The sequence below is a fragment of the Pelmatolapia mariae genome, linkage group LG6, assembly GCF_036321145.2.
Source record: "Pelmatolapia mariae isolate MD_Pm_ZW linkage group LG6, Pm_UMD_F_2, whole genome shotgun sequence".
In the NCBI taxonomy this organism is placed as follows: Eukaryota; Metazoa; Chordata; class Actinopteri; order Cichliformes; family Cichlidae; genus Pelmatolapia; species Pelmatolapia mariae.
The window spans coordinates 28174802-28318980 of NC_086232.1; the positions used below are offsets into that span (position 1 = coordinate 28174802).

Consider the following 144179-nt stretch of genomic DNA (forward strand, 5'->3'; position numbering starts at 1 on the left):
TCTTGTGTTTCTACATCCCTCTTGCCAAGAGAGGGATCTCCCGCTGAAGGGTCAGGGTTAAGAGTCAGCAGGAGAGGGGAGGCGGGGGATTAGAGGGGAGAATACCTGGCAAGCCTTTTTTCATGATTAGTCTGAAAAAATAGCAATCTGGCCTTCTGCCTACTTGTCTGCCTCCCGGTGAAAGTGAGTACATCCAGGGCCATCATTTTTTGCAATGCCAGCAGTCTACCACCTCACATTTACACACAGCCACTCACTTTCTCTCTTTTTCATCCAAACTCAGACAAACAAAGCTTTGCTGGCAGCCAGCTAAATTTCTGCTTCGATTTGGCTGCGATTTTGGCAGCACTGCTGGTAATCTGTTTGGCTCACTTAGTTAAAGAGGAGCAAAAAGTGAAAGAGCGATGGCTGTCGGGATGAGTAGGCAACACTGATGATGAAGTGGTTTAGAGCGCAGAGTGCCTGTTTCATAATGGTGGTGATTATGCTGAGGTCATTAGAACCTACACATTACATCATGGCTGCCAGCAAGGGGAATCCCCTCTGGTTCACCTTAATGGAGAAAAATGTGTTTTCCCCTCATTGCAAAACCAATCAATTAGTCATTCAGTCAGCCAATCAATCAGTAAATCCATCAGTTAGTCTTGAATGATCCCTTCCTTCCCTAATATGAAACATGCATTATGGATGTTGTGTCTCCTTTGATGTTCTTAGTGGAGAAAAACATCATGTCCTCATTATGGCTCAATCAATTAGTTAGTCAGATAATCATTCAGAGAGCCAATCCATCAATCAGTATTTAAATGTTTCCTATATGAAAGACAGCCTTTGTGTTTACTGTCATTGGGATACAGTACTCATTGTCAGTCTCGGGTTTTGTTACCTCTTTTGTTTGTGTGTGATGGAGGAAGTATTAACATCACCATTGTAATAGTAAAGCTTTGTCATAATCATCACAATCACAATCATGACTTGTAAGAGTCCCACAAAAAGTTTACTGAAAGTGCATTACATTAGTGATTTATTGTTTTTTGGATAAATTACCATTTTAGTCACGACTAATTATGGTGCAGAATGTGAAAACCAAGCTGAAGTGCTAAATTTGTTTCCTGAAATGAACGTGAAAAATGTTTTGTTTTTTTTACGTATTTATCTTTTTTTTCTATGAATGTTTGACATCAGGGGTTTTCCCTGATAGCTGAGAGTTTTCCTGGACAAGGATTCGGGCCAAAATAGTGCATTGTTTGTTTGCAGATTTTGGAACAAAAACTGTCGCTAGCTATGGAGTCAACACAGAAAAAAAAAGGTTGCATAAGAAAATGGCTGTTTTTCCTTTTTCTGTTAATTTTATTTTTGAGTCATTTTCACAAGCATGGGTATTTCCCCAAAGAAGTCACAATTTTTCTACTTAAAAAGGTTTAAAAACATATTAATATTTTAGTTCTGTAATTTGAAACATATAACAAAAAATTGCAATAAAAGTACAAAGGAGGAATATCAGATAATCATAGCCTGCAGAGTAGTCACATGTGGTAAAGATTAGAATTATTTTAACCTATTAGTAATGTTGTTATTTACAACTTCACACAGATTTCTTTGGTCAAAAATTCCTTAAAAATAGCTCACAAGTAATAGCTGGCAAACTTATGCTAGCTACATATTTTATTTGGTCTAAACTTAAAAACATAAAACAAGTAAGAATGAAACAACAGTAACTAAAAACTAAAGAAAATCTAAAATATAATTTGAAATAATGAAGTAAAATGGAACAAGAACCCCAGTTTCCTGGGTGAAAATCCTAAATCCTGAAAATCCATGCATAAGACTATACTGATTACAGTGCAAACCCCTATAGCTGTCCTGGTTAAGCAGGAAACCCCTCTTATCAGGGGCTATTTTCCTTAATGCGTGACATGGATTGGAGAATGCTGATTACAGTAACTTTCACTCTCACAGCTGAAGTTAAGGTTTTAAACAGAGGTGACCATAACATACCAGAAAACTTTATACACGTCACAGTCTAGAGGCCTTCTCAGTCTACATTACTGACAAGTGTTAATCTGTTTTCCATTGTTATCGGGTGAATGCTTGGTTAAAAAAAGAAAAAAAGGGATAATCATGTATTAAAACAGGTATACCTGTATTCTACCGCTCGCCCTGTCAGGTCCCCCTCAGGATAACCTGATAGATTTAACAGGGCTCCCTGACATATTTGACAGGGTCCCTTTCACTCCTTGGTTGCCCTATCCTTGCTCACTCCACTGTCCCCCACTCGCTCCATCCACCGCAGAGCTGGAAAGTAATGGGATCTGTGGGCTAACTGACCCCTATATATGAAAGGCGCTGACATACAAAGCAAAGAGGGAGCGGCCACTTAAAGAGGAAATGGAATGAATAAGGTGGAGGAATAGAATAGGAAGGTGTTAGTGAGGGAGAGCGAGAGAGGAAAGCAGACGAGGACGATAAGAGGAGCATAGAAAGAAAAAAAAAACAAGTGCCCAGCCATGTGTGAAAGACATAATTGAAAATGTCAAAAGAAGTAAGGAATGACAGCAATGAACTGGCTGAGCATGGCAGTGCAGGCTGTCAGTGATCTACTACCTCTATCCTGAATAGATTCTCCCTTTCTCTCCTCTCCTATATATCTCACTGTGGCACGTGCACACACAAGCACAGTTAAATAAAATGCAATATTCTCCTTTACTCATTTGATTTCATCCATCTGCTTTTTGTCTCAGTGTGACTTCACGTGTGTCTGGCTGGTTGTTCCCAGCAGAGCATGTGGGCGTGCAGCCACACACGGCTAGCTAAAGGCTCCTATGTGTGTATGTGAGAATATGCATATAGATGGATTTAAAAGGGAAACGTGAACACGAGATCAGCACTTGACCCTAATGTCAGCTTTACCGCTTATCCTCACTTCTGCCCTTCTCTTCTTCATGAGTCCACCTCCATTCCTCAAACAATCATCTTTTTCATCTTTCAAGATGAAGACCAGATTTGTGTCGCCCACATTTGCCATTGATGATGATATGTATGCACGACTTGTAATTCAGCAAATATGCCCACCCTCAGGTGTGTTTTATCTTATAATAGAGGAGGTTGGGGGGTCTTTGTGGGCTTTAGATGTGTTGTGGGAGACTGTAAAATGCCACTTAAGCAATATCATACAGAAAAGTATAGGTGTGCAGGTATGTGTAAGAAAAAAACCTTCGTCATTTAAAATGCTTGTCACATTTAGGCGTGAGTCTGTAGTTTTATAATGGAATGAAGCAGAAAATATATATTTTTAAATCTATATGAATATTACACCAACAATATTATTTATCAGCTAAATTAAGAGTACTGGCAGCATATAAAGAACATTTCCATTCTTCCTTTTAAAACCGAATTACACCAAAGCTTCATGTGCGAACTGAGCTAGCATTTGGATTAACAGCAGGGGAGCATTTAAGTTCAAGTGTGTCTCCTAAAAATGATAAAAATGCATTTAGAGTAAACAGGAAACATACTCAGCTTGAAATCAGACGTTTTAGCTTTCATCCAAAATCTTTGTGGTTCAATGCCAAAAAACCAGAATGTGGTTATGATCAGGATAGCCAGAGGTCCAATAGCAGTTCAGCCAGATCCTCTCGTACAAAGCAGGAACTATTCATTATATTATTGCCAAAAACGCAAATGGTATGTTTTGTATTTTTTAATACAACAATTTTATTAAGTTGTGCTCAGCCAGCCACAAGACATCCACTGAATATACAAAGAATTACATCTTTTAAAATGCATTAAACACTTTTATTCTATTAAAATGTACATCTGCATATAAATTAAATTCCTGTCTTATTTTGTGTTGCAACTTATTGAACATATGTATAAAGGCCTCTGAGCCGTAATGGTAGCAACAGTCATCCTTCTGCCCTTCCGGTGTAAGCAAAACATAAGTTTGCAAGGTATTTATGAAATGTATTGCCTGTTAGTTCAGTAGGATAAAACAGAATGACTGATAATATGTTATGAGAAGTTTTGAGAAGTTTGTAGAAAGCGCAGCATGACTGATGTTCCTGAAGGACATCGAACACACAGCGAGGTAAAATACAGATATTTGAGGTTTGAACGACAGCCAATCAGTGTCATCTGGATATTCTGGATATTTAAAGCTGCCAATTGCATAGACACTAATGCACCCACATACCATCAGAGAAGCAGACTTTTGAACTGAGAGCTGATAAAAAGCTGGATGACCTATCTCCTCTTTAGTCCAGAAGACGCAATGTCCATGTTTTCCGAAAAAGAACTTCAAATTTTGATTCATTTGACCACAGAACAGGTTTTTACTTTGCTTTACTACATGTTAAATGAGCTTTGGTCAAAAGATAACGGCTTTTCTGGATAATGTACATATATGGCTTCTTCTTTGCGTGGATGGTATCTTGAACTGTGTTCACAGATAACAATTTCTATTAGTGTTTTTGAGCTCATGCAGCGAGCTCCGTGACAGAATCACGTCTGTTTTTAAAGCAGTACCACTCGAAAGACTAAAGATCATTCAATATCGATATTACTTGGTGATACATTTTATATTTGGCCTCAATTTCTCCTGACTCTCAGATTCTTATGATGATGTGAAGATGATTTTACACTGCCGAAATTGTTCCACAATTTGTAGATGCAGTTTTTTGTAGACTGGTGAACCTCTGCCTGGCTTTACTTCTAAGAATCTTGGTCTCTCTAAGATGGAAATTTTATAGCCAATCATGTCACTGACCTGTTGCCAATTAACCTAATTAGCTGCAAAACAGCTGTTTCTTTTTAGTACCACTTTTTTTTAGTGGTAATAGTACCAACAGAGCCTTTTGTTCTCCCTTTCCCAGTTTTTCTGTTTTGATGTGTTGCTGCCATGAAATTAAAAAAATCAACTAACATTTTTCATGAAATGGTAAAATGTCTCACGTTTGTTTTATTGTGATTCAAATATGAGTTTATGAAATTTGGAAATCAGTGAATTCTGTTTTTGTTTACATTTACACAGCATGGCAAATTTGGGGGAAATTGTCATTTAAAACATTCCATAATTATTTAAAACTACCAACAGATTGTAAAGAACCTACAACATCAATGTGCTGTGTTAAGAAGATATCAACTGAAGTTAAACAATTTCTTTCACTGTTAGGCTGCTTTATGTTTTATTTTTGAAGCCACAAATATAGATAGGACTTAAAATACTCTACATTCTTTCATTTTGTTGGTAATGAACACATGCAAATAACTTGAATTTTAGATTTTTCATAACAATTGCGTTATTGCATAAATAGAACAAAACCACGGTGTTATCGAGACAAAAATGCAAAGTTAAAGCACCAAATAATCATAAATAGTCATGAAGAAAGGCGTTGAGAGCACATTCTTATTCACAGTGTTCAAAAATATTTCAGCATGTCCACTGGTAAAATGCTGCCCCCTGGAGGTGTTTGTTTCAGTCAAATTCTGTAGAGGGTAATTACAAAAAGTACCTTTAAAGTTTGTATCTTTGTGAGATCATTTATAGTAAATGCTGACCATAACATTTCTCTGCTGTTATCTTGCTTTACTTAATCTAAAACATTAAGTATTGTAAGGGGAAGGGAACAAAATATGCTGTTACTGACAAATTTCTATATGGTATGTTCTATATGAACATTTTGCAACCTGGCAGGTACTTTCATGTATTGTTAGAAAATGGATTTGCTACCGCAAATGAGCTCTACATCATATCAATGTGCATATTTGATTTGTCAGTTAATTAATACAAGATGAAGAACTGGATTATAGATAAAGACTACAAATATTTAAAAGACCATCCAATCAGACGTCACCATGAATATTCATCCGTATAGGGTTCAAGAACTTCAGTTTCAGGACAGCAACATAAAGATGTGTGGCCATTTAGGGAACGTGCGGTTTCTTCAGTCATCAAAGCAAAAACAAGTCCTGAATTATCACTTCTCATTAATATCTGCACCAATTCCATCTTGAAGGAGCTAATTTTTCCTTGGAAGAAAAAACATTTTCTCAGCACCATTAATTAAAGAGAAAGAGGGGGCTGTACGGTCGTATGGAGATGTGAGGATGTAATTTGCATAGCTTGATGACATGGGTGGAAATCACTATGATACATATAGGCTTTCCGCACAGTCATGAATATTCATTTATTCCGTACGCCACCAACACAGCACATCAAAAATAGATGTGCAGGGTGGAAAATGATCTTATCAGAAAATCCACGGGTGACATACAACGTTCGGCTGCAGTCCTCCACCATGGAGAATCTGCTCAGTGATTTTAAGTTCATTGAGTTCAGAGTGTTGGTGTAAGCCGGTTTACACAGCCATTTGATAACAGAGCTCAACAGAAATGTCATGTAAGTCTTGTGTGAGAGATATCAAGACCCCCTGCTGTAAAACATGAAACTCCAAAAGACTCACTGCAGAGCAGCATACTCTAACTCGCCCATTTAGGGAAGAAGCAAATGCCACTGTGGCTCTGTGAGACAGTAACGGACTATATCCTGCAGCGAAACTGAAGGTGAACAAGGTAGCTCATCCTTGTTTCTTTTTGTTGCCAGTGGGAATCGGTTTTACTTAGGTTGTAATGCCGCCCTCTGAAAAGAGGGAATGAGAAGGAGAATGTTGGAGGGAGGGAGTGAGAGAGGGAGGCAGCAGTCAGGCAGTGAGGGAGCAAGAGAGGGAGGAGGAGAGGAGCCAAAAATGGCTGCAGGGTATGGGGAGTTTATTTAAGACTCAAATTAAACATCCAGAGCAAAGGCGCCAACAAAAATTAAACCTTAATGACAAATTATTACCCCTATATTAGCAACTCACAAAACAAAGTGAGAGGGAGGGTAGTTCAGTGTGCGTGTGTGTGTGTAAGGAGGATATTTACTTGTGGTCTTTTGTGTTGGTGCTCAGATGATGTCAAAGACCGTTATGACCATATGAAAGATGAAAACGTTACAGAAAAAATACAGTTTGTATTATTTTGCTTATGCAGCTTGTCTTAAATGAGTCTCAAAACCAAATGGAGCCAAATGAAAAAACATGAAAATGTCAGTTTAAAACACTGTAGCTGGGATTTGATGCAGAAATATTTAGTTTTAGTTTTCTTTTCATTTCCTTTGTTTCTGTAATCCTACATATATCTCATGCTATAACTGGAACGCACTATTGAGAGTAGTATTATGTATGTATGCAAGGATGTGTGCTGGCATGCGTGTCTGATCGTGTGCCCAGTTGCATCAAGTTCACCAGCATCCAAGCAAACACGCGAGTGCATCGACACAAAACAGAGGAGGGAATGAGCCAGGCAGCGAGGCAACAAGAAAGAGTGCCGACACAGCAAACAATGCTGTGACCAGGGACAGCCGGTAATGGGATAAGTGGCGGGTTGCAAATGTGTCAACTGGAGTGTGAACGCCATGTTAGGTATGCAAATGAGGAGGAAAACCTATTGACTTGGCATGCATGGCCCATCTATTCCGCAGCCGCCAGCCACACTGATACAAGACTTGTCAGAGATGGCCTGTGGTGGTTCCAGCAGTTTACACTATAAATTCGAGTTTATGGGTTATTGATTCCACCCTAGGAAAATCAATTCAATATATCACTTGCTGTAAACTAAATGATAATAAAAATGCCCTTCTTTTCCAATATATACTTTACTGTTCCTCCACCTCCAAAGGGAATTTTTATTAATGCAGGCACCATACAGGGCAAAGATAAACCACAAAGCTTAGGGTGCTCATTAGCCGACTGCATAATACTGCATCTCAGTTCAGATGTGCCTGTATCTCAATAAACTACAACTACTGATGAAAACAAGCATACAAACAAACATGGATGAGTACACAGGGATCTGGCTGCGAGGCTGAAGGGACCAGCATTGCTGCACGGCTTTGCAGACAGTTTTCTATATGTTGTAGCTGTTTATTGTCACCAGGGGGCAGTGTCAAAAATATTTGGAACAACCAGTTTGTGGGAGAAGAGCTAAGTGATAACACACGAAGCGCTGAAGTGAAACAGTAAAAAGTGTGGAGTGCAGCCACTGTCTGTGTCTTTAATGCTGTTTTTCTTGCACTTCTGTCTCTATGTGGTGACTTTACTGTCATCCCCTGACACTTTTGAACCAACCAGCTTTTGACCTTAGCAGCCCCGCTCAAAAGCATGCCGTCTTTGTGGTCTGTTTTTAATTAATTAAGAATCATAATTAATAAAATAAACATCGTGCTGTATACTTAAAACTAACTGACACCATAAACACAACTAGAAAGCACTGAGGATCACGTCCCTATTGACTTATATACAAAGTGACTTTGTTTTGCAGTCAACCGTCGCCTCGCTGATGACCAATAGAAAGAATGAGGTTTTTAGGCACGTCCTCAGTGGCTTCTCTTTTCAAACATGTATCCATCTGTTATAGACAGCGTATGGCACTGACACTGCTTCTACACTATCCTCTGGATATACTGCATAGCATGAATTGTTTTACTTTTATGAAAATCTTTTGAGCACATGCTGCTTTTTACAAACGGACTGGAGAATTTATAAGCAGGTATTTAACATTATCTAATATATGACAAGTTCAAGACCAAGCTAGTCATTCTTTTAGCGTTGGAGGAGTTTAGCAGTGGAGCTTTGGCCCACTTACGTCCAAAAAGATATTCACTCAATATGCTTGAGGGAAACTGCTCCAAAATCAAATTCAGTTGTCAAGTTTCAAAGAAAAATCAGAAGTAAATAACAAAAAAAGCCACAAAAAACATAATTATACTGATATGCCTTTTTCAAAATTCTCTTCTTCTTGTATGTTTTTATGCTCCTGCATGTTTCCTACATGTTCCTGCATGTATTTATTTATCTTGTTGATTTGGTGCCCTTTCAACCAGAAAAAATATTTTTTCCGCTTTGCACATTAAAAGATGAAACGGGGCTCGTGGCAGTAATTGCATGCAGTAACATACAAAAAAAGGACACAATTTATGGTGAATGCAAAGGCAAAAACAAAAACCAAAGTGACCCGCAGCAGAACTGAATAACATGCCAGCATGCCTGGAGTTTCTTTGAAAAGTCAGAAACCCTTAAGGTTCAGAAAGGAGGAAAACCTGATTTCTGTTCCTCTGCATTTTTCTTTGTCCTTCTAGCCCTCCCTTCTCCTCCTTCCCTCCTCCCCCCTTTTTTCTAATTTTCCTGAGGACGGAGGTGCCTGCCTGCCTGGCACATGACATTGATTTCCATCAGTGCTTGGAAATAACCTCAGAGCCGTTGCCAGGGCAACCCGCATCTACCTTTTCGCATTTTTGCATATTGCCACTGAGGGTTTTTTCCTGTTTTTTTTTTTTTTTTTTCACTGTGTCGGCCGCAGCTCGCAGAAAGTGAGGATGACAAATGCTTCCAGGTAGAGAGGCGATGGCACGGGATGGAGAAGCAGTATGGGGAGGGGGGTGTTGGAAGAGAGAAGTAGAGAGAAGCGGGTGGGTGGTGGGTGATATAAGAAGAGGGAGTGCACAGAGATGGATGGCTATGCCAGGCGAGAGCAGCCAGGGCCGTGGATACTCTGGCATGAAATGTGTGTTGGGGGAGAGGGTTATTGATGTCTCCCAGTTGGGGACTTGGGGGGGGGGGGGGGGGGGGGGGGGACAAGAAGGGGAAGACAATAAAACACCAGAGAAATGACACCAATGGACTCCTGCCTCCTAATTAACCACATAAAGGACACGCTCAGATATTCAAAGAGAGAAAGAAGAAAAATGCATGCAGAGGGTTGGAATGAAAAGTGAGAAAAGAAAGGACAAATCAAACGCGTAGTGGGTCACAAAACCAGAAAGATGCTACTTTCTTACTAGCATGAAGCATCTGCCACACCAACATCTGTACGTGGTGCAGGCCAGCACGCCACTGCCACTCACCACGTGTAAGAGACATCACTGTCGTCGCTATGTGTTAATATGCATGTATTGTTGTGTGGCTATCACGAGTGGCTTTCTTGCTTTGGTCATCAGTTCAGTGGAGTAGAGACGGAGGCATCCTTGTTATTGTGAGGGTTTCTTCAAATTTGTATGTGCACGGGAGCATGGGGCGTGTGAATGGATGCGTGGGGTTGGCTATCAAATCACCGAAGTGTGTCATGAGAAATGTTGATGCACACACAGAGAGAAAACGAGAGCGAGGGAGGGCGAGAGAGAGGCCAAGCTACCTACTGAATTCCCTCACCGACGTTTGCCTCCTGATTTCTCTTCCCTGTATCAACACCCCAGTCAAAGCGCAGCCAGGGGGAAAATTAATTTCTTATTACCTGATTATATTATTGGGTTTCGCTTGGAGTGTCTGTTAAATATTCTATATCAGCATTCAGCAAGCTGGGTATAGCATGGTATAGAGGACTGTATTGTAAAGAAGGGCTATGGGCCGAGCGGGGCAGGCCAGCAGCACGAGCCTGAGTTTGGGGCTGTAATCGTCTGAGACATGCCTTCTCGTCCTGGGGAATAAAGACTGGCGGTGGCAATATGCTGGCAGAAAGCAATTTGCTCGAGAGCTATTCCCTCCACCGGACGCACACACCCTTGCATGTGCACACTAAGTGCAAAGCCTAGCCGAGTTTCAGTCAGGTAAAGCACTCACCATCATACACATTTTCTGGCCCTCACTTGTACACATACACACATACAGATACAAATATGCTTTTATTTTATTTTTATTTTTTTCAGTAAAATAAGTTTCATCCATCCAGCCCTCAAATTTGCCTTTACAGAGGATTTAAAACATGACCAGTAACTCGGCGCACTCCGGCACCTCCCCATGTTGCACAAACACTAACTGATAGTGGAATTTAGAGGTCATCACATGGAGAAAATGAAAAATGATACACAGAACACTGCAGTGGCAGCAGCCAACAGTATATAGACTAAAACAGATAGACATTTCGGGTGTAAATCAAGCTCTCATATATCCCGATAAGTCTTGGAGGAGGTACGGTAAACAAAATTGATCATTACAAAATTCATGAGGTCCAGAAATCCTAACTTGGGCCTCTTTCCTCCTGGAGGGCAATGTTATTATTTTTTTCCTCATTCCTCGCAACAAATCTACACACCATGTGGCTCGAAGACTCGAGAAAAGGGCAAATTTGCATACCCTCCATAAGGAAGAAAATCTGATCATATAAATGTAAATAAGGTGAGCTTAACTTATATTTTCCTTGAGAAAAACTGTGAATTGATAACATGAGTGAGCAGCAGGCAGAGAAGGAGCGGTGGATGGAGTGGAGAAGGTTCCAAGGTGCCTGTGGATCAGTATATGTATTAATACTGGGGACCAACAGTAGAGAATTAGTTTGTTTTTGGAGGGGTTTTTGGCCTCAAATGCTACAGCTGTGGACAAACAGCAGGAGGCAATGGTGCAACATCAGGAGCACAACCATGTGCCTTCTGAATGTTTTACTCTGATAGGCAGTTTTTTTTATGTTGCATTATCATTTATTCTTTAATTGGTCGAGTACTTATTCTGAAACATTAAATGTACTGTTACAAATAACACTAAAAACTATATAACCCTACACTGTGCAGCAAATAAATAACTAATATACATCATTGCATTCAAAATGGTTCTTGGCTTGTGTTAAATCACAAAGCTTTGTTTCTTTGCATAACTTCTAATTGAAACTTACAGTGAGGTCAAATATTGTCTATAACCAACTGAGTAAAAAACATCAGTCACTAAAAATGAAAACAATCAATCATAAACTACAATGACTGGCAGATAGATGGTGACAAGGGTGGCTGTAGCAGTTAGCTTTCTGCTAGGCTACAACACAACTAATTTGAGTCACTGAAGTGAACCTTTATAGCCCTCAGAATGGCTCAATGTGGTTTTTAGGGTTTTCCAATAGCTGGTAATACCTAGAACCAGGTATTTTCTTAGCACCTACTTGACCAGGGTTCGCCTCGACGTCCTCCTTTGTTGTAGCGTTTATGTTGCATACAAATGACTAAAGCAGTTAATTTCACAGGCAGTCAAGTAACAACCTCAAACAACCACTCACTAACCACTTTTTGCTAGGGACTGGTGGGGGGTGTGTGTGTCACCAACTCCACCTTCTGGGCAATGGCACACTGCCAAAGTGCCAGCTTTAAAACCGGGCTTCATAAACCAGGATGACATCCTGTTGGTTATATCCATCTTTTATATACAATCTTTGCTTTAAACATCACTAATTCAGTTTTTGTTTAGTTTGGGTTTGGTTTTTTTTGGTGCTGCACAGTGCAACAGCCCCTTACCTACGATGTCTTCTGGGGCAGTATGTTGGCTCCTCCATGTTTTTCTCTCTCTGTCTTTTCCTGTGCATCTACAACTCCAGGTGTCCATGCTGTAAATTGACCTGTTGATGTAGATTACTGTAGCTACTGAAACCAATATGCTTTCAATATACTAGAAAAAGGGAAAACACGGTGGCACAGTGGTTAGCACTGTTACCTTATTAGCAAGGAGGTCCTGGGTTTGAACCTACCAAAGACATGCAGCTAGCGGGATTAGCTTAATTGGTGATTCTAAATTGCCTGTAGATGTAAATGTGAGCATGAATGGTTGTCTGGGTGCGACCTGCCCAGGGTGCAAGCAGCCTCTCGCCCTATGGTAGCTGGCTCCAGCCCCTTTCCCTTACACTAGAAAAGCACTGTAAGTATTCTCTTAACCAAGGCTAAATCACTTCACTGTTTTATCAGCTCACTATATTTATGTACAACTACATATAAATAATTTTTCTTATCTTTTAAAGTTTTGTCTTTCTTGTCCTTAAACTAGATCTAAACAAATAGTTTTTTTTTTTTTTGCTGAGAACCAGACTTCTCCAATGACTTCTCATTGAGATCAACAAATGCATCTGACTGCTTCATTTTAGTTAATATACTGTATTTGGCTGCAAGGCACACATGCTTCAAGACGGAATGTAATTGTGACGGAGAAAAGTTCATGGCTGAGAAGACACAAGACAAGCATTCTATTAGTCTGCTCGGGGACACGCTGCTCTGCCTACAGAGAAAATGAAAGGACAATCTCTCTGGCTGTAGGCGCACCGTGGGCTCAAATCTGATTATTTTCCCCACCTATTGTGACTCAGAATTTGATCTTTTCATTTCTGTCAAACAAACAATCTGATTTTCTTCTTATTTTGACATACAATGAAAACATTAGACGTATGCAACATACTCTAAGAGCAACAGAAGAAGAAGAAAAAAAAACAGGTTTGGGCTTTCATTTTCTCTCTGAGCAGTACGAGCTACAGACCAACACAATGTGATTCATATTATCTTGACCTCGAAGGGGGTTTCATTACAGTGAGACTGCGTGGATGCCAACTCGGTCAATGGTGCATGAAACTGCCTCCTTTTATTGGCATGGCATTCAATCAGTTCCTCTTGGGTATATGTCCTTGGCTTTGCAGTGGGGCCACCTATAATAGCGCTCCATGCACCTGCCGACATCTTACTACCCCTTTTAATGCCTTTCCCCGCAACCGCACTTCCATTCCTGCATAAATATAATCAGCCCTGTCAAGAAAACCAGAACCACATGCTCTCTTCCTCTATTGTTTCTGATGGTTTATGCAGAGCAACCAACGCTTTCTCCTCTCAGTTCCTCCCCATGTCTTTGAATTCAACCAGAGCTGGCTCGATGCCAGCAGATCCACCCCCAGCTTTCCTGCTTGCACTGTTTAACCCTACAGCATGCCCACCTGCCTATACATCACCCCTCTTTCATCTCTTGGACAACTATCACCCTCAACCAGTAATAGCAAAAGGAGAATAATGCAGGGGAAAGATGCCGTTTAGGAATTTATTAATTCAGACTAACAGTAACAAGGATTCAGGTAATTATTCATGCAACTGTAGATTTGTTGCACTCATTGTAAAACCAAACTGAAGAACTATAACTGTAGGTCTAGGTGACTTCTGTCACAGAAACAACGTATTTCTCTGAAAAGCTGAAAATGTTCTGGGGAAGCAACGTTTTGTCTGTTACCCAGTCCACAGGGAACAGTCTATCTGCCACAGAGTGGAGGGATGACCACACGACAAGCCATTTTATTACACAGACACCGGGTTTACTGTTTTCTCGCAGCAGCCTGGCAGCGGTTGGTGGAAATACAACTGACTTGGCATGCCAAAGTACCTTGAAGGCTGGTCTATATTTCATTGTCAATTGCTCTGGTTATCATGCAGTGTGCATTCATTCACATTCTGCATCAGTGTGAGCTTTAAATTATGTGCCAGTCAGTCAGCCCCATTAAACCCCAAAGCAGTCCCTGGGCAGCCCTTTCGTCTCCTCTATTTGTTCCCCACTGCAGCACTAAACAGCAGCTCCCACAACACTGACTCCAGCTAAACAACCTTTGCATCCCTGGAGAGGTATGCTTTTTCTTGTCTTATCTACACTGGTGACTTTAATGAAATATGCAGCTGTCTTTTAATCAAAACACGACCAATTTGCATACGGACCGGGGCGGGACAGTGGACACTCCCCCCTGTCCTGACCACGTCAGAGCTGGCTGCGATCTAAGCAGATGAGCACTCTGATGTCTGAGCAGTATGAAGGAGACAGTGAGGAGGGGTTGGAGGAGGAGGAGGAGCAGGAGACATAGAAGGTGTGGATGGGGGGTGAGGGGAGGGAGAGGTGGAGTAGGAGGGGCGGGAACATGGCTGGAAACAAGCAAAATCTAAATTAAACAAACAGATGGATGTGGCACATTTGCATACATCAACAATAAACAGGGGTACTATGCTTCATGTCCAGCAGGGCTCAAGGGTAAACCGGGCAGAGGATTACAGAGAGCGCTAGTCTGTGTACACGTATTTGTTTTGGTGTAAATAAGTTTGCCGAATCTAAAGGTGCTGATTAGCCCGGGGTGAGGTGGATGCCACGCAAAACAACTGTCAGCATGCACAGCTTTAATAAATGCAAACGAACGGCAAATTAATTACCGGCAAATTACCTTGCATCGATTACTCTGAAGGCGCTGCGGAGCGAAGCAGGGGATGTGGGAGCTGGGCAACGGGTAGCAGCCTTTTGTTTTGGGTGTTTTGCGGCTGAGGACTGAGGAACAGGCAGAAATAAGAGAGTTCTCTCCTGTTGTGTGTGCATGTGTGTGTGTATAAGTAGCTGTGAAGGAGACTGTGGCTGAGGAAAGATGTACTTGTGTGTGTCTGTGTGTGTGTGTGTTTTTGGAACTGAGACAAGCAAGCAAAGTAGCCACTAGTGCCTCACCAGTGCAGACGGGCGTTGGCTCGCTCAATGACAAACTTACCAGGCAGATGGTAAACTGGCTGAGTGGAAGTCTATGTGGTTGGCGTGCTGGTTGTCTGGCTAGACTGGTGGCTCATTGGCTGTCTGGCTGGAAGAACTCTGCCTGGTAACGACGGAGCCAGTGAAGGAACAAGGAAGCCTGTGTTTTTGAACCCTGTTTTTCTTCTCTTTGTTCCTTCTCTAAATCTGGCTTTGACTTTTCTTTGTTATTTAGTATTTGTGTACACACAAAAGTATATCCTGTCACGTGGAAAAGGCAGAATGGTGTTTTATCTTTGTTGTTAAATGAGCAACATGCAAAGTAACCCACCTCTCTGTGTTCCTGCCAATAGGCACTAGTGATGTGCCGCAATAGAGCAGTATGGCTGTGGATGAAGTGCAGTGATATATTAGGTGATATGATCCAGCTGAGACACATTATGTACCTGCTCTTAGAGTTGGTGGGAGTTTCTATATTTCTAAAGCACTGTGATGGAGGGAGAGTCTGGCTGCCATTTGCTTTATCAGAATTAATCAGTTCAGATTTACAGTGAAGCCTTTTATTTATTTTTTCATCCCTCTGAAAGAGCTTTCAATTATTATCCAGCCTCACTGAAAAAAGGCACACATTCATACCTTGTCAAACTCCAGCTGCCCCATCACTGCCGTCAATCCAGCCGACACTTCATCAGTGAGGCACAAGCCCAGCCGGCCACCTGCAGATGGGCCGCTCGCTGTCAGAGAGAAAGCAGGAAAACATATTTCACCATCATTTGCTGTCAAATTTAAACACACATCAGATCTGCTTTGGTTGATCTTATATAGCTTCAAACGATGCCGTGTAGCTAGTGTTGTCGAATGCCTAATTAATTCAGGCCTCCCACAGCTTTACAATGTGACACTACACGTTGGCTCATTGCCTGAACTGAGCATTGATTGTCTGCAAAAACACAATGTAACTCAATATGTGTTGCATCAGCTATCCGCGGAAAATACTCAGAAACATAAAGCACCCCCAGGGGCAGTCTCTGCTGTTCTTGTGACTTATTTGTTAGGAAACAAAGCCTGTGATGAGCGATGGCGGTGATGATGATGATGAGTCAGAAGTCTTTCTGAAGTGCTGAGCAGGACGTTTCCAGCAATCAGTGCCAGCAATGAGCTTTGTTTGTTCAGATGATCAGAAACATCCTGAGCTGCCATTCAGTAAAGACTGTGGTAAGCTCCAGACACCAGATAACAAACGAACAGATGAAGGAATGATGGCAGTCCAGAATCTATACATTTCAGTATAGATCCAGTAAATATGGTTAGTATATTGCAGTTATGGGGTGGCTGTATCTCAGGAGGTAGAGCAGGTCATCTACTGATCGTAAGGTTAGTGGTTCGATCTCTGGCTTTAGTCTACATGTTAAGTACCCTTGGGCTCTCTGATACATTCATCGGAGTGTGAATGGTAGTTAGGAAGCACTTCAAAGCATAGAAATAGTATTTGTGTGATTGGGTGAATGTGGCATGTTGTGTAGAGCACTTTGAATACTCCAGGAGAGTAGAAAAGTGCTATATAAGAATCAGTCCATTTACCAATACTTATTCAAAATCATAATATACATTTCTACTAAGACAGACATCACATTAAATGAGAAATGCAGACCAGCAAGTAAGTGAGCGATAAGGATATCCTCAGCTAAGCATTTTATATAATAGTACAATATAATACAAATAATTAGAGCAAAGTCAGGTTTTATAAATTCCCCACGGATACAGAAACAAAAACAAAACAACCTTGTAAACTGGATGTGTAAAAGTGAGTTCGACTTACCTACCCATTCACTAATCTCTCAGTTTAGTTTTATTCTTTATTTTTACCAAGACCATGCATAAGAAAAGTGACTCTCATAACAACATTTGCTACTACCTAATTTCTATGTGCAGACCCTAGGCAGGCACAGCATTTAACAAAGCTAGGGAGCTGGATAACCCTAGTGCAGCCAGTTAGCATAATTGAAATGGCATAGATAAATATATGTATTTATTTCTGTTTTGTAGAAAGCTTATGTATTTTGGTTCAAATGATCCTTATATCAGTGTATGAAATAGTCTAATCACAAACAGTACAGCAGAAGTCTCTACTTTTATTTATGTCTGTTGCACATACAATGGCACAAATGTATAAATTAGATGGTTGGCAAAACTTAAGATGAAAAGAGAAATAAATAAAAACATACCTGATGCAGAAACTCACTTTTTTCTTTTTTTCAGTAACAAGACTTAAGATGAAATTCCTCCCTCTTCTCCCACATTCTGCCACTCTTCCTCTCAACTACCAAACCAACCAGGCCACAACAGTGTTTCGGTCATTATTAACACCATGTTTTTGTCATCTTACTCATATTTTGAAAAGAAGTTGGCAAAAATTTGGTTTTAATCCGCGTGCACCAAACTGCATTAGTAACATTTCAGTTTCTCTTCTCATTAGTGCCAACAGCTAACCGTGCTAACGTTGGGTTTGCCTGCTAGCGGCACTCCTGCAGTAATGCAGTGGGAGAGGAGGGCAGCTGTCCTCCTGTCTCCAAGGCTGTCATAAAAACATTGCTGGAGAACTGCACCTATCAATAGCCACAAAGGAGAAAAACAGCTGTGTGCAGCAGCAGCACTTTGGTAATGTGTTTGCACTATACAATATAAAATATGTATCATAGACCTCATTGGATATTGATAAGACTCTGTGGATTTCCACCCCCCCAAAAGAGTAGAGACAAGCAATTTTTTTGCTTGTTTATGCTGGTGAATTTGAGATCAAAACACAAAACAGTGATAGAAACCTACTTTGATTTCATAATATTTATTATAGGCACACAGAACATGTAAGATATATCTCATAAAGATATCCCAAAATTGAATGTATATATCCTAAAGTATCATCAGCACAGTGAAATTAAGTTATCCCTTTCCACTACCATATATTGCTCTGTATGTTATGCTTTCATACTGGTTTCTTAATGCTGATGAAGGCCATGTGGTGAAACATATCAGCTTGTTAAAGTGCAGATGCTTCTAGCAAGGCACTTGGCATTGCCAAGTTGTTTATATCTTTGGCTTAGACAGTCTATTTCTGTGACATAAAATAATCAGCTTGGCTTCACAGCAAATCTGCTCTGGTGTCATTAAATGTAAACACTGGGCTTTACACTTGCTTAGTAACTGCTGCCTAGTGATTCTGAAAGTTTAAAGTTTTAGGCAGTCTGTGAAAGGCCACCTATTGCCCACTTTATTGCTCCAATGTACGATTTTCCATTGGAACGGCTAACTGTAGGAGACGAACGGCAGCAGTGATACAGTGCAGATGTCAGTTTATATGCACCAATAAATCGGTCTGCCTCTGCTAGCCAGTGAATCTGGCACTGTCATAGCAGTGTCAGAGATGTCATTATCACTCACCTTCATGGTTCTGGGTGGCTGCCAGGGAAACTGTTTAGACAGAGGTGTCAAAGTTACGCGAGTTTTCAATAGATACTGATCTTTCTGCAAATTTCATTGTCTCTCACCTTCACATTTGTCATTTGTCACCAGAGCGGTGTCGTCCTCGGCAAAGAGGACTTTCAAACTGAGGACTGAATCTAACACAAGAGACGGCTGCAAAAGCCCCAGCAGGAGCTCCAACGTGTGAAAGGATGACAGTGACCTTCGACAAGCAACGGTGTCAACACATTACAATCGACAGAATAGTTGAGAAAGTGTGAAAGGAGGTGTAAATGAAAAGCCCTATTAAACCGGTGCTATGTGGGCATGGTGTGATGCCACTGCAAAGACATATTTCCTCTCAGTTGGATTTGTTTTGTGAATGCGGTGCTTGATGGTCAGTATATTACATGATTGAAGGCTATTAGGAACTGCACTCAGAAAAGGAAATTATTTCTTTTTGTCAGTAATGTACCTCTATCATAACATCACAATGACTGACTCGGCTCAGAAAGCATATGTGCGACCTGGTGTGCTTTATATCCACCAGAAAAAGTTAGTCATTTAGAGATTACTTCATTAACAACACTCAGTGTCATTTCTTCAATTTAAATTGAGTTTTTTTTTTATTTTTTATTCTTGCTTTGCACAGTTTGATAAGTGAAAAACAGTAACAACAGTACAACAAATAATAGTTAATGACTTTGCGATATAGTTAGTGATATATTTAACTCTGACTTCAGAACTGCCTAAAATCCTTGTGGCGCAGGGTCAACAAGGTGCCAGAAATATTCTTCAGAGATTTTGATTCATAGTCACGTGACATCACCTCGTGGTTACTGCAGATTTGGCTGCACATCCATGATATAAATCTCTTGTCCCAACACATCCCAAAGCTGGATTGAGGTCTGGTGACTGTGGAGGCCATTAGAGTACAGTGAACTCATCATCATGTTCAAAACCAGTTTAAGATGGCTTGAGCTTTGTGATATGGTGCTGGAAGCAGCCATCAAAAGATGGATACACTGTGGTTGCAAAGGGATGGTTAGCAACAACACTCAGGCCGTGGCTTTAGACAATGCTCATTTTGCCCTAAAGGTCTAAAGTGTACTAAGAAAATACCCCCCACACCACTACACCACCAAAACCCTGAACCACTGATACAAGATAGGCTGGATTCATGCTTTCATGTTGCTTATGTCAAATTCTGACCCTACCATCAGTGTCTTAGCAGAAATCAAGATTCATGAGACCAGGCAAACTTTTTCCATCTCCTTATGTCCAATTTTGATGAGCCCATGTGAAATGCAGCTTGAGTTTCCAGTTCTTAGCTGACAGAAATATTACCCAGGGTGGTCTGCTACTGAAGCCTATCTGCTTCAAAGGTTTAGAGATGCTCTACTGCTTGCCTTGGTTCTATCAGCTCAAAGTAACCTGGTTGATCTTGAGTTAACAAGGTATTATTGACAGGGATTACAAAGAAAGTGCATATTTCTCCTATACTGGCTTCTCTCGGCTCCCTGTTAAATTCAGAATTGAATTCAAAATCCTTCTGCTCACATATTAGGACTAGACTTATGAGGCCCCATCTTATCCTAAAAATCTCATCGTACCGTATCACCCCAATAGAGCACTTCGCTCTCAGACTGCTGGCTTACTTGTGCTTCCTGGGGTATTTAAAAGTAAAATGAGAAGCAGCTTTCAGGCTCCTCTTCTGTGGAACCAGTTCCCAGTTTGGATTCAGGAGACAGACACCCTCTCTGCTTTTAAGATTAGGCTTAAAACTTTCAATTCTGATAAAGCTTAAAGTTATGGCTCGATCGGATTACCCCGAGTCCTCACTTCATTACACACCATTAGGCCTTGGCTGCTGGGGGCTTCTCATGATGCCTTAAGTGTTTCATCTTCACTCAACGATTGCTTCAGATTGCTGCCCCACCCTGACTCTGGAGGTCTGTTCCTGCCTTCCTAAATGGGAGTTTTTCCTTTCCACTGTCGCCAAGTTCTTGCTCATACGGGCTCACCTGATTGTTGGGATTTCTTTCTATAATTATGAATGGTGATTATGCACCATATAAATAAATAAAACTGAACTGAATTAAACGGCTGTACCCAAAATAAGTTTTGCTCGATTAAAGTTTGACTTTCATTTAACCGAATGGGGAAAAAAAAAATATCTGCCTTCAATAACCAGGTATATGAGGTGTAGTCTTAAATATAAAAAAAGGTGTAAACTGAAATTTGAATTTTTGAAATGATTATCCTTTTAACTCTAGGCAGTAAGTGATGAGATACTAACATGCTGTGAGGAGTGTAAACACTGTGAGGACTGGTCCATTCATTTCATTTTTGAAAATCAAAAGCAAAGCAAAAAATGACCTCTACCCTTCTTCATTTGTACATTTTGGAGAGAAAAAAATAAATCAAGGAACTCAACTATTAAACAATAAAAATATCAATCTTTATTCTTTGAGATAGCATATCAAAGATAAACCTTGATCTATAATACCATGACAAATTACACAAGAACTATACAACGGTAAACAGTGTAACCCAATAACTTTCTCTTGATAAACAATAGTTTTCTTTTTCTTCTCTTTACTCTTAAGTAATGAAAATATCTTTGACTTCAATTATACTGTTGACTCTCTTTTGGAAATTAGAATGGTATATTTAGATGTAGTCCCATGAGCTTTTAAAAATACTTTTTTCCCCCAAAGAATATAATCACGTGATGTATATCATATGATATGACAGGCAACATTTAGAGGTATCATTTCAGGCTTTTAGGTACAAATTGTCCCTTGCAGTTGTGGCAGAACATCTGCCTCTGATGAAATTATGTAAGCTTGCAATGTAAAAGTCACCGTCTTCCCATTATTTGTTGGCGTGACTGATTGTAAATAATAAAATTCAATGTACAAAATGATCAATTCTTGGAAAGTTACTGGTTGCCAGGTGCGGTAAAGTCTCACAAACAGCGTACAAAATACTGCATGATACAAAAAAACCCAAACATATTCTAAATCTAAATTATCATCACTGGTTAAGACCTGCAACAAACCGGAAGCCAACAGCTGGAATCAACGATGAATTAAAGTGATTACATTAAACACACACATAAATACCTATTGATAAAATCAGATCTATACTGTATACTGTATGTGCTTCTCTTTGAAAAGAAAATGGACTTTTATTTGGTCAGAAAAAAAAAGACAAAACGGCTGCATGGGATAACAGTTGCACCCCCATCTTACACAATAAAATTAGAACATTAGCAATTAAAATACAACAGTAAAAGAGCAATGCAAAATGACTGTATTACACAACATTGGCATTATATGGAAAGAGACAATATTGTTTGGCAAAAAAAAGGGGGAGGGTTTTAAAAAACATCCTAAAACACTGGAAAATTACAAGACTCGTTGTTTCCAAAAGCTACTCCACACTGCTACCGCTTGTCTGTTTAATTCTACAATGCGGAGGTGTCAACAATATCTTTACTTTCTCTGTAACACTATAAGCCTAATCTACATATCCCTACTTAACCCTAGCGACTATACAATACTATACACCACAACACAAGTCTTACTGGGTCAGTGGCACTAAGTTAGGTGTAGTTTAGAGCTAATCTACTGTCATCTCATATGCTGTACTGTACTCAGCAATATGACATTTCTCCTCATCCGTGCAGCCTTGGCTCACCAACACTTCTGTCGACCCATAATTTCGATTATCTGTGTGTGTGGATGTCTTCCGTGGATTTCTGTAAACAATCCTGAATGTAGATTGGACTTGACAGTTATTGTGATGGGAAAACAAACTAAAAGAAAGTAAGAAAGAAATAGATCATTGTATGATATTGTGGCCCACAGCGAGGATGTGATTTTGCTTTCAACTGCAATGATGTAAAAATATGAGAAAACAGCTCCATGGATAGAAAAATGTAGGAATTTACTCTCCGCTCTGTATCTTGTAACTTCCTGATAAATTAAAAGATGTAGTTAGGTATTCCTTCGTGGTAATAAAAATGATCTTCACAGCATGAATGCGTGTGTGTTTGTGTACATCTGGGCTTGTTTTTGTAAACAGAATATATGCAAGAGAGTGTATGCTTTGTGCCGAGCTGTGTCCTGATATCATAAATTGGCAATTTGGCTCCACATTAGACCCTCTACATCTCATGGGACAAGGCTTCGTGCTGAGCAGCGACTCCGTTTGGCTGCGGGGTGGCGGGCTGCTCCTCAGGCTGGCCATTGGCCTTTGGCAGAACAGCAGGATGGTCAGGCGGGTTAGAGGTGAAAAGGATGTTGGATTCATTTAACCGGCGAACACGATACGTCTCATAGTGGATGCTGCATGTGATGTCTTTGATGTTCTGCATATGTGTCCTGAAAACAACAAGAAGAGAGTATTACATCTAATGAGAAAGTACCGCAAAGCAAGCTTCACAGGAAATGCCTACAACAGGTATCACTCTATATTTATGGTCATGTGTTGTGGAAACGATCGCATGTATTTGCATACTGTGTGCGAGGAGTCAGTCCTACACTAACAAGCTTAAATGCACAGATTCATTGGAAGAACCTGAGTAGAAATGCCTGCTCTACCACTGTCTTGGGAAGCACTCAAAACATCAAAAGGAATTTCATTGGTATTGATTTCAGTCGGAAATTGAAGCTTTATAGAATCACTCCTGTCTCCAATTCATGCACATCTAAAAGACAGAGTGAGTTCTGATTTAGCAAAATGGTGAACCTATAGCTGGGTTTTTATTCAAATCACACTATACCCCTAAAAAACAAAAACAAAAACATTAAAATAAATGTAGAAGTGTGATGGATGCTCACCTGATTAGGAGATCTCGGAGATAAGCAAACTCACAGTGTGCAATGTTCTCAACTGCAAAGAGAGAAAGAGCAAATCGCTGAGACTAAATTCACAAAACAATCCCAAATCCTTTCCAATCCTGCTTTCTTGCAATTCCTTAAAAAGGTCACAAGATGGCAGTGTTGTTCACAATCCAGTTGAAGGGCGTCCTCTAACATGACATCTACAGCAATTTTCTTAAGCCATGATAACTCCCTCCTCCACTTTCCAGCAATTTAACACATCAGAGCTCTTCACTGTATTGGAGAACTTTAAGTAAGACGTTTTAACAAATTCCCCATGACAAGCTTGTGGTGCCTTTAGTAGGCCTAACATGTTTGAATTATAGATTATGTCTAGTGAAAATGAAGTAAAGGAGGCTACTACTTAAGTAAAGCTTTGAAATCCAGGGCAGGAAATTTAATTCTCTTTGAAAGTGGGAGAGTGGAATAACTGCTGGGCCTGTGAGCGCTGATTAACGGCATCAAGGGAACAAGATACCAACTTGTAACGAGCTGAACTGCTGGCGTCTAGACGCTCTACTCCTCAACTAGCAGTGAGGAGCTGTTATATCAATCGATATGCACGTCTAATATACCCGTTACCAACACAGTCCCTGAAAATAAACAGTATCTTCGGTGCTTGTGATAATATAGAGACTTAGTCCTCCTCTGAGGCCTAATTTATGATGATGGTGCCGGCATGTCCGGGAGCTTTCTCTCCCTTTCTTTTCCCTGTTCCCGCTCTCTTACTACTTGGCTTAACTAGAACTGAGCCACTGTTCTCTTAGCCAGACAAGACTGCATTTGTCCTGAAATTCATGTACTCTATCTCCCTCACCTTGCGGTTCTACAGAATTCATTTGTAAGCTTTCGTATGAGTAGACTGGACATCTTAAAACCTTTCTGTAAAATTGAAAGGTTAAAAGTCCAAAGTACCATGTTTTGAGGAGGAAGAAAAGTCTGTATGCACCTCTGAATATAAAGCAGGTTTATACACTAGAAGTACAAACTCAAACCTGAAAATATTGGGATACCGTGCGACATGTACATTAAAAACAGAATACAATGACTGCAATTTCATAAACCTATATTGTATTTATCATAAAAGATTTAATGTTTAAACTACGAAAATGTACCACTAAGGTCCAAACTCAGGTCAGTTTGAATTTGATGGCAACATGTTTCATAAAAGATGAGGAAGTGCCATGTTTACAACTGTAAACATCTGGGAACTGAGAGGAGCAGCTGCTGGACTTTTGGGGGGAGGAATGTTGTCCCATTTTAGTCTGATAAATGATTATAGCTGCTCAACAGTCTTGGGTTGTCTTTGTCATATTTTTGCTTTATGATGTTCCAAATGTTTTCAGTTGGTGAAAGGTCTGGATTGCAGGCAGGCTAGTTCAGCACCCAGACTCTTATACTACGGAACCAGTGCTTACAATAGATCCAGTATGTGGTTTAGCATTGTCTTGCTGAAATATCCAAGGTCTTCCCTGAAAAAGAGGTCATCTCAATAAAGTGTATGTTGCTCTAGACCCAGTATTTACTTTGCAGGACTGATGATGCCATTTATGATGTGCAAGCTGCCAATTCCACAGCCACTAATGCACCCCAACACCATCAGAGATGCAGGCTTTTGAACTGAGAGCTGATGAACAAGCCAGATGGGCCCTCTCTTTTAGTCTGGAACACATGGTGTTTTCAAAAAATAATTTCAACTTTTGATCCATCTGACCACCGAACGGTTTCCCACTTTGCCTCAGTCCATTTTAAGTGATTTTAAATATTCAAAGTCATTGCAATTATTATTCATTAATAATTTATATCCACTGTTCTGAAATGATTCTACAATGTATAGACAGCTTTTTGCAGGTTGAACCCATCCATCCATTTTTTTTTATACCCAATCATGTTACTGACCCGATGCCAGTTGATCGCAGTTAATCTGAAATGTTCCTCCAGCTGTTTCCTCTTAGTACAACTTACTTTTCCAGCCTTTTGTTGCTCCGTCCATACTTTTTTCTTCAGTTGCTACCATCACATTCAAAATGAGCATCGTCCAGTCTCTCAGTTTAAACATTTGATATGTTTTCTATGTGCTATTGAATAAAATACAGGTTTACAAATCACTGCATTTTGTTTATTTGCATTTGAATCCTTATCTTTGAAATCATTTTTTTTTTTTATCCCAGTGTTTTCTGCTCGAAGCATCACGCCAAGTCTTGCATGCTACTATACTGTTTTAGATACTTGTATGATTGAAATGCTCTTGTTTATGTGAACATTTGCTGTGTTTCAGACACAGTATTTCAAGGTCATATTTCATAGTGAACACTGGGCGTTTCCCCAGCTAGACTGAATCACAAAACAAACATAGTCTGAGTCATTTACATTTATCATTTACATGATATTAAATAGCTTGATGGGGGTTTTGGTGAATGATTTATACATTACAATGCATTTATAGGACAGCAAATGAACTAGATGCTCTGCAAGGACTGTGCTGAAGGGTGTCCTTAGAAGGAGACACTATTAAACAGTGATAGGTCCCTGCTGAGCTATCCTTCAGTTGGCTTTTTGTCTTTTCGCTACGTGTCCAGAGAGATGTCCTCTCTCTTTCTCCGTCTCTACACACACACTCTTGCACAATTGTGAGTAATGCAAGTACAGTTACTTGCTAAGAACCTCTTTGGCACTGTGAGCGTGCAGCACAGGCCAACAAATGTAAACCACATCACAGAAGTTATTGCATGCAAGTGTGTCTGTGAGACAGTGTGCGTGTGTTTTATGTTTCTTCCTGTAATCTCAAAGGACATAGAAAGTGTCTGCAAATCTTTTCCTCCTGTCTCCTACATCTCCCTAGTTACAGACTCAGAGAAACTTATGTAAACAAGCACCTGGTAATCAAACTGCAGATGGTTAAACTAGCTGGCCACGTTTTCAAGCAGCAGTCTCTAACTTTCCACATGCTGAGAGCTCACCAAAATCAGTCTGCTGGTTTTGCTGGTCATTTTGCTACCACAAATACCAGCATGAGCAAGGTGAGACAACTCAACTGTAGTAAGTAACTGTAGCATGCATGCTGCTGTATTATTTATTGGGTGAAGTCAGATGGCTTTGGCACTGTCATCTGGACAGGTGCGACCCAGTCATGAGTACAGGAAATGGGCCGTTTTAACGTTTGACCAGATGAGCAGATGGACATTATAACATTATTAGGCCAAGCCAAGTATTTTTTTAACTGCTTTGCTGGAGCAATTAGTGGCACTGGCAGTGACAGCTACATGTCGACATGGCCGATCCACATTGAGACAGTAAATAAATGATTACATTGTCCTACCTTGTTATTCATTTTCTATTATCTGGCAGGGAAACTAACCAGCTGTGGTGTTTTATTTGCAAGTGTGTATTACAGTTCATGTATATTACCCTCTATGGTGCCCCACTTTGTTTTCCTTCCCAGAATCCTCTTTCCGTTCACCTGGTACTCCTGGTCGCTGCCCACCACAGCAAAAGGGATCATCTCCTGTTGAGTGCACACATGCAAACATGAAGAGAAAACGCTGAAGTGTTTGCACCGATTCATTTTCAGGTCATGTTTGACTTGTTGCAATTCCCCCAGTTATCATGGATTTTCCAAAGAAACACATAAACAAAGAGGAGATCAAAAAGGTTGCATCTAACAAAGGCTTACATTACATCCATACTGTAGCCACAGGATGCTATTCTTTAGGTTTGCTGTTAAAATTTGAAGTGAATGAACACAGCAGGATCAACTTACCCTGATTTTGTCATTGATCATCCTGTCCTCTGCATCCTCATCAAACTCTTTCTGAGGATAAACATCGATCCCATTGGCTCGCAGTTCTTCCCTAATCTATACACAAGTACAGAACGACACACAAAAACAATAAAGTTAAGATGACAAAAAATTTAAAAAAGTCACACCGAAGATGCTTCAGTCTACGCATATAAAAATGTACAAACTGAGAGTAAGACTGTGGCAGTTGTACACAAACTCACTTGACTGTGTCCTGGAGCATTTTGTCAAACCAGTATAACAGAATATAAGCTAGCTGTTGATACCCGTGACAGAAAGGGGCGGGGACACGCTGGTTAACAACTCTTGAGAAGTCTGACATCCAGACAGAGATACAGCTCATAAAATCTCCACCCCTCACTTTCAGCATGCTTTTAAAACGACTAAAACTCGGGCACGGGCGCAGGAAAGTTTCTGAGAGAAATGTCCTTTTAATGAATGACTGTTCACTCCCACAATTACTACTTTGACAATTTCCACTTGGTCCTTGATCAAACATTTTTATTGTGTATCCTTAGAAGCTTTCTCAGGGTTACATTAAAGGATGCAAACCAAGTGAAATTCTACAAAAAAGCCACATCAGCGGTGGTTATGTGAACACACATTCATAGTTGAACACACTGAGACCCAACATTTAATAAAAAACAAAACAAAAAAAATTCAGCTTGTTCTGGTTGCATGTTAAGTTGCTGCGGGGATAATGGGAGGGAAAAAAAACTGGCACGAGAAGCTTTTAGTCAATAATCTTCAGGGTCAAACAGAGCATGTGCAGCCAACCAAAACAATCCAGCTACAAGCCCCGAGGCTTCTACTCTCTGCCAGGGCCTGGCACAGAAACCAGAAAGCAGACTCTGCTTTGTACTTATTGGACCGCGTTACTGGGATAGAGGGGAGACTGGTAGCCAAGACACCCATTGTGCTTCCACCTCTCTAAAATGAATAAAGCTGTTGGGAAGTCTGCATTCTTAAAAGAAGGGATGTGACACAGAGAAAAAGATGGAGGAAGGCAGGTGGCTGTCTGCCTCCTGTGGAGTGAAAATAATCCAGCAGAGAAACGCAGTGAGGAAGAGATTCAGCATCACGTAGGGACTCAACCCAGGTGAAGCAAGAATCTGTTTAGCAGGGAAAGCCATGATAAGAAGGTGAGCGGTGTGAGGCTACACTTGAAGATTGTCAGGTTTACAAGTCTCATGTCTGTCTGCTAAGAAAGTGTTGACTGTAAAACCACATATACCCCCAAATTAAACTCTATGGATGAATGGGTGAAAGCCTGCACAGATTTACAGTGGTTAGCCTGGATGTATTTGCTAAAACTTGCTTAAAAAAACTTCAGTGACAATAAAGATTTCTTGCCATTTGCCAAAAATGAAAAATGTCCATTACATTGCTGAAATAGAGGAAAAGCCAGGAGATCATAAAATTCATCATGCTGTTTAGTTTGGGAACCGTAACTGTATGTATAATATTTTAAAGATATGCTTTTAGTGTTTTAGTATTTAGACATAGCTCTGTGGCGTTAAAAAAATAAAGTATGGGACTTAATGATGAGAAAATAAACTCACGTATCAAAAACGGGCAAATTATCTCAAATTATTTAGAGAAACTGATGAATATTCAGTGTTTACTAAAATGCTAATTTTGAACTCATTTAATTCTAGTCATGTTTTATTGCACAGTGGAGACCTCTTTGAGCTTAGCTGTATTGTATGCTCACCCCATAATTCAGTGGTAGCCAAACGAAGAGCCTGTCTGCTTAACTGGAAAGTGGGCTTAAATCTCTTGGATTGTTGCTTAGATAAACAGTTCTTAAATATCTGTAATTAATAAGAGCTTAAAATGTTCACAGTTCACAGAGACAATAGAGTATTTCCCAGGATGGATGGAGTGTGAGTTTGCACAGATGGCTTCAGTTTGTGGTTAAGCCTGGCAGCTTCTATACACCAGTGATGAATGATTATTACTGGTTACTGAACACACCTGTGTTCATGATGAAACTCTGTCGTCCGATCTACCAACGCACTTCATTTATTTATCTTAAGCACACTCTGAAGCGCTCCTACAGGCAACTGCAGGCCAGGTCTCACACACAGCTAACACGATGCAGTTACCGAAACCCAGCAATGCATGCAAACACACTTCTCTCACCGTCTTTTTAAAGGAGTCCCTCTCCTCCAGGGTGAGCGTGTCAGCCTTGGCAATGACAGGAACGATGTTGACCACCTTACTGAGATGCCTCATAAACTCCACATCCAAAGGCCTAAGACTGGAAGATGAAAAAGACAACAAAATTCAACTTTACTTTAAGTAAAATAATTCATATTTTACACATAAATGCGCAAGGAGGTTCTAAATTAAGACTTCTTACACTATGGAAGGACAAAGCAATTCATACTACAGATAAAAAGACACCAAGATGTAAACCTTGTTTCATTTTTAAATGAATAGTAATAATAATTTATTTAAAAGTGCAGGAACGTCAGTTTAGGTTTTAGAATTTGTATACAGGAATCACCACATACAGGATTAATAAGTTAGGAAGGTACCTTCTAAAATATTCTGAATGTTTGTTAATAATAAGAAATAATCAATAATTTCAGGAGCTTGCGCCTGATGATGTTCTCCAGTGTAAGCACTGAGCAATGCCTAGCTTGCAGTAACTGAGAAGAACTGAGAAAAAAAAAAAAAACAGACCCAAACTGTTTCTTTTCAGTAGTTAACTGCACCAAAAATAGCAAACGTGGTTAATTACATGTACTTCACTGCTCCAAACAGACAACAGGAAGTTATATTTAAGAACTGACATGACTGTAAGGAAAGAGAACAACCACTAGAGAGCAGTCATGGTCCATTGCAGTCTTTCTGTTCTCCCTGAAAACATGTCACTGTAACACACAGAGGGGCTTGCTCATTTTGACAGTTGCTCCCAAAAACAGGTTCACCATTTTCCCCATTTGTCCTTAATATCCTGCTTTCGCCTAACTCAAAGCCAGTTTAGATAAAAGCATTCCTCCTCACTGGCTTTGTGAATCTTTCACATCTTAACAATGTGTTCGATTAAAGTTGTTTACGTTTCTCCTTTAGCAGCCTGTGATCGTGCCTAGCGTAGCAATGATTAGGGCCGTCAGTGTGCACACTGTTGTTCCATGTTGCCTCCAGTTGCTCCTGCACACAGTTTCCCTTCATGCTGTCTGCTCTGCCCTCCAATTAACCTCAGCCAGCCTGGTTCAAAGACCCAGAGGCAGCTGGAGGAAGGAAGGATGCCAGGCAAGTTCTCCAGAGCAACTGACAGACATGTCACCATCAAAATGGGACGAGCTTGTGCTACACAGAGCACGGAGACAGGACAAGAGAAACAGAGCAGTAGAGGTAAAGAGAGAGGAGCGATGCAGAATAAGCGAAGCATCAAATGCTCAGGGGGGAAAATGTCACGTGAAATAAATACGCAGACAGGAAGGATATCCCCCCCCCTCCAAAAAAAGAAAAACTGTGGCTCACGATCCATGTGTGTCAGTGCGTAAATAAACTGGGGCTATATGTACATGTGTGCAGCATCACATGCATGACGGTGCATACATGCACACTTTCAGATGTACACATGCACTCTTACCGCAACATATGCAGCATGGACAGTCTTTATAAATTAAACATGGATGCATGCACAGACGTACAACTGTATGTCTGTGCACGCATGAATAAATCCTTCTGTCTAGCTGGTCGAAGAACATAGCAGTGACGTTTAAATGAACTGAGAATGGTTAGCTCGGTGGTCAAATGAAATGAGGAGAAAACAACCAACCACACTGCGAGCAGCACTCCCCTCCCACCATTTCAGTAACGGGTCAGAAAACCAGTTCTGAGTTGATGAGAGCCAAAGCGGAGTCTTTGTTTTCTCGTGACAACATGTTAAGTGAAGTAACAACAATACTGCCCGGAGTGTAAATAATGTGGCTGATGCTGCCATTATCGGAAATGGCTTCTGATGCCAAGGCTGTGTCTTGCTTCACTGAGCGCTGCTCTTCGATCCGAAACCACAGTAGCAACCGAAATGCACATCTCCAACGATAGAGGCTTACGAGAGCTCAATCTGTCGTCATTTTGCTTCCTGTCATTCTTGGTCACATGGCGCAGGCATCCAGAAGCCTTTGGCATTGTGTCTGGGTAATTGTTAACAGGCCTCATTTAAAAAACCTTCAGCTAACATTACTGTGAGAATTTAAAATGAGAAAATAAGCAAACAGAGTATAATAGGGTAAGAGTTTTGTGATTCTTTCAGGGACTTATGTTCTTATTTTATTTGTGAATCACTTCTACTAAGTTTAAAAAAAAAAAAAAAACAACTGCAAAGATCTGCTGTAGGTTTGTAAGTATCCTTACATGTACGTATGAAACAGGAACTCTTTACACCGTGCCATACCCCAACGGTAGCCCCAGCAGATGTCTCCTTTATTCTTGCATACAACTCTCTGGGTAGCTGTAAGGAAGATCACTTCCTGACAGATGTTTATAACTTTTGATTAAGAAAAAAGGTGTGAATTTTCAAACAGTTTTTGCAAAGTTTTGCAAAGCGGGCACCTCTGCTTATGAGCAGTATCTGACCTGCAGCAATACTATGATTATAAAGATGACGGTGGAGGATTTAAGCACTAAGAGAAGCAATGCACAGTCACAATAGAAGAGGGTGGACTGAACTCTGCAGCTGTAAGCATAATTATCCACAAACACATTCAGGGTATCCACATATGCGCACCCGTGCAAGTTTCAGCATGCCCACTGCCCACTTGAGTCCACTCCCTGCGCCCTGCTTTACATGAACAAGGGTACACACGTACACACACTCGCTGAAGCAACAGCTGTGGTGACATGAGCAGATGATGAGGGGGTCTGTCAAACTGTGGGGCTCACACATGTCATCCCTCGATCCTTGAAAAACATTTAAGTGGACAACTGTTGAGTTATTGGTGCACAGAAATATGCGACTGGGTTGGATCTGTGGTAAGAAGGCCAGTTAATGTGTGTTTATAGTTGGTGTGCATTAAGGCTTTGAGTGTTTTAATTCACATATGTACAATATTTTAAAGCCAAGGTGGCTTTATCAATCACACACACTCAAGAGACAGTATCTTTCTTGCTCCTGAGGTAACACAAGGACACAGCATTAGTTGCTAAATGAGACACCTGCACTGTTTTGGTCCACACTTTGGTATGTTAGAATCATTCACACCATTTTGTTTCTGCTTTAGCCTCCAACCACGTCTTTTGCAAATATGGCGGCTCACTGAAACACGCTCGTCTCTGACCACTGTCACACTGGATTTCATCATCAACTGCTTGATATCACATCTCTCTATTCAGTCACAGATGATAAAGCCGAGAGGTATTTAAGAGAGAGACGGATCAGAATAAAAGGAATACAGTGGAAGCTGCAGAGTTCAGTTCCTTTGTGAAATGTGACCCTTCGAGTGACTGTTATGTGTCTTTGAGGAGAGAACGAGTTCCACATGTGGTCATTAGAGAGTGAGATGAAAAAGACCAGGAAAGAGATGTGGTTAAAGAGCTAGAAAGAGACAATAGGTCGGGGGAGGTCCCCTGAAGACCCTCTGTAGTTGTGGTGAGAAAAAAGGAGTAGGATGTTGAGCTTGTGTCACTTTAATACAGGCTCTTACCAGTGGCCAGTGGGAGGTATGAAGTATATGCAGCAGTGCACCCTGGAGTCTGGGATCCTTTTCTTCCTGTTAATGTTGATTTCCTCTTGCAGGTAGGCTTCATACTGGTCATTGATGAACTTCATGATGGGTTGCCAGCTGTAACAAAGAAAATTAAGGAAAGAAACTATTACCTCAAAACCTCTTGTAAACAGTTATTCAGCTACAATGACTCCTTTTGTTCTGCAACATTAACTTAAAAGCTCCAAAGAAATTTGTAAAGACAAAACTACGGAAATTTGTTTTTCCTTTTCGGTGATACAGCGATATTATAACATGCAGCATTGCCTCCAGGGAGACAAATGTTCCTGTAAAGCTAAAGACACTTTTAAGACATTATAACTTCTAATTAAATCATGCATATTTTATTTACACAAAAACTGAATCACATTTCCTCAACACTTTACTTAACTTATAAAATAATAACATGAAATCCACCGCCTTGATTAAACAAAATAAAATGGAAAAAGTGTTAAAAAATAGAAAGAAATTGAATTTCAGCTTTGAGACAAATTGAATAAGTACAGGAAGTGATTGTAGGCCGGTAGATCAAGTCTGGGCTCACCAGTTTTCATTGTTGATTTGATCCCCAAAGCCAGGAGTGTCAATAACTGTTAGCTTCATCCTAACTCCTTTCTCTTCAACATCTACATAAAGAAAAAGTGATTAGTGTAATTTAGAACACTTTACCTTTGCAAGAAAGATGTACCGTTTATATATTTATAATGACAGATTAGACGGAAAGCCCATATTTCATATTATTAATACGATATGTGCAGCATCAGGTGGTAGGCTACAAAACACGACATACCGTGACTGACGGACTTGATCTCGACTGTCTTGGGGATCCTCTCCTCCACGTTGGGCTGCACAGACTTACGGCTCACCTTGGATTTGAACAGCGTGTTCATCAGAGTAGACTTTCCCAGGCCGCTTTGCCCTGATCCGAAAAACACAGACGAACATGCAACATTTAGTAAAAGTAGGAAAACATCCATCTTAGGCAGTCACAAGGGAAATCCCTCTGAAGACAAAAGCGCAATTCAGCTTCTCTTTTTTAAAACCTCAAAGTGGGGAAAACTACATTTTATAACAGGACCTTACGCTCTTCTGCATGGGTTGTGTAGTGGGTGTGTAGTTGCATTGGGAGCCTCGTTATAGCCCCCAGAAGAGCCACCTTTGGAAGCTAATGGGACCACAGTATTGTACAGACCACACACAGAGATGCAGACATACACAAGATACATCACCCACTAGGGGCTGAATCCTCCTACATTGCGTCTGCAGCATTATATATTTCTACTGAATATGGTCTTAGTGAGATAGGGTGGGTGGAAACTAAGTAGAAAGTGCATATATACTTATTATACAATATTAAGGTGTCATTTTTCTTACTGAATTTAAAAAAAAGGTCCACTGCTGTTGAAACCATGAATAAAAATGCACATTTTAAATTAAATTAAAATATTAGTGCCATTTCCCCTTGCACAGTGCATAGTTATCATACTTGTCAATACATTACATTTAGTATTTATTAATCAGTACAAGAGTTATACTCCGACATCTAATAGCCTCAAAAAATCTGCACCTGCAAGGTATGGTATCCAGACCCGTTCGGCTACGTTTCTTTTTTTGACTTCCAAATGAATTTAAAGTTTAGTCAATCTGCTCATTTCCACTTCTACATTTTTACTCTAAAGACTCTGAGGTAAATTTGCATAATTCACAGTTGCTGTAGCTCCCTTTCCTGTAGCTCAACTTTACTCTGACTGGCCTAAACAAAAGCTGTATGCCTGATGACCTCATTATTTAAAACCATGACATACACGATTGTCAGATATTAAATATGTTGAACTTGTGGACAGAGGATGCCAATATGGCGAGTCTATGAAGTTAAAGGTGACTTTGATTTTACCGTGTAACTTACAGTACAGTATTGTGATGCTATTCATTGCTTGTTTAGTCAATGGAAACATCGTGCTTGTGCAGAAACAACAACGAGCTGGTTTCCTTTGACTGGACAAAAATAATACAAGGTGAAAGTGAAAATCTTGATTTGATACTGGCATCATTCTGAAACATGAGTAAACGGATAAACGGGTCACTGCACGCAGACCAACTCTGTGTGCCATGTCCCATATTTCCTGTCCTAAATGTGGACTCTGTGGGCATCTGATAGGGCATATGGAGAGTCGCCAAGCTGCCAGGCCCTCTGTGACCCCTCTTGGTGGCCTTTACCGCCTCTCTCTCTCACCTTACATAAACACACTGCCTCTTTAGCACACACTTCACATGCAGTCTACCCTGCTGTATGCATTCACCCACAAGCACATGGTCACATTTTCTTTCCTTCTTCTACTGACATACACACTTAGACACATTGGCCAGGACTAGGTAGCTGAGGGGAGAAATTAGGGTCAAATGCATTCTCTGAATACCACAAGACCACAAGGGACAAGACCAACACCAGTTAACCTTTTACATTTCAACTAGCCACTCAAATAGCAAATCTGTTAGCCAGCAGGAACTTTATTAGAATGGGAATAGATTATCTCTTAACGTTAACTAAAAGGAATCTAACAAAGTTCAGGCAAACATAGTCGATCACAACTACAGAAAAAAACAACAACAACAACAACAACAAAAAAACAGTAGTAATCTGAATACACACGGTAGCCAGATTCCTACTGCGTTTCATGGCCTTGAGCAAGAGCTGAAGACAGTCTCACAATTATCACCAAAATGATGCACACCCTGCTGTCAAAACAGTCAGAACCCAACGGCAGGCCAGCACTGATCTGAAAGTAAGAAGTAGATGCCAATCATGTGCTAGGTGTTTGCTAACACATTGCCAGAGGAACTTGATACGTTGCTATAGTGATGTACTTTAAAGCTCCCTTTGGCAATCAGACGCCTCGTGCCGGTTGAAACTTGCCTCTTCTTTTCCTGGTGAGCGTTATTTAACAGCGATAGAATATATCAGTTAATTTCCATTTATCCTTGATGCATTTGGGGCACTGCAAGCAAATACATGTCAATGTTGGGTAGAAATCTGCAGTTTTCCTGCGACAACACAAATGTGTAAGCAGGGATGCAAGTCTCACAGAGATTGAAACACGCTGCTGTTTCACTCGGGAACTTTTTGTGTTTACTCTGAAAATAAACGTTCGGTGAGTCATGTTCCACCATCATGCTCTCAATATAAATCTGACACTCTCACTTCACACTCAATGCAATAAACAGTAACTATGCCATGCTATGATCCAGTTCCATGAAGCTGCACTGACATGCCACCTTACAGCGTGTACTAAACATAGCCCCAAAGGGCCTCAAATCAGATTTTTACAGTTACTTCCAACAGGCCAGTACCAACAAATATAAAAGATAAAATCTCTGATTGTTATGTAGCTTGATAACATTCCTTTCTTTATAAGCAACATTAGCATAGGTTTGTTTCTCTTGTATGCATGCATGCACACAGGTGCAGGATTGGATAGATGTACTGACACTTTGTTGGTGAGGCTTAACTGGAGGTGCGTAGCTGCTTTCTGAGGACGTGAAGTCTCACACGGAGTGTGTGCTTCAGCTTGTCAGAGTAATCGCCATCATTATAGCAATTACTCAGCCTGACAGCCTAAGTTTATCCTCTCAAGTGAGAGTGTTTGTCTGATAAACTGTGGACACTCAAAAAGAGAGCTTGTTGAGGAAGTCGCCACGTTAGCTGACTTTTACCAGAACAAGGGAAGTAGAACCACACTATCAAACACGCACGGTTCGTCATGTCTTTGCTCTTTACGGCAGCCTCGTAATAGATATAAAAAGTGATTTTCTGAATCGACAGCAAGCAAACCAAGCATGTCCTCTTTTAACTGGCGATATGTGTGATCCTGATGTGTGTTGCGTCTCAGTTAAATGCTGACTCATGCGTTACTTGAACCACAACTCTTCTTTCGTTGCTTTGTTCTGCATTTTGAGTTGTTGCTGCACAAACTGAAAAGTTTTAAATGATTCCCATGTGATTCCCCCCCTTTTTTTTCTTTGCTGAAATCGGGACTGGGACAATATCTGTTGCAAACACACCACATTTGGGAGCAATTACAGCTTCAAGCCCTCTTGGACACATCTGTGCTAGTTTAAACTGGTTATATAGTTATATTCAAATCTAACATGAAGGCATAATAAACATTAAAGTGTGAGGTCAGACTAGATGGGAGGAAAACATTTAGAATTAGGCCTTTACATCATTCCACAGATTTGTACGAAAGCGACCACCTTTACTCACTGTAATTATCTTTTTTATATGCCATAATTTAGCATCTTTAGCATCCCCCACTTCTCCATTTAATTTGACAGGACAAGGTTAGAGTCAACAGCACAGGTTTTCACTGGGTAATGTTGTGTGTCTTACTCACCCACAACCATGACATTGAACTCAAAGCCTTGTTTCATGGCCTTCCTCCTCATTTGCTCCAGGATGGCATCGATGCCCACATAGCTGGTGTCGCTGATCGGGGTCTTCTCCCCCTTAGCTTGAGGTTGGGGCTTGGTGGCTTCAGACATGTTGCTATGGCTCAGATTGACCTCTGACCCTAAGGGACACAAAGAGGGGGGGGGAATTAGTGTATTTTGTTGGTGTTTATCCCCAAAGCTTGATATTTGAGCACATTAGTTTATGAAGTTAACATTTAAATTTAGTACATTTGAACAAGCAACATAAATCCAAGTGAAACCTTATTAACTGCAGTGAACACCAAGTTAGGAGTGCAAATCATACGCGATACTCATCTGAGAGGTTGACTTCCTGTGTGAAACAGGATACCAGACTCAAAATTCATAGCACCAACCCCCTTTTACAAGTTACTGTGTAAATGAGACATTATAGAAGAACAAGAAACTTTCCAGAAACTACCTCACGCTAGCAACCCAGTGCACAAAAGCTGTTGACGTTTTTCAGAAAATAATGATGTGGAAGTTGCAGCCACAGTCAAACAATGCAGCTGTGTTTTGCAGTAAAGATAAACTAATAAGGAAGACAAAAGAAACAGACCTCGGTGGAAGAAGCGACCAAATATAAATCACAGCTTACCTCACTTTAAGGCGGATCAATTGAAGGCGAAGGCTGTGTGCCAAGGCACTGCTGCAACAGGCAAAATAAAAAAACAGTTCAACCCTACCAACCGTACTAGTATGCGCTTGCAGCAACAGCAAGACTCACTCATCCTATGGTAGGAGGAGACATCATTTCCTGTACTGTGACAGCTTGTGGTGATGCCTGCGTGAGGTCTGCAGTCAAAGACACTACAAACCACAGACGTGTACCTGAAACTGAATCTGAGACAGCCATCCTGGCTTTATCTTTATATGAGGCACGCTAAAACAACAGCTTGCCCATAAAATGCTTTCTGCAGCATCATGCCTTTTAACACTATAAATATAAATAAAGCAGTTATGACAATGGACTTTCTGATACTGCTCCCTGCTCAGAGTTTCTCTCTTCCTGGGTATGGACAAAAACATTTTAATTGTGAGCGTTTTGTTTTTATACAGATACCATGCTGGTTGTTTACAGGCACAGAAAACAGAGATTTACCCACAGAGGCTAAAAGTCAAAGACTCACAAGATTGTGGGTGTCCACTCTCAAGTGGACACCATTAGTCAGCACAAGCCTGAAAACCACAGACTTTTCTAATTTACAACTCATGCATGCTTCCCTTAGCCAAGATTACAAAAACAGTGCACACATGTTCACTGATACCCAGTTATTTTAATAGATATAAAACAAAAAGTAGGTAAACTACATGCATGACGAGAAGGTATGAAGGTAAATAAGAGTTTTCAAACAGGAATGGCTGCAGTGCTTACAGACTACCTTGACAACTTTCCTTTTTGATAAAGCTTACAGTTAGGCTTGGCCCTTAACCACCATAACCTTAGTTATGCTGCTATAGGCTCGGCTGCTGGGGGACGTCCCATTCTCCACTCACTTTTGTCGACTCCCCGCGCATACATGCGTCACTTATGCATGTCATTAACATCTGTCTACATTGTCCCATAGTTTGTGTTGTTTATTGTTCATGGTCTCTCTGTGTCATCTTTTTTTCTACCTTCTTCCACTTAGCAACCAACTAACCGGTGTAGCAGACGGCTGCCCCTTCCTGAGCCTGCTGCAGGTTTCTTCCTGTTAAAACTGACTTCTTCCACCCCGCCTTCTCCAAGTTCTTGCTCAGTGGGGAGTATTTGGCCATCATTGGTTCTGTCTCAAATATGGGGTCTTCAATTTATATTACAAAGCACCCTGAGAAGCTTGTGTGAGCTTGTGCGATATACATAAACCTGAACTCAATGTCTACTAACATAACATATAATTTCAACCTTCTACACACTTGCACAATACTGAGTACGTCTGAACTCGATGACCGCTTCTTCTCTGAGCGAGACAAAGAGCCACAATTTTGGACCACAAGTAAGGTTATTGCACCTTCAGCAGTCTCTGTGGTATCCATCAGACCTCTGACTTTCAGACTCTGATGGCCAAATGTTTAGTGGACGAACTACCCATGTGGCTTGGCTAAAATTCAACAAATCAATCATCAGCTAATAAGTGATCACTAAACAATTCATTTCTCTTGAGAAATCACTCAAATGAAGTCAAAATGCTATTTCTTTTTCAATTCTATGGGGGGAAAAATCCATCCACCACAACAATTCAGGAGTTTAACCCATGCTGTAATGTAAAACTTCTGGCAATACTGCACAGTGTGATTTCGAGCAGCACAGCTGTCCTCAGGAAACCCAACACATAACTGCTGTCTGTTGGACATGATACAGTAAGGTTTTTGGATTGGTATTTCTTTAGCCTGTGTTTCAGAATATTTGTACAGGTTTACAAATTGTTGTTTGGCTAACTATGCACAATTACATCAAACGTGAATGCAACAGTAGCTTCTTGAATGACAGAATGCAAGATCGCTTTAATGATGATATCCAGAGCATTTGCCAAACTGCCTTCTGGTCACCCTGACCATGCCAGCCCCAGACCACCTACTACGTTATAAGTCTGCTTTCTAATAATGGACAGCCACCAGCTAGGTGGGGCAAACAAGCCAGGGTACTGAAATCCTGTAAAAACAGGCAAATGTGTGATACACGTAGGGAAAAAGGAGAACAAGTATCAATACCAGGAGAGTGCCTGAAAGCTCTCTGCTGTCAAGCATACTGAAACAGCAGGTTTCAGTATGCACTTCTCCTTTTCCAAGGAGAACCAAGAACTTTCATTTTTAATCTCTGAGCTAACCCACAGCTATTTGATTAATATAATTAATCGCTGAGCTATGCATTAACTGACCACTAGCGGGCATCTACTTTACTAAGAATTATTTATGGTCTTCACGTACATAAGAGACAATTCTGCCAAAACCATTTCTTCATCAGATCTTGATTATAATCCTGTAAAGTTCCACAAGAAAAGCACCAATAACGCTTGCTAGTGGCAAAACATATTTATCGCCAAACCTCATTCATAAATGAACAGAAACAAAGGCTGTGACTCAGATCATGATTTGGCTGCCACAGCCGTTGAATAAAGACTGCTTCTAAATGAGAGACTCAGCGGAGTCATGATAATGGAACAACATATCAAACTGTGAGATGCAAGCAATTGATGGGAAAGTGCAGAGGACTACAACGGAGCATCAAGGAGCCTCAGCTGAGCACCTATACTGATAAAGCACACTACATTTATTTTACTTGCCTTGAATCTTCCTTCAAATGAAAACAGGTTTATTAATCTGCAAAAATATTCTGTCTTAAGATCACTTTGAAGAGGACAAAAGAAAAAAAAAAAAACACTAGACAGAGGATGTTTTGCCTCATAATATGAAAAAGCAGCACTTTGGGATTAACTGATTTCAGAGCTTTGTTTAATGAATGGAGAGGAGTTCAAGCCTTTTCACTGCATGAATGGATAGATCCCATCAAAGAGATTACTCCAATCTCTTGTTAGTTATTTTCAAATGAGGGCACTTTATGGGAAGCTGACGTTCATTTGTACTCGTCTCAAGATGCCATCTTGCTGTGTTTGTTCTTGCTCTTTAGAAGTCGACACAGTTTTCCTCACAAACATATTTTATGTTGTCTTAATAGCGAAATGTGTCTTTATTTAATAGGAGTTGCATGCTACAAAAGAATTGCTCTATTAAAACGAGTTTCAGTTGTGCACGTTTTCTAAAAGATTTCCTGTTTGTCACAGAGGGCCTCACAGCAGACAAACCACAGCATTTACATCCGCACTGAAACGGTTTGTACAGCTTAAAGGCATACACCAGCAAACTGTACTCATGAGGATCAATTAATTTGCCACAAGAAATATCACTTAGCACTTGTACAGTATCCTCCATTTCTCTGAATTTAACCTTGTCAAGTCTATGAAAGTAATCCCGAGGTTGTTAGTCACGTCATCGGGGATATTTTAGCCTTACAGAGAGTTCTGTGCATGCAGATACTGCAAAGGATATTTAGGCCTTATCTGCCCCCATTCTGACTTTTCTTTTTTGAACTCTTTCAATCTTATAGAAATGTACCGCTGAATAAATCAACTATTGTTTAATGAACTATTATTTCTTATCATTTTCCACAGCTATCCCATTTGATACCTTATGTAATAGAAATGGACTGACATGTAGATCGTGCTTTTCCAGCCTGAAACGACAAGTCATATTTAACCATACATTCATAAAGTGCTTTGGTCTATAGACTTCTTTTGCCTTAAATCAACAACCAAGTTAGAATCACTGACTGATTTAACGTGCATGTCTATGAGCTGGTGCAGGAAACTGGAGTACATGGAGGAAGCCCATGCAATTACAGAGACAGCTTGCAAACTTTGTACATAAAGGCCCGTACCGATCAGGAGAGTCAAATCTGAAAACCTCTTAGATTTAGGTGACAGTGCTACAGAACATCTCAGTTTAAAAAAGATAATTATCTGCATCTACTATATAAAAAAGCTTTCACAAAGCCTGAAATAAACTGTCTCTGACTTAAATTTATTTCATACAAGAAATATGAACTATTCCGGGAGAACCAAGTTGTTGAATTTCATGCAGTTGCCCTTTGTCACATGTAGCACACGGCTGCTGATAGTTTGCCTTAGCTGGGTGGTTTAGGTGAAGGTGCATTATCAAGGACGCGTGACAACCCCTCGCTCACTGGTAATTAACTGGAAAGTTATCTGCCTATTCTTACATGGCCCCATATGGGCATTACTCAGACTTCGTACCAGTCAGGGGGCAGATTAAAGACATTTTAATTTCCAAACAATCTCCATCAGGTAATGTCCTCAGAGGACTGTGGAGGGAGTGAAAGTGAGGAGAGCTCAACATCCAGGACTTACAGAACAGAAATGATTGCCGTTTATCTTCAACACCAGCAGATTTTTGTAGACAAAAACACAGAACGGCTTTCAGGCAGCAATTCTTATATTGTAAGAGTAGAAAGATAGACCACTTTGAGATTTCAAAACATGCATACTATGTAGAAATACAGCTGACAGATCAAAAAGCGCTATCCCGGACACCAAACCCGCTGTATTGTAATATAACCTTCCTGGAAAACTAACACACAGTATTACTCTTCAGTCAGATATAATATTCTGTTTGGCTGTAACAGAGAATCCCCTTCCCATTCCACATTCACACATAACTCAACACTCCCTCCCAAGCCCTTCATTAAAATCCCATCAGGCATATCATATCCAACTCTACATTTAATATTCACCAAGTGAAACTTGAACATGCCTTCCCAAGAAACAAAGCCTTTATTGTCTTCTCGAAAAGCCTCCTCAAACCAAAGAAATTCAGTTTCCATCGATCCGCGGACGCCACATCACCACTTTTCAGCCCTGCTTTAAATTACATGAAAGTTTTTCTCTGTTATTGTTCGACTACAGCCAAGACCCTGACAATGCTGCAGAGGGAAAAGGAAGCAGGAGGTGAAGGAGAGATAGAAGAAATGAGTAAAATGAATCAGTGCATGTACAGCATGTAATTAGCGCAAATGAGCCAAACTGTTTAAACGCTGTGGTCGATGACTGACACTCCTCATAAGGAAATTGTGCATTTTGAGGATTTTACAGCACCCCCTAAAGACTTACTGTGAGGCTTTTTAGCCTTTATTTTTGAGATGACAGTAGAGTAGAAAATAAGAGTGTGGGTTGGGGAGAGAGCAGCAAATGGTCAAGATGCACTCAAACCTGGGCCCCGGGAACAGCCATATGCTGCTTAACCCAGTATCTGAGGATTTTATAGCTGGCCATAATTTTCTTTTTTTTCTGAATTCAAACAGTTCATCAGATAAATGGTTTAAAGTGCAACTACAAAGCTACAAATGTTTCTAGCCTCATAGAAAGACAGAATTATGAAAAACCTTTTGCTAGTATCCTCTGAAGCAGTCAGAGAGTATTTAACTTTGTTGCACTGAGGCTCATCAGAATGCCAAAATAACCAAGGACATGGTCTGCAAATTACTTGTGGCTAGAAGTCCTACATATATTGCATTGGTTGAATTTTTGTTTACATGCAGCAATGTTAATAAGCAGCATCTCTGTTATAATAAAACACAAACACAAGACTTGGTTTATGTCTTGGACTCACTTGAGTTTTTAAAAATCTACTGAACTTTACATTTTCAGATATTGATTACCTCCCTGAAAGTTAGTTGTTAAAGAGTCAGATTCTTTAATCTAAGTGAAGCGTTTAATGTCTGTTGATGAAAACAAAATTCTCTGGGAGGTCTTGATTAGCTCTCATACTTAAATCACTGATAAGGCCACTTTCATTCAACTAATCTTAATAATGAGGGTAAATGTGCATTACAGTTTGTGATTCTCCTTTTTCTTCGTGTGTTCAAAAGCTGTCCAGTCCCTCCTGAGGGGAGGTGAACCCTGGGTAAAAGGCAGATCAGGTTTGTTGTCGCACTCACACAGCTTTTTAACACCATCTGCTTTCTGAATGCTCTGTTATGTTTTTAAAAGTCATGGTTCCCATGGGTCGAATCCCCTGATCCTTTCCTTTCCCATGTGTGTGTGTTTGTGTTTTTCTGTTGCTGTCCTCTTTTCTTCCTCTCTTCTTAAACCAGAAATGACATTTCCAGAGGTGGCGTCTCACTCTCGAGAGGAAGAGATCGTTAAATTTTATGCCAGCTGCTGTCTAGAGTGCAATAGATAGACCAGAGAGAAGAAGGAAGCCACAAGAGTACACAGTAATAGAAGTGTTACATGAATACAGGGTTAATATATGCACAATTTAGCATCCTCTAATAATTTAATGGAATGTTTCTATGCCAAATATCAGTTAAAGAATTTAAAAAGATTTTCATCTTCAGGCAAAATTGCATTAAGACCCAGTGCTACTCAAAGCTGCTGGGTTTTTTTTTAACCATTTTCACCAATAACTTTAGTTGCATGCAATATCAGACAAAAGTAGCCTACAGAAACTGTGACACAGAGACAAAATAACACAATTAAAAAACAAAACAAAAAGAGCATACAATATTGCATTTACACTTCAAATATATGCCTATATTAGCATCAACTCCTGCTACAAGGGCGTACAACATTGTCTTCAAAGAAATGTGACAAGACTGAATCACCTAAATCACACAAGTGTGAACGTATTCTTGTGAAGGACTCCAGTCATAATGATAACATACGCCAAACACAGGTCTGAAGTTTAAACACACAAAAGCTATAAAGTCGACTAGTCTAAATAACACGACTGCGTATCGTGTGGGAATGCTACAAATTCTTCTTCACAGCACTAGCTCACATTTCCTTTTTCCTTCAAGGTCTACTTCCAAGTGGTGTTTGTATCATCTTATCCATATTGTAAACGCTCAATCCACAAGTCCTTCTTAAATCCTTATGAAAGCCTATGACAGGTTTTGCCTGGTGAAGCTGACTTGTATGTGAAGCGCATGTGCGCTTTTAGCAGCACAGGCCCCTAGCTTAATCCTTCCCTGTGTTCTGTTTGATGGAGATAACATGATGACATGTTTACAGAAGGCAGTGACAGAGCGAGGCTGACAGCTCAAAGTTGGAAGGATAGTGGAGCCTCTCACTGGGCTCTCATGTGTATCCCTGACAGAGGAAATCCCTCAGACACAATCCCCCCCAATCTGTAAGTTCAAACCACAGGAACACAATGATTAAAAGGGGACCTATTATCCTTTGCATTCTTGAATTCCAGTAGACTGGCTTTGCATGATTCTTATTTCAAAATGATCTTTATTTATCTGCTGGGCCTTTTTGCAGCCCCTCAGTTCATACTGTGCCTGAAACAAGCTGTTTTAGCTCTTTTGCCATACTTTCTTCTAATTAACTGAAGGTTTCAAAAGCAAGTCTGAGAGGCTGCTGTATCATGTCTCAGTGGCATAATAATGATCCAGGAGTAGAAAAAACTGTCTGAAACAGAATGTTTCGAGCAATCTGAAGCCTGATGTTTTGGCCAACATGGCTCCCCTGCTCATTGTTAAAGATCACAAAATGATTTAAAAAAGGGAATGTACGGAGATTTGGGGGAAAAAAAAAAACAACCTAACAGATCCACTTTTAAAGGTTCTCCTTTCTCCGTAAAATGGTGTGATTTTGTGAGGTCAGTCAAGGACAGAGCTGACACAAAACTGAAATAAGAACTCGAGAAAAGGTCTGGAGAAAGCTACTGGCCCACTTCATCTTTCAGTCTTGTAACATGACAGCCCACTGAGAATGCAGCCGCTGTCCCGATGTGGAGCAAAAGCAGATGGTGTTGATATGCTTGTCACTCGTAAACGTCTGTTAAGGACCTTTACCAAAATACCTCACAAAGATTGAAAGAGTGAGAGTGGATGACCAGAAAAAGCTGTAAATGGAGGACCCTTTAGGTGAAGGGCGAGTCAAGAAAAGAAAAAAGGAAAAGAAACATGAACCAAATGAAACAATATCAGTGACAAGCTGAAAAACAATATGAGAATACAAAGCCCAGCGCAGCAGGGCAGACACTGTGGTGCTGTGTACCACTGTGAGAGCCCGCTGTTCTGGGCAGCGCTCAGCAGACTGAGAGACCACAGCTGTAACTCAGAAGCCCGGGCGTTTCTGAGAAACATGGAAGGGGAACTAGGAGGGTCTCACCACAGAACCATCCACAGCTGCAATAAGGGAAGTAGGATAGGGCAAAGGACAAACAAAGACCATAAAGGAATAAATCAAGCAACCACTAAGCATCAAGTGGGAAAGGGGCTGGCTTGTTTGCATATATCAATGTGCAGCACTTAATTGGGGGAAATGAGAAGCAACACGCTGTGCACAAATGGCTTCTGCACTTAAAGACAGTTTTGTTGTACCCTTTATTTGTTCAGAAAAACATCCAGCTAATCGGGTCTCTATTAACTGACCTTTTCCAATGCAACTATATAGACAAGCTACAAGTCAAGACTTCAGAGCGATCAAAAGCTAAAAATTGATTCTAATTTAAAGAACCATGAGGTATCTGTGTGCAAGCCAAAGACCAAATTGTATCATTTTCTATTACGAGTTTAGAGTCAAGATGCCACAGCAGAGCATAATATTATAGACTGGTGCAGTTCTGTAGAGCAGACCACCACAAATAATAATCCACTCTCCCCCCTCCACCCACCCAGTGTCGGCAGGCCCCCAAACTGTCACCTCTGACAGGACGTGACATGTCTGACTTCCTCCAGGCACTGATATACGTACAGACAGAAAATGTCAGCTGTGGGCAGATAAACAAGCCATTTTTTAAACAAAATGTGACATTTATGACTCGTGCATTTTACAAAGGGTTATTTCCTACCACCAACTGACAAAGACAAGAATAAATAAAAACTTCACAATGGCGAACAAGAAAGACAAGCAAGCTTTTAACACGTGGGTAAAAGGTGTGCACGCTAATGTGTGAAAACATATTGTCAGCCTGTTTCTTAATAGTAAAACAAGTTCACACTACTCCTCTCCACTCAGCTCTTCTTCCTTCAGGGAAAATTCTTTGGTCAAGAACACCAAAAGTGTGTTGAATGTCAAAAATGACACCAGCAGTGGGTTATGTGTCCACAGGGGTGGATTTATACCTTTAAAGGATCAGGTTTGAAGTCTTTATGTTTTCGCAAAACAACAATAAGTCTCTGAAAATGATCCATCTGCCAAAGCTCACAATAATGCAAGACTTAATTACAGAAGGGGAAGTAACCCCCTGCATTTATTTTGCGCTGCTAGCCCCAAACAATCGTAATGAACTGTTTATCTCTTGTGATTGAATTACTTATTATTATCCAGCTACAGTAATCTGATTAGTAGCATGTAAACAATGGATGACTGACTTTAACCAAAGGATTTTGTAATAATGCTTCATGTAAATCAGATGTGAGGCATTAGGAGTAAGTAATATCAAATGTATTGTGTGATAAGCCGTAGCTCTGACAACAGCCCGACTGCTGTGGGAAAAACACATTTAAATTAATTTCCTAATTCAATAATGTTCTATTGTGGCGCTACAGTGACTTTAGGGTAGCAACACAAAATGCATGCATTTATTCATGCAGACTCAATACGCAAGGATGAATGCATCTCTTTACTTATCAGACATTAAGATGAAATGCAGCTGGTTCGTGTTGGTTAACAAGAACATTTCCAATAACACACAACAAGAGAGCAAATGGAGCGGAAAGATCCATCTGCAGTCTTTTTTGTGTGTGCTACATTAGCTATGAGATGAGTGGGATTCAAGGGCATTGTATCCAACAAAGCAACTGTTCAGCTACTGTACTAAAAAATGGGTAAGAGAAGACCATCTGAGACACCAAAAGTATGAGATATTGTGCGGATTTCAACAGCTATCACAGCTAAAGTGACTAATCACATCCTTGCACAATTTTCTTCCCGCTTGAAGCAACTGACAGGAGTTAGAGGAAGAGATAAGTCCTTCCCTGAGAAAGTCTCAAGGCAAATCTCAAACTCACAACATGACCTGTTTGACTCTTCACCTTTAGCCGAACTTGGCAACAAACTCTCTGGAGAGAAGACACAAGGGATTGGCAAAATTAAATCACATCACAACAGCTTAGGTCCATCGGTGCTTGGCTAATCCACTGCACTGGATCAAACAGAGCCTTGAAACTCTGATGTGAGGAGAGCTGAGGCTAAAAGAAGGGATCCTTACTACAGAGAACCCTGGAGACATGCAACTTAAAGAGGAATACGGGCTACCCTGATTGGTCAATCACTCTGCCTCTTTATGCGAGGCTGACTACCCATGCATGCTTCAGAGTTGAGGACACAATGGGGAGGGAAAGCAAGAAAGAAAGGGAGAGGGTGGGAGGAGGAGGGAAAGTAAGGAGGGGGAAGAGTAGCAATGCTGACCCCCCAAACTCTTCCCGATGGTTGAACAATAGGAAAGAAGAAGAAGAGTGGGAAAGGGAGAAAAATTAAGGTATTCACACTAAATTTGGCTAGCTGTACAGATCTCCTGACAAAAAACCCAAACATCTAATCTACTCCCAGCTTCAAAACTTTACTTTCTGCTGAGCACACATGAAGCACCTAGCAAACTAACTCTGACACCAAACAGCCCCAGAGGACACATTTACCCCCTCCCCACACACCGCCCTTTTGTTTCCCTCTCCCTCCCTCTTACAGCCTGCCCCCTTTTATGCTTTTTCTAAAACCATTCCCCACTGTTACTGCGAAACAGAAAAGTACACGGTAAACATAAAAATCCACAACTCACCCAACCCTTTCCTCTCCTTCTCTCTTTCTTCCTCTCAATCACAGATTCAGCTGTAGAGGCCAGGCTGCCGCTTCTCCTCCCGGCCACGCCCACACGTGGTCATGTGACTGCCATCCCAAGTGGCTAAGAAGGCATTCGGCAGTCACACCCCTCATTCAAAGAAAGTGAATGAAGAATATTGTGGATATAGCGAGCTATCCTAAACCACATTTATTATAGATAAAGTTTTATGTCTTTATGGGAAAGGGAAATTACAAAAGAAGAGTGTGTGTTTGCACAATACAACAGGCAATACCTACTTCCCTGTCCTTATGTGTGCCCATATGCTCTCCACCACCCCCATCTGCTTTGCTTCACAGCAAGAAGTGTAACAGATTATCTGTGTGTGCACACTAACAGCATTTGGTCTTTCCTTCAGTCCTCAACGCATTGCTCCTCTTTCTGAAATAATAGGCAGCACACACACACACCAACATGCATCCTCCTCCCTCCAGCTGTAGCTGACTCATGACCAAAACCATGACTAATTCAGAACATTTCAGAGTTTATAAAAATAAAACTATATAAAGGAATATTTTGTGAAAAATGCTGTAAAAGGATCTACTTGTTTTATACACCATTCCCTTTTCAGCTTCGGTTTTCCTTTAAAAACTGGAAACAAGGAAATAAGCTCATAGTTTGTAAGAACGCCCCCACCCCCAGTAAAGCTTACCAAACAATTAGTGAGTGTTGTTTTGGAGGGTTATGTGTTGACCAGGTATAGTGGCTTCCTGTGGTCCAAGGCGGTTAACATAAAGACTCAAGGAATGATTAACTTTGGTTGTTTCCTTCTCTTTTCAGTTGCTATGCTTAGCCAGCTGGGCTTTAGCTTTGCCTCAATGGGCTTTAGGTACACTCTTAATTGGTAGACGTAAGAGAAGTCTTTGCAGCTATAACCTGCAACCAAAAACTCAATACGGTTATTTCCAGTGATGCCAAACTACTTGATTTTCCAACAGAAAACGTATGTCCTGGATGTTCCCCCGTTACACATGCTGTTTTTATTTTGCTGTGGTAACCCAGCACCGCTCAGTGTATGAAATAGTCGTGTAAGAACTAGACTGTACTTGTGTGAAGCTGCACTGAAGTAAGCATTGGCTGCGAAACAGCAGAAAGTATTTCCAAATCCCAAATGTTCCTTGGAAATCTGTAGGCCTTGTGCTCCTGCTTCCTGTGTCCCTCCTCTCCCACAACACAGAGGTTCACATTGATCAAATCCATCCCTCCGACTGAGAAATACTAATAGTGCAGTCAGCGTGCGAGGAGCTGTTGTCTGAGAACAGATTTTTATGAATAAAGACAAAGAAAGATTTCTGCTACAAAGTGGATTTCATCTTAACTTACTGGAAGAAGAGCGTGATTAATTTGTTCCTTTGTTGACTTGGCTCTGCTTTTTTTTTTCCATCAGCATGCAGGCTGAAGGTCTGACAGAGGTTTTCATAACATTCAGCAGAAATACTTCCTTCCTGTCAAAAATGGAGCTGAATCTGACTCTTGGCAGTGGTTTTGTTGTGAATATGAAACCAAAGCAAACGTGTAATATGGGGTGTTGTGGGTATCAGGTACCCAAACATATTCACTGCTGTTATCAGTTTGCATATACAAGCTACGAGTTTTTAAGATACACATATTAAGAAATCTCAAACATAGAAACAGCAAATTGATTTAATACTGAGCAACTGCTCAGAAAGTTTACATTCACTTCCTTCACTCGGACCATGATAAAAGATTAGCTTTACCACAAGACCGGATCAACCATGTTATCTGATGTCTGTATCTAGAACACCAGCATAACTTTGAGACATCATTTATGGTTAATTCTCCTGTGATCTATATGACTAAAGCATCTAACAACTTTTAGCTATATGCAGCAGTTCCAAGGTTCAGTTTAGGCTATGTCCTGGGCTTTTATCACAGCTGTCATCAGATTCAATTATGAATATAAATCTAATGAACTTTTGCTACCAAAGGGAAAAAAAACCCCAAAATGATAAATGTTTTCACTGTCCCCCATGCCTTTTTGGGTGACACGCTTTTTGACAAATTTCTGTTTTATCAAAGAAGATATTTTCCCTTCAGTTGTCACCAGACAATAAACAATGTTGTCAGTATGAACCTTGCGACACACCAGTGTCTGAAGTTCCCATTTCCTCTTGGAGGAAACAAACATCAAAGGAGAGGTCTGATGGTTTATTAGTGCTGCAAAGAGCCTAAAAGACAAATTTCAGAAAAAGCAGGCGGGGGTGCAATATGTGTGTTTGTGCATTACAGATACATTTCTTTATTTATCAGTGTATATTTAGAGTGTAGTATGCATCCCATGTTAAAATGCTATGACTCATATCTGCACAACAAACAAGTGATTCAGACGACCAAAATATCCCATGGAAACAATCACCTCTACTTCAGTTACACAGTGCTATCTGTGGCCTGATCCACGTGTCACTGCTTCACTGTAAATCTAAATAAATAAATCTAAGGAGTTTCCTCTTTCACTTTAATTTCAGCTCAAATACATCAAGCCATTAAAACCTGTGGTAACCTAATGCTAGTATGTAGGGATGGCTGAGGGGAATACGAGCTTCGCCTTAAGGCCAAAGCTGATTTCTGAAGGCCACCCAATCAGGGCAGAGCACATATTGAGCTGATTAAAAGAGTCGCTTCCATGACTCAGCGGACTCAGTGACACATCCTCCCCAGGAGAGGTTGGGGAGCCGAGGAGAGAGAGAGAGAGCAGAAAGCAAAGGGAAGGAAGCCCGGGAGGGAAAGAGGAGGCAGAGAAGAGAGATAGCAGCAGGAGAAGTAGCGGGTGGGGGTGGTTGGGAAAGTAAGGAACAAGACAGAGAAGGGGAAAGAAGAAGAACATCTGTCTTGGCCTAGATATCTATGGGGAAGATAGCTGGGTCTGCTGGAGACTTCCTGTTGTGTTTTTTGCTGTGGTTGCTCTGCTCTCCTGTGGTGCAAATGGAGACAGCATGTGTGATGAGCGAGGACACTCAAAAGTGTTCTCGCAAGACTCAACTTCTGGTTAAAATCGCCGAACATACATTAACAGTTCTGCTGGATTAATCTGCAAATATATCTCCAGCTACTTCACATGTTGACAGTAAAATATTTCACTGCTCCAGGTTTTTTTCTTCAGCCTGCAGCTTGGACAATTTATCTCAAGGCTACTATGATGTATGCTCATGCTTGTATTTTATTAGCTTTTTACTGTACCAAACTAGAAAAGAATGTGCTTCGTTCTTTCTTTCTTTCTTTTTGTTTTTAACAATGATGAACCATTGAAGATAAAGTGATTTGTGGTCTGAGCAGTTGTTTAAAGAGATGTGTCTGCTTGTGGTTTACTGTTTCTCTTAAAAAGCCACTAAAGCATTCCCAGCTGGACTGCTTAATACAGAGACGAGTTAAAAAGACAAAGAGAAGTAGAAGCCTCTTCCACTTTCAATTACCATATTTAAAAAAAAAATCCCACTCATTCTTCTATAAAGATGTTTCCTTTAAAATGTAACCACATCACCATTCTGGTAAGAACAACATGTTTTTCCAATTCATAGGAATGAAACCAATATTGTAAGAGGAAGTGCAGAATGGTGTCTCATAAGACATTAAAACACTGATGTTTGCAAAAATGTGAATTGAAAAAATGTTTAAAAAAACTCTTTTCCTGCACCAATTTCCCTGCATCCCCATCTGAGGAGGATTCATTGTTCATCCTTTTCCGTGATTGGCCTTAATGGAAACCAGGCAGTTATTCTGCCTCTGTAAGGAGATAGTCCAAAACAGCCAAGCTCTCCCGCAGATACAAAAAAGACAATGACTGAACAGATACTCACACAGGGGTTCTGTCTTGTGGTTGTTGTACATCTCACTGCAAGTAGAAGTCATATCTCCTCAAAGCACTTTTCCTTCTGCACCTCTTTCTTACTTCCACAAGTAAAAGACCAGGAGTTAACCAAACTAGCAGCCTCTTCTAGTCCATACAAGCCAGTGTGTGATCTCTCACAATGTCCTCTAGTCTTCCCTGCTGACCACTAAACAGAAAAACTACAGAGAACTGGCCTTCTGGGGAATCCCTAGCCCCCTGCTAGGTCTGCGGGGGCCAGGATTGGGGATGACTCAATTCTAAAAATGAAAACAGGACGGAAGGAGCTCTGTGATTAAACTGTTTGTGCGGTCACGGCATGTCTTCAAGAAACATCTAACTATGTTATGATGCTAATTAAATCTAAACAGAAACCTGGGATGTGCACAGACATGGAAGCAGATAGAGGCGGAAAATGAAGTTCAGCTTCTGACATTATAAATATCCTTCTTCTGTAACTGGTGTCAGCATTCGTTTGTCGACAGGACAAAAATACCACATAAGGCTTCCACTGAACATTGAACCTCAGTTTGATGGTGCATGAGAGACAAATGAATCTGAGGAAACTTGTCATTTCTCTGTGCAGTTGCGTTTTCCACCCTCATCTGCCCGCTCTTCCACTGAGTGATGCTGATGACTACAGTTGGCTGTGTACCATTACCAAATCCTTCACACCATCGAGGCTGGACGTGAAAGTTCACCCAAAGTTCCTTCAAGCTCAATTGGTACATTTCTTTTCTCAACAGATGACGGGGTTCTTCAAACAAGGTAATTGCACTGAAAACCACAAAGCTGCAGGCATATTATCTAAATCCCTAAACTATCATTGTAAATCCCATTTATAGCAAAAGATCCAGATCACTGCTTTTAGAGTCTGTGCTGATTATTGGAAAGTAAAGACTTGAGCATCAGTAATGATGCTTGCCCTTTCTGAACTGAGAACCAATCAGTCAGCAGCGCAGCATGTCTGAATCAGGCTTACAAAGCTAATCTAACACATTAATCAGCAGGGTGAAAAGGTAAGAGTGCAAAAGAGGCGATGAAGATTATTAATATAAAAAGTTATACAGCGCTTCAGTTTTTTTTCTAAACTTCATTCTCTGTTATGAAATGTCATTTACTGACACTGAAATTTTATACTTTTAAATTTCACATGTGCAGAGTCTGCACAGTTCAGCATCGCCTACAAGCCCACAGACACAACAACTAATGGGCCTGTAATATCACAACTTATACTTATTTATGGAGAAATTATGAAATTATATTGATAAACAGTAAATCGTGGTGCACAGAGGTAGCGAGGAAACACTTATTATTTTTTCTTTCTTTTAGTACCAAGTGCTTTGCAATGCAAGATCACATTTTTATAACTGTGCTGTCTTTAAGTAATTTAAGATAATCACCTGTTGTTGGTGCACAATGAGGGACAAGACTGCACAATCTCATCTTTATTTTTGGGTTCTTTTCCATGCACATTCACTTCAGACATACTAACAGACCAGTCCCTCCGCTTTACTCGTTTCAGCAGATGGTAAGTCTGGGATGCAAAAGGCCATCTGTCTGTCCATGCACAAAACAGCCCCCTATCAGCCAACAAGTGGATAAAACATCATTAGTAGAAAATGTGGAGACAAACACATGAACTTTTTTTCTGCACTGAAACGACTCTAAACAATCAATATCTGAAATGTATTTTACCCCGACTCACACAGATCCATGAAACACGGCTTGAGTGAGCAAGAGGTGTTAACCAAACGAGCTCACGAGATTTAAAAGTGGAAAAAAACTGTTTTTGTCAACTTTAGAATTGGAGTTAAATACGTGTAATGCTGCTTACTATCATGATTATGCAATTCATCATCATTCTGGTCACTTTTTAGGTTTGTTTGTAAATGTTTTTGATATGATGATAATGGATTTAATGCTCAGTTTCACCATCTGAAGATATCTGAAGATCAGCTCTTTAAATTTATCAAAGTTTTACTGAAAAAACAAAACAATGGCTGATAATAGCATGTCATATTCCATTTTAACCTCCTCTTTAATTTCATGACCAAGATAAGAGGTATGATTTTCCCATCAGCTTTTCCTAGACAAATGAATCACTAGCCCCATATCTAGATAAATAACAAGGAAGAATCATACGCCCGAAGGCCAGATAAATGAAGATAATGTCAACAGACTAAATGCTATCTTGCCTTCCTTCATTAGGCTCTGATGGCCCATATCCTACTATCTGTCTTTTTCTCTTACGGCAAGGTCGCTGCTTCTTTGTGATGTGTGTGCGTGTGTGAAAGTCTAAAGCTGAGCTGTTAATGTTTTGCCAAAAGTTAATTTCCTAGTCAGATGAGTTTAATATATGCAAAATAGTATATGCTTGGGTATACATATGCTTTAAAATATAAGTGAAGGAGAGCTATGTGAACATGTTCGGGTTCACAGCATGCAGGGGTAACTGAATGGAGAAGGGGGTGTTTACAGCAGTTTGGGGATTTGGCATAATGACTTAACAGGACAGAGGTCTTTCTGCAGTGGTGGGAAACTTCTTTAACCCTTGACTTCCCCCAGATGCTCAGTGTAAACTTTAACTTCCGAAAGCCTTTTCTGGGTGAGAGGGGAACTGTGTGTGTCTGTGTCTCTGTGTGTGTGCGTGTGTATGTGTGACTATTTATCTGGGGCAGAAGGGCTGTCCCATTCCCATTATTCAGCTCCACCTTCCAGTGTAAGATGTTCATTGCAAATAAGGAAAACATTTCATGTCAAGTCTTTTTAGTGTCTGCGCACTTCAAAGAACTGCAAAGCAGTTTATTGAAAAAATGTCTATCCTACTGATATATTGGTGTATTAAAAACATTCATAACATATGAATGGAAAAACCTGACATCTCTTTTCTGCACCAGCGTGGTTCAAATTTCTGACCCCGGAGCTTTTTTCTTCATTAAGCTCCAGCCATGAGAGAAAGCGCAGTTGTATGATAACATTTTTCATTTGAAAATTAAACTGTCTGAAAAAGCATGAAACACAGCTTTATTTTACCTGCCACCCAGACTCAAGATTTACTAATCACACACTGCCTCCTGGTGGCTTGTTAGGGAAGCACAGCGACAGTGAAAGTCATACACAAGATAATAGGAACTGACGCTTGTCACTGCTGTCACTGCAGGCCATTTTTGAACTGAAAAAATAGATGTAAACTCGAGGCTCGCTGACTTCACATGAGCAAAAGTGCTCATTAATTTGCAGCACAGCCAAAGACACAGACATGAAGAGTCTCCCCTTCAGCGTAAGAGCGTCATTTTAAGCCACAAATTTCTCATCATCATGATCAAGGATCTTGAATTATTTGGCAAAATTGTACTTCTATCTAAAAAAATATTATTATAATCAAACAGAAGAGAGGATTTTCAAACAATTCAAACAAAATGATTCTCGGCATTAATGAAAGAACAACCAAACTTAAGTAGGATTTTATTCCCAGTAAGGAACAGCTCCTCCTCACATGCGCATAGGTGAACCCTCCCCCCCCCCCGCTCTCATTTTTTTCCTTGGCAATTAGCCGAAGGGTCACACTGAGTGATGGTCTGGGATCAGTCCAGAGTAATTACACTGGGAGAGGATTGACCCCGCATGTGCCTCTGCCGGAGGGTGCCTGTTTGCATGTGTGTGTGTCGATGAGAGACAACAAAAACACGCATACACACAAAAAGAGAGATTAAGAAAGCATGCTTGTTTGTGTGTGCATGTGTGTGTGCGTGTGTGGCCTTTTTTGACCTATGGACAAGCAGAGACAAATCGCCCTCCACCCTCTGTGGACGCCTCCTCCTCACTTTTAGAAGGTCAGTCCAAACTAAAGACAAATGGCCTCACTTGGTCTTTCTTTCACAGTGACTACATTTTAATTATGAAGAGAAATGTCAATAATAATAGGAATCTATTAAGGCAATAGGCAGGCATATCTCAGCACAGCAATAAAGCATTCTGTCCAGCCGAAATGAGGATATCTCTTTTGTTCCGTACCATCACAACAGGAAGACAGGACACAATGGCACTACATGAAGCGACTCCTCAGTAACACCCATTAAATACACATTTACTTTCAAAGCCATAGCCTTGGTTTCCTTTCCAATTGTATTTTTAGTGTGTTACAGTAAAAAAAAAAAAAAAAAAACAGGTGATGAAAAGACACTTTCTGATGTTCTGAATGTCCTCTTCACCCTTATCACAACAAAATACTAAAGAAGTGAGCAAATGAGGTTACTGGATGTGACCCTTCCCCAATGATAACCTATACCAGTCCCATCATCCCACAGATAAAGACACTATTTATGGTCAGCCACTCTAATGAGTTACTATAAAAGTCCATGTTTGATCTTAAAATGAAAGCTTCGCCGGCAAGAAGAAATTGTATTAAAGTTGAAAAATGTGTCAGAAAAAAGTGCTAAAAAAATTCTGACTACAGGTGGTTCAAGCATTTCTGTCCAGAGATATTACGGCTCCTTCTGCAATGAACTGATGAATAGCAGGCCTGACTGTCAAGATAACGAGTGGACCAGATACCCATCAGAATGCCTCTGGCCTGAAGTGAAGCTTTGTTGTTACATTTCTTAGATGTGCTGGATCAGTTTAAAGCTGTTACTTAAAAAAATCTGCTTCTTTCTGCTTCAAGTACTTAAGATTGCCATATATCACAGCTGAATCAAGCACAATATTGAGGTCTTTTAATATTTCACCACATTATACAAGATAGACATGTCTCTCCCAGTTCAGCTCAACCCCTTGGTTATTATCAGCAAAATTTTGACTAGAATTCTGTAATGAAACAGTTTTTTAACAATAAACTTTTTATGGAACCTAACAGACTAAAAGGGTGAATAAACTGAAGACAGTGGCTTACAGATAAATATAAGAAAACTCCAACAAGTGTTAATGTCAAGTCCAAATGTGCATTTGAGTCTTTGTGCATCTGTTGGGAGTAGAACAGCCGTCCACGTCCCTAGCTAAAACACCATAATGAACTTAGTATGTACAGTTGCCTGAGATGACATCTGTTGCTATGATTTGGTGCAGTATAATAAAATTTGACAGAATTGTGCGACCTCTGTTGACTTAACCCTCCTCAGATGACGTATGTGCTATTCATTGATCTACCAGTGATTGTAGGTCACACAGCAGTGGATGTGCGTGCACATTTCTTTTCATGCTGACCTTTTACCTAAACATCCTGGCGTATTTCATTCCCCTTAATGCTCACATCAAAGTGGATGTTGTCGAGGAAGCTGACTAACTTAGATCACATGACCCCTGTGAGAGGAAGTGCTCTGCTGTGAGGTCAGCTGCAGGGGAAACAATCACACTGAGAGAACACGGAAGGAAGCAAGCACAGCGTACACTATGTGTGTGTGTGTGTGTGTGTGTGTGCGCACGTGCGTGTGTGCATATGCACTCATATGATGTGTAATGTCATTTTTCTGGAAAAACTGAATAAGCCGGAAATCAGGGCATTTAACAAAGTCAACCAAAACACTTTAAAAAAGTCATATGGAAAAAATAATCAAATCATAATCATTAATTGTAGTGTTGCAAATAACTTTCCCTGTTATCTATGAGGCAGATACACTTCAGAAATTTCAAATCTGTGACAGTAGTGCATTTATAAGCGTAACTTTGCAGATGTGTTTTTGCCACAGTTCTCTTTTGCGTTTCTGCAGAAGAGGGCGGGCCCATTCACAGCCATAGGGCCCTCCAGGCAGGTCACCCCTCATTTAGACCCCTATTTGGGCCCCTCCCTGTGGACAAATAAGTGGCTACAACTCACATAATCTCGAAGAGAACCGTTTAAAACTCTCAGCACACCGTCAAGAGATTTATAGTAACATGCAATAAAAAAAGACTATAAGTACAACGTGACATACTTACAGCACAGGCACATGGGCGCACTGGGACACTTTTGAACAACAAAAAATCTGCCAAATGATAAAGTGCAGTTTTTCATGGTAAAACTAGTGTAATATTTCAAACCAGGTAAATATAAAATTAAATGTCTAAAATCAGCAGGAAAACACACACATTATGTTTCATCAAGTGATAATTGCAAAATACTTGGCAATGTTGATAAACGCAATAAGCTGATATATCCAGTACAGCATAGTTTTGCATTTTTATACTAGCTTTGGAATGATGCAAGCTAATAGCCATTTAATTGGCATTCGTGGCTAAAGGTACAGCCAAAAACTTAACAAATAAAGCAGATGGCTGTAGAGTCTGTGGCCATAATCCAGTTTTTCTATAATAACAATTTAATAAATGACACTGTGAAAACAGTGTGACGTGACAGTAGTTACTCCCAGTGATTAAAATACTTAATCATCACCTGAATCTGCGAGAGAGATTTATAGTAAATTTGCAAATTAATGCTAATGATGATCTTTGAAAGCCATTTGCAAATTAATTTGCAGAACCAAATAATCTACACTCCAAGGAAATAAAAAGAAAATGTCACGTTTAAGTTTTATACCAAAAACTCCACAAAGCTACCCATTCATACATTCCTTATCCATATTTGTATCCATCACTGAACAGGTTGCCGGGCTCTCCCAGTGTTAATACAGAGAAACAGACCTTCACACTAATGCCCAATTTAGTATCATCAGTTACTCATAGGTACAGAAGAAAAGGTTTATTCTTTATGTTTACTTCTGCCACTTATGCTGAAAGAGCTCAAAGGTATTCAGTCAGTATTCAGTATTCAATTCAGTCAAATCATAACAACAGTTGCCTCAAAACACTTTATATAGTAAGGAAATGAACCTACAATAATACAAAGAAAAAAAGAGGAAAACCCCAAGAATCATATGACCTCCTATGAGCAAGCGCTTTGGTGACAGTGGGAAGGAAAAACTCCCTTTTAACAGGAAGAAACTTCTAGCAGAACCAGGCTTAAGGAGGGATGGAGAGGAGGAAGACAGGACAAAGACATGCTGTGGAAGAGAAGCAGAGAGATGTACAAACACATAGGGAGTGAAAGGGTGACTGAAGAAGAAACACTCAATGCATCATGGGAAACCCCCAGCAGCCTACGCCTATTGCAGCATAACTAAGGAAGGATTCAGGGTCACATGATCCAACGCTGACTATATGCTTTATTAAAAAGGAAAGTTTTAAGCCTAATCTTAAAAGTAGAGATAGTATCTGTCTCCCGAATCCAAACTAGAAGCTGGTACAAAAGAAGAGGGGCCTGAAAGCTGAAGGCTCTGCCTCCCATTCTGCTTCTTAAATACTCTAGGAACAACAAGTAAGCCTGCAGTCTGAGAGCGAAGTGCTCTAATAGGGTGATATGGTACTACAAGGTCATTAAGATAAGATGGGGCCTGATTATTTAAGACCTTGTATGTGAGGAGCAGGATTTTGAATTCAATTCTGGATTTAACAGGAAGCCAATGAAGGGAAGCCAAAGCAGGAGAAATATGCTCTCTCTTTCTAGTCCCTGTCAGCACTCCTGCTGCAGCATTTTGTATCAACTTGAGGCTTTTCAGGAAGTTTTTAGGAGATCGTGATAATAACGAATTACTGTAGTCCAGCCTAGAAGTAATAAATGCATGAACTAGTTTTGCAGTATCACTCAGAGACAGGATGTTCCTAATTTTAGAGATATTGCGCAAATGGAAGAAAACAGTCTTACATATTTGTTTAATATGTGTATTGAAGGACATATCCTGGTTAAAAATGACTCCAAGGTTTCTCACAGTGTTACTGGAGCCCAGTGTAATGCCATCCAGAGTGAGAATCTGGTTGGAAACTGCATTTTAAGATTTTTAAGGATGAGTACAAAAACCTCAGTTTTATCTGAATTTAGAAGCAGAAAGTCCAGGTCTTTATGTCTTTAAGACGTTCCTCTTGTTTTACTAATTGGTGTGTGTTATCTTACTTTATGGAAAGATAAAGTTGGGTGTCATCTGCATATCAATAAAATCTATGCTCTGAAACCTGAAGGAAACTCTTCAATTAAAACCGTTGCTCCGCAGATGATCATTTAGCTTCTTTATAACTACTCTTTTAAGAATTTTTGAGATAAAAGGCATGTTGGAGATTGGCCTATAATTACCTAAGACAGTTGGGTCAAGTAATGGCTTTTTTAGTAACGGTTTAACTACAGCCAGCTGACCTTTGCCAGCCCAGCTACAGTGCTCAAGAGAAACCTAGGGTTGTTCTTATTTCCTTCAATCAGTGAAGATATTCTAGCTTTACAGAGGGCTTTCCAGGCCAAATTATGATCTTTTAAATTAGCGAGGCACCATTTCCTCTCCAGCTTACGAGTTATCTGCTTTAAGGTGTGGATTTGAGAGTTATACCAGGGAGCCAAGTATGACTTAAGGCTTTCTTTTTCAGAGGAGCTACTGTATCTAGAATTGTACTAAGTGAAGAAGTAAAAATATTAAAAAGACAATGGAGCTCTGTGGGAGCAGCATTCAGGTAGCTGCTCTACACTGAGTTGGTGCAAGGCACATAGCATAGCACAAGGCATGTAGCTGGATGTAGAGTTTTCAGAAAACACTATGTCTAGATGAAAAGAATAAATGTTTTGAGATGCTATCTATAGGTTTTTAATTAAATTGGCTTTGCAAAAAACACAACTGCGAGTTGTAACATGAACAGGAAGTGATGCTCTACCATAGAGAGACCCAATACATAAAGATGGTGTTTTAAGTTTGTCAAATACCACATTTACCTGAGCATAAACATAACCAAAAATTATATTGTGTATCATGATCAGTCATTTGAGCTTCAAGCGGCTCCTCAAAAATACTACACAGTCGTGTGGGATAAAATCATTTCTTTTATCGCTATGGTCTTACTTCATCTATTTTACCTTGTATTTAAGACAAATACTATTTAGCTGCCATAATTACTATAAAGGTCAGGCTTTCATCATATCACAAAACTACCCTGGCTCTGATACGCTATTCAGGAGAGACATGGATAACTACAAATACAGACAGCCCAGTCTACTGTTTCTACCCAGAAACAGGCCTCCAAAGATAAGTTTCCTTGTATTACTGACAGACACGCAGACATCAGATTAATCAAACCAGCTGCTCTTACTGCTGCTTTTTCCTTGGTTAGAGATCTGATACTTGGGTCACTGTGCAGAATGGAGCAGTGTGCAGTGTGAGTGCAGAAGGGAGCAGGAAAAAATAAAGTCCAAATGGAAGTCCAATAACATCAGAGATCAAATAAAATGCAATCTGGAAAATGTGACAACATTTCTCACCGGGGGATTTTCAAATATAAACTCTCAGCCAGGAGTGAAAAGTTGCTGCTTTCTCATCACATGAGAAAATGTAATTGGTTTTATTTGACTTTAAGACAGTCTTTTATAATCCTTTTAATCTCTTTTCCACTGATGATATTCCCACATCAATATGGTAAGTCAATGCTAAAGCAATTACACAAGCTGGTGAACTATATCAATGCACCAAAGCACCACTTTACTAAAGACGTTAGAATGCATGAGTAGACAGCATGTTAACAAATCTGAGCAGTTTGTTAAAGAGAATTTTCCAAATCAACAACAACCAACAGCGTCCATCTGAAACAACAGCCTTAAGGGTGTATGATACAAGCAGCAGATGAGAGGCTAACAAATAACCTAACAAATCTCATGGAGATACCATAAAGTTACTGTGTTTCAGATGTGTTTTTTCAAAAAGAGTTCAGCAGACATAATTTCAGGGCATGACTAGAAGGAAAAATATGAGTGGAATAAGCGTGGGTTGGACTGATATATGGTGAAAGCAGACTTACTGTCAGGGTTGGGGGATTTGCGTCCATGGTTAGGCGAGGAGCAGCGGAAAGTGGTGACGATGGTGTTGTGGTGAGGGTTGGGGTGGTGTGGGTGGTGCACTGCTGGATGGTGGCCATTGTTCTCGGGAGGTGCTTTAGTGATGCTGATATCAGGTTTACGGATATCCCCTGGACTAGGGGGCTCAAACTTGCGGGTGTGATTTTGCTCAGGGGCTCGGCTGGTCCCGTTGTTGTTCATGCTGCTCTCATTGCGGCGTGTGACCGGGGAGTCGGTTGGCGTCTTGGCAAAAGTCACCTCCCTCTTGTGGCTTGTCTCGGGCGTCTTGGAGTGCCCCAGGACTTCTGGGCGTTTCAGGGCGCTGTTGCTCACAAAGCGTGTGGAAGCAGGGCTGGTGACATTATCGACCTGCTTGCTGGAGGAAGAGATGTCGATGGAGAGTTCAGAACGGCGGGACACAGGCTCCGGAGTCTTGGAACCTCCTCCACCCATGATAGAGCGGGGCTGGGTATAGTTGAGGTTGTTGTTGTTAGTGGCCGGGGTGGCAGAACCGAGGTCACGATAGTAGATGCTGGTGGGAGACATGGCGTTACGGTGAGGTGAGTTGGTTGTCCGGCGGGAGCCGGGTGAAGAGTGAGATGAAGTGTCAACATCCTCTACCTCAAAGGACCTCTTCAGGGCTGCATGAAGGAGACCAAGACAGCATTTTATTCATACAGTCATTCAAGTGCACGCAAGCAGTTACAAAGTGCTTTACAAGTGATTTAGCAAAAAAGCAAAAAGTCGGTGGATTCACAATAAAATATTATAAAAAATTAAGGCGCTGATTAATAACAACACAAAATCTAGTTAAAACACAGATTAAATAACAGAAAAGTATTGGTCTATATTGGTAAAAGTGTTACCCACTACATATGTAATTAAAGTAAGCAAATAGTAGTACATAAGTACAAAAACAATCTTCAGAAATGTATAGACAACATAACTAAGCTATTGTTATTCCTATAGAAATGCTTCAATTCATAAGTAGCAGTTTGCTCTTTTACTGCTGTCTGGCATCAAAATAGTTTAAATCATATTCATATTCATATCACAGGTCACTGTAACAAGTGTGGAATTTTTAATGAAGTAAAAAAGAGGAAAAACACTCTTCTGCTTCACAAATGCATGCAAGCAGTATCTCTAACTTGTACTTAAACATACTTGGTTACTTTTCACATAAAACAGAACGTGTTGAAAGCTTGTTAATTTGCTGGTACAATTTCTTAAATAAATCAAGTACATCTTTCGCTTATAAACGATGACGTTTACAAGTAGCAGGAACAAAGTCATAAAAAAGTCATCAAAAAGGTCAAACCAATTAAGTGAGAAATATAAAAAGTTAACTGTGTTTCTAAAGGCATTATGAACAGCACCCAAGTAGTAAAGCGCCTGGGGTTTGAGGGTGGAGAAGCTGTAGAAACAATTTTGGTGGCACTCGAGAGAAACAGCATGCGCTAGTAATTAAGCTGTATACTGTATCTAATTTCATTCTCAATCACCAGCAGCAAGTTTTTCGCTGCCGTATGGACTGACATGTTTAAGCCAGTCCATGCCTTTCTTTGTCACGACCTTGCTTGCTATGTGTGTGGTACGCTACAATATAAAATTCTAGGCTTTCACACAGAGTCACTCGAAGCGTTTCACGGCATGTTATAGCGCACGCAATCAGTCAAACATCGACTGCCAAGCATCTGGGCAAAAAAAGTCCCAAGACTCCCTGTTTTTGAGCAAAGTCAACACACAGATAAAGGCACATAGTTCCCCAAGGTTAGTTGTGATGTGAGAAAATAACTGCACTGTCCAAGAAGACACTGAAGGATGGAATCACCCTCTGGTAAGACTGTGCTGGCTGAGAGTCAACTTGAATTTGACTCTCAGAGTTGCTGTGCCAAGCCAGTGGCCAGGCGCTGGCACCATAATGATATACTAGTAAGACTAGTCCACTCACGCACACCCTTTAAGAGCATCTCTAGTTTCTTACAATCCAAAACACAGTGCTGATTATTTGATCTGTTTGTGGCTTGCGGTGTTCCCAAGTGTGCCTATGTCTTTATGCAACTATTTGGAGTTTTGTTCAAAATGCTTGTAAAGACATGTAAGTATGTGTTGAGGGAATGTATACATGTTTATTTTTAAGCAACTACACACACGGGGAGGACACAGAGCTGCAGCTTCACTGCTCTCAAAACTCTGTGGAACTCAACACAATCACATCAAAGCTGTCTCCCCGCGCACATCAGCCGGCATCCCTAATCTGATTTACTGCCATGAGATGCCTCCTAGCAGCATGGTGGACATTTGATACAATTTGCTGTCTAAGAAAAATTTGTTTCTTGTTTTCGTTTTGTGTTAGTTGGACACACCAAGGAAATTCCCATGCACCGCGGGAATAAATAAATCTGATCTCACATCTTGGAGTTCGTGGTGATTTGTCTTACAAATCCCTTTAACTCCCCGCACCTCCCTGTACACCACTCATCTGGACCTTGAGGTACAGTTACCTTTCATCCTTGGCACTATTACTGTGTAGAAGACTGGTTTTTATAAATGTTGTCTTAGCCATTAGGCAGATAAAACCTGAAGTCACTGCATATAATGTAGCTGTGCAACGCCTGTGTTATGTGTGGAAAACATCTGTTTTACTAAGAAAAGTTGAAATGTTGACAAAAGACCATTAACAACTACTAATAAACACTTTAACAATATTCTTTCTCACAATTCTGTTTCTTATTGCCTGAAGTTCAATATCCAACTTTACAGTCTATTACTTGAATATGCAATCTGTAAATGGTGTCCAAACCCACACTGCAACCGAACTATGCCCTTCTTACGCCTGCTGTCTTGTTTTTGATGATTCCTAAGAGGGAGTCCAAGGTTATGGCTACTTTCAACTCTGACCAGAAAATGAGTCGGTCTGCCAAAATCAGTCTGCACATTTCACAGGAAGCGAAGAGGCTGTGATACATGCATGAGTCTAATCAGTGAGGCTTTCTATTTAACCTCCTCTGCAGTCAGGACTTCAGACACCCGTGCACACTCTTAACTTTTCTTGACACTTGCTGTAGACTTTTGTTTAACTTTGGAGAAGTTGCAAGTGTGAGAAGCGAAACCTGGGGGATATATTCACAAGTCTGACCAAAATCAGAGAGCTGAACCAAAATGTTTTCCAGTGACCTGTTAAGTGATTGCAGATTAGTATTTCTGGTCTTGGCTGCTTTGTGATTATATGCCTTCAGGCACGTGACTGGAGCAAAGGATTTGAGTGCTTTGCTCTCAGGTTGTTTGTATTTAGAGGCCGTGCAGCCAAGTGTACATAATTTAAGAGCACAAGTGTATTTTAATCTTTCTGTGCTTTTTTTTCTAGGAATAAAGAGAGTGGAAAAGGGCATTCAGGGGCATTTTTCATTCAGTCATCAGTCAACTCTTATATTCTTATTCATAAAGTCTGTCGTACCTCGTTCTGTTTTCTTGTTTAGCCAAAGAAAAAAGAGGAAGAAAGAATATCCTAAGTACAGGATCATATAGCAATAGAAATAGTATTTCTGCAGGACTGACAGATGGATGAAAGAGCATAGTTCCCTGTGAAAGAGCATTCCCAGACTATGAGCAAGAAATGAGAGGTCCAGTCTACCCCAGAGGAAACTCATTAACAGGAGCCAGAGGCCTCATCTCCCCACGTCCCTCCACTACCTATCACTGCCCAGTGTTCCAGTATCTCACACTATCTCCTGTGGGAAGATAATGCAGCTCAGACAATGTATCTCAGGATTACCACTATAAAACTCCCCAAAACAAAACACATACAAAAACAGAAGCAGCTGTTCACAGTCATTTATCCTATATGCAGCCCAGGTGCCTAGCCACGCTGTCTCTTTATCATCAGTGTCATCACTTACTCTCAAGGACATCCCAACAAATGAACGCAAACATTCGGTATCATCTCAGTGCAGATGGACTAATAAGAGATAGTCAGGGCTTTGAGGGAGGAAAACAAACACAAAAGAATGGAGGGAAAGGCAGAACACTAGAAAGTGGGAGAAGCCAAAACAAAACTGTAAGCGCTTCTATTACTGGCATGAGCTGCGAGTGAGGGCTGTCCACACTGATTTGGTATGTCAAAGGTGCACATCATTTGTTAAGGGATGAATTTACACATTATTACATTGCTGCAATAAGATTGCAAAGGTCGTAAGACTGGAAATATAATAATATAACTGACAAAAATCTTACAACATGAAATATATTGCAAATGGTGCTGGCAGGTTTTAGAGATGACTGGTTCTTATTTCAGTGATTAAAAACACTGATGATTTTTTTTTTTTTTAATTGATTGATGTTCAGTTCCTGTTAATGAACTTCACCACTTGTTATGTATGTAGCCCCATAAAAGTCCGCTGGGAAAGGGAAGGGATTATGCATCTGAACTGCTGTAAGGCATTTAATGTGGAACAGATGGGTAAAGTGCTTAGTTTGCATTAACAGCAAACTGCTTTAACAGCAAATTAACACCATAAACAGGAGCAGATTAGAAAATTATGTTTTTTTTAAACTAAGATGACAAAACTGGGAAAATTACAAATAAAGGACTGTCAAATAAAAGGCGTAGTTTTACAGCACACCTGCAAACATTTCATTCGTTTGAGTATTGTGGTAACCTCCTTTTAGATGGTAAACGCATATAAAAGTATATTGCATATATACTGCATATTTTGCAGTGCAAAGAACAACAGCAACATAAACAAAACAGGACATCAGTATTTTGATTAATAAAGGGTGTACTTCATTTTACATAGCCTTGAACTCACATTTGGGTCCAGTAATTCTAGCCTCAGAGTCATAAGTCAAGTGATTAAGACAGTTGCTGTCTGTTACACACTGGTTATTTAAGACCATTTTATACACAGTGCAGTTTATCTGATGTCAGTAGCCACTGAATATATATCGATGTGGTCAGGCAAGGAAAAACATGACCAAGGCTTTAACTGACAGGACAAGGCCAAACAATAAACGATAGAATTTCACACTATGCTATTCTGCTTGGTAAGACAAAACCTTAATGCTAAACTGTCAAACACACACTTCCTTCAGCTGCCCACTGATGGTGTTGGGTTAGCTAATGGTGCCCGGGAGCAGTACATCTCACTGTGTCAGATTTACTGCACTGGTCTGCACTGGTCTGGCCGAGGAAAATGAAATTCTGGGAATGTTATAGGTGTTGTGGTAAAGTGGAAAGACATGAGAGGAGAAGCGAGAGTGGGGAAATGATCAAAATTTGCATTTTTATTTTTTGCCATAATGTTGATGAAGCAGATGCTTAAAACCAAGATCTGAGCTCTAATCAGAACCAAGAGGCAATTTCACCTGTTAGATTTTTTAATGCTCACACTTTCCAAACTGATTGGAGTCTTGGCTTTAGGTTCTCAAGGCTGTAACCTGAGAGATAAATCCTTATTCTTGTACTTTGATCATCCACTGGTTAACTGTATTCCACATGAATAAACAGATTTACATCAGTGATCAGTGAAGGTATAAAGAAAGTTGTTGCATTCCACTTACCAACGGATAACAAACTGATTGGGCTTAAAGTCCTGATATAAAGGGAGTGAGGGGGAGAGAAAGTGGTTGACAAAATGCAGATTAAACATGTGATTCACTGGAGCTTAGTGACCTCAAAGTAGAAATGATGATGTTCAAATGGAGAACTTTTTGCAAGCTGAATCACACAACACACATTAGAAGATGCCTCAGCAAAAAAAGAATTCTTTAAACGAAGGAGGTACACTGAATCTGCCAGTAAACTAACAGATAAAGGATGTGACGATCCAGCGCTGTCAGCTGTATCTCTAGCCTCTGGGTGTGATGATGTCACAAGCAGCAAACACAGACTCACTAATAAGGGGCTGGAATCTAATTCCTTACAGGTCAGAGAATACATGCATACAATACTTAAAGAAATCTCTGCTCTATCTAACCGGCATATTAGCAATAACTTAGCACCTGCACTGTAATATGTCTGCCTCAGAATGAACAGGACCACAGAGAACGGTAAAGAATGTGTTGCATATATGCACATAATCCACTCATACCAACTTAATAACACACTTGCCTCTCTGCCAAGTTTGGAAAATGTGCCACACACAGACACTCTGTTCATTTCAATGTTAATTTCCTCTCTGTCTACGCATGTCACGTGGGACAAAAATGTTGCACCTGTAAGCAGATAATGTGCCTAAATGTCTTGGCTCAGTTTAGGCTGGAAGAAACATGAGAGGCCCACTGTTCAAAAGTCTCTGTGAATATATAAATATGGACTTGTTCCTAAGGTTAGACAGATATGTTCTCTTCCTTTTAGAAAGAAATAATATTGTTTCAGTGTGTAGTTTCTATGGTGGTTTCAATCACCCATATTCCATTATTGTGTCTATCCGAAGAGGAATTATTACATCTTCAGTGTGTTCACCAATTAAATTGCCTTTTCCTTTCGGTACCCATTTCCTCCTCAGTGTGAGATATAGTGCAGTGCAATGTACTGGAAAGCATAATGATGTGGGGTAAAATGGGGATTTACTCAGTCAAGTGTTTGCTGTGCACCTCTCTGTATAGCTTTCTCTACCCTGAATGGAAAATGTAGTCAGTGTAATAACACATTGAATGGCCACAACATTAAAACCACCAATGCAAAGTTCACATTCATCTGGATGTTACTTTGAGGCGTTTCATCAATCTAAAAGCTGTTACAGACCTAGCACACCCTGCCATGGTAATGACACTCCCCAGAGGCAGTGGTCTCCATCAGCAAGATAATGCAGCTTGTGAAACAGCAAAAAAGGCTCAAGAAGGGAAACGAGAAACACCCAGGCATGACCCATCCTCCAAACTCCACAGATCCCAATCTGATCAAGCATCCATGGGATGCGTCCTAACAAGCCTAATCCACAGAGGCCCCAATGCAAAGCATCTGCTGCCAGTGTCTATCTAATTTCTGCATCAGTGCATTCAATTCAGTGGATGAGACTTTTCTAATATAAATTGAAAAAGTGTTTTAAAGAAAAAAATCCTTAGCTGAATGTGACCAAAACAAGCTCATATGTAAATACCTCTGAAAGAGTGCCGGGACACAACACACAATAAGCATGAAACAGTTATACCGCCTTATATTCTTTTAATCTATGGATATTATCCCCATCCATAGAATTCTTTAGAACACAATCGTGCAAAGCTGTATCAAATCACTGTAAACCAGATTACTGGGTAGAAGTTGCTTTACTTAAACAATCCAAACACAAGTGTAATTTCAATAATCTGGTCAATCTCAAGGATACAGAAGTCAGCATCAGCCCATGACGTCTGATGGTAAGCATCAGGCCAAACAGCAGCTGTAGGAACTGAGAGGAGGAGGAACAGGAAAGAAACAAGCAAGGAGGAAGGAAGAAAGACAGAATAGCAGAGGAAAAGGAGGACAAAGGCAATCAGTGCTAGTTCCACACCGGCTTGACAAACAGAGACAGAGTTGTGAGTTTTTTTATGAGGGGTTAGACAGATGTTAGTTCTTACTGCTGAGGTTTTCACTGTCTCCCTTTTAGTGTTTACAGCTGAAGGCTTTCCGGTGATGGTATTGTGTCATCTCAATACCGCGTTTCTTTCTGTTATTGCTGTAACCTCAGTATAATCAATAACAGACAAAAGGTACAGGAAGCTAGCATCCATCCAGCACTATGTTTTTTTTAAAATACATGCACAAGTGCCTCCACCCACAGAAACATATTTGAAACTAAGAAATGCACAATATACATTAACACCACCTGGATATAAACATTGATCAATATTAGCCTTTAGCCAATGAAAATGTCTTACAGATGGAGTGGAAGAAATGCAGAAAAATACATAACAAACCTTCAAAATCTGAAATAATTCCCTCCAAGTGTGGGTTGACTCCAGAATCAGACATTTTTTCAGGCAGAAACCTTTTCTTTCAACTTCTAAAGAAAGTTTGTTGCTTCTGAACAAACTCAAAAATAGAATCAGTGTGAAACAAGTCGGAGCCCACAAGTTTCTCTTAAAGTATCAGCTGTTTCTCTCTGACTTCCCACCAACTTCTCTATGTTGCTGCATTCAGACTTCAGAGAGAGAGAGAAAAGGCAAGCCTCCTCCCTTCTCCTCCTCCCTGTAGTTACACACCCACCCCTCTCCCGAATGTCCTGTGTACGTGTGTTTCCCCTGCCCCCCACACACTCATACATGCACACTCATGTAGACAACAGACGTCACACTCTGAGACCCTTTCCAACCAACCAACCTGAGCTCTGATTTCCTCAGTCAGCCTCTGAACAGCTCTGAGAGCCAAAGTGGACAGCATGTCAAAAACCAAATTAAACTCAGATCAGACATCTTTGTTACAACTGTGGCTGTTATGATCACCTTCATAAAGAATACCTTCATTCTGGCACAGCTAGAGCGGGACTACAGTTAAAGTGAGCCTTTGAGGTTTCAGTTTTGGGTAAACAACCTCTAAAACTGGCTGACATGTTAATTAGAGTGCAGTCACTTCAGGAGTAGCTGCTTTCCTGTGACACGAAAACCTGAGAGACTTCCTGGAGAAAGTTGACATTAGGGATATACAATGGCGCCTCTGGTCAATCAGCAAGTGATTTGTGCACCAGCCCGCCCTGTGTGACTGTGTTATCAGGAGAAACATGGCAATTCAAGCTCCATGGACACAGGTAATATAGCACTACTGCACTTCTTCTGGCAGTGACACTGATGAAAAGCCTGCTTTTTGATGTGGTAGATATGGTTACATTGCTCGTCCTTGAGGCTGCTCTAACCAATTTGGTGACTGATGTTTGTAGCGATAGAGAAATCGTGTTGAAAAGGTGCTGACAAAACAACCCAAAGTGGTGAAATATCAAAGTTAGCCATGCGTTTACTTAACCACTTCCACTGTCTCCCTGTGGGACGTCCTACTGGATTTCTTATGCGAGAATCTACTGTGGAGTCAATGCAGCAGTGATGCTATCACGATAATTGATGATTGGTCATGAGTGAGCAGCTTATCACAACTTCCTGTTTGGAGACAGGAATGACTTCAAATGAGAATTGTGGCAAATACACTCCGATTCTGGGTTAGTTTTACAGTTTCCACACTAATGGTAGAGGTCATAAGCATTGATGTAGCAGATGATTCCCAACTGGCATTCAAAGGAAACCCAAAACTAAAGAATAAACCACAGGAAGCTGGTATTTCCCACTTCAGTGTCACACATTAGATATCACAAATTAAATGGCGTCTTTCACCACAAGAATGGACAAAGAGGCTTAAGTGTTGCGTGGCACATTTATAGCTTATAAGAAGCATTCGCGGAATCCTATCTGAATGAAAAGCTCCATTTTAAGGTGCACTGGGTGCCAAGCCCACCCAGTGGCCCCTAACCCTAACACCCGAGAGGTCAACAGTAACACAGAATAACACTGTGTGTTTGTGGTGCAGTGTCATTACTTCATACAACTGCTGTGAAGGTGTCTCAGGACAAAAAACAGAGCACAGCACATGCAGTGTATTCCAAATCCAACAGTAAAATATTAACATTTATTTTCACGTTTTGAGCTTTAAGTCCACCTTAATAAAGGACAGAGCAAAGCAATGATTAAGCTGTGTGTTCAGGTCTTTATAGTGTGCGTGTGTGGGCTCTCTCTGTATGCTGACTGTGGATTGTGCTGCACTATGGACCATATGCTACATGATTCTGCAGCAGTTGCACTAAAAGACACACGGCTTGTGAAACACACACCTCATTTAAGCTTGTGTGCATTTATCCAAACATGGATACACAATCCAGACAGGCCAACAGCATGAGCTCAAAAATCCAGAGTGACATCTGGAGTGACAAATCTGTGAGTAACATTACATGAAAATGTGCCTTTGTATAAACTGACTGTAACAGCAGGCACAGGTTTGTTTGTGAGTGTCTGTGGGTCCGTGCCCCTGAAAGAGCTCTGTAATAAACCGAGCCAGAATCATTCAGCGTCCTGTCTCTTTGGCAGTGAAAGACACCAGAACTGTTTGCTTTGTGTCTTTTACCTGTGCGCGAGTGTTCAACCCATTAAGCAATGCGTTATTCCCAGAGCAGTTTAATGTTTTCATGAGTGGAGTTTGAATGGGATTTAATGATTCACGCTGAGATCACCTTGATGGGATTTTCCAGAGACATTGCATTTAATTGCACATTTATATTATAATTAATGCATCAAAGAATCCAAATACAATTTTTACTTTGAAGTGTTGGAGATGTAGCACATTTCTAACATAGCAAAATCACAGATACTCTTAGGAAAAAATAAATAATTTAATCACTTTGTTTTCTATATAGATTTGACATTAGGCCTGGATCAAAGTTACACATTTTGCAGTCACCTAGAGTAGCACTGGCACATAAGGCCTTGCTTTAAACTACAACTGTTCACTGGAAAAACTATTGAGAACATAAAATGATTCATGTTGTCTCCATCGTAGTAAGATAAATTGGCTTAAAATTTGCGTGGACAATTTATAGTGGCAGGAGGCTGTCGTGGTCTGCAGGCTTGGATGTTAGTCCCTGTGTAAGTAATTGGCCTCCTAAGCCCGAATGGCATTTTGACACAGATATATAGTCTGACCAAAGGGTCACATGGAAGTTACCAGACTACTTCCACATTAATATTTAATCAAATTGGGAAAAATATTATTCTCCTTTCTTTAAAAGTCTCTTTAAAGAGTTCATATACACAGTTTTTGGGTGAGACATACATCATGAGGGATGAAAAGCAAGCCTGAGTATTTTGTCCATGAAATGTTCCCACAAGTTCCCCATACACAGCTATCTCTATGTTCATATTTTGACACTTTACCACTATTGTACAGTTGTTCGTACCCGAATGAACTTTTCAGAGGAGTTTGTTTATCTCTGTTTTCTCACCCCTATAATAACCCATGTTTCCATCATGTTGAATAACATCACCTGTCAGAAATCCTCTCTCAGGAGGAGTGAAGGTGGAGCTTCCCTATCAGTTTCCTTTACTCTATGCACTGTTTTCATGGCTCCCTCATTTATCATTACTAAGTAATAATAAAAGAAACAATATGAGGTGAGATACTGGGAGAGCAGCGGGAGGAGAACTGCGAGGCGTTCACTCATAGAGGATGTCCTGTACACCTTTTTTATGGAACATGGTGAGCTGAGTGATTTCCTTGATTTCCTTCAACTCTGGGTTCATATGTATTTGTGGATGTGGGTGGGGTTATGTGCACGTGTCTTTTAGGGTGAGGGTATACAGGGCTCAGAGTGGATACACCACAACAGCACTTCTACAACCCCATATTCATGTGCTAAAAGAGTGAACAGTTAATTAAAGACAGAAGTTGCAGACTGTGTGCTCAGATTCAGCTGAAGGCTAAAATTAAAAAATAATGCTAAACGTTGCGTGCTGATGTTTACGAATATGAATAGCCACAAACATAATTAGACACCTAAGACGCATTTTAAAATATAATAACTTCGAGTAGAAAAGCAAACGTCGTATTCACATAAACCAAAAAGTTGCAAAAAAAAGCGGACTGCATTTTAAAAGATAGATACAGTCTTGTGAAAACAGAGAGAAAAAGCACACCCCATGATTCAGTAGCTTGTAGAAGCTCGTTTAGCAGATATAAGTTGAAGTAATCCTTTTCTGTACAACTTTATCAGTCTCTTACATCATTGTGGAAGAACTCTGGCCCGCTCTTCTTTACAGTGTTGCTTCAGTTCATTGACGTTTCAAGTATGTATTTATGCACAGCTCTCTTAAGGTCCCACCACAGCATTTCTATCACGCTGATGTCTGGAATTTGACAGGGCCATAGCAACACCTCAATTTTTCAAAAAATTTTCAGCCATTCTGTTGTAGATTTGTGCTTGGGATCATTGGCCCGTTGTATGACCTAAGCTTTATCTATCGGACTGATGTGGTCTCATGGTCGACTCACTGACTGTAAGGTACCCTGATCCCGTGGCTGCAAAACAAGCTCAAATCATCACTCTTCCACCACTGTGCTTGACAATTGGTATGATGTGTTTGTGCTGATATGCTATGTTTGGTTTTTACCAAACATAGGGCCGTGCACTATGGCCAGACATCTCCACTTCTAAGAAGAACACAAGTAGTGTGGTTTGTTCAGTAGCAACTTTCCAAACCCTAAGCTGTGCTTTCCTGATGTCCTTAGTGAGAAGAGGCTTTCTCCTGGGAACCTTCCAAACAAGTCATACTTGTTCAGTCTTTTTCTAACTGTACTGTCATGAACTTTAACATTTAACATGCTAACTGAGGTCTGCAGAGTCTGAGATGCAGCTTGGACTCTACTGAGCATTGCACAGTCTGAGCTTTGGATGAACTTGCTGGGTCATCACTGTGTTAACAAAGACCTGAACGGAAACCTGACCAGACTAACTTTTTGTTTAGAGTTTATATAATGCATCATACTAAGACGTGTCGAGACAAAAACTTGATGAAACTTCTTCATCTTAACAAATGTGAGGAGATGTTTATTGCCTTATTTCCCAAAGGAAGTGTATCAACTTGTCTTTTTAAAACTATCAAAGAGGGCTTTAACTGTCCTATTTAATATCCTTTTTACATCCACTGAATTATTGTCATTTGATGCTAAACAGGCCACAAAATACTGCAATTAATGTAATCGCAACAGTCATGATGGCTATTTCCTTCCAGTTTAAATGCCAACACATAAAGCAACTTGACACATCTCTTATGTTAAGTCGTAGGCTTTGTTTTATTTTCCTTTAGTTGTATTTTCAAAGCAACAAGTCAATGTGTTCACCATACAGGACAGCCATGGTAGATGACATCTCATATTGAACATATTACTTCAATCCCGAACAGATGAAGAAAAGGAACGCAGAAGACACCGAGTCAAGATGGTTGTGTTACAGATGCACACAAGAATTATTTTTGCACTTTTAAGCAATCACAGTCTTAGCTCTTACCATTTACAAAACAGAGGCTGAGAGGATCAGCGATGGGTGGTGTAAGGGCTGGGGCAGCTGTCAAGACAACAGGTCCAAACTAAACCATACAGCACAGACGGAAAACCAGGAAACAGCCATGCAAGACTTCCTTAAATAAGAGGAAGTCTTGCATGGACCAGGGTGAAGTCATATCTAACTACAATGTTTTCTTGTTGGCAAAACAATGCTCTGTCACCTCATATCTCGAATACACCGCCCATGACCGCCTCCCAGTTATTGTGACAGTCTTTACTAAATTCATCAACCTCCCATAAGAATCACTTCATCTGTAAAATATGAATCATCCACAAGGGAAATTTCACAAAACTGAGAGAAATGGTGACTACAGTGCAGGAGATAAAATGACACTGCAACAGTGCCATCAAGTGGAAACAAAGATAGGTGTGCCATGTGTGTCTATGCATAATGCGACTCACTGAGCTCAAACACCTTAATAAAAACTGAATTAAAGAGACTGTTGCTCATCTTGATGCCAGGATTTAATTATTAAAAAAAGCTCAATAAGTCAGATTAGAGATTTAGCTCCGGAACAGAAACACTGCTTAATCTCCGTCAGCACTAACAAATCTATACATTTAAAAAGAGTTATTAGGAATCGATCATTTTTGGGAAAGAGTTCCTGAATAGAAGAGAACTAAGTGCAAGAAAGTTTAAAGAGTTTTCTTTCCAGAACTAAATCATATTAGCAGGAATATTAGCTCTGCTTCCTATCCCCCTCAACTTAAAATAAGCTGCATGTGCCAGCTGGAACTAATCTGACAACTGGGCTGTGCAGCTTAAAATGCTGTGATGACAGCAAGAAGACTCAGCTCTGTCTATCTACTGATGGCCTGTGTATGTGGATCAACTGTACCCAAAGCTGGCAGCTTCAGTTCAGCAGCAACCGGAAGATTTCTCTTTCTTGGAAGTCATATTTGACAGCTCATCACATGAGGTTTACTCACTGGCTCTTTGCGTGTGAGAGCTGATAGAAATAGTCTGAGCACTTTACAGCCTACTGTACCTGTGGCTGTGCACTCAATCAATGATAAACAAAGAAGAAAAGTTGAAGGCTTGTAGCTCATGCAACATCTATGAGACGTAGATCAGAAGGTTAAAGTTGACCTGTAGATGGACACACACACACAAACACACACAAACACACACAGACACACAAACACACACAGACACAGGTCTCTAAGCAGCGGCTCCCACCGCAACAGATCAAGCAAGGCAAACGCAAGTAGGGTGGCTATAGCTGAATGCTGCCGTACTGCTAAGAAGCTGCTTCCATCTGAAGTTTAACAAAAAGAAAAGAAGCGCTCTCCAGAGCAAAGCCGTTGAGTATCAGCTATGCTGAACAAAACATTTAACTTACCAGCTATTCTGTCTCGCTCCATAACTCAATGGCTACCTCAGATAGCCACATGCAACCCTCTCGCTTTTCTCTCCTCTCTTTCCTTCCCTCTCTTTTTTCTGCTTGAAGACTTCCCCTTTCTCCTGACTTAGTCACCCTGTCCCCCTCTTTCAACCCTCCCTCTCTCCTCCCTCCTCTTCCTCCCTCCGTCTCTCTTGCTCTTACTTCCTCCAAGTTTTAATGTCTTCAGTCTGTCAGAATAACAAGTGAACAGAACAGACAACCACAGCCATGTGCGAGTCATATGGAGTCCCTCTTTCTTGCTTTCTTTTCTTTCTCTCACTCCTGATTTTCTTTTTCTCTCCTACACACATATTTCACAGACTTTTATCATAAGCGGACACTTTTTCACTGTCGCCTTTTTTCTCTCTCCGCTTTTCTTTTTCCAGTATTTTATATTATCCCCATGATACCAAACCTAGTCCTCCTTTCTCTTTATCTCGCCTGCTCCCGTGACACTGAGGCTGTATTGTATCTTTGAAATAGAACTTCAGCCCACTTGGCCATAGGTCCTCATGTGAAAATAAACTCACTTATTTCAAGAGAAATACTCTTAACAGTCCACAAGGACTCCCTGCACTATTCCAAGAACACACACTACATGTTTCCATGTCATCATTGCTATACTAATTATGCTATCAGGATATACAAACCCTACATTCACCAAGGCCAACATTTCAAACCACAGATGAGTCTCTAAGTGGATTAAAGAGATTTCTCATCCAACCTCATCTAAAAACACTTCAGTCCTGGCACTCATGAATGAAGAGCCTCTCAATGAGGCTTCTTTGCAACTTGCTAATAATCGTCATTACAGGATCTCCACCAACAAGCTTGTTGACCTCTGTGTCTGTCTTTCAGCTCAGCATTTAGGAAATGACAACATATTTCACAGTCTGAAAGCATAATTGTTCTGTGAAACCAAAACCAGATTTAGCAGCAGAAATCACTGGTGCTCCAGAGCAGCATGCACACATACTTCACACATCATGCCTGACCCTCTGCTTGCTGCTCAACAAGGTCAAGGGCCACTTAGGGAGCTGCTCTCTTGGCAAAACAAACTCATACGCATCCATCTTTGTTTTTGTGTCTGGGAAAGAATGAGGAGTAATAGACTAACATGCAACAACTCACTTCCTCTTTCTTAGAAGGAACATCCCTTCTTTAAATTGCAAAGCTAACGTCAGCAGAAAGCATAAACCTAAAACAGTCTTTGTATCACCCACAAAAAAATACATGAAAACAAGCGGATAGACAACATCTCTCTTTATTCAGACCTTGGACAAAGTGGTCAAATAACCTTACTGCAAGGATGTAAGGATTACTGTCCAAAAGTCTTGAGCCACTCTTCTTCTCTTTATATTTTGTTAGGAAAATGGGAAATACGTGCAGCGATTTACTGAAACATGTGCAAACATAATGGAAAGTATGCAAGGAAAAAAGAGAGTTTATACAATTGTAATGAGCTTGAAATTCAATATTTGGTATGACCACCTCCATTCTTCAAACATAGCCTGAACTCTCTTAGACAGGCTTTGTTGTAATTTCTTTAAACAGTCTTCAGGAATAGTTCTTCGGGCTTCTTGAAGGGCATTCAGAGCTCTTCTTTGGATGTTGGCTGCCTTTTGCTCTGTACTTTGTCAAGATGATCGTACACTGCCACAACGATGTTGAGCTCTTGGCTCTTGGAACACAAGTTCACGACTGAAAGAGCTCCATTGTGTGTTTTTCTATCCAGGTATGTGTTCACTGCATTGGCAGTGAGTTTGGGATCACTGTAATGCTGACAAATGAAGCTGCTTTCAGTCCCAAGCTTTCCTGATGGTACTGCATGGTAGATCAAAATGTTTTCAGTCCATCAATTTTGACAAGATCTCAATGCAGAACCCAAACCATGACAGAGCCTTCACCATGTTTACTTCTGGACAGTCACCCTCATTTCTGATGAGTCAGATATATTTCTCAGGTCCTGTCAGGTCATTACAACAAATATAACAAATAACAATATAACAAGTAACAAAAGAAGTACAGTGACAATCAGTATAGTAATAAAGTGCCTAAAGATGTAATTAAAATGGGTTATGAATAAATACAACACTGGTTCATCTCTTGAGTTAGATGCCTTTTTATGCTTAGATGATTTTTAGGTGAGTGTTACTAACTAACAAAACACATTAAAATGGTCAAAGAATGGACTGAAAGTGAGTGAAAAAGCAGCCAATGTCCAAAGAAAAACATTCATAAAACCTTGAGAATTATTGCAGAAGACAACTTCAAAAAAAATTACAGCCGGTCTGGCTCCTTTTGTCTGGCGCCTTTGCACAGTACTGTATTTCCTGTAATGATGAGAAGATTTTCTCTATTTGGAGTGCACTTTTACCAGAGCATTTTCATCTTCAGTCTTTTGTAACCAAATGTTTGTTTTGCTTTGTCTGTGTTTCAAATTTCAGGGCTCGTAAGGGAAAGATTATTCACATTATTTCACATTTTTCAACACGTTTCTTCACATGAAATGAACACAAATGGTAGAGGGGTGGATCATCCTGACTAAAACAGGAAACACCACTAACATACAAAGAAATACACAGCTTCCACTCTTCTGTAGTCCCGGGGGCCATCATTTGACATCTGCAAAAGGGAAGTGAGGAGAAGCAGAGCAGAAGAAACAGATTAGGGAAATTCAAGTGTAGGTGCGATGTGACAATTTAAGTAGCTTTAGCTCCAGGGAGGCTCTGTGGCTAATTGCAATAATTAAAGTTTTAATAATACCTAAAATAAAAACAATCATTTTATATATCATTAACAAGGTTAATAAAACAAAATAAACATTTTAAAAATAAAAACACATGGATTATAGAAGTTTACACAAAATATCCTAAGTGCACAAAGGGCTTTAAATACAAACACCTGGCCGAAGATTCTGGTAAAATCTTATTTCTCATAAGTTGGTTGTAATTAAGATTTCCATTTATATTTCTAAACATCCATATGCATTTATAAATTGCAATGTTTTTACCTTGGAAAGTCTGCCTCAGATCAGCCATTTTTTCAAGGGCTGAGAACAATTACCCCAGCTCTGAATTCCACCCGTCTGGTGAGTTTAGATGATGATAAAATTCTGATGGAGGAGACCTTTTAAACCCCAAATCGGAATAAAAACACAGACAAATTGTGAGTGAGCGTCCTGGTGTTGAATCCATATGGCAAGCAGGAAGTCGATGTTGTGACAAAAGTGTGCATTTAAAAATAGAGATATGTCTGTTTTGGCCACTGGCTCTTTCTGCCCCACGATGATTTTCCAGACTTACAAAGCTGCAGTTAATCACAAGGTCAGAAAAAAAACCCCACACCAAACACACAACATGTGCTTATGCATTCGTTGACTCACTCACATATAACACAACAGAAATGTAGTTTTTGATGCTGTAAAATGTGTTTAAATGCCGCGTTTTACATTAAGAGCTACTTTTGTTTTCGTGTGTATGCAGGTATCTATTAGTACACAGGAATGTGCACATTTACATGGAAACATCCTTTAAATGGTGCCGATGATGTGGATGCAGGAGCTAGGGTTAGGAAAGATAAAATTATTATAACTTAAGGATAAATTGACATTGCATGACTTAGTTTACTTCTTTAACATGAAAGTGAAAACAAAGATAAAAAAACCCAAAATAACATTTCAGATATTTTATCATTTTATTTATGAGTTTAATTACCATTTCTTATCCTAATTATCTCACATAACCTCGTTTGGGGAAGTGTTGCTGGAAGATTACTCGCAGCAGTGCTTTGGATCTTTATTTAAAGTGACACTGACCTTTCAGCTTTATTTTTTTAAATGTTCTTTTTCTGCTTGAATGTAAATTACAAGTTAAAAGAGGGACATTATTAGCTTCAAACAGCTCATAAAAAATGGGTTTAACTGTGTTAGTTTTGAGAGAATTCATGTTCCCAGTGAATAAACATGACATTTATGGCCTCGTTTCTCTTGCATATGCCTTCTGTTTAACTATACATAGCAAACTGGCCTTGAGTCCTAGAAAGAATCTCTTTTGTATAGCAAAACCCAAACATTTTAGATGTATGTGACAGACCAAAAGACTTTATTTTGGGTGCTGCAAACCAAAATTTGTGAGTAGTTTATGGGAAATTTGTTTCTTTGAGCTTGTAAAAGACAAAAATCAGACAGTTTTGGGGGACAGACAGAGACAGACAGAGGCCTCCCTCATTCATACCTTTCAACTCCTATCACACACACACACACACACACACACACACACACACACACACACACACACACACACACACACACACACACACACACACACACACACACACGTGTGTATTTATATCCTTGTGGGGACATCTCATTGACACAATGCTTTCCCTAGCCCCTTACCCTAACCCTAACCATCAAAAATGAATGCCTAACCCTGACCCTTACCCTAAACCTAACCATAACCTAATTGTAACCCTGACACTAAAACCACATTTTGAGGCTCAAAAATGCCTTCAAACTCGTGGGGACCGGGATTTTGGTCCCCACAAGGGCTGTTTGTCCCCACAAGTATAGTAAACTACCAATTTTTGGTCCCCATGAAGATGTTAATACCCGTCCACACACACACACACACACACACACACACACACACACACACACACACACACACACACACAATCAGCCTCTATTATCTGTATGTGCCTCTGTTATGAATTTAAGTCATTTCATTGACATAAATACACAAACACTATATTCAGCATGTAGCCTACAATTTCACCCAATAAGGCAGATGGTCATGAGACACAGAAAGGCACGTGCGCTGGTTCACTCATGTGTGACAAGCTCAACCCCCACACACCCTGCCCAGATGAACGCAACGTTATCACACATTGACTAAGAGTGGATGGAGAGCCTTGGGGTGCACATTAATGTAAGCCGTCACTGCATAGCCCGACCTATGGGCAAAACGTGACTCAAACATGCTAAATTTAGTTATATAACAGTCGGGCAAAAAAGCTCACCAGCATGTAAGCCAACACTAAAGGGATGCCTGCGGGGCAGCGATGCACAATGAAGGAGAAAGAAACAGTGAGTAGAAGATAAAAGATGAAATGAGAAGAGGAGGAGCGAGCAGGGGAAGCGGTGAAAGAGGCAAATTGAGGGGAAAGAGAGAGGAGAAAAGGTGAGAGCTGAAAGCTTCTTGTGTCTTCAGGAGTGAAAAACACCTTTTAGATGGATCTACACTCAGACTGCACACTCTACAGACAAAACTAAACTTGGCAAATTAAAACTGATTTATAGTTGAGTGTTTATTTTCAGCTAGTTATACAGCCACTGCAATGCAAGAGTTGTAAAAAGAAAATCTACCAACATTGTGCTTTCATGGGAAGATATTTTTACTGGGAGATGGGGGAGAACAGTTTAAAATGAAATGAATGATGGTTGGATTTAATTTGGCTGCTTGAGTTTCAGGGTCTTGGCATTGTGCTCGGTTGGTCAGTGTAACAATGGCATGGCTTACTGGGACAGAACAAGAAAGCCATTATGAATGTTCCTGCTAACACTTGTGCTACAAACTAAAGTGAATTATTACCTTTAGATGTCACATATTTACTTTACATGTGATGATTATTAAAAGGCCAAATTATCGTATTTACATTGTTAATTTACTTGTGAGAGTGATGATGTTCGCACGGACGAGCCTTCCAGGGGAGATCGGCTTCAGACGAAGAGTAACTGAGTCTGTCTTGAACTTGTTTTGTGTCTTTAGAGTCATGTAGCCTCTCAGCCCACAATAACCAGTCATCATGTTTGTGATCTTCATGTGTAGCCGTTGTGACCATGATGTTCTGTTACATTTAAGAGAAAGTGCACTTTAGCCAGAGCAAAGTTTATAAGTATGGATTCCAGATTAAAAAAAATACATCTCTGCTGTTACACCTCATTTACACGTAAGAATAAATCTGGCTTCAAGTAAACAGACAAGCACCTGTCAAAACACAGGCAGACATACAGAAACACATTGCAATTTATGCTGCACATTCACGCTGCAATGCAAACACATATATTCATATGTAATAACACAGACAGCGACATGCCTAACTGCACATACATACACACACACACATGCACAGCTCGCTCAAATCCTCTCTTTTCTCCAAATGTTCAGTATTCAAGAATCCCATCTGCACTCAGGAGATGGTGGAGAGCTAAAAAAAACCAATAATAACAAAAAGTGATGTGGTGCTGTTAGCCACAGTCTGATGACCTCACCACAGAGCTACGCAGCACTCATCTTCCCCCTGCTTCATCTCCACCACACACACACAGTGAGACACAGAGAGAGAGAGAGAGAGAGAGAAAGGCACTGTCCTCCTCATTTACGTCCCCTGCTGCTTCTGCTGCTCCAGCCTACACACACAACCTGGGGCATGTACAGGGAAGACACAACACTTCACATCACTCATCTACACAAGCCAAATTTAGAACTGGGCCCATGTGCTCATACAAACCACGAGGAAATGCATTTTTGTAAACAGAAAAGAACTCAGATGCTACAGTACTGAACTGAAAATAACAATCCACCTTCCAAGTAACTAAATCACAAAAAGCCCAGGAGCTATTCAGACACTTTTAGACCGCGAGAGCTCATCGTTACAGCAATCTGGGAATTAGAAAAAGAAAGAACGGGAGAAGATCTTATCCCAGGTTGTTAGATTGTAGACTCCCGGCCCAGCTGCACGGCCCTGCAGACAATCTACTGGGTGAAGTTTTTTTTTTCTATTCAATGCATCAGATATGTTTGAAATAATACATGTCAGGTATGTATGGAAGCTGAACAACCCAGCCTGCTTCCCATTCATCATCATGCAGATTTTGAACTGCTGACCTGTTGGCTTAAGTGAATCAAGTCAGGCTGGATTCAATAAAAAGAATAAACGACTGTCTAAGTATTGTAAACATTTCATTTATATGAACCTTATAAATCTCTGTGGGGAAACCCCCTTTGAGATTTCCATGTAGCCACTTCGACATTTGGGGTTGTTCAAAAGAAAGATTTACAAAATGTTAGTGTGAAAGACTGAAAACATGAGAAAAAATATAGCGGCAACTAGAGGTCTCAAACCACGACTGAATCTGCAATACAAACACCTACGGTCTCCATTTCTCAGTCTTATTCCATGTTAAGAAATCAGCCACGAGAAACTGTAAACCGCCTTTTTAAAACATGCAAGTCACAATGTTTAGAGCTCCTGTAGGTAAAGAACAAAATTTGAGTTTATTTTGTGGTTATAATCCAATCATGATGGAGTCGTTAAATTTTTTTATGCATGCTTCTGGCTGTTTTCATCATATTAAAAAAATGCAAGAAGAATAAACAGATCATAATTAACTTGGATGTAAAGAAATTTAACACAACAAATGTGACCTAAAGTGATAAAAAAGAAATAAATCTCTGATGTGTTACTGATATGAGAACCACTATGGCTAGCTACATGGCCTCCACTCTTGTGAGTGTGCACAGCTCTGTGTGTTAAATTGGGAGTTTAAGATGGTTCCGCTTTTTAAACAAGCTCCCACTGCTCATTGTGCGACCGACACAATCACAGAATGAACAGCAATGGAAACTATAGAAACAACACAAGAACAAACAGAAGAGAAACGGAGCAGTTCCCGATCTAATGACGATGCCGTAAGTCAGCAAAGTCGCTATTAATCATGTCGTATTGCTAAGTATTTCCTGTTATTTAAACCGCAACCCTTTGTATTGGTGAGATTATACGAAGGAAAAGGCAACAGATTGACCTGCAAAAGTGTTTGTAGATGCATTAGAGGCCACTGAAGGCAACAAAGTGGAACAGCTGTGGCATAAACCACTCACCGCCTGGAAGTAAGAGCAGCTTGCAGTCACACCAGTGGCACGGTGAGGCTGTGATTAAATATAGCAGTGCTGCAGGTATAATGTCTACCATGACCACCAGCTTACTGAAGCATGTTAGCGTGTTTATGAACCAGACCTGAACAGAACTTGTGGTGACGCTAAATACAAGTTCACGGGGGTTCCAAGATTTAGTGGGATTCATCCCTTGAGTATCTCCAAGGTCTGTGAATAATTTCAAAGCAAGCCATCCAATAGCTCAAGACAGTTAAGGCTCCGCCCGAGAAGATGTTTCACAGCTCATAATATTAGCAGTCATAACAAAGTACAAAACGCATAGCCAAAGTAATTACTGATGTTGACTCAGCAGCTGGCACATCCTTGTTGAGATGCACTCAAGCAATCCTCTGTCAGAACCAGACAAAGTCATGAAGTGAACCAATCCATGACACACACTTACGCACAGCGAAACACGCTCACACAGTCCATCCAGCCAAATCCAGTTCACAGGAAAGCCCATTCCTTTAAGCTATAACTCACACAGGCTCCTCTCTCCCAGTTCTCTGACAATTTAAATCCCATTCTCAGGTCATTTGGACTGTCGGAGGCTGTAAAAGTGCTAGTAGTGCAGTCTGCATGTCTGTCCATCCCAGCATGGTTGTGGTAACACTGCTGGCTATTTCCTATTCACCATAAGGTAATCATTAGATGTGATAGTGGGCTGGCAGCAGTCTGCATAAAATGGGATATCCTAAAAGTTCTTGATCCCTTGCAGGAAATAAGGCGTCTGTTGCAGCAACTGATAAATATTTGGACACTAAGTAGATGCTGCAGACAGTAGCCGAAGCCGCTGTGCATCGTTATTAACCGTGCAGGACTTCTTTTTTTAAAAAGCTCATTTTTGAGTTCTGATTATCACAGAAGCCAGAATAAAAACAGCCTGAAATACTGACTTCCCAAATCCATATGAGATTTGTTAGGCTCTAACAATAACAGTCTGTCAGCAATGCTACATTTGCTACAGTGTGTAATATACCTCATTGTGCATTATAAACTTACAGTCCACAGTGGTTAACTGCGCATTAGGTAAATGAATAAGGTAAGCTTAGACAGCACGGATGAGAGGAGCAAAGCTATGTGATTTAGCTGATTATCATAAGGCACAGAATCCTGCCACATAAGCCCCAGGCCTCCTGCTTTCACCTCCATCTCTACAAATTAGCCTGAACTGATGGAGGGATAATGCTGGAAAGAAAAAGGAGGGAGAAAGAGAGGAGAGTTCCTGTGGTTCCCTGTGGCTTCAGACCTCTGTAATCAGCATGCCAAGCTCCTGATGTCTAAATCCACAACTCGGACCCAGACAGCACACACACATACTCATCACACACAGGCAAAGATACACATAGGCACATGCACACAGATGCACACAGAGCGAGTGCCTGACACATGAGCTCTGCGGTGTTCATGTGGAGATTGGCAAAGAAGTACGTCCCAAATAAATGCAGGAAGACAGAGTTTCAATTACATAAGCTGTGTGTTGCACAGAGCCGAGGTTAAAGAGAATTCATTAACATTTTTCTGACTTTTCTAAAGAGATTAGAAAAAAAAAAGATTAGTGAGATTTTTAACAGACCCCAAGTCATGCTGGATTTTAGAGGCAGATACAGTTACAGTGTGACTTTTGGATAAGAGTGACTTCAGTTATTATTAAATTACTGTGACCCAGATATGAGTGGGCCAAAAAATATGTGGTCTGTAGTGGGAGAAAGACGTAATGGAGTTGCTGTTTTTAAACACATTTAACAATCTATTCTGGAATTTCACTTTATTTAAGTACATAATCACAACAGTCACAAATAATACCTATAATAGTAGTAATGGCAGCTACAGTAGCAAGAAGTGATGCAAGATCTTCATGAGAATGAAGATCTTGAGCAAATTATTATGTTATCATTTTCACATAATAAAGGTAGAATTTATTGTCCATCCATTTTCCTCAGCTTACCCAATTGAGGGTCAAAGGCTAGCTGGAGCCTATTGTAGCTGTCATAGGGAAAGAAGTGGAGTACACTCTGGGCAGGTTGTCAGTGTGTTGCAGGGCAATACAACATTAGACAGACAGTCATTCACACCTATGGCATACCATTAATCGGCCACACCAATTAGTTTAATCCAATGGATGTATTTAGACAATGGAAGGAAGCTGAAGTAACTCAATAGAAGCCACACAGAGAAGCGAAGAAAATACAAACATCACACAGAAAAGCCTCAAAAGTGTATTTATGTAGCACATTTCATCATATAAACTGAAGAAGATTAAAAACATAAAAACATATGTAGGTTACCACGCCATAAAGCAGTGAACACAACAAAATAAAACAAAAGAATGGGACCTATTGTGTAAGCCTGGGTGAATAAAAAGTTTTGAGTCTGTTTTTAAATATATATCCACAGTTATAATTGATCTCAGGTCTGTAGGCAGCTTGTTCCAAAGACCAGGACCACAATAAATAAAAGCACCTTCAGCACCGGACTGGACTGTGAGCAGTTGCTTTTTGGGCAACTGCAACTGCATTCTGTTATTCTGCAGCTTAATAAGTGAGCTGACATGATTTCAACTTTATGTTCATGGAAACTGCATCTCAGTTTGATGTAAATAAAGATACTAGCCAAAAATGGATGATTGTAAGTGGTCATTGATCATCCTCCACAACTCATCCATGCCTTTCTGTCTTTTTGCTTTGTGAAAGGGGTCGGGCTAATATTTTGACACGGATACCTTATATCATTGGAATTTTGTCTGATACTTCAGAGGAAACATTTTCTCACTGTAAAAAAATGTCCCTGTAATACACTAAGTAATAACCATGTAAAGGGACAGTGGATGCCCTCATTATGATCATCCCATGCTTTAACTAATGACATCTGCTTGTAACATCAGGTGTTTCTTTAATGAACATGCAGCAACATTTTTCACGACTGGCTGGCTGCTCATCATGATAAGCAGCAGTGACATGGCCTGTTTTCATCCTTATGTTATTCACGGGGGGCTTTGTTAAGCTGAAACGTCATCGTCCGCCTTCTCTATTTATAGCCAAACTCTGACACAGTAGCAAATGATGTCATACTTGCATGTGTGCGTCTGTGTCCATGCGTGTACACTTAAGCACAAGGGTATATGCAAGGGTATATCAGGTTATTCATCAGCAACAAAGAGCTAGATCTGCTTTTAACACGTAGGCTATGCATTGTTGAGGAATGGCTCAGGTTTCCTGAGCTGAGAGCTAACTTTATTCAGATGTGACTTACAGATATTAAGAGAGACAAAGTGAGATGTAAAATCTTAAGAGACAGAGCAAAATCAAATGACACTTCCTGCAGTAGGTGGGAATGCTTTAGGCTAATATCTGAAGGAAAAAGTCCAGACCTTTCAGTGAGTAAAACCTTGGCTGAGTAACTTCTATCTCAGAGCGCCACTATGGGATAAAACTGAGCTTTTGTACATGGCAGTCATGAAAGAAGACTGATAAAAGCAGTCAAACGCTCAAGCAGGGGTTTTAAAGTGATAAGGATTATATGAACTGGAAAACTTGGCAGCCTGACTCTAAGGTAGTGAATTAAACAGACGCATACCGATGAATACCAAAGTCTCCAAAGGCGGCATTATTATCACAGGGAGAAGTAGTGAATGCAGTCCAGGCCAATATGTGACTCAGACTGAAGGGAATCTAGCTTAGCTGTCACTAAAGAGCCATTGTTAGGAAGAAATAAAGAGCTGCATTGACTTCCCTCATCTGCTCTTTCTCTAGGGGACCTACTGGTGTGGTTTAGTGGGAGGCTGCATGATGTGGAATTTAAAGTGTGATGGATTTTTAAAGAAACCAGTTAGATAGTACTACAGCCAACCGTCACAAAATTCATATTTGCTGATTTTTACAGTGCCCTGTTAGATCAGTAGGACCACATCACCCTATGATTAAATATCCAACTAGTGTTTTTTGGTGTGAGTTGTCCAGTTTTTGGGAGATTAAGTGTCTGCATTTCCTTTAATAATATGAAATCAGATGACATTTGTCATGCATTGCTCAAGCCAAAAAAATAAAATCATCTGAAAGATGCAGAAGCATTCCTTCAAAAATCATCTGTCCATCCATCCAATTTATTATTGTTGTTACTTTTTTTTTACCCAGTTAATTTAAAAAATTTGCAAACCTTAGAGCACTGTTAACGTAGGAACTATTTTCTCTTCTGAGCAATATCTATAAGCTAAAGGGAGCGAGCAGCTAGCTAGTGGTACAATCACACTAACAGTGGGTAAAGACCGTGATGTTGAAAATTTATTGTTACCATGTGCAAGTGACATGTTTAGATGACAGTCATTGAAAATTGTGTCACTATGAATCCCACTGCGATTGTTTGGAGACTCTCCAAATTGTTTGTTTGCTCCCTCTCCAACCTGACATGAAACCAAGTAATAGACACGCTGGTCCACTGTGTCCACTTCACGCTTTGCTTCTCCAAAGTGTGAAATGGACACACATGCAGAGGTTGCATTACCAGCAGGGAGAGATAATATATTTAACACCAAGAAATTGCTAGTGAACAAAAAAGGTAAGAAGTACATTCCAGGGTCCTTCATCACCAGAAACGATTAGGCTGTGCAGTTAATGTGTATTTAAATGTAAATGTGTTAATAATGTCTGTTTAAAATGCTTTTGCATGATTATTTTTATGTTAACTGTGCTGTTAAAGCTCATTAATCTTTAGATCCAGTCATAATGTCCCCAAATCCAACCTGTTCTCATGGATAGATGGAAGTTCCTAATTCTTTATCAGTAGTTTTAGGTTGCTGACAAATAAAAAACAAAAACTTTAGATTAATAACTGTTTGACTGTACTGACTTAATAGAGGCCAATTATATTTACAGTAAGGTATTCTGATCAACGACAGTACTTCTGTCTTAAATTGTATTATGTACAAAATTTTTAAGGAAAATAACATTTTAACATGACAGTTACATTTAATAAACATTTGCTAAAAGTCTGACTGCTGGTATACAAATACTCACATTAGAAGTATAGCATGTACTAACAAAAATCAGCTCACTCTACTGTATCTTGTAGTGAGTGGGCCATGCCTCCCACTACATGTAATCCAGCAGGCTAAATCCTGGCCATCATCAGGCTGGTGCACTGCAGAAAAGTTGACTCATTAATAATTTCCCATTTCCTTATAATACAAGAAAAGGTAGGACTGTGTACTCAAAATAAAGCTGTGCCCATTGCAGTGTCCTTTGATATATCACATTCAAAGCACTGCAGTAGAGATTTTGAGAGACAAAACAAAATTCCTATAAAAACATGTGTGCAATGTGAAATTAATTATCAGCTGTGTCCTGTATTTCGTCCACAAGTCGACATCTCCTGCTTCATTGCATTTTTCTGTGAAATCTTCTATTCAAGTCGAGCAAATACACACAACCAGCCCTCAGCAAAAATCCACCATTAAAAAAAAAAGTCCACTCAAGCTTAGGCTGTTTTCAAAAAGCATGACAATATATATCACAGCTGACTGGGATCTCTCATGCGTAGGAAGAGCAAGAGAAAAAAGACAACAGTGCTTCTTTGACTCCGCTGGATCTCACTGTTCATTGAGGTTTACATGACATGAAACTACAGAACAACATGTGCACATCCTGTTCAACAAGCCCAAAAGACTGTTAGTCTCACTGGACTTTAATAAATCAGAACAACCTAACATAATCTTATATGTGACCTGACCAGGGACAACACAACGGTCCCACTTAGAGTATAAAATTCAGCATCAGGTACCGGGAAAATTCAAGAACCTTCCGACACTTCCCAAAAGTTGCTCTTTCTGAAAGCATTGGCATTTTTCAGGCGTATTCAGTGGGACTTTTTAACCTTAGCTTTGAAGGTATGTATAAAGTAATTACGAAAAATGAAAGATTTTACACATCAATGGTCTGTTATCTTAGGGTGTTTGAACTAATGCACCAGATTATAGCTACACTCCAGAATACATCCGCACAACTTCACACATCTGCACTCCCTGTAATGTTACACTTCAACTAAAACTTTGCAAAAAAGATATGCAAAAGGAGGAAGACCAAAAAAACTTCCTGTTAAAGCATATTTATTAGGGGAAATGTATTTTTAATACTACTAATTGGGTTCTCTCTCAGTTCAGCCATGAAATGCTCTAGCCTGGGAGAAAATTTGACACCTTAAGGTCATGATGCTGCATAAAAAAAATGCTGGAGTTACAAGCTTTGAGCTAAAAAGGGGTGAGTGTGGCTGCCAGGTCTTATGGGTTTTCTTTCTTCTGGAGGGAGAGCAGACCAGACACTCTAATGATCAAAGTGTATGGAGACCTTTGAGATAAAATGTTCGTGTTATTCACTCAGCAGTGATAATCCTGCTGGGCTGTTTTCTGTGGTAAGTGTTTGAAAAAACACTGGACACTGTTTATTTCTGCCCGCCTCTTCAGTAATCTCACCATATACTAAACTAGTGTAACCACAAGCTGTTAAATAAAACACAGTCACAGTAGTCACTGAATGCGATTGTATAGTAATACTGTGTTAGTGCAGGTGCAGCCATGAATAGATCCATATGCACTTTTCCCACAACTTTATTCCCTAAACAGTCAAGCCCTAATTTAAAAATAATTAAAGCTGTTGGGTGTCCATTTATTATTGAGCCCTATGAAGTTGGAAGACTTCTCATTGCATTTCTTTCCTTATCCATGTAAACACATCAAACAGAAATAAAGTTCTGGCTATTGTTTTATTTCAATTTGCTTATTTTCAGAGTCTGAAGCGTTAAGTGTCCAAGTACTTACAGTGTGGACCTTGTCTCCTGTTTTCAACACAAGCCCCAACAGCGTCAGCTTGTGCCACATATTTTCATCTGTTTAATCTAGAGCATGTTATTTTTTCCCCCCAGAGCCCATCCTGAGTTCCCAATGTTAAAGGAGAGTGAACACACAGATGGGGCTTGAGCAAGGCCAGAGACATGTTGTATAACACGCACAGACTATGTTGTGCCATGCACTTACAAGGCAGGGTCCCACATATAGGCTACACAAAACCATGTAGTCTGACATCATGTGCAAGCAAACGTCAGAAATGATTGTTACTGCAGACGCACAGACGAGTCCAGGAAGGCAGCTCAGCCTGAAGGGTCCATTGCATCCATTCAGAAGGTCAGACTGGGAAGGACAGATGATGCACATCAGACTGTAAAGGCCAGGAGACCCTGAGGTGCTCCCCTGAGTGCTGCTACCTCAGCCACAAAACAGATTGGCCCAGAACAACAGATGTGGTAAATTCCAAGTCAGAGTTTCAGAAGTTGAAGAACTATAAAAAAGATAACCTGGATCTATAGAATTTAAGATGTAAGACCTTTCCTTTATCGGAAAAGAAAAAGTCAGAAAAGCTACAATTATCTAAGATATATCAGAAATGTACGTTTAAGTACTTGACTGCAGTATTACAATATGCAAAACTTTAAAAGTATATAATAAATCTTTTTTTTCCAGTCTGTGCCATTAATTACACACAAAAATCACTCTTGTAATTACTTTTTGAAGAGTTTAGTGCACGTGATATTTCAAATGATGCTTTTTCGTGACTCACCTGTACCTGAATTTTGAGCTTTCTTCATGCTCTGCGTCTCCTGCTGGTGCACTTCAGGTATTCGTCAGTAAAAGCTGAGAAGCTGCAACTGTCGGTCGTCCTTCTCACCACGTCGACCAAAGAAATTGGAGTTGACTTTGTTGCCTCAGTTTTCCCGCACTTGTTCTGCAGAAAGAGTGCGTGACGACACTGTGTGACTGCAGGCAGCGCTGATGCAGATATGCCGCTGAGCTCAATGATGTGCACTTTAGTGGGATGTTGAGATTCTCGAGACCGCAAGACCATGTTAAAAGAAATGTGAGCGCACGAGGGGGGCGGGTGGAGAGGTCCACTGACGCGCTTTTACGCACGTATCCAAAGAGGAGATAACAGGATCTATCCAGTGTTGGGCTGCTTACCCCAAGGGAAATTTGTTTACTTAGTCACACTGATATAAAATCTATGTGACAAACGCATCAGAGATATAAGGGAGTTCATCCAGAAGCTATTTTTCTTTGACGAAAAACAAATAAGCAACCGGCTTTGCTTCAGTGGTTATTGTCACGGTGGAGGTTTAGCACCAAGGAAGCTAGTAGGCTGTATCCGTTACAGGCTTATGTGATGCTAAGGAAATATTTCCCATTAGAAAGAAGAAAATGAACACATATCTTTCTGACATACCAAAACTCACATTTTCTCCTTTTTATGTAGAGTTAAACCAGTCTAAATGCAGTCATGTTTAAACAATTACTCAGAAAGACCAACATTAAAATCAGCCGTGGATATGGTATGTTGCAGTGCTGTGAAATGCTGCTCTCTTGTGGTTGGATGTGTCACAGCTGGTGTTAGGACCACATTTGGAAATTAGGTCAACGCTTTTGCTGTATTCAAACGAACAGAAGTTTTTTTTTTTCAGGTTTCATTTTTCATTTGAAACGGTGAGGGGGGAGTTTTGGTTGAACCACATAGTCAAACCCAATAAGCCTAAAAATAATTAAGCGTCTATTACAAGTAAAAGCAATGCGGACTAATTCTGAATACAATTTTAAGTAATAAAAGCATTTTATTAATATAAAATCCTGCAGTATAATGTTCTACCATGAAACTTGTAAGAATCTGGCAAGAGATTTACTTAAAACAAATGTACTTTATTCAAAGCTAGGTTAACAAAAAACTATAAATCGGTGTGGAGCTCAGGAATATGCGTCCAATATAAGTTGGACAGGAAGGCTCAAGGACACTGGAAAGAGCATCACAAATTTAATTTTTTAGTGGCAACAAAGACGACAAATGGAGATAAAAGAGTGACATATGAAATATTTGAATTAAATAACACTTTTAGAAAAGATGTGAAAGAAATAGATTAGATAGAATTTACATTCCTTTGTTACATTGTACAGATGAAATAATCAGAATGATGCTTTATTACACATTAGCCTTCAGAAGTATTTGCCTCATAATCAGTTACAAATAGTTTGATAACCTTGATGCTGTAGCAGTGTAGGTAAAAGATACTGTAGCATAGTATTTTCTATAGGGTTTAAAGTCACTGCGTGTAAAAGTTTCAAAGCTAGATGGGAGTAAATATAGACTGTACCCCAAAATGGTCTGTGAAAAAATAAATCAATGAAACAAATAGCACAAACTATATTTTAACTCTGAATAATATCAATACTCAGAATAAAAAAAATGTGTCAATTGAATATTTTGCAATATTTTATGTTTTTACTCTTGAGTCCTCTCAAAAACTTTTGCACTCTGGGTAGGCTGTCAGTCCACGTTTTACCTCAGCTGTCAATATGCCAGGTAAGAAACATCTATATCTATTTTCTCTGGAGGAGTCAGTGAAGTTAACTTTGGCTATGTCTTTGCTTAGCCTTTTCTTGGTGAAACATAGGTATATCTTAAATCTGAAGGTGCAGACATGACTAAAAACTTACCGGCATGCAAATTTCTATGAGTCCCTTTCTCCTCTGGTTTTGATGTACTACGTATATGGTTGGTCTTTGGCCACATATATAAAAGCAGAGCAACAATGTCCATCTCAGCTGCAAACCTATACCCATTCCTATCTGTTTTTAATGGATTAATTCTAATTAATCATGAGAATCCATTAATTTGACGGAAGATGTATTTACACACTAATCAGTGTATATTTTTGAGTACAATAGTCTATTTTCTATTAAATAAGCAAAAGAAAAAAGAAAAAGAAAAAAGATTGTGTGTACCCTAGAAGTACAAAAAAGCTTTAAGTTACCACACTGTATAAGTTATCTATAGACAACTCCTTTATCTATATGCAGTACTTGTGCTTCATTATTCAAATATAGACCAATACTATACAATGAAATATGACAGTGAAAATAATGCTGATCAATACTAAGAATGATTTGAAATAATTCAAGTGGTTTCAATTAACCAGTGTTTAAAAAATGTAAAAAAAAACCCCAACAAATTAATGTTTGACATTTTGACCTGTGATTGAAATGACTTCATGAGACTTCAGCGAGCCAATAACATTTGACTGCATTGCTAATCAAACTCATAGGGACTTTCAGAAGAGTGCTCTGAGACAGGGGAGAGGTCACTCTTGGTCATGACTTCGTACACGTCATTGGATTCTTGCATCGAACGTCTTGGTCTTATTTTGCCGCTACGCTTTTGTTTCACCTGTTGGTAGTAAAACACCACAGAAAAGTTTGTATACATACATACATACATACATACATACATACGTACATATATATATATATATATACATACATATATATATATATATATATACATATATATATATATACACACATATATGTGTGTGCGTGCAAACTTCTGCAGCTGCACTTCAAGATGCAAACAGAGCAGTCAGCGGTTTTAGATGTTATCATGAACTCAGGGCAAGAAGATTTATAATGATTACAGCAGTTCTACGCATTTGCGGTGATTCTGATAAATGTGAAAACTTACTGTATCTGCAGATATACAAAATAACCACTGCTGCACATGATAGCTTACAGAGCATGACCTTACTTTAAAACCTTTAAGCAGACAGAACTGAACTCACCTTTTGAATGATCAATAGGATGAAGACTACGATTAACAGCATGCCGAGGACACCGATGCTGATGATCAACACCAAGATGTGCTGGTCATCTTGTCTAGGAAAAATCCTGTGAAAAATACAGGAAAATTGGTTATTTGCTTATACAAGCTGTGTTATTTTAGTGCAGCTACACAATAAATTTGCTGTATTTTTTTTTTTTTTGTCGCACATCTTTAAATGTACTGTTTTTAGTCTTTGCAATGCAATACAGAATTCTCTGAAACCCTGAAGAGAGGTAATCTAAAACTAAACTGTACATATAATATAGACAAGCAGTAAAACAAAAGTAAGGGTGGACTATTTTATGTCAAATTAGAACCACAACTCCTGTATATTTTGCAGCCAACTGCAAAAAATCATAGAAATTTGGCTATTTAAAACCAATAATCGTGTACTGAACTCACTCGTGGGATGTATCATAGGTGTAGTTTCACAGGAACAGTTCTCCACTACCTGTACCCCTGTGCAAAATGCAGGAAAATGCAAGTTACACCAAATGTCTCAAATTTTGCAGCTGCCCTAAAAGTTTGTATATGACAATATTTTGTACTTTTCCAACAACAAAATTTCTGCTTGTAAAATAATTCTCAGAAACTATAAAAAACCCAGAAAGAGAAGAACATTATAAATTATAAAAATACTGGTAGACTAGTGATATTTTCTTTTTGACATCATTTTAGAAACCGGAAGAAGTATTAAAACAATATGAAAGACAATAATAAAAGTAAGAGCCTTTTATTTATATATTTTGGCCCATTGGAGTTAAATTTTGTGTTATAAAGAAGTTGAGATCACATTCAAGTGTAATGTCGCCACTGCATAGGTTACAGTAAGTTTTTATGATATAGCTTTTTCTTGGATATTTCTGCAATTTCTCATGTTCACAAAATTCAAGATGACAAAACATTGTCTGTTAAATTTGCAAATCTATTCAATGTGCTGCATTTGGCCAGCTCTACAGAGATGCAAGTTACAGGATAAAAATAGAGAGTTTTTAAGAAGCGGAAAAACCACACCTCTTACAAAAACTATATAGACTTTGCACTTGACACTCTCTTCAAATGATTTTTTGTAGACGCTAGTGTAGGGACCAGAAACATCCACCGTCAGGTTGGTCATGATGATGTCGTGGCTCAGTGGATCTCCTTCTGTCTTAACTCTGTCTTTGTATTTTGATCACTTCGGGTTCGTCTGGAGCCCAAATAACCACATCCATGTGTAATGTCACCACTCTGTAGGTAAATATAAACCAACTTTCTATACTGTTGCTATTTCTTAATGTAAAAATCACCTCTTGAATATAACTGTGTACTGTACATTTGCAATACACTGTGATTAGCCCCTATTCAGTATTTTAGTTACTGGACAAGATTTTGGAGTTGGATAGAAGAAAACACTCACCTCTTACAAAAACTGTGTAGACTTTGCACTCAACACTTTTGTCTACTGATTCTTTGTAGACACAAGTGTAGACACCAGAATCATCCACAGTCAGATTGGTCATGATGATGCTTTGGTTCATGGGAGCTCCGTTTGACTCAATCCTGCCTTTGTATCTCGATCGCACAGTGACTTTACTGTTAACATGGTTGATATAGAAATACACCTCATTCTGTTCAGTAAACCTATGATACAGATAAGTCCCAGCATATCGACCATTGTTTTGGGGGCATTCTTCTGAGGAACACTTCAAAGTGATGCTCTCACCAGGCTCTGTGATGATTATAGTGCCTTCTGTTATAAAAGAGACAAAATCTCTGATTAGTGGGTGTAAAAATATATAATATAATATAATATGATATCATATAAAAACGTCAACATTAATAAGTCAGTATGGATAAAAATATCTTTGTCTGATGATTTTGTAAATATTGTTCCAAGCAGTCTTGAACTATACCAACACAAGAAAATATTACAAGAAAAGTAAATGGACATACCTGAATAGCAATAATAACAAATCAATAATATGGCCCAACAGAGTTGTATCATCTCTGCAGCACTAACAGCATAAAGTCTCTGTTTCTCACACACTGCGCATACTTACACACCAGTTCAGACAAAAAGCAGTGTTTCCTGTATGGTTTTTGATGTAGATCAATGTGTGCATCCTGTGAGATAAGATCATTCATTACATTCACTCATTTAGACAGCGTGTAGCTTTATGTAACACTCTGAAAATGTGTACGAATAGAACAAAGGTTTACAAATGTATAAAGAACTCAATAAAAAAAAAAATAAGACACATAAATGTGCCAAGCATTAAAAAGCAAAAGAGGGGGAACTCAGTTCATCAACAATAGTTTTAATTCATGCTATTACTACGAATCCCAAAAAGTAATAAAACTATTCATATCATTAGTTATTCATTCATATAGGAATTATTTTCATGTATAAACCATGAATTCTGCTATAATGGAGCCAGAAGATACATTTACGTTTGGTTCCAGGATTGATACAAAGTACTGAATTCATCCTCCTTGTCTAACTTGAACACTAACTCATAAATATTGCTTTCCAGTAAAGTCTGCTAGTGAGAAAGCCTCTCTAGCTGAATGATTCATGTGGATTAAATGGTCATTTTAGCCACATGAAACCCTGGGATTTTATTCCTGGATTAAAGACTTATAAAAGCAGGAAACACGTGGTTAATACTAGTGCCCAAATATTTGGTATATTAAGTACATTAATTGATACATTAGTGAAAAACAGCAACATCCTTCTCACAGAGCTGATCTGAGATGATGAGAGTTAAACCAAATCTAAACTGAGACATTTTAAAAGCGAACATTTCTCTTTTATGTTTAACAGGCATAAACCAAAAAAGGAAACATAAACACACATTTACTTGTCCTTTTATATTTATATGTATATGTATACCTATATCTCTATATTTATCTATTTATGTTAATATTTATCTATCACTATCTCTGTTTCTACACTCATTTATATGAGTGCTTATGATGTTGTATATTTGCTGCCATGACAACTCTGCCCTCTTGTGGGCAAAGTGGAGAAAAAACTGAAGATCTAGTTTTACATGAAATCCATGCATTTTCAAGTCAGACCCCTCTTCTATGGAACCAGCTTCCAGTTTGGATTCGGGAGACAGACACTATCTCTACTTTTAAGATTAGGCTTAAGCTTTCCTTTTTGCCAAAGCATATAGTTAGGGCTGGACCAGGTGACCCTGAATCCTTCCTTATCATCATGCTGCAATAGGTGTAGACTGCTGGGGATTCCCATGATGCATTGAACATTTCCTTTCCAGTCACCTTTCTCACTCACTATGTGTTGATAGACCTCTCTGCTGAATCACACTTGTTATTAATCTCTGGCTCTCTTCCACAGCATGTCTTTCATCCTGTTATCCTTCACCCCAACCAGTCGCAGCGGATGGCTGCCCCTCCCTGAGCCTGGTTTTGCTGGAGGTTTCTTCTTGTTAAAAGGGAGTTTTTCCTTCCCACTGTCGCCAAAGTGCTTGCTCATAGGGGGTCATTTGATTGTTGGGTTTTTCTCTGTATGTATTATCATAGGATCTACTTTACAATATAAAGCACCTTGAGCCCACTGTTGTTGTGATTTGGTGCTTTATAAATAAAATTGAATTTAACTTAATTAAACTCTAACAAGTCAAAATCTGACTCTTCAGGTTTGTTGTGATCTGAGATCTATGAAATCACCAGTGATGACCCTAACACAGGAATATTAGAATGTTTTTTGTTTGTTTGCTGTTTTTTTTATAAATGTTGTATCAAGTTTTGGCAATCAGGGGACAAAGAAAATTGTCACAGTCTCGCTGTGACAGACTGTAAGAGTAATCAGGTGGGCCCAAACGCAGATACGCAAAGAGACAAAACTTGATGTAATAGAAAGTGAGCTGTTTATTGAGGGCTGGCAAAAAACTACAAACAAAAGGGCAAAACTGAAACCTAAACCTAAACTGGGTGAACTAAAGCACAACATGAAAGACCCTAGCATGAACACAGATAATCTTGGACATGAATATCTGAGATGTAGAACATGCAAACCTACAAGCATAGCATGGAAAACAACAGATGACCTGACAAAGACTGAATGAGAAAAAACAGACTAAATACACACAGGAGGCTAATGAGGGAAGTGGGTACACATGGGGAAGCAGCTGACACACATGAACATAACGACATCACGGGGGAAACATAAAGCTAAACACACTGAACACAGGAACACAGGACCTCTTCAAAATAAAACAGGAAACATAATGAAAAGCAGACACGACTACATGAACTTTTTTTTTTTTTTTTTTTTTTGCCTGTCCCGTTTGGCTCTTTTGCCATCAGAATTATTGTCTAAAGGCGAAGAAAGATGCCCAACGGATTTACTTTACCAAATGGACCATCCCAGCCTTGCCGTAATGGTCCATTTGATTCACCTTTTATTGTTTATTTTATTTTATTTTCACTTGCTAAATACGGGACAGACTTGACTGGGGGAAAGAAAGGGGAGAAAGAAAGAGGGAAAGAAAAACAGCGGAGAAGAGGGATGGGGATAAAGGACAAAAAACAAAAAACAACAAAATAAGCAGACAAAAAATACATATATCAATCACCTGGATCACCTGTTAAAAAAAGAAAAAAAGAGAAAACAAGCAGAAGAAAAAGAGAGCAATATAATAAACAAAATCACCATGATCTATGGGAATATAACAGTAAATACTAAATATTAAACATTATTGTGCAGCACGTAAGATCGACTCGACTACATGAACTTGACGACAAAAGAAATGCAGACATGAAACACATGAAGGGCAGGGAGACTTAATATAGGGTTGAAGATACAAGCGGAGTCTAATAACAAAGAAGTGTAATGGCAACCTAGGCATAATAGAGATGAACTCAGAAAACCTAAACGACTTAAACACAGAAATAAACTAAAACTCAAAACGCTGGGTCAAAAGACTCAGGATCGTGACAAAATAATCATTATAATTACAATGCACCAAAATTTTTCAAAACAGATCTTTTTGTTTGTCCCCAAAGCAAAGGGTTTGGGCTAGTGTCAGAGTCATCCCTGATTACTTAGTGATGACTGATTACAGAGCGTCTGAGCTCCCTCCTGGGAAGTACAGTAATTTCCAGTAATAATAAGCATATTAAATAAATTGCTGTACTAATATAAAGATAAATGAGCTAGTGTATAATTTCTGATAGGGGAGGAGGTCATACAACTTTTAGGTAGATACAAATTAAAGGATTATAAATCCTTTAATGTAGTCATCTCTCTCCCATCCCATTCAAATATTGCCGTGCATATGGAGTGAATTGACTGTTTAGCTCTTAAGCATGATAATGTTTGACATTTTGTCTGAGTTATTTTGATTGAAATTACTATATTGTTAAAACAACATCATCAACAACAAAAAGAAAATCCTTTAAGTAATATTTAACTGCACTGCGAAGGACCCCATGGGGGCTTTGGGATGACTCCCCTGGAGCTGATGCAGGGTGCACACCAGTGTTCGTATAACTTTGATTACATAATCAGTGGATTGCCCTGCAGCTACTCCATTGTTTCACCTGTCAATAGTAAAACAAGACTGCAGTGATTGTGTGTGTGTGTGTGTAGTATGACAGTTTGAACAGATTTCAAAACCCTATTCCAGAAAAGTTTAATTCTAAGCAGAAGGACATGAGCTTACCCTCTGGACGATGAGTATGATGAATGTTATGACTAACAGCATGCCGAGGACACCGTTACTGATGATTAAGACCAGTAGTAGATAACGCTTTTTTGCGGTGGTCTGGAGCTCTTCTCAGTTTGTACATGCATTTCCTGTGCAAATATAGCAAGACACGGGTTATAACAAATTAGTTGTTTTCCTGTAATTACACTATAACTCTGGGGTACATCTTTTATTAGAATGTTGTAACAATAAATATGCAATGTGCACTGAAGAACAACTCATCTAGCGCTAAAAAGGTTTCTATTCTCGTTGTATGTTACATACCAATAGCTAGAAGGGTGTATACCATCCACCTCTATCTATGCCACCTGTGAAATTCTCTTTTTAGATCATTTTGCAAACTGTAAAAAGTAATAAAACAATAAAAGATTATGTTAACATGAAAAGTCCTACACCTACAGGGGTAGGTGTGCCACACTTGTGTTAATACAGTAACTTTTTATATGCTTTTTAATCAGCAATGGGGTTTATAGACCCTAACCCATTCCAAAGGAGATCATTACTGACTGTGTTGTGAGATTTAGGTTTAGGGTTATGAGAAGCTGACTTTCTTGTAGGCCAAATGACCACATTCAGGTTTAATATCATCACTGTGTAGGTAAGCGTAAAGGAAGTTTCTATGCTCTTCCTATTCTTAGACATTTCTGCACTTTTCACTTTCTTAGCTGAGAAAAAAGATAAGCATCATATCATGAAGAAGGAAATGGGACTGTATGCATGCATACAGTACACTGCAATTAGCCAACTCTGAAGCATTGTGAATTACTCAACAAGATTGTGGAGTTTTTAACAAATAGAAGAACAAAACACTCACCTCTCACGAAAACTCTGTAGACGTTGGAGTCAACGCTCCTGTCAAGCAATTCTTTGTAGACACAAGTGTAAACACCAGAATCATCCACGGTCAGATTAGTGATGGTGATGTCGTAATTCATGAAAGCTTCATTTACCCAAATTCTGACTTTCAGTCTTGGTCGCTCCACAATTTTATTATTGAAGTACACCTCATTCTGTTCAGTAAAATTATGATACAGATACATCCCAGCATATCCATCATTGCTCAGGGGACTTCCTTCTGTTGAACACTTCAAAGTGTTCTCACGCTCTCACCAGGCTCTTTGACAATTATAGTCCCCTCTGTTAAAAAAAAGAGTGTGTGTAATATAAGACACATACATTTGCATTAACAGTGACAACATTTTTATTTATTTTGGAAGCACTCAGAGAGCCACATATCCACAGTATCTGTATACAGACAGATAATGAAACTAAGAAAATGATCTGCTCTCAGTTGATCTCGATGCAGGCAAATCTATAATAATATTATATATAATATATATTAATATAAATAATATTAAAATATTTAAAAAAAATTTTTTAATTAAATGGACATACCTGAGCTGGAATACAGAAAAATCATCTCTATGGTCCAAAACAGCAGCATCATCTCTGCAGCAATGACAGCATATGCTGACTTTTATCACTGTTTTTCAAACACTGTATGTACACACAGATAGGAGAGACGGTAAGCAGTGTTTCCTGTATGGTTTGATATGGATTGGTGATATGTGCTCCTTGTGACCTATCATTGCATGTGTTGTAACAAGCTTTACTGATTTGGATTGGCTTATAAAATGAAATGTGAAGACGTAAAAAAGACAGTGCAAAAGTATAAATAACTCTGAGAAGACTCAAATATGTCACATGTTAAAAAGAAAAGACGACCAACAATAGTTTTAAAGTAAAATATGTTCATTGTATTTGGTTGTACTTTATAACACACAATAATATGTAAGATTACCACAGCCGCGTTCCTACACTTAATTCCAGCATGCAGTTCCTCAGGAAAAGTGCTCTTACCACATTATGATAAAAATATGGCCTAAACAGGCCTTTCATTAGCTGCAGGGCTAATTTGAGAGACTAAGTTTTTATATTTTGAACAACATGACCTGAAAGATGACAAAACAGTAAGTAACAACAAGTAAGTCAAGGACCCTGTCACGGTCAACAAGTGCATCTGGGTTTATCCCAACCAGAAGCTGTAAAATAAATCATTTGTGTACTTAGACAAAGAAACACTACAGGCCGCGGCTGCCTCCAAGAGGAAGACTCAGGACTGCTTCTTCATGATGGGCTCATCGGCACCCAGGAATCACTGAGTGAGAAGGCTGGAAAATTGTAGCAGAAGAGAAGATACTCCCTTCTGAACAAAGCTTTTAGATGTATTCCTTTCCATCTAATATTGACATTGTACAAACAAATGTTCATCATCAGATCTTTTACTTAGAAATAGCATAAAAACCACAGTTGAAACTGATAATAAAAAAATAACTGTATAAAGTTTTTACATTTTGTTCACAAACTGGAGGCCCTGGCAGTCTTCTGATTTCAATCTGAACTTTGAGCTCGGTGGTGTGTGGTGCCCCCAACAGGTTAAAGTTAAAAATGCCTTTATGTGCTTATCTTTTGAGCATATTCCCAGTTTTGATAAATTAGAAGGGCTGATGTTGGAAATGATGGAGGTGGTCACTGTGATGTCACACATTGTTTATGGCCTTTGCATTTTGAAGCTTGACCATCAGTATTCTGGCTGCTATCAAGACAGATGTTTTTTGGAACCTGAAGTTACCATATTAACATGAACGTGTCATAAGTTATCAGCTAACTCAGTTATAAGGAGCATCAACATCCTATGAAAAGTGAAACTTTTTCATTTCATCAAAAGACAAATACATGGATGTCTGCATGGGTGAAGTCAGATGTCAGCTCAGTGGATGTGACGTCCACTAGGGGGGGAAAGGGTGAACAGTTAAGTGAAGAAGAGATATGGGGTTCTTCCCTTTTGTATTCTAAAACATGAGCAGTTCTGCAGATTGGACCTAAGGTGTCCACAGTTGTAAATTCCAGCAGAGACACCAGAGGGATCAACTGAAACCCAACCGGTGAACCTTCAAATTGGTTTTGTATGGTTTTTTTGGCTTTTTCTCTACTCATTTTTTGTCGTGTTGGATTATAGAATCAAGGACATTTGGATTCCCACTCAACACAGAACACAGAAATAAGTGGATCTCTAGGCCTTTCTCCTTCAAACGATCAAAACAAAATCAGCATTAGCTCAGAGTAGGTTGATTGGATAAGCATAGTTCAAGTGATTTAACTGATTATTATTTAGTTTTATTTGCATTTGGTTTTGCTTTTTTTTCCTGCCAAACTGCTTTAATAAAATATCCTGTAATAGGTCCAAATGGTGGATATTCACTTTTTAACCTTTTGTTAAGCAGTGCAGGTAAAAATCTGAGTACTTATCCTTATTAGTGCAAATAGCTTTTACAGGTTACTCCAGCCCTTTAAATACTGTCCAGGCCCCTAAAATTGACCAAGTTATTAAGAAGTGCACCAATCTAGAGGGGAGCTGTCATAACAGGTGGGACTGTTAGGATTTGACCTGCAAGGCTACTCAGGTTTTGCTTATCTTATCAGGGGAAGCAGGGAGGACATGCCGACTTCAACGTAGTTAGAGCTGGGCGAGTCCCCCCACCCACATCAGCTCCATCTGAATTGTGCATTTCCTTCTGGGTAAGACCCATAGGATCAGAGATTGCAACCTTTTAACCACAGAGCTGATCCAGGCTTCCTGTATTTGTGTTGCTGGTCCTGCTGATCCTACCAGAAGTGTTTTACAATCTCTTGTGGTTAAAAGTGAGACTATCAGTAGCCATGTCACTGGCTTTTACTCTGCAGGAGACTAAATAAATAAAACAAAACTAACTGATGAATGAATGAATAATCTAAGAGTTCAAATAGATCGTGGCCTTTATTGGTCATATTCTTTTTTCACTCTGGGACTGCCATTAAAATGTATATTCACAAATTACACTGTTTGCCAAATTTGTGTTGGTAAAACCAAACCATAGCAGGTCTCACATTCACTCCTCATGCTATCCCTCTGTCATAAATTACCCTTCATACTGGTCTTCACACACTCCAACCTGCCTGCATTATTTTCTTCATCTCTCTGTGCACTGCCCGTTGTTTTGAATGGCACACACCACATACTTAAACACAGCTACCTTCACTACTTATACTTCTGCAGCTCTGTTGTTACACCTTTCTCCCACTCATTCACATGTATTCTGTCTTCCTTCTACAGACTTTTATACCCCTTCTCTCCAGAGCACACATCCACCTGCTCCCTGCTCTCACAATGTCGCCTGCAAACATCAGTTCATGGAGACTCCTGCCTAACCCCATCAGTAAACCTACCCACTATTACTGCAAACAAGAAGAGGCTCAGAGTCAATCCCTGATGTAATTCCACCCTCACCTTAAACCCATCTGGGACTCGTACTGAAAATCTCACCACTCTATCAATATCCAGTACAACTCCTGACAAAGTCTCCTCTCAAAGCAAACATTCCTCTTAGTGCAGGTGATATGAAGAAGACACTGTTGAAAATAGCCGAGAAACCTGAAAAAGTGGGGAAACAATGCCTAGGAAATACGCTCACAAGACCCTAAATTAAAACAAATTTCACTCTATGAAAGTGCAAACACCACATAATGCAGGTTTTTATTGACAGCAATGACAAATGAGTTTAATTCAGAACATACTGTACACTCTCCCCTTTGAACAATAAAGATCTTAAACCAGTTATACTGTTTGCATGTGTGTGTGCGTGTGTGTGTGTTTCATTGAATATTTTTCATTGAATGTTTTTTTTTATTATATACCTCAGATTGCTGTTGTTATATTCCAGAGCACAGAGCACAAATTATGGAGAAGGTCTGGAATTAACAATAATAAAGGATTCAAGCCAAGAAACAAACAAACAAACAAAACTACAACTGTTTCAAAACATGTCTGTTATTTCCATTCTAATAAACAGTCTAACCATTATCATCCAGTCTCATCTCCACTTTCAGAACTCTAATTACGTCCGTTATTTATATGCGACTGTTATCAAATCAGCATTAATAAATCATGTGAGATATCTGCATGTAGAAATATAAACCACTCATCCCCCTCCCCATCCCCACCCTCCCACCAATCTTCGGTGGTTTTTGGCCACAAGTGTGTTTCACATGTCCTCGCATGCACCCTCCAAGTTATAATACATTACAAGAAACACTCACCACTTATGTTCATTTGTGCTAAACTAACAGATCAATAATCAGGATGCTGATGTTTATTATGGCTGTCTGACGTCTAGGTCCTCACAAGCAACAACCCAAACCCTATCCCTATGATATCACAATATGTATTCATGCTTTTTTCAAATGCCCTCTCAATTCTCAAATAATCAGGGAACAGAGGCAATGCAACACTATGAATGGTCACTTTGAGTGCATCATTGTGATTTAAATCACTTCAAAAACAAAAATCAACCAAAAACAGTGAAACAAAAGAAGAAGAAAAAACACCCCATCAACAGCTTAAAAAGAAACCCCCCAGAAGTGAATAATATTCGACTACATATCTAAACAAGCTCATAGGGGTTTTGTGCTGGCTGCTCTGGAGCTGCTGCTGGGCACCCGTTGGTCTTCATCATAACTTCATACACATAATCATTGGATCCTTGCAGGGAAGGTCTTGCTTTTCTTTCGTGGCTTTTCATTTTTCTCGCCTGTCAATAGTAAAATACCACTGTATCAGTTTTCTGTATAAATAGTATGATGGTTTAAGCAGATTTCAAAAAAGTACATCCAGTTAACTTCTAGAAAGTTTTCATTTTTGACAAATGATTTGACACGTGGTAAAACAATAAAACAGTGCTCACAGTGGGTACAAAGCCAAGTGGGGTTCTTAAGAAGTGGAGTTTACAGAGGACAGGTGTGTTAGCATATCATTAACGTTGAGTTTTGTAACAAAGAAAAATTATTTTCATCTTGAGCCAACAGAGCGAAAGACGTGAACAGTGTGATGCACTTTCCAAGGAGCTGCAGCACTTTCACAGCTGCACTTCAAGATCCAAACAGATAATTCAGTGGTTTCTGATATAATCAGCAAGTCAGCGCAAGAGCGTTTACAGTGTTTACAGCAGTCATACTTGGTTGCGGTGAGGCTAATAAATGTGTACATTTACATGTCTGCAGACGCAAGATAACCACTGCTGCACACCATAGCTGCAGGGCTAGATTACATAACAGTACCTTACATAGAAAGCTTTAAGTAGAAAGAACTGAACTCACCTTCTGGATCATCAGTAGGATTAAGATTATGATGAACAGCAGGATGATGGTGGAAATACTGATGATTAACACCAGAGGTAGATGTCTCTCCTCTGCAGTGGACAAGAGCGCCTTTTGTCTGGGACATGGTTCTGTGTGAAATACAGGAGAACAAAAGTGATGCCTTCATTCAGCTGCACAAGAAATTTACCATCTTGGTGAACTTCTTTAATTACACTGTTCTAACATTAAATTTGCAATGTAATACAGAATTCTCCAAAAACCTCCTGAAGAGCTCATCTAAAAATAAAAGGAAGATTGCTCTTCTCTTTGTATATCATATAGGAAGAGGAAAAGTAATTAAAAGTAATTAAAATCTGTGTTGTCACTGGTTTTTTTTTTTGTTTTGTTTTTTAACAATAGCCTTTTATATTACTTTTATTCAGCATTACTGTTGAGGGTGTCACCAAGCCCAAATGGCACATCAATAATTGTGAATTATGGTCTATTGTGTTTTATATCTACTGTAAGTTGAGTTCATCCCTACTGAAGACCACAACAATAAGAGATGTCACAATTGTAAAGCTTAACATAAAATAGTTTTCTGTGTTATTGTTACTTCTTTCTTTCATAGCTTCTTAAAGTGTGCAAGGTAATTTGTGGCAATGGAAGCATCTGTATGCAGTGCACTTCACTTGGCTGATAACAGCACTGGGAGTTAACAGACAGGCTGTTAGTTGAGAGAATCGAACTGACCTTTGGGATGCTCGGTAGTATTATGCTCACGATTATCACCAGGTAGACGTCTCTTCTCTGCGGTCGTCTGGAGCTCTCTGTTATGTTTGTTTGTTATTTCTGTATGGAAAAAAACCCACAAATTTATAACAGCTTTAATTGTACTTTTACAGCAACATTTTTTGATACAAAATCCTTCATAGTCAGGAAGGACAACAGAAAATTGGTATTTTTTTGTATATGTCACCTTGACAAGAACAGTGGACTAGGTCACATCATTTACAAACTGGAGTAATGAAACATATAGAAGACACATTAAACAGGAGCCCTGTGTTTGTATACGACCAAAGAAGTTGTGTAAAGTGTGAATTAAAACTGAATGTAATGATCTGCAAATCTCATAAACACAGAAAACATGTCAAATATTTAAATTGTGAAATTTTACTTTTTCATGAAAAATATTAAGTAATTTTTCATTTGATGGCAGCAATTTGTTTCAAAATGATGGTGGAAGGCAAAAAAAGACTGTAAAATTAAATAGTAGCAAAAACAAAGAGCAGCCGGAACATTTTACCTCTTGCTAATTAGGTTAATTGGCAGGAAGTCAGTATTATAACCAAGTACAAAAAGAACATCGTAGAGAGACAGAGTTTCTAAGAAGTAAAGATGGGCAGAAGGTCTCTAATTGGTAAAAAATTATAATGTTCCTCAATGTAAAACCATGAAGACTGAATAGCTCATCATCTGTATTACATAATATCTAAAGATTCAGAGAATCAGTATTGGATGCCAGTGATCTTTGGGCCTTCAGGTGGTAGTCCAGTAAAAACAGGTAAGATTTTGCCTTGGAAATCATTGCATGGGCTCAGGAGCCATCATCAAATGGAGGTTAAAGCTTTATCATGCAAAGAAGCCATATGTGTATGTGATCTAGAAACTCTGACATCTTCTCTGGGCCAAAGTTAGGTTAAAATGGACTGAGACAAAGTTGAAAACTGTTCTGTGGACAAAAGAACCGAAATTTGAAATACTTTTTGGAAAACATAGACTTTTCCAGACTAAAGAGGAGAGGGACCATTAGTGGGGGTGCATTAGTGCCTGTGGAACTGAAAGTTTGCACATCTGGCACCATCGATGTTGAAAGGTATATACAGGTTTTAGAGCAACATACAGTAGGTTCCCATCTGGACAAGGCCAGATGGGAAGGCCAGTGTCGAGCTCTTCAGCCTGCCAAACTTTCACCAACTGAAAACATTTGGTGCATCATAAAAAGAAAAAGAAAAATATGGCGAGGAAGACCCTGGAATGTTGAGCAGCTAGAGTGCTATCAGATAAAAATGGGACAACATTACTCTTCTGAAAGTCCAGCAACTGATCTGTTGTTAAAAAAAAAGTAGGTATGCTTGCTGCACAGTGCTAAACGTGACCCTGTCCTAATGTTTTGTAGATGTGTTGATCTATTTTCTTTCTTTAAATTGTATATATTTTCAGTTTAAATATTCTGTTATGAATAAAATGTGGGTTTATGAGATTTGCAAATCCCTGTGTGCTGTTTTTAGTAACATTTTACACAGTGAACTTTTTAAAAAAAAAAAAAGAGGTTATATTTTACAGAATCAGAAGTGCAAAAGTATTAAACTGAAACAGTTGTTGCTGATACAATAACTTTCTTAAATATATTTTTCAGCAGCAGTGGTGTTTATAGAGTGCTATCCTGCCTAAATACTACCCAAAAATACTACATATTGGAGTTTAGGGTTATAAAAAGCTGACTTTCCTGGAGCCCAAATAACCACATCCATGTGTAATGTCACCACTCTGTAGGTAGGTAAATATAAACCAACTTTCTATACTGTTGGTATTTCTTAATGTAAAAATCAACTCTTGACTTTGTAACTGTGTACTGTACATTTACAGTACACTGTGATTAGCCCCTCTACAGTATTTTAGTTACTGGACAAGATTTTGGAGTTAGATAGAAGAAAAAACTCACCTCTTACAAAAACTGTGTAGACTTTGCACTCAACACTTTTGTCTACTGATTCTTTGTAGACACAAGTGTAGACACCAGAATCATCCACAGTCAGATTGGTCATGATGATGCTGTGGTTCATTGGAACTCCATTTGACTCAATCCTGCCTTTGTATCTCGATCGCACAGTGACTTTGCTCTTTACATGGTTGATATAGAAATACACCTCATTCTGTTCAGTAAACCTATGATACAGATACATTCCAGCATATCGACCATTGTTTTGGGGGCATTCTTCTGAGGAACACTTCAAAGTGATGCTCTCACCAGGCTCTGTGATGATTATAGTGCCTTCTGTTATAAAAGAGACAAAGTCTGATTAAAGACATGTCAAAGACACCTGCATTAACAGTGGCTGAATACCAGTTGTTCTGGAAGCACTCTTAGACACATATCAAAATGTAATGTGACATTAATTTAAACCAGAAACAAATTAAGAAATGGGAAAAAGTCCTCTCTCAGCTAGTGTTATTTCATGCAGACGCAAACAAAATGAAAACCTCAGAATAGGAAAGTAAATGAACATACCTGAAGTGGAATAAGAAAAAATCAGTACTAGGGCCCAACACAGTTGCATCATCTCTGCAGCAGTGGCAGCATAAACTGCTCGTGCTTCTAATGCTCCCTCTCTATATACACACACACAGACAAAAGAGACAGTGAGTAGTGTTTCCTGTATGTATGGTCTGGACTGATGATTAGCGCATCTTGTAGGATAAAATCACTGGTTTCAGTTTTAGATAGTGAAGTTGTGTTTAGCTTTTAAATCTTGATGGAAATGTGTTTATGAGAAAAAAATATGGTACAAGTTTGTAAATAACTTCTATAAAAGGACTCAGATTTAAACCATTTAAAAGCAAAAAGCAGATTGCCATGTGCAATCTGACAACGAAGAATGCAACAAAAACAAAAATCTCATTTCTGTGCTTAACTAACAAAGACACAATGTCTGCTTTTTAAAAAATTACATTTTTTAAAAACATATAACCTAGTTTACCTCAATATTTTGTAAATAATGTAGATTTAAATCAAATTATTACATATATATTACATAATTGTTTGGAGATGTTTCCCTTTCACACTGCAACATTTGGGGAGTGAAATGTTCAATTTAAGCAAGTCCTAATATCTGTAAAACTTCTTTACTATTTTGGGGATTTCAGAACCATCTGTAACATCTGTGTTGCCATATTGTAGTTACTTTATGCAGGTACTCTAGGACACCTTGACAGTAATGACACAGCAGCTTTTCTTTCCAGCCACTCCATTTAGGAATCAACATAGTGGGACATCTGCCTTCATCTCACCCATCCTCCACTGTCACATCGCCCTTCTGCATGTCCTCCATCACAACAACCATGAAGGTTCTGTGTGTTCTTCCTTGCTTTAAAGCTGGTGTGCTCCAAATGGCAGCAAAACTATGACTTTGTGGAAAGGCTTAGGTTACCCCTGTTGTTCCATGTGCATTAATGTGGAAAACTCTGATGCTTTTGAGATACTCCCAGAGATCTTGGGTCCATATCCAAAGTTCTTCAGCTGCAGGGATTTATGACTTTCAGAATAAATAATCCTAATTGAGAGCAGCCTAAGCCCACATGCAGTTGTATACAAACAAAAGCCATGTGCTGCTCAAATCCAGTCTGCCACAATACGCTAAGCGACAACTCAGGTTACTTCCTTCTTAGACAGGTGTGTAGCTTGGTACGGCTGTGGCTGCTCTGTGGTCTCTGTGTCTCAAAATTTCAGCCTGCTAAGTAAAAAGGAATAGCTGATTAGAAGATATGCAGCAGCTGTACCATTTAGCTCAACCTGGCACTGCTCTCTGAAATGCTCTGCCCCACCTCTGCTTCTGCAGCTAAGCTAAAACCACAGTGTACACCTACAACATTTTGTGTGGTAGTGGGATGTGGATGTCTTGTCAAAAGACAAAACACCAAAAGTTCTTCTCACAGTCACAATCAGAGAAATAAAAGTTTTCCAGGTGTGTGAAAGCACACCAGTGGTTATGTGGGTGCACAAACTGCAATAAAGCTTTTATTTTTAATATTTCCCTGATGTCATTTAAGATGTGTGACATTATTGTATACAACACACACAGCAAAATTTATAGTGCCTATGTTACAGGCTGGGAGGATGCAGTCATGCACATAACCAGCTATGTGGTAACTAAGAGTTCTGTAAAAAAGAAAAAAAAAAGAAAAAAAAAAAGGGGAAGTTAAATTTGATTTCAAAGAACATTTGTTTGTTCTGCCTTCAACAGGCAGTCTGCTCAACACTGACAGGCCTCTGAGAATCCAGGTATCTACTCTCTCACTAGTGCTGTAGTGATCTTGCAAATGCAGATATATGTTTACATGCTTGTCTGTACCTCTCAGTTAGACATAAACAAAAGCAACATGGAGATGAAAGGAACCATCAGGAGCTAAAAGTAATGATAATTGAAAACAAAATATAATAGAATTAAATTCAATTAAATGTTATTAATACAGCGCCTTTTGTATCACTTAGCATGTTACCTTATATAAAGTCTTCTTTTAAAGATAAAATGTGTAGCCACACACTCTCTCTGCGTGAAAGAGACAGGCACAGTTGTGAAAAGGTCAGTTTCACATTAAGAGGCTTTTATTTTGAAAGGCAAAAACCTTTTAAGGCATGTAATTAAGTATTATTTGAAAACAGTGAAGTATTTTCAGTTGGCAGCTGTGTATGGGACCATACACTTTTTTTTTCACCAAAATTCACAACAGTACTATTTATTCCCTCTTTTTAATCAAAATTTATCAAGTAGGAAGAAAAACATCTTGAGAACAAAATATACTCTGCCTGCTAATATTTTCAGGCCACATGCACAAGTTAATAAATAATCCTAATTTTCAGTTTGCAAGCAGGACGACAGAGAAGAAATGATAAAAGGTGTCAGAGACCAAAAAACAAGCTTGGAGGGTGCAGCCGTAACAAAGACCAACTTATTTAGCTTTGTAAAAAATACAAAATTAGACACTTAGATGAATTAAAAAAAAAGCTGGAACAGGATGTCATCACAGCTTTAAACTGTTTAAGATCATTTTCATGAAGTGAGATTTTTGTAGATTTCTCTACCCTTTGGGAGAAAGATGACCACATGCCTGTCTTAAATGTTCGAACTTGAAAAGTACATTATGACAATTATTCTGCATGCTGGCTAAACATGCATGCCGCAGTCATGAAAACTGAACCAGGAATGCAGTGCTTTTTTTGATACCAGCTGCAAGAAATATTTAAGTTGAGTTCGACTCCACAAAGGGTCACCACACATTCAATTATGCTTAAAAAGTATACAGCATAATATTGTAAGCTAGACCCTACAATAATACATACAGAAAACAGATTTTACTACTTCTAATAATTTTATCAATTTAGTTTATTTAATTTTAATAAAAGGATCTAATTTTAAAGTTCACTTTTGATTTTTGTTTGGTGATTTGACCTACGACCAACTCTTTACATTTTTATCCAAGTGGTGTTGCGACTGAGATATATGCTTGATTAATTGTATTACTCTACATTCTACATTATATTACGTTTCTATCTTTTATACCTTTGAGCAATTATGTGATAAGGCTGGACAATTGCTTAATTTTCTCAAGTGTCCAGTTGTCCTATTGTCCTGCTGTGGTATTTTGTTGATGAGAGATACCACTCATGTCAGGGCAACACGAATCTATTAGAGTTATTAAATTAGTACCTAATTAGTTAATAGAGCTTTTGTTCAAGCTCCTATTAGATAAAAAAAATGAAACAAAAAACTTACCAACCAAGGCTGTGTAGAGTCGGTTGGTTTGGCAAATAACTTGCAAAGTACAACTGTGAAAAATTACATAAGCAGTTTTATGGCTCACACACACAAAAAGCATCACATGTATTTCAAAGAATCATGTGATAGGTGGCAATGACATGAATTTACCAGTGGTTAGAAAAAGGATATGAAATTTGCTATGTCTAGATGTTCTCTAAACAAAGGCACTTAAGGATGAGAAAATAACAAATTCTGAGAACAACACACACAGATTGACACACATACATAAACACATAACAACGTGGTGCTATCCTCAAAATATATAATAAACATGAGAAGTGGGCGTGACAATAAATGCTTGTATTGTTGTCATTTGATGTTATTATGTTTTAGGTCCATGTTTATTCCAAGGGTCCCTAGGTTGTTCTGTTAAGGTGTTGCTTATTAGATTTACCCTCATGACTTTACCCCATGTGTCCCCCTCCATGTATCTGTGAGCCCCCATGCCTCGTTTCTCCTCCTTGCGTTTTATTCCATGTTTTCCCCAGCCCGTTATGTCTGTGCTCTCCTTGTGTTCTCTCCTCCCCTCCTGTCTGCACCTCTGTGTAATTCCTGTGTTACTTTGACAGTCTCCCGTCAGTATGCGTCATGTTGTGTTTGCTCCTGCCCTGTCTCGTTATGATTATCTGTGTCAGCTGTGTTCCCCGTGTGTTCCCATGTCCCTCGTTATCCTTCTGTATATTTATGTCCCCGTCTCCCTCCATTCCGCGTCGCGTCCTCCCTCATGACTGTGTGTCCCTCCGTGTGTTTCCTTATGAGTCAGTTCCTTTAGAATCTCTCAGTTTAGTTTTGTATTACTTTGTATTGCTTTTCCCTTCTTTCAGCAATAAAGCTGTATTTTGAGTTCAGTCCTGTTTCCCGTGAGTTTGCGGTCCAATTCCTGCCTACACACAGCCTGATCATGACAAGCACAACTACAGTATAATCATCTGCTGTGTGGTGCCTCCTGCTGAGAGGGAAAGCAAGAGATCATTATGGCATTAGACTTTTGATATGTATTTGTCTTATACATATTTTGATGCATGTTCTTATTCTTATCGGTATTAGGTGGCCTGTAAAACATGTGAGATGTGCAATCTACACAAAGATTTAACATCATAATCTAAATAATGTCATAAAAGCAAGAATTATTAGATAAATACAGACAGATTATTGTGATGTACATACCTGCCTACATATCCACTTCAGGTCTGTAAACTGCATAATGGTCAACTAGAATGATTTTAAAACACTGTAAGATTTTACTTCTATAGAAGTTCAGGACATACAAGCATAGATGGATATCCTGCTATAAGTGCCTGAAACAGAAGTCTTGAAAATGTTCAGTGTAATACTGTAGTTTGCAGAGAGGACAAATCAGAGCAAATACAGTGATGTTTGATTGTCAGTTAGTCCAGTATCCTCTCTGATCCCAGCCACAAGCTTTTGACACTCCTGCCGTCCGGCAGGCAGTTCAGGAGCATTCAGATCCACACTAGCAGTCACAGGGATAGCTAATACCCACAAGCCATCAGGCTTTTGAACTGCTGACATTCTGCACACACCATCACACACTCACTACAGCTACTGGACTCTACACACTGCCACTTTAAACCACTTAAATCCTGACTGCAGATTTCCCCAATCTTATAAACAGTACATTTGCATATGACTCAGGCTATGTCCACACGTACCCGGGTATTTTTGAAAACGCAGATTTTTCTATGCGTGCACCTTTCGTCCACACGTAAACGGCGTTTTCGGTCACTGAAAACGGAGATTTCTAAAAACTCCGGGCAGGGTGGATATTTTCTAAAACTCCGTTTTTGCATTTACGTGTGGACGAGAAAAACGGAGAAAACGCAGCGTCAAAGGTGTGCGCCTGTTTTGACGTCACACTGTGCGCCACGTTGTTGTTTCGGTGAAATGAATTTCTACAATACTGTTACTGTTAATTGTCCTCTCTGCAGTGTTTAAATGCTTACATATACACACACAGTTACTGTCCCTCCACACATACCACTCGGTTCTGCTTCTACGCCCCAGCTTTGTTTACTATTTCCCACCGAGGCTTCTAGACTTCTGATTGGCCAACATTTCTACACGGTTAGGAATATAGCGCCACCTGCTGCTTTGGCATGCTCCTAGCAGCGTTTTCCTTCATTTCTGCCTTTACGTGTGGACGGGATTATTTTTTAAAACGAAAACGGAAAATCTCCGTTTTCAAAAATACCCGTGTACGTGTGGACATAGCCTAAAACCAGCCCACTGGAAGAACAATGGGCTGGGAGGTGGCTGGTTTCAGCAAGCCCAACTTCGGTAATCCTACAAAGTCACTGCTATTTAGTTTCCTGTCTTCATCTATGTTGGAAGTGATAGCAGAGCTGTACGTTTTAATTTTTTCAGATATATCTCAGTCAGGACATGGTATATTATGATTGGGTGGCAAGTAGCGAGCTACAGGGAGTATCAAAAAAGGAGAGAAAAAAATAACAGCGAGCATGAGTTGAAGGAAGAGTTTCTCATAACGGAAAGGCAAAGATGGAGAAATAGAGTAAAAGAGGGAAAAATAAAAATAAAGAACATCAGTGATCTGAAAGAAAGAGGAAAAAAGAGAAGAAGAAGAGAAGGTTTTGGAAACAAGCACAGAGTCTTGAGAGAATGCAGGAAAAAAGCAGACAAAATCCAGCAGGGTCTAAACACAGAACCACAGAGTACTTTAGACATTAATTTTGAGGAATCAAGAAGTAGTAGGCAGCTACTCGCTGGTGAACTATTGAGATGCAGAACTTACAAAATAGAATAGAACTGTTATGAAGGGTCTTGCGATAGTACATAAGTTGTTAAAGTTTAATGGTCATTTTGAAAGAAATAATTTGTTGTTTTGTACTAGTGTGTCACCATGGTCAGATTTGTGTCACCACTGTCAACACCTTGTCAACTCCATAAAGTGGATTTTTTTGTTTATTTTTCTCTTTTGAAGAACAATATGTTTTGCATCCTCGTGATCTTCCAATAAAAATACTTAATTTTCTGAATAAATAAATTAAATTTGAATGCTTCTAAATATGATTGTTTCTTTTGGAGATTAAATCCAAGTGTCTGAAAATATGTATGACTGTATCTCTAATAATAAAAAGACGACAAATCTAACTTTTAAACATGGTATAATTAGTTTGAAAACATATGTGCATAAACAGCAGAACTGAGAAGCTGCTAACAGTCAAAATAGCTGAAACATCTTAATTCAAGATATATTTTAAATTAAGTTCGCATGCAGCGATCCGCGTTAACTCGCTAACGGATATTTGCCGTGTTAATGCAGTTATGGTGTTTACGTCATTTTAACGAGATTAACGCTGACAGCACTAATATTTTTCCATTTCTATGTATCTGATGCACATTTCTTACACTTCTCCAGCAAAATCATAAATTATTAAAAATTGTTACACCTGGGAGATTGTACCAGAACATGGTGAGACAGCCAAAACTTTGTGTAACATTTATATGTAAATATGTTTTTGAAAAATCAAAAAATATTTTTTAGAAAATTCAAACCTGTTTTGTCCCTAATCTCAGGAATCACTGAAATGTCTCCAAGATCGACCACATCAAAGGATAGTGATTTTAAACCATCTTATGTGATTTTATGCATAAAGGTTTAAGTTTGTAACTGTAGCATATCCCATATTTGTGCTACCACTGTGGGGGAATATCCCTTCTATGACAGGTAGGATCCAGCTCCCCGAAAAGCACGGGGAGCATTTCATTTACTTTGCCAGACAATCTAAAAATATATGCAGTAAACACCTAGTTTTTGAACATTCATGTGGTTTATCCTGACTGTGTGGTGTGTTGTGTTTTGTGTGCGTGTGTGTTTGTGTCCAATTTAGTGATGAAGTTAATGATCTCTTTGTCTTATGATAGTTTTCCGTTAAGTTTAGTTAAGTTTTCCACCAACAACACAGGGGAGGACCACTGCGCAGGCCAAGAGGTGGAAGAACCAGACATCGCCAGATAACATTTTTGGTGTCAGTAATAAGGAGTCCCGATCTCATAGGGGTAATCTATTTCCTTGGACCAATAAATTTACGTTGACACACTACAATGTGACAATTTAGCCTTTGCCATTTTCAGTGAAGACCTTTTTAGTAAAAATGGCAGGATAACTTGGTTTAAATCTATTGGCAGCTGCCACTCCTGCCTCTCGGGTGGCCGTTCCCATCAACCAGCCAAGGAATTCAGGCAGGCACTACGGGCAAATATTCCTGAAATACCAGTGCAGTTCTGCAAAGTGAATGGACAGCAGCTCATTCTTCCGCTTGAAGAGGAGACACCCAGAGAAATTAGAACCAAAAACCTTCTGGGTCGCTCAAATCCTTATATCCGTTTAAAGGTATTCAGATGTTTCACTCAGGTGGCTGATATGGCATAATTTATTGTTATTACTATTACTGTAACTCAGTGGCTCTCCAGTCACCCAAAAATTGTCTAAGCTATCTTTTAAAATGTCACTGTTCAGAATAATAAATGCTGTGATGCCTCTAAGGTTTTGAAACATTTATCTGATCACTTTGCGAGACAGCTATGTATAAATAATGCGCCCCATCAGTTGATTCACTGTTAACAGAAATGCAGGATAGCAAGCTTGAACTTTGGTGTAACAATTTTTATACGGGCTGATGTTTATCTATTTCATAAAACAATTTTTGTCTAGTCAGAATTTTTTTTTCTTTCAATTTCTTCTTTTAATCCCTGGTGTTTCCTGAGTTTTTGCTTTTTGGCTTTTTTACTTTCTCTTGTTTATTATTTTTTTGGTTCCTTAACGTTGTTTTAGTTATCCTATCTTGTACTTTAATAACTTAAGTTCTGCCTACCCAAATAGAATCTGGGATCTTCTGTGTGGTTCTTCATTCATCCTTTTTGGTCTTTTCTAACTAGTCCTCTGTTCTTAGTGTTTCTCATTTGTTGTGTTATGCCATTTTATTTATTTTTTTAATTTAATTTTTTTTTTTTGTAGTAATGTTTCTGTGATGTTGTAGATTACAGAAGCCAGTGAGGACTCAACTGGTGGTCAAGTAGTGCACCCTGAAATGCCAATGTAAGTGGGTTGGTTTTTTTTTTTGACAGCTGGCTTTGGACTGTAGCACTATAAATGCATTACACTGCCATCATTAATATTTATCATATTGCAGTGTGCTGCGTGACACTGAGACGCCTGACCATAGCAGGCGTGATGTACAGGAGTCAGAGGCTATCAGGTAAATGGCACTTTAAAATTCCACCTCATCATAAACAGAATCTTAAACTATTTAACAAATTGTTATTTAAAAACAACTATTGTACAAACTAATTCTATCAGTGTTATACTTCGGATCTTTTTGTGTAATCTATATTGATAAATATTCAACTGTTATGTTATTTCGTTATTGATTTTCACTCATTTCAGGCATACTGCACCATGTTCTTAGTCAGTGTCTGCGAACTTGTTCCTTTGCGTTCTTGTGTTCCTGGAGATTGTTGCAATACTGTTCGTGCCCACTGTTCAGAGTTCACTTAGTCCATCTGCCTGCAGCCTCATGACTTTTTTCTTTTGAGTTCCTTAGTTTTATCTGCATTAGTCCTGCATTTGGGTGCTCTTGCTGCTATGAAATATGATGCGGTTGTTCCATTGCAGTGTTTTGCACTGCAATGGAACAACCATTGGTGAGCTGCAGTGTTTTGCAGCTCACCATAGTAGGTATGGCCTCCAGGAACCAGAGGTTAACAGGCAAGTGGTGGTTCTTATTAACTAACATGCTAAAACTTCAGTGACAACTTTAACTTATAAACAGTAGCGGTTTTTGATACGGGCGACACGGGCGGTTGCCCGGGGCGGCAACGTGGTGGGGGGCGGCATCACGGGCATCGGCAAAAAAAAAAATTACTCGTACTCATGCTGCCCCGACATAAGCCAGCGCATATTGGGAATGGCATAGGCACCGATCGGTTTTCTATCGCCCATTTGCTGGGAGTAAGGGCGCCCTCCGTTTGCGAGGTGCGCCTGCTGCTGGGAGGAGACACAGACTTGTAATTTCTATACACGAAAAGTGAGCGCGAGAGCTCTCGGTGCGCCTGTTCGCTGCTGAAGTCAAAGTAAACACTATTGTCATCTCTGCTACATACAGTCCAGTATATAGAGACGAGACGACGAAGCTCCAGTTACAGCAGTGCAAGTAAACAAACAATAAATGTAAGAAGAGTAAGAAAATAAATCTACACTTTAGGAATAGGAATAAAGGGATTAATAACAATTTAAAATTTATAATTTACAGTTTGATGATTTAAAGTCTCACACACAGCCTGTCGAAAGGGGAGGGGCCGGCTTCTTCCAAATAGAGCACATTTCATTCATAATGTTGTAAATCCAAGCCCATTATGTATTCATGATTTGAATCCTGGTTGTGCGAAATCCCAGAAATAAACCTTAGACAAAGTGAATCTGTGAACGAAGGTGTAGGTCTATTAGGTTATGTTGTGGTGATCCTCGGGTTGGGGGATGGGTGTTCATACTGGAGTGCAAAATTAAAGCCAATGGAAGATGGACAAGAAAAGTTCAAAGCCATCAGGTGCTCAGTTTAGAAAAGAAGAGAAAAGGAGGAGAAACGAGCAAAAGATACAGGTAAGCAGATGTGTCATTGGATAATGGCAGGTCATCCTGAAACAATCAGAATCAGAATACTTTATTAATCCCTAAGGAAATAATGTGGGTTACAGTTGCTCCAAAAAGAAATGGTAAAAATACTAACAGTAACAGACTAAACTCCAAACAATACATTATGTTACAGATTTTAATATTAATTAGTCAGTGTCAATTGTTGATTTGTCCTGTTCTCATTGAATAACAAATTATGATGGCTGTTTGGTAGCCGTTTGCATACTATGCATACTCTCTCTCTCTTCATGTGTGTGTGTGTGTGTCTTTCTCAGGTGAAATTCAGTATGGTTCTGACAACAGTTCTCTGTTAATGTACAATCCTTAATATGTTTTATGTGTGTGTGTGTGTGTGTGTGGGGGGGGGGGTGTCATTAGGAGTGTTTGCCCTTCATTTACCCATTTAAGTGTAATTGCATAAACGGATACAATCATTACAATCAAGGACCAGCCAAGGTTTCGGCGTGGTCCTATCAAGGACCAGGTGGCCATTTTAAGTGGCTGTATCTGTACAGTACCTAAAACAATGTGACACATTTGTCACATTATCAGATGAGTCATTCCATTTCAATATTTGTACATGATATTAAAAAATCAAACACATTTGTGTTCTGTTTAGGGAAGAGTTTCACATTGACTCCGCAGACTCAGAAGTATCCAAAGTGGATGACACTGTGCTGGCTTCCCCTGAACAAAATGATTCCAATGTAAGTGTAATGAATAACACCACCATAACTGCTGTATCTGTGTATAACGTGTTTCATCATGTAGTCATGACCATATTGCTATTTTTTAACTTCTTCAGGATGAGATGGACCTTGCTACAGTGCTGAAAGATTTCCAGCAAACTCATATCGACACCAGCTGTTCTTTTACCGCAATAGCTCGACAGAGGAAAATCCTCCATAGTGCCTGCACGGCACTCTCGAAATCATATTTTGCCTGGCATAAATTGCCAAATATTGAATTTATGGGTGAAATGGCAGAGGATTATGGAGGTCCAAGATGGGGATTTTTTCAGTAACTTAAAGTGCCATCTCTCCAATACAGTAATGGAAAGCATGCATTTGTTGTTTTTTGTCATAAACATGATATCCCCATATGGCTCAAATATTTTACTCCCTTTCCCTGCAGGTTACTTATGGTAAAAGCTCAGAATTCCCTTGGGATTTTCGAGGGGAAGCCTGGGAATCTGTTGTTCAGCTATAGCCAACAGTTGCTGTCAAGCAACAAGTTTTATACAGCTGGAAAACTGACTGCTTGGTCCATTGCGCACAATGGGCCAGGCCCTCACCATTTGAACAGACACCTGTTCTTTATGATGTGTGACCAGAAGACGTCTCTTGACAACTTTAATGTAGATGTCTTCATGGACGAAGACATCACACGCAACATAGAAAAGGTAAAGTTGTGTGCATGTTGAGGTGTCAATAAATTTTCATGAAAAACAATGCATAGTTTAACTCATAAGTGGAACCTCCTAAACAAAATTATATAAGTAATCTGGTGAATGCTTTAAACATATTTATTTACGAAGCTGCCTGATTTTCAAGGTTTCCAACTGCAGCACCCCACAAGACCTGGCAGAGTTGAATAGTTAACACTTAAACAAATCAGTAATCTGCTGAATTGATATCTGTATTGCAGTTAAGGTGGTGGTTAAATTAACAAAACAAACCTTTTTTGGTTTATTTGAAAGTTTTGCAATGTGGTATAAATTGACAGCATAATCTGTGGTTAGATTGCTAGCATGATCCAGCAGTTTGTTGCCAGCATGGATTCATGTGGTCAGTTCTGACAAATTGTGAAGAGATCCTGGAAGCAGTTCCTTCCTGTATTTACAAATGGTGGACATAAACTTACGAGGAACAGCTTCCAGAATCTCTTCACCATTGCATGGAGTCCTGCAGTATGGGCAGAAATCTGTGCCATCAGAAACTGAATTTGAATAAGTTAAATTTGAATTTGAATTGTAACTTGAATAAAAGCTTTTGAAAACTGAATTTGAATTAGTCTAATTTGAAATTGAATTTATGGTTTGAAAATGATCATCACTAAATTGAAATTGAATTTTATATATTGAAAATGAATTCATTTGCTTTGAAACTGCATTTTATCCTTTAAAAATTCAGCTCTCGAATAATTTCAGTTTCACTCTCACCATTCAGTTTCAGTTCTACAATTCAATTTCAGTTCCAAAATTCAGTTTTTTGGAACTTACTTCCGGTTCCGGTTCAAGAGTAAACGAGCGCAGATTAATAGAACTACGTTTTACCAGCGGGCCGAAAGTGTTACTGACGGGAATCTACAGCGTCTTGAGCTGAATTAAGACTTCAGAAGTCATTCGTCATGTCGAATGACCAGCAGATAAACTCTCAGGTTGGTAATAAATGTATTACGTGTATAAGAACAAGCGTCATGTTAACAATTGATAGCCGTACAGTAACTTTTATGCTTATTGTAGCTGTTAGCTAAAAAAGCTAATTTAGCCTAGTTTGCCCTGGATTTAGCTTTGACAAACAAATATGATCGACTGTTTCTAGTAGAAATCCAAAGTTGTCATCTTGTACCCTGTCAGAGCCCTGTATGCTTGCAGAGACCCCTACAGTAGGGAAACATGCAAAACAGCGTCCAAACCTTTGTATTTTAGCTTTATTTATGTCTTACACAGCATCCCAACTCTTTAACTAACTTAATAACTTTAGCTAAAGTGAATAGTTAATCTAATTCATTAGTGCAGCATTACTGGATCACCTCCGTTTGAAGTGATATGATATGTGACTATCACTGTGTTTAACTACCATAATAATTCTTAGGGTACTGAGTGCATGCTTATTTTTTTTTTTTAACATACTGCTCCATTGCTATGTTTGACAGGCTGAAGTTGTCGGGTCACCTCCTAAATCGACCATCTTTTACAGGTGTTTTGTGCCAGAAATGGAGTGTCCACTGAAGACTGAAGATACTGAATCTCTACGCCTTGCCATTGATCCCTCTTGTGCCTTCATCTAGACAAGAGACATTAACTTAACCACTCTGTACCTACATCACCTTCCCTGACAGTCGTAGCTTGGCTCATCTGAGGGTGAAATTATAAGAATGTGTTATTTTGCAAAGTGCTCTCTAGGGTTCCTAAATAAAATATGGCATTGAGGTCATTTCTTTTGAATTAATCCCTTCTTCTGAAATATAAGAACCTCTCCTGGTTTTAATGGCACTTTGGATTTCCTTACTTTCTGTTCCACTCCCAACCCCAAACAGATGCTGACACAGTAACATGGAAGAGGGAAAGAAGTTGGAAAGGACTACTATAAATAAACCTAATGCCTAACAATGAAAAATGTAAAATAAGAACAATAATAATAATAATAAAGATAAAAGATGAAGTAACAAGTTTTTTGTTTATTCCAAATGATCATCCAGATGTCTGTGACATGTGATGACAAACACCATAATGGAAGGCCTTTGTCATCACATGCTTAAACTCATATATTTTTGCATATGCTGAACAGGCAGTCAGACATGCTGTAACTGTGGGGTAGAAAACTGCATGAACACCAACACCAAACTCCAGTCCTCAAGGGCCGCTGTCCTGCAACTTTTCCATGTGTCCCTGTTGCAACACACCTAGTAGGTCATTAGCAAGAGTATAGAACTTGAATGCATGCTGAGTTGGCAATTCAGCCATTTGATTCACGTTACAGCAGCTCATGAGTGAATGAACATGGTGCAATAAAAGTATTTTAGAAGTATGTTTCCAAATACATATATTTACTTAAATTTACTTGAGTAGGTAGGGTTAGGGGTTGCCACCTCAGCATGCAGTCAAGTTCTATACTCTTGCTAATGACCTACTAATTGTATTCAGGTGTGTTGCACCAGGGACACATGGAAAAGTTGCATGCATCCCTCGAGGACTGGAGTTTGAGACCCCTGTCATATGGAATATGACAGGTGTGGTTGAACTGCATGAAGACTCTGAAGTTTCTCTTCTCTCTGGCAGGACAGGAATGTGGCCTTGTCCTGTGAGCCACCGTAAGGATGTACTTGGAGTAGAACTGGACTGTCACCGGCCTCAGGCTCTTCACCTTTTCAAAGACACAGCAGTCATTTAGATAAAATATTAGATATTGTTTACCTGTAAATGCACAAAGAGAATTTAGAAATGTAATTATTGTCAAGAGTGAAAAAGCACTGATAGTATAATCTACAGCTGTGGCCAAACGTTTAGAGAATGAGAAGTGTTGTTTATTTACAAAGTTTGCTGCTTCAGTGATAGTTGTATATCATATTATATCACTTCAAACAGGTGATCCAGTAATGCTGCACTAATGAATTAGACTAACTATTCACTTTAGCTAAAGTTATTAAGTTAGCTAAAGAGTTGGGATGCTGTGTAAGACATAAATAAAGCTAAAATACAAAGGTTTGGACGCTGTTTTGCATGTTTCCCTACTGTAGGGGTCTCTGCAAGCATACAGGGCTCTGAGAGGGTACAAGATGACAACTTTGGAATTCTACTAGAAACAGTCGATCATATTTGTTTGTCAAAGCTAAATCCAGGGCAAATTAGGCTAAATTAGCTTTTTTAGCTAACAGCTACAATAAGCATAAAAGTTACTGTACGGCTATCAATTGTTAACATGACGCTTGTTCTTATACACGTAATACATTTATTACCAACCTGAGAGTTTATCCGCTGGTCATTCGACATGACGAATGACTTCTGAAGTCTTAATTCAGCTCAAGACGCTGTAGATTCCCGTCAGTAACACTTTCGGCCCGCTGGTAAAACGTAGTTCTATTAATCTGCGCTCGTTTACTCTTGAACCGGAACCGGAAGTAAGTTCCAAAAAACTGAATTTTGGAACTGAAATTGAATTGTAGAACTGAAACTGAATGGTGAGAGTGAAACTGAAATTATTCGAGAGCTGAATTTTTAAAGGATAAAATGCAGTTTCAAAGCAAATGAATTCATTTTCAATATATAAAATTCAATTTCAATTTAGTGATGATCATTTTCAAACCATAAATTCAATTTCAAATTAGACTAATTCAAATTCAGTTTTCAAAAGCTTTTATTCAAGTTACAATTCAAATTCAAATTTAACTTATTCAAATTCAGTTTCTGATGGCACAGATTTCTGCCCATACTGCAGGGAGTAACAAACACGAAGAAGAGGAAACCACCATCTTCCAGTGGGAATGGTGGCTTATGGCCATTCAAGGTGTGTACATAGAATCCAACATTTGTGTTGTTTCTGTGTGTATTACTTGAGGTATCTCATGTTACATACAGTGTCCGCAATACAAAATGGAGACAAGGAAATATAAACAACACTTGGATGCAATAAAACCTTAGCACTCTGCAAAATCCTCGCCTTTTTAGAGCATAAGGAAAAGTTTTAAAATTGACCTTTTAGATGATAAAGTATTATAATGGGAAGGAAACATTGTACAGCAACTATTTTACAAAATTATTGGTTTTATCTTTTTCATGAACCCTACACTGTGCGGTTTACTAGTTGTATGTATTTTAACAGAGCAAGAAGTGGACCACACATTTGAAGATCTGCTGGTCTTTGTAACTAGGGCTGACTTCCTTCCACCACTGGGGTTCCCACAGTCCTGCAACATTGACTTTTATGATCAGGAGTCATGGATGCGTCGTGCAGCTTATGCCTTTATCTTCCAAGAGGTGTTGCAGATGAGAAACAATTTATGAACACTGCATTAAAAGGATCCCTGGGTTTCGGAACAGCATAGCTGTGCATTTACATGAACTGATGCTGCACTACTTTACAGTAACTCTGGAAGTTGGGTTGTTCTCACTGTTCCTGACTGGAATTGCTCCTGACACCCTGCCTTCTCCTGAATTGTACATTTTTAAAATGTATGGAAATGTATGTAAAGTGCTTAGTATAAAAGTTTTGTTTTTACAAATGTGACTGTTCTCTGTATATAGTTGTATTTATGGTTCAGTTGAGACAAGAGTGTGGTATGCATGCAACAAGCCATGCACAAAATATTATGTTCGGAAAGTTTTTCCAGTATTGGAAGGAAAATAACAATTAATTCATATAGAAATGTTCTTTTGAAAAGCTGTTGTGCATTGTTTAAGTAAAAAAAAACAACTTTGAACCGAAAGTTTACAAAAGTGAAGTATTGTAATGTCACTATTCATGGTGTCTTGTCTATTTACAAATTATAGTTTTGAGGCTCACCTGTTACTGTCAAATGCTGGTATTGGGATCATTGATGAGGGTTGTTCAGTACACAGGTATGTGCTTAAGTCAAGGTAAATGTTTCAATGAGAACAGATGAGGGTAAATTCAAACTGAGAACTCAGATTCCATCTCAACTCAGACTTGAAAGCTAAGCTCTGAATTTGTTCAACTGCTTTCATGAACAAAGCACAGGTTTAACTCCGACTAACTTTGAAGTCAGAGTTGGTTAACTCTGAGATTGGCAGCTGACCTTTGACTATAACCTGTTCTTGATAGGTTATAACCTGTTCTCCATTTGAGGAATGTGAACATGTGTCAGTGCTGATCATGTTAAAAACTGTTCGGGGGGGGGGGGCAAAAATAAAGTCTCCTACCTAGTTTTACATTTATAAAGGTTGACATGAAAACTTTCTAGTGATTTCTGTAAATGTAGTGGAATGATTTCAGAGACAGTGGCTGATGGCTGGAAAGCTACAGTTTTGTTTTTTTAGCCAAAAAACAGCCACCAGTGCTTCTACAGTTTTTTTTTACTACTGGATGAAGGGTAGTTTAACTGAACATCACACATGGACTTGTAATCACTGAAAAAACAGGGGAAAAGGTGAGATTTTAAGTGACTAACTTCAAGATACCTTCATTGCTCTAACTTAGAAGAAGAAAATTAACTCCCCTTTAGTTGCTTCAAGTAAAAAGTGGATGGGAGTTGAGTCTTTGTAGAATGTGTGCCAGGTATATTGAGTTAAGGAAAACAAGCCAGATCAAAATATGTTCACAATCTACTGACAGTGAAGATGTAAAATGACACAACACAGGATTGCCATATATTTCTAGTAGTGCTGTCAGCGTTAATCTCGTTAAAATGACGAGTGAGCGTGGATTGCCCGTGCGTGGGGCTATGTTGAGGGATGTCTCCTGAAGTCCACTGTCATCTCTACAGTCTTAAGCATGTTCAGCTCCAGCTTGTGCTGACTGCATCAAAGTACCAGCCGCTCAACTGACGGTATGCAGACTCATCACCATTCTGAATGAGGCCAGTGACGGTGGTGTCAAATTGCATATCTGGTTTTTGTTTAAAAAAAAAATGCATGTTGAAAGGGCAAAAATATTCCTGAGACGCTGTTATTATTTTTTAAAGTTGAGTGCTATTATACAGTGGTATTACTCCACTTGTTTCATAAAAATCTTTATGTCATGTATTAGCTTGATCATGCTATGCTCCAGCCATCTCTGCACTGTGTGGATGATTGGTGGCTCCCTGCGCACTAAGGGTTCGTACACAGGGACAAGGTGCACCAGGATGGGCGGGGGTGTGTGTGTGTGTGCGTGTGTGGGTTTGCTATCCTCGTGGGGACATCCCATTGACATAATGCTTTCCCTAGCCGCTTACCCTAACCATCAAAAATGAATGCCTAACCCTGACCCTTACCCTAAACCTAATTGTAACCCTGACACTAAAACCACATTTTGAGTGTGAAAATTGCTTTCAACCCCGTGGGGACCTGGACTTGGGTCCCCACGGTGCAGAAAGTCCCCACCAGGATAGTAAATGTCAGGTTGTGGTCCCCACCAGGATAGTAGAAACCCGTACACACACACACGTATGTGTGTGTGTGTACGTGTGTGTGTGTGTGTGATGAACTGTATGCCTCTGCATTCGTATACAGTAAGTACAATGTTTTATTGCCTATGGTGGGGCAGGTTGGCAGTGTGGAGTCCAGTGATGTGTGATTATTGTCCCCTGATATGAAAAAAGGGCTCTCAGAGATTGCATTTGGAGTCTGCTGAACACAATTCAATTCAATTCAATTTTATTTATATAGCGCCAAATCACAACAAAAGTCGCCTCAAGACGCTTTATATTGTACAGTAGATCGCACAATAATAAATGCCACAGAGTGGAGAGAGTCACATGCTGCCTCCACACATAATAACAGCTCAATGTATCTGTTGCAGAGTTGTTCTTTCCTAGCCCAGGGTTACACCATCTGTGTTTAACAAACACTGCCAGTCCCCCTCTTGTCCTCTCACCGCTGTCTCTCATCCTGTCCGCCCGCAACATACCGGGCAGCGTACTAACTGTGACCGGGTTAGCATCTGCCGGTAGTGCAGCTACAACTGCAGGGTGCAGCGCTAACAGCTGATCCCTAACGTAAACAAAGGAGCCAAGAGCCGGGTATCCAAACACAGGTGAAAAAAGTGGAGAAAAATAACCAGAACTAGCACGAATGGTAATCCGTGATGGCAAAATCTAATTGCTAAGATGTAAGTTAAAGGTTAAGAGAAGTAAAGAGGAAAATAAGAAAGAAGGTCAGAAATGAGCAGAGCTGCTGTAACAGACACAGTTCCACTTGTTTCAGAAAAAGCATTCTGTCGTTTGCTTGTTTGATCATGCTTTAAACACATCAAAATGCATAGTGGGATTGTAATACAAGTAAAAACTGACAGGTATTGGTACCGAATAGGCAATCACTTAGCAGCAAGGTGAATCTGTGATGAATTAGTGTGGTCTGCACTTCTTCTTTGATTGGGTGAAAGGACTTGAAAGTAATGGGATGAGGGTACCATGGGAAGTGCCCTGCATAATTTCAACAAAACAGCGTTTTAAACGTTGTCACACCTGATACAGAACGGCGTTTTTATCTATCTTTTAACAGCGTTTTCTGCTGAAAGACATAAAAAGCGGCGTTCAAAGGATAAAACTGTGTTTTTTCCACCACTCAGAAGGGGCATTCAAGGTGCTTCAAAGTCGCTGGAGTAAAATACAGCATTCTGTCGGGGCAAACACAGTTTTTAATAGCGTTTTGAATTATTAAATAGCATTTTTTATGCCATTTCTTAACCAAACGGGTTAGAAAAGTGCCAAATATTGGCATAGGTGGCTTGCCACAGTTTCTGCCGAGTGATGTAAAAAGCGGCGTTCAAAGACAGGTAAAAACGGCATTTTTTCCCGCCACTCAGAAGAGGCGTTCAAGATGCCAGTCTCTGGCATAAAATACCGGATTCTGTCGGGGCAAATGCCGTTTTTTACGGCGTTATGAATTATTAAACGGTGTTTTTTTATGCTGGATCCTACCTACTTAATCTGAACAAGACCCCAAAAAAGGTCAGTGATCACTGTCGTATGGGCTCAAATTGTGGTCATAAATATTTTGTACTTGTAAATCAAATGCGTAGTTGTGAACTGAGTTTTGTAACCTCGTAAACCAAAATATCTGAAAATGTTTTGTTTGTGCATCTATAGATGAGAATTTGTGTGATTGTAAAAAATATATTTACGCAACTTACAATTTTTTTTTTGTTAAGTTCTGGTTACAGATACAAAACATAAAACTATCTAAAATTCTGCACTAAATTTCCCTGGCTGTGTGTCAGTTTTGTCTTACAAGTATGAATTTTGACCCAATTTTTCTTCCTTTCAGCTAATTGGTCAATGTCATGTCAATCACAAATTTAACAATCCAATCAGGGAACAGGTGGGTTTGGCTGTTGGAGGGGTGCTTTGCGGAGCTTGTAACTTGTGAAGTCATCTTTTGATACACTGCTAAGGTGAGTAAGGCTACGTTCACACTGCAGGTCTTAATGCTCAATTCCGATTTTTTGATCAAATCCGATTTTTTTGTCTGCTTGTTCACACTACAAATAAAATGCGACAGCAAACACGCTCTAGTGTGAATGCTCAAAGCGGCCCACATGCGCAAAAGAAGACGTCACACACAATGCGCTCTGTTTAGACCCAGAGCAAACAATATTGTTTGACTGATGGCCCTTAATATAAAGACTTTGGACTTTGCGTTTCCCAATTTTTGCTTTAAGTTATTTTGTTATTTACATAATAATGTAAATAACCTAATAATTATCCTTATTGCTGTTTTAGAGAGGAGCGGTGCTTCAAAGGATAGTTGCAGATTTCTGTCAGAATCTGCAGATTATACAGTACAAATAACATGTTCACGTTGTCTTCCCAACAGTTTCACTAACATCTACACTGGATGGCCAGGAAGCATTCGCGATGTCTTCTCCGGCGCTGATAATTGGCGTCTGTCTTGTGTCAGTGACGTAAAAGACGGATTTCATGCGACATGACCGTTTAAACAGCAGTTGCTTTCTAAAACATCGGATATGTATCGGATTCAGTACCACATACGAAAGTGACCCAGATCAGATTTGAAAATATCGGATTTGTGCCATTCACACTGTCATACCGTGATCGGATATGGGTCGCATAGGGTCAAAAAAATCGGATTTGATGCGCTTTCGCCTGCAGTGTGAACGTAGCCTAAGGGTCACATCCGAATTGATCGACTGACCTGGTTTCCAAACTGTGGCGCATCAAACGTCAGAGTTATCTAAGACAACTCTTGAGCAATTATTTGGTCCCATCTTCTGTTTATGTTTGACACTCATTCTTATTTTCTACCTTGTTTGTTTTTTTTTCTTTTCTGCCAGAGTTCTCATCTTGCACCTGAAGAGGTTTGGCTTTACACAAACCTACAAGCTTCAGAAGGTGGATGACCCTGTCAGGCTGCAGAGGGACCTGGCGGTGTCATCCAAACAGGTAAAAACAAACTGCAGAACATCTCAGAGAATCAGCTTAATTATGGCACTGATGTGAGACTTTATGAAACTAACACTCTTTGGATTTGTTCCTTCTCAGGGTGGTGGCTGTTACAGTCTTGTCAGCATCATTAGTCATTATGGAGGCACAGAATCAGGTAAAACAACTGACTTGTTACAAACAGAAAATGATTTAACAGAACTTGCTACTTTTCAGTGAAGGACTCACACACAAAAGCTTTTGATGTTCTAACAGCACTAACTCAAAATCACTGTTTGCTTGAATCAGTTGACTTCCAGAAGTTTGATTCATTTGTCTTAATGTGATTTCAGGACACTACATCTGTAATTCTGTCCACCCTGAGGAGAGTCCGCACTCTGCATCAGATAATTGGCTGATATGGAAGGAGGTTAAGGTCATCATCATGCTGAGAAGGAAAAGCAGTCGTCCCAGCCCACCATCGCTGACTGGAGGACAAATATTAGTAAGCACTGCCCTTAGGAGGAAGGGTCCTCCCAGAGAGCCTGGTTCCTCCCAAGATTTATTCCTCCAGGAGGGAGTTTTTTCTTGCCACCGTCGTCCCAAATTCACTGGTCTTATCAGCAGAGACATTTTCAACCTCTTAAGACCTTAAGTCTTTCATGGCATGGTTTTTCTCTGACGTGCCTTGCTTGTCTTTTGAGACGGAACGCTCATGTGTATACATATGTGTATGTATTAAAGTTTATTGTATTGCACTTTCCTGTAAATACATTGTTTCTTTAAAACCTGGGGTGGCTGTAGCTCAGGTGGCAGAGCAGGTCAACCACTAACCAGAAGGTCGGTGGTTCGATCCTTGACTTCCCCAGTCTGCATGTCAAGTATCCTTGGTCAAGATACTAACCCCAAATTGCCCTCCGATGCGTTCATCGGAGTGTGAATGCGTGTGAATGCAGGTTAGTTTGCACTTGCGTATAGAAGTGCTTGTACGAGTGGGTGTGAATGGGTGAATGAGGCATGTTGTATAGAGCGCTTTGAGTACTCCGGGTAGTAGAAAAGCGCTATATAAGAATCAGTCCATTTACCATAACGCCCTGTGGATTGATCACTGTGACCGACTCCTATACATTCTCATTCAAAACTCTAGTAATCTATCATTGGAGTAAGAAATTTGAAGTTAAATAAGTGGAAAACTGTTGAGAAAAGTTGAACTCACAAGTTTCTGCCCAACAGACTCTGTTCCAGCTGTTTGAAACTGCATAAGACAATTAGTGCATTAAAGGGGAGAGCTAAAATAAAAGAACACGTTCTAACTATCAATTTAAAGAAAAAAAGTACAATTTTAAACCATAGATGTAAACAATGGCACAGCTGCAAAAATTTACATTGAACCATTAAAAATGTGGTGAATGTTAAATTAAGACTAGGTCCACACTTCATTTGTGTGAAAACACATCTTTTTCTCTCCGTTTTGGCCTCCTCTCCACATTGAGGCGGCTTTTTTGGTCAAGGAAAACTGAGTAGTGTAGACGTAGCCTAAGAAGTGTAAAATAAACACTGAAAACAATAAAAACAACTCAGCAGCAGTGAAACAAAGGCTATGTACACAGGTATTTTTGAAAACGCAGCTTTTTCTATGCATTTGCACCTTTCGTCCACACATAAACTGCATTTTCGATCACTGAAAACAGATTTTTAAGAACTCCTGCCACGGTAGAGATTTTCGGAAACTCAGTTTTTGTGTTTACGTCTGGACAAGGAAAACGGAGATTTACTCACACAACGTCAAAAGTGTGCCCCTTTTTTGATGTCACTCTGTGTACCATGTTGTTGTTTACTTGAGATCAATTTCTACAATGGATATAGACAAAATACTGTTGCTGTTAATCTGACTATCTGCAGTTTTTACACGCTTACATATACACACACGCAGTTGCTGTCCCTCCATTTAGAAAGAAAGATAGAGGCATCAGAGTGAACTTCTCCATTCAACACAGACAGTCTCACAACCTAAATCCTGATGCCGATGTCGTCATCGGTTTTGTATAAATGTAATTTTTTTAAATTAAAATTTATGCAGTAGCTGCTCTACCAGGTATAACAATTAAGCTTAAAATCCAGGCATCCGTAAAAACAAATTTAATGTAGTTAGAAGTTAGCATGCAGTTAGCTCACTAGTTTCCAGTTAAACATAATATACCATGTTCTGCCTGAGGGATTTCTGAAAAAATTTAAACGTACAGCTCTGCTATCACTTATGAAATAAATGAAGACAGGAAACTTGTCAGTGTTCCCCCTCCTCCTCCTTTAATATTGACAGTTATAGCACAAATAGCACTACTATATCGTACTATTCAAGTTACTCATTCATGCTAGTTATTTTATGTCTCCGTCAGACTCTCCCACATATATAACATTTATTTGACACAGACTTGACAGGTCGATACTGCAGATGAGTGAAAAAAAAAAGTATAGCATTTATTAATTTTTAAAATATAAATACTTTTGTATTATTAAATTTTATATTCTAAAGGATCTTTTATGATATACATATGTGAACATTATTCTTATCAGCATTTGTGATAGATCCGTTTATCATGGGTACTGTTTGATCATTCTGGATACAAGGCCTTGTCCAATGAAAGACTGCAAACAGAGCTGAAATTACCTTTTTTTTTAAAAAAAAATCATGCTAGTCTGCCTGCTGCCTTGTAAAATTGAAAAATTGTAAAGGATATATAAATTGCAAAAACATAAACTTAAAAAAAGAAAGATGAACAATTTTGAATTATTTTGGGGGGTTTTGTGTAAAGATATAATGTTCAAAGTTCACAAAAATAAATGTGAAAATAAATGCTAAAATGTGACTTTTAATTTGTGATTTTTAAATAAAATCAAACATGTTAAAATGTCCTTTAATGTCCTTCAATTCTGAAGCCCTCCTTATACTTTTATTAGTTTCAGAGTTTATTACGTGAACCTCTGTATAAGATAGAAAAATATCCTAATATGGTTAACAAATGAATAAAATAATGGTTTTACAGCCAACACTAAAAGCTAAGCACCCACACCATGACTGGGATGATAAACGTGAAGAGCAGCACGTAGAACAGACTGACAAGAGTGGCTATCACCAAACCACTGAGGACAGAAGAGGTGGACAGGATGGACATTTACAAGACATAACAGCATCAATTTTAAGGTGAAAATGAAGCCGTAACAAAGATGTGAACTATATTAAGAACACATCAAAAATTCGGGTGTCCTTAGTCCTTGAAAGTTAATTTAACAAAAACAAAAAAAGCTCATTTCAAAAACCATTTTCGAATTCCAAATTAAAACACTGATTTTCAAAATGTTATTTTAAAACACAATTTAAAATAGTGATTCCACTCCTCATTTTAAAATCCATTTCCCTTTCCTTTTTGCTCATGGAATAGCTCACAGATTAAGGGCCCAAACTACCCTGCATTTAAAAAGGATTTTGTGTTTTTAACATGTTTTAATGCCCTGTATCTTGTTCTATTTAATCTCAAAAAGCCCCTAAAAACAGTCAGTGATCACTGTCAGCCTCTCTCAGTTTTTATTACCGCTATTCATTCTAAAACCTTACGATGTAACTACAGCCCAGACCATGCAGCAGTATGTGAATGACTAACCTCATATTGTGGATGGATTATCTCAGTTGTTCTCCTGACTGAAGTTTGGTCTGTTTACAGCATCCTGCCATGCGATTGCATTTGTCCCTAACCATGGAGAATCCTCACGTATTGAATGGAAAAAAGATAGTGTTCATCCTCCAGCTTTACTGTTTATATTATGCTAACATAGTTGTTTCGCTAGCGATCACGTAGCACATCGTTATATACCAATTAGCCAAACTTCAGTAACCCTACAAACATCACTGCTGTTTAGTTTTCTGTCTTCATTTATGTCGGATGTGATAGCAGAGCTGTATGTTTTAATTTGTTTCAGAAATCCCTCAGTCAGGACATGCTATATTGTATTTAGATGGAAGCTAGCAAGCTAACTCCCTGCTAACTTCTAACTTCGTTAAATATCATAAATTCAGTTTTCACGGATACCTGGACGTTAAACTGAATTGTTACACCTGGTAGAGCAGCCACATGGATCATTTTATTACAGATGAAAGAATTTAGACAGTTTTTCAACTCTCAGTGACGCCACAGTGATCGTTTGATTTATGGACCTGCAGCAGAGTTTGGGCCCATCCAAGGCTAATGACAGCAGACTTAAAGACCGGATTGCAGTGGTTCCCACGTGCCCCAAGCCATTGCAAGGAGAGCGCAGTATGAATAAAAAAAAAGAATGTTTGGACACTGCTATCATAAAGGTAGAGCTGGGCGATATAAGATTTTTTCATATCATGATATGTTTTTTTCATTTCAGGCGATAACGATATATATCACGATATAAGCCAAATAACTATATTTGTAAGATTTAAATGTGCCATTGCTCACACGTAAAATGTGAAATAATCAGCAGCTTGTTTTGATTTAAATATTTATTTCCCATAATAAGTTCAACAGGGTAGATGTACTTAAGGAACATGAGACTTTTTCAGATAAATAAAGGCAAATATTGCAAACTACACAAAATGCAGCCGCTAAAGCGTTTAAGTTTCAAAATAGAACAAACAAAACAGGCTACTAAATTGTCAATTCCACTTAGAAACAAAATTTTAATTCTAAAAATAAATCTTAGTTTGTTTTACAGAAGAACAGACAAAATTGACTAACTTTTGTCAATATCAAATAAACTGAGAACTAAAATGAAATTCTCAATCTCTCCTTGTTGTATAGCTTAGCTTTTCAAACAGTTTTAACAGTTACTTTAGTCTGACAAAAGCCGAATGACGAATTAGCGCTTTCAGTCAGAGATTGCGCATGCACCGGTTTATTGTATTTCCAGACTTGCTTTCGGCACAATTTACAGTGCGCGCTACTCTGTTTTTTGGCAGACTTGAAATAGCCGAAATACCTTCACACTATGGAACTTCTATGGCCCTTCCGTTCGACAATTTCTCATCATCTGTTTTCTCTTCAGTAACCTTTGGTCACGCTCTCGGTTGATTTTTCTCAAGTCGGCACACTCATTTCCTCCATTACCCGGGCGGCACGGTGGCTGGCTGCTTCCCAAACAAATACACATGTGCGGCTTGGCACTTGTGCTGTACGTAACAAGTCACGTGACGTGATGCTGCGGATGTGATTTGTTCGGCTCTGCGCTACTTAATTTGGATTGGCTGTTCTTCTTTTTTTTTTTTTAAGAGGACAAGAGAGATGAGGCCTATCGCAATAGTTTAATTTTTCTATCGAGAAAAAGTTATTTCGCAATACATATCGTTATCGTTCTATCGCCCAGCTCTACATAAAGGACAGGTTTTTGATGGAGCTCCCACACAAACACAAGGAGAAGATGAAGCACCGCCAGGTGTGCTTCCAAACCAACATCCTTCCAAGCCAAAGATTCGAAAATATGATGAAGATTATCTTGCCTTTGGCTTCACCTGCACAACAGTGGGTGCCAGAGTAGGTATCCCCGACAGAATTAGTTTCCCCTGCGTGGGGAGTATGTGCTGGGCTGTCCAAATCACATGCAAACAGTATCCCACAATCTTGATTTTTAGTTAAAACACTTCTTATAATGACTAACTACTCCTCAAATTTTGGAGATGCTAGCTCTTTATATTGTAAAAGTTACAGTGGGATACAAATAATATCAGGCTGATCCTACCACAATTTGTTCCCCCTGTTCATGTCACGGACAAACGGTATCCCACAGTTGTATGTTTTTAAACCCATTTTGCACAGAGAGGCATTTTTTGAAAAATGCAATGTTGAATATTCTTTAAAAAATTCTTTAAAAAATTAATAATAATAATAATGATAATACACAAAATAATTACACCACAGAGATGGTTTGTGTTTCTGTTATTTAAGGCTACCACACGTACACGGGTATTTTTGAAACCTGTTTTCATTTTTAAAAAATCCCATCCACACGTACAGTTTTAAAAAAAAACATCTCCGTCCACATGTAAATACAACAAACTGAAGTCAAATGCTGTCAAGAACATGCCAAACTTGCCCAGGAGGGAAAGAGTCGGGGGCGTAATTTCCAGGGTGGTTATGACCCCCCCCCCAATAATCAGACCCAACCAATATAACCCCCCCGCCAATAACATTATGAATTATCTTGCATAAATAGGCTGTTGATTTTCACTACTCATTTCAGGTATTACCAGCAAAATAGTTGCATGTTTAATCATCTGGGAATTTACCCAGATTTATTTATTTTTATTTAGAGATCTTGACTCCCCCCAATGTTCAGCACAAAGTTACGCCGATGGAAAGAGTAAACAGGGTTTTGTACTTCTGAAAGGTTTGTGTTTTACTGGAAAGGCAGCTAATTTTGTGTTACTTTTCCATCCACATGTAAACACTAAAAATTAAATGTTGGCCAACCAGAAGTCTAGAAGCGTCACAAAACTTATTACCTCCGAAAACGTTTTGTTTTTCTGCAAAGGCAGCTAATTTTGTGTTACTTTTCAAGTGCTTTCATCATTTCAAATGTTAATAATTGAAGACAGTATTTTAGTTGGTGTAGACTCACAACTTAGGAATGAACACAGCGCACAGCTTTGACGTTGCATGAGTAAATCTCCGTCTTCCTCGACCATACTTAAACGCAAAAACTGAGTTTTGAGAAAATCTCCACTCTGGCAGGAGTTTTTAAAAATCTCAGTTTTCAGTGACCCAAAACGCTGTTTACGTGTGGATGAAAGGGCCAAACGCATAGAAAATCTGCATTTTCAAAAATACCCGTGTACGTGTGGACATAGCCTTTGTCTCACTGGTTCTCATGGCCAGAGTTTATTCAAATAGAAAGAAACTGAAAATTTTATGTTAGTCTGAGTGATTCATAATGATGCATAACAGTGCTGTGAAATATTCCTGGTCTAAACACACATTTTAGGATCGGACAAAATGCATACAGCATACACAAATATAAAAAAATAAATAAATAAATATTCAACACCAACGACATTGGTGCCTGGATTTGTTTGTGATAGCGTCTGTGTTGAATGTCGAAGCCATGTCCAAAGTTCACTCTGAACGACTTTCTCACAGTGTTAGTGTGCTCACAGTGTGTTTATTATTTCTGTTTTGGCACTAATTTATAGTCTTAATTGAACCATACCAACAACACAAAGGTCATAATTATCAGAGCATTTTATAATTTAGTGAAATTGATTTTTTTTTTTTGTTTTAATAGAGATTCCCCACAAAGTGACAAAGCCTTAATGAAATAAACAAATTTAAAAGGCACTTTTATGTATTTAAAAGCTAAAATGGGTCAGTGCCAAATCTAACACAAAAGGAAGGTTAAGTGCCTGGTGATTTGTTGGACTGGTAGGAGACTGAAATAATGTTGTGCATGCTTCTCATCTCATCCGAATCAAAAGCTCCACCCTAAAATGGGATTAGTTTGAAATCTTTATTCGTAGTTATGAAGGTATTCGTAGAAACTAATATAGGTCATCCAATTAATTAGGTTTCTTTTAAATTTAACATTGTAAGTTTATCCAGTAAGAGGAAGCACCCTAAAGGTCATTGCAGACCACCCTGCATGATTCTCCACTCTCCGACCAGAAAAGACAAACCGCAGGTCTCAGTTGCAGCACCCCATCCATGTCTGATCTTGCTTCAGCAGATCCAGCAACACTGACAGAGACTTTATGTTTGTGTAATCTATCAAAGTTTATTAAAAAAAAAAAAAAAGTCCAGGAACAGGTCCTGTGTGAAAAATATAATATTTGTAGATATTTTTTCCTTCTTTAACTAATGTTCATGTTTTAGAAATTTTCTTCTTTTATTTACTTTTAATAAATATCAATTTAAAAACTGTTTAAAGTTGGCTTTATGTTCATACATGTTAAAAACAATTGTAAATAAAATGAGTTCAGTGACAATTTTTTAAATGAATTTATTCATAATAAAATTTTTTTAAAATAACACAAATAGAACAACGTAACAAATGTATTAAAATAAATAAATTTCTTAATGCATAACTGATTTGGGAACTAACATTCAATAATCTAAAACTTTTAAAAATAACAATAAATAGAACAAAGTAACAAATATATTCAAATTTGCTTTGGTCACCCACTACTGCACTTGGCCCTGGAGCATCCTCAGGGATGGAGGAGAGCTAATGCAAGGCACTCTGTCACCTCATCCATCTCCCTCTACTAGAAGATTTTGACTTGTAGGTAAAAATATTTGAAATGGTACTTTTGCCGTCATCCACAGCAGCTGTGTGTAAAAACAATCCATGTTTCAAATATTTTTTCAGCCCCCAATTCTAAATTATGAAACTGTCAGACTGTGTGTGTGTGTGTGTGTGTGTGTGTGTGTGTGTGTGTGTGTGTGTGTGTGTGTGTGTGTGTGTGTTAGTTACTCTCCTCTGGCACATACTGTAATCATATAAAAAGAATTGGGTGTGGTAATGGCAACTCTGGGTCATACAATCTTTACTCCTACATTGTTGCAGGAACCTATCTGAGTGAGCGTGTGAACAACAGGTGTTATTCTAAGAAGGGAAACTCTTCAAAAGCGGACAGAGCAGTTGGGGAGCCAAGGCAATAGAAAATATAAAAGATTTGTAAAATGTAAATTATTTCAGAAAAAGACAGTTAAAACACGCCTGGCCAGGGAGAACATAAAGTTAAAAGCATAAAAACAATACAGCTAAAAAGTCCAGTGGCCTCAGCCACAAAAATAAAATCTACTAAAAGTACCCCCCCAAAAAAGGGGCAAAAACTGGCAGCGTCCTCGCCAGTCCTGTCTGCCTCTTCACTCTGGTGCCAACTAAATGAGAGAGGAGCAGCGGCAGTCACTATTCTTTTATTTCACCGGAGATTCTTCTTAAAACGAAATTGATCAGGATTTACCCCGGCTGGGCAGAGCTCTTAACTCTGCCTGCCACTTTGCTGTGTTTAACATGCGCATTAGTGATCAGGAGGGGGGCGGTGAAGGGAGAGGTAAGTCAAGAAATATTTACAACAAAAGCATAGCACAACTTGGAGGCCTCACACTAATGCAGGCTAGCAGAAGATCTGGCAAGGACTCATTGAGAGCGCTGGTCTTTTATGCAGGTAGTCCTAATTGCAAACAGGTGCAGACCATTAAGGGTTTAGGAGTGAAAGCTCCAGCTCTATAGAAAAATACACCTACTCACCCAGACCATGACATTGTTAACCAATTAGTAAACAGTAATGTTAAATCCTCTTTAATCCTGAATGATAAGACTCCATTAATCATAATATCACAACACTTTGCTCTGAGACTGTGAGGTACAGACTTCAGCTACCAGGCCCCTTTGCTATAAAGTCAGTTCCCAGTTTGAATTCCCAAAACAGACCTCTCTATTTTTAAGATAAGGCTGGAAATTTTTGTGTTTTGTTATAAAGATCATAGTTAGGGCTGGATCAGTTGACCCTGAATTGAATGAAAGTTAATTATCTCTTAGACAAGTTCGAAAATGTGTCCCTGTAGACTCACCAGAGGGTTACAGTTCTTGGTGCCATTGATACTACTACACTACTACTAGCCACCACTTTGTAGGTGGGAATTCTGAAGTACTCAAATATCTGAATCCATTAGTTTAACCCTTGTAATGTCTTCCAAATTACCATACTCTTTTTGTAATATGTAAAAGTTAAGATGGCATGTTAGTTTTAAAGCACTTCATTTTTTTTCTTTTTCAAATCAATGGATTAATTTTTGCAGATGTATGCATAATTTTTGCATTTTTGGCACATTTTTGATGTTTTGAGATCAGTCTCACGAGGGCAGAATTTGCACCTCCTTTTGGGTGATGGGCCAGTAGGGGCAACTCGTTGAGGAAGAACTGCTGCAGAGGTAGAGCTGGAGCAGAAGTGCTGGTTCTCCATAACCAGTCTGCCAGCTGCTGGTGTAAAACTTTATTATAACAAATCATAGTGCAATTACACAGCAGGTTTGTCAGTGTATACTTGCATGTTCCATGCATCGCTAGACCTGGCATCGCATGCTGCCCATATTTTTATTCCATATTTCCCTGGTTTGCTTAGGATGTGCTGTTTGAATGGACAGCGACAATGGACAGCTGTTTGAATGACACTAGGTGCTCATCCACAGTCACATCAGTGACTAAATTGTACATCATTGGCAGAAGAGACACCTACTTATCCCATACATCTCGTATGGGAGCAAGTTTGCGTTGTGCATGACAATCTTCTCTGGTGTCTTTATCATTTAATCGAATCCCTCTTTAGATTTTATGAAACATCTTGAGTGTCATGCTAGCACGGAAAATTGCCCTTACGACTCAGCATGCCGTAAATTAGCTGTAGCTTCTTTACTGGAGCGGTACACACCAGCGAAAATCTGCATACCCGCATATGCCTGCAGGTCGATTCGATCCATCTTTCTCCACTTGTTGCCATACACACGTCGCCCCTCCTTGTTTGTCATGTTCAGCACCACCTCTTGAATAGACTTGGGTAAAACCAGGTCAAAAGTGCGGTTGGCTTTTGTCTCTCTTTATTGTCAACATGCGTCATCTGTCACTGGGAGGAATCAAAGACCAGATCAATTTTTCATCCTTTGACTGGAAATATTCTTCTGTCTCTGCTGGGTCCCCTTCCACATATTCTTCCTCTTCATCAGAAGTGTAGCCCAAATGGTACCTTAAAAAGTTATTACATGTTATATTCTTAGCCACTTTAAAAGATATATGTAGCTTCCAGGTGTAAAAACTAAACTAATACTGACCTGCCTAAAACCAGCAGCAACAATTAAACAGACACTTCAGTTTTAACAAAGGCATATATGAAAAACTGCTTTAGCTCTTTGCTCTGTGGTATTTTAGGTCCAGTTGTTAGTTTCATAAACACAACATCAAGTCCATTTTGTAAATTAGGATAATTTTTAGAGTCAGGAAGGAGGATTGTTGAGGATATAGCCAATGACTAGCAATGAATGGGGTGTCTCTTCAGTTTCAGTCTGATCATCCTCATGACATCTGGTTTCAAAACACAAAGTCAAGGCTTCAAAACTGGACTTTACAAATCAGTGAGTGACATTATGTTGGCCACGCTCATCTTTTATACTGACATGTGTCTACTGAATGTAACATGCTGAAAAATGATGTGGTGATTTAGAATGAAGGATGAAATAGCAGCATTGATAGTGGAGATCTTTTTTAAAGAAGAACAAACGTTATGTGGGACATCATGTCAGGAAATATTAGATCACCTGTGTGCAGAAGGGAATTTACAAATCAGAGTTCAAAAAAAAAATAGAGACGTGGCTGGTTTAATTGCTGCTGTCTGCCTACGAACCCTGATTGGTCATTCTTGCAGTCGTGACCTCTCAGGTGTGTGACATTAGTGATCAGGAGGGGGGCGGTGGAAGAGGAGGCATCTCCCCAGAACAAGTCAAGAAATATTTACAATAAAAGCATGCACTAAAACCATAATAATAAAACACTATATTAGTAAAAGATTAGAAACGATAAAACATGGAAACCCATGAAAAATGATTAAAAACACCCAGTTAAACCCGTCTACTCTACCCTTTGACTATGGAACTCCAAAGTGTTCAAAATTAAATAAATAAATAGGACATGATGAAATAAATAACTATGTGAATAAATAAGACACACATATGTAATATGAGAATGACATTGTGAAATAATGGAACACATTTTGGAAAAAACAGCTCATTATTGTGAAATATATTGCATTCTGCTATATAAATTTACTTATTATTGTGAAATATTATTTCATGGTCATTATTTTTCTGAGGCATTTTATTTATTTCTAGCCGTTTTTATCCCAAAATGTCCTTTTTTCAAAGTCAGTCTTTATTTTAAAATCCTGTTTTTCCCGATGGTCTATTTATCTCATAATGCGACTTTTCAGCAGAATGACTTTGTCAATCAGTATCAGTGGGTTGGACCTTTGCGCCTATTGGCTGATCGTTTACCATTGACTGGTTTTCCAGGATACCTGCTCCGTGGACAGCTGCAACAACTAGCAACAACGTGCTAGGCTAGGTTAAAAGTCACGGAGGATGGCGTACTGGTGTGAACTTAAGTCAGTTCTGCTCATTTTAGCAGATCAGATAGAGAGGGATAATTTACCAGTAGATACTGTTTTGAGTTGTTTAGATGTTTCTGAAATGCTTCGGATGATAATTGCTCTTCAAGATGTTAGCATCGATGACAACATTGTCGAAGATTTTATGGAAGAAATACGCCGAGGAAGAACTGTCTTCAAATGTTGGTCCTCCACGTCTTGAAATCTCGGTGTCGTGCCAAACTAGCTATCCCTGACAGAATTTGTTTCCCCCTGCATTGGGAGCATGCACTGGCCTTTCGAAATCATGGACAAACAGTATCCCAGATTCGTGATTTTTAGTTCATAAACACTA

The 144179-nt window shown here is 39.3% G+C and overlaps 1 protein-coding gene across 6 annotated transcripts; it reads right to left on the reverse strand.

Moving 5' to 3' along the window:
• Window positions 1-21200: 21200 nt before the first annotated feature.
• Window positions 21201-92989, reverse strand: septin9b (septin 9b). 6 transcript variants are annotated; one of them, XM_063476504.1, is made up of 11 exons: window positions 92675-92989; window positions 62634-63311; window positions 37567-37743; window positions 33966-34094; window positions 33720-33801; window positions 33116-33253; window positions 29598-29715; window positions 27414-27509; window positions 27062-27158; window positions 23612-23663; window positions 21201-23152 (listed from the first exon to the last, which is right to left on the reverse strand). In XM_063476504.1, exons 1-11 carry the CDS (start codon window positions 92694-92696, stop codon window positions 22936-22938), a joined length of 1806 nt encoding a protein of 601 aa, XP_063332574.1. In that variant the 5' UTR covers window positions 92697-92989; the 3' UTR covers window positions 21201-22935. The 6 variants fall into 6 exon arrangements, with proteins under 6 accessions (XP_063332574.1, XP_063332573.1, XP_063332575.1 ...); XM_063476503.1 differs by having other exon boundaries at window positions 92669-92989; XM_063476505.1 differs by lacking the exon at window positions 92675-92989 and adding an exon at window positions 77086-77177.
• Between the last annotated feature and the right edge of the window lie 51190 nt (window positions 92990-144179).

Bases quoted from the DNA above. Each gene is read 5' to 3' on its own strand.
- septin9b (XM_063476502.1), bottom strand. From the start codon at position 70,621: ATGTCTGATTCTGGAGTCAACCCACACTTGGAGGGAATTATTTCAGAT. The intron at 29,716-33,115 runs GTAAGAGCCTGT...TTCATCTTCCAG, and splicing joins ATACCTCCCACTGGCCACTG to TCTTAGGCCTTTGGATGTGG. The intron at 23,153-23,611 runs GTGAGCATCCAT...TGTTGTTTTCAG, and splicing joins CTCCGAGATCTCCTAATCAG to GACACATATGCAGAACATCA.